The 126,080-nt window shown below is 58.5% G+C and overlaps 37 protein-coding genes across 37 annotated transcripts; 18 read left to right on the top strand and 19 right to left on the bottom strand.

Annotated features, from left to right (window-relative positions):
- The first annotated feature begins 1,308 nt into the window (after positions 1-1,308).
- Positions 1,309-6,805, top strand: GGTG_00620 (transcriptional activator protein DAL81). Its single transcript, XM_009218370.1, has 3 exons — positions 1,309-2,368; positions 2,492-3,443; positions 4,004-6,805. Exons 2-3 carry the CDS (start codon positions 3,100-3,102, stop codon positions 6,102-6,104), a joined length of 2,445 nt encoding a protein of 814 aa, XP_009216634.1. The 5' UTR covers positions 1,309-2,368; positions 2,492-3,099; the 3' UTR covers positions 6,105-6,805.
- On the bottom strand, positions 6,215-8,046 carry GGTG_00619 (hypothetical protein). The gene has a single exon (XM_009218369.1). It carries the CDS (start codon positions 7,932-7,934, stop codon positions 6,822-6,824), a length of 1,113 nt encoding a protein of 370 aa, XP_009216633.1. The 5' UTR covers positions 7,935-8,046; the 3' UTR covers positions 6,215-6,821.
- A 404-nt stretch (positions 8,047-8,450) lies between these two features.
- On the top strand, positions 8,451-13,815 carry GGTG_00618 (DNA replication ATP-dependent helicase dna2; the record flags this gene model as incomplete). Its single annotated transcript, XM_009218368.1, has 4 exons — positions 8,451-8,501; positions 8,567-10,201; positions 10,267-10,362; positions 10,447-13,815. 4 exons carry the CDS (start codon positions 8,451-8,453, stop codon positions 13,813-13,815), a joined length of 5,151 nt encoding a protein of 1,716 aa, XP_009216632.1.
- Positions 13,816-14,259: 444 nt separating this feature from the next.
- Positions 14,260-15,609, top strand: GGTG_00617 (hypothetical protein). Its single transcript, XM_009218367.1, has 2 exons — positions 14,260-14,874; positions 14,972-15,609. Exons 1-2 carry the CDS (start codon positions 14,567-14,569, stop codon positions 15,057-15,059), a joined length of 396 nt encoding a protein of 131 aa, XP_009216631.1. The 5' UTR covers positions 14,260-14,566; the 3' UTR covers positions 15,060-15,609.
- GGTG_00616 (branched-chain-amino-acid aminotransferase) lies at positions 15,360-17,205 on the bottom strand. The gene is made up of 2 exons (XM_009218366.1): positions 16,760-17,205; positions 15,360-16,693 (listed from the first exon to the last, which is right to left on the bottom strand). The coding sequence occupies exons 1-2, from the start codon at positions 16,965-16,967 to the stop codon at positions 15,684-15,686; spliced, it is 1,218 nt and encodes a 405-aa protein (XP_009216630.1). The 5' UTR covers positions 16,968-17,205; the 3' UTR covers positions 15,360-15,683.
- A 192-nt stretch (positions 17,206-17,397) lies between these two features.
- GGTG_00615 (SCY1 protein kinase) lies at positions 17,398-21,462 on the top strand. Its single transcript, XM_009218365.1, has 2 exons — positions 17,398-19,139; positions 19,211-21,462. Exons 1-2 carry the CDS (start codon positions 17,708-17,710, stop codon positions 20,785-20,787), a joined length of 3,009 nt encoding a protein of 1,002 aa, XP_009216629.1. The 5' UTR covers positions 17,398-17,707; the 3' UTR covers positions 20,788-21,462.
- Positions 21,463-21,529: 67 nt separating this feature from the next.
- GGTG_00614 (NAD-dependent histone deacetylase SIR2) lies at positions 21,530-23,339 on the bottom strand (the record flags this gene model as incomplete). Its single annotated transcript, XM_009218364.1, has 2 exons — positions 21,530-22,875; positions 22,943-23,339. The coding sequence occupies 2 exons, from the start codon at positions 23,337-23,339 to the stop codon at positions 21,530-21,532; spliced, it is 1,743 nt and encodes a 580-aa protein (XP_009216628.1).
- Positions 23,340-25,270: 1,931 nt separating this feature from the next.
- On the bottom strand, positions 25,271-25,702 carry GGTG_00613 (hypothetical protein; the record flags this gene model as incomplete). The annotated part of the gene is made up of 1 exon (XM_009218363.1): positions 25,271-25,702. One exon carries the CDS (start codon positions 25,700-25,702, stop codon positions 25,271-25,273), a length of 432 nt encoding a protein of 143 aa, XP_009216627.1.
- Positions 25,703-26,213: 511 nt separating this feature from the next.
- GGTG_00612 (hypothetical protein) lies at positions 26,214-30,715 on the bottom strand (the record flags this gene model as incomplete). Its single annotated transcript, XM_009218362.1, has 3 exons — positions 26,214-27,120; positions 27,192-30,572; positions 30,666-30,715. 3 exons carry the CDS (start codon positions 30,713-30,715, stop codon positions 26,214-26,216), a joined length of 4,338 nt encoding a protein of 1,445 aa, XP_009216626.1.
- Positions 30,716-35,580: 4,865 nt separating this feature from the next.
- GGTG_00611 (TTL domain-containing protein) lies at positions 35,581-38,662 on the bottom strand (the record flags this gene model as incomplete). Its single annotated transcript, XM_009218361.1, has 3 exons — positions 35,581-37,198; positions 37,500-37,565; positions 37,674-38,662. The coding sequence occupies 3 exons, from the start codon at positions 38,660-38,662 to the stop codon at positions 35,581-35,583; spliced, it is 2,673 nt and encodes an 890-aa protein (XP_009216625.1).
- A 730-nt stretch (positions 38,663-39,392) lies between these two features.
- GGTG_00610 (hypothetical protein) lies at positions 39,393-41,890 on the bottom strand. Its single transcript, XM_009218360.1, has 2 exons — positions 40,625-41,890; positions 39,393-40,552 (listed from the first exon to the last, which is right to left on the bottom strand). The coding sequence occupies exons 1-2, from the start codon at positions 41,473-41,475 to the stop codon at positions 40,006-40,008; spliced, it is 1,398 nt and encodes a 465-aa protein (XP_009216624.1). The 5' UTR covers positions 41,476-41,890; the 3' UTR covers positions 39,393-40,005.
- A 257-nt stretch (positions 41,891-42,147) lies between these two features.
- Positions 42,148-43,313, top strand: GGTG_00609 (hypothetical protein). The gene is made up of 2 exons (XM_009218359.1): positions 42,148-42,460; positions 42,611-43,313. The coding sequence occupies exons 1-2, from the start codon at positions 42,212-42,214 to the stop codon at positions 43,064-43,066; spliced, it is 705 nt and encodes a 234-aa protein (XP_009216623.1). The 5' UTR covers positions 42,148-42,211; the 3' UTR covers positions 43,067-43,313.
- Positions 43,067-44,941, bottom strand: GGTG_00608 (hypothetical protein). The gene has a single exon (XM_009218358.1). It carries the CDS (start codon positions 44,673-44,675, stop codon positions 43,332-43,334), a length of 1,344 nt encoding a protein of 447 aa, XP_009216622.1. The 5' UTR covers positions 44,676-44,941; the 3' UTR covers positions 43,067-43,331.
- A 2,371-nt stretch (positions 44,942-47,312) lies between these two features.
- GGTG_00607 (DNA replication licensing factor mcm10) lies at positions 47,313-50,815 on the top strand. Its single transcript, XM_009218357.1, has one exon. It carries the CDS (start codon positions 47,728-47,730, stop codon positions 50,308-50,310), a length of 2,583 nt encoding a protein of 860 aa, XP_009216621.1. The 5' UTR covers positions 47,313-47,727; the 3' UTR covers positions 50,311-50,815.
- Positions 50,816-51,723: 908 nt separating this feature from the next.
- GGTG_00606 (hypothetical protein) lies at positions 51,724-54,500 on the bottom strand (the record flags this gene model as incomplete). Its single annotated transcript, XM_009218356.1, has 3 exons — positions 51,724-52,706; positions 52,860-53,477; positions 53,585-54,500. The coding sequence occupies 3 exons, from the start codon at positions 54,498-54,500 to the stop codon at positions 51,724-51,726; spliced, it is 2,517 nt and encodes an 838-aa protein (XP_009216620.1).
- A 3,951-nt stretch (positions 54,501-58,451) lies between these two features.
- On the bottom strand, positions 58,452-60,431 carry GGTG_00605 (golgi apparatus membrane protein TVP18). The gene is made up of 4 exons (XM_009218355.1): positions 59,923-60,431; positions 59,811-59,826; positions 59,443-59,538; positions 58,452-59,346 (listed from the first exon to the last, which is right to left on the bottom strand). Exons 1-4 carry the CDS (start codon positions 59,957-59,959, stop codon positions 59,046-59,048), a joined length of 450 nt encoding a protein of 149 aa, XP_009216619.1. The 5' UTR covers positions 59,960-60,431; the 3' UTR covers positions 58,452-59,045.
- Positions 60,362-63,007, bottom strand: GGTG_00604 (nuclear transport factor 2). Its single transcript, XM_009218354.1, has 6 exons — positions 62,610-63,007; positions 62,442-62,459; positions 62,237-62,313; positions 62,076-62,147; positions 61,876-61,974; positions 60,362-61,788 (listed from the first exon to the last, which is right to left on the bottom strand). The coding sequence occupies exons 1-6, from the start codon at positions 62,614-62,616 to the stop codon at positions 61,681-61,683; spliced, it is 381 nt and encodes a 126-aa protein (XP_009216618.1). The 5' UTR covers positions 62,617-63,007; the 3' UTR covers positions 60,362-61,680.
- An 853-nt stretch (positions 63,008-63,860) lies between these two features.
- GGTG_00603 (hypothetical protein) lies at positions 63,861-66,673 on the bottom strand. Its single transcript, XM_009218353.1, has 3 exons — positions 65,613-66,673; positions 65,138-65,508; positions 63,861-65,058 (listed from the first exon to the last, which is right to left on the bottom strand). The coding sequence occupies exons 1-3, from the start codon at positions 66,562-66,564 to the stop codon at positions 64,702-64,704; spliced, it is 1,680 nt and encodes a 559-aa protein (XP_009216617.1). The 5' UTR covers positions 66,565-66,673; the 3' UTR covers positions 63,861-64,701.
- A 531-nt stretch (positions 66,674-67,204) lies between these two features.
- GGTG_00602 (hypothetical protein) lies at positions 67,205-67,909 on the top strand (the record flags this gene model as incomplete). Its single annotated transcript, XM_009218352.1, has 2 exons — positions 67,205-67,289; positions 67,602-67,909. The coding sequence occupies 2 exons, from the start codon at positions 67,205-67,207 to the stop codon at positions 67,721-67,723; spliced, it is 207 nt and encodes a 68-aa protein (XP_009216616.1). The 3' UTR covers positions 67,724-67,909.
- Positions 67,910-68,088: 179 nt separating this feature from the next.
- Positions 68,089-69,967, bottom strand: GGTG_00601 (hypothetical protein). The gene is made up of 3 exons (XM_009218351.1): positions 69,849-69,967; positions 69,523-69,710; positions 68,089-69,399 (listed from the first exon to the last, which is right to left on the bottom strand). The coding sequence occupies exons 1-3, from the start codon at positions 69,849-69,851 to the stop codon at positions 68,307-68,309; spliced, it is 1,284 nt and encodes a 427-aa protein (XP_009216615.1). The 5' UTR covers positions 69,852-69,967; the 3' UTR covers positions 68,089-68,306.
- Positions 69,968-70,099: 132 nt separating this feature from the next.
- On the bottom strand, positions 70,100-75,285 carry GGTG_00600 (SH3 domain-containing protein). Its single transcript, XM_009218350.1, has 5 exons — positions 74,891-75,285; positions 74,689-74,793; positions 74,315-74,601; positions 70,929-74,241; positions 70,100-70,859 (listed from the first exon to the last, which is right to left on the bottom strand). Exons 1-5 carry the CDS (start codon positions 74,931-74,933, stop codon positions 70,690-70,692), a joined length of 3,918 nt encoding a protein of 1,305 aa, XP_009216614.1. The 5' UTR covers positions 74,934-75,285; the 3' UTR covers positions 70,100-70,689.
- A 779-nt stretch (positions 75,286-76,064) lies between these two features.
- GGTG_00599 (hypothetical protein) lies at positions 76,065-84,055 on the top strand. Its single transcript, XM_009218349.1, has 4 exons — positions 76,065-76,803; positions 76,924-77,248; positions 77,344-83,291; positions 83,375-84,055. Exons 1-4 carry the CDS (start codon positions 76,549-76,551, stop codon positions 83,429-83,431), a joined length of 6,585 nt encoding a protein of 2,194 aa, XP_009216613.1. The 5' UTR covers positions 76,065-76,548; the 3' UTR covers positions 83,432-84,055.
- Positions 84,056-86,392: 2,337 nt separating this feature from the next.
- Positions 86,393-89,340, top strand: GGTG_00598 (hypothetical protein). Its single transcript, XM_009218348.1, has 2 exons — positions 86,393-87,080; positions 87,185-89,340. The coding sequence occupies exons 1-2, from the start codon at positions 86,506-86,508 to the stop codon at positions 88,002-88,004; spliced, it is 1,395 nt and encodes a 464-aa protein (XP_009216612.1). The 5' UTR covers positions 86,393-86,505; the 3' UTR covers positions 88,005-89,340.
- Positions 89,341-89,355: 15 nt separating this feature from the next.
- Positions 89,356-91,546, top strand: GGTG_00597 (methyltransferase OMS1; the record flags this gene model as incomplete). The annotated part of the gene is made up of 1 exon (XM_009218347.1): positions 89,356-91,546. Exon 1 carries the CDS (start codon positions 89,891-89,893, stop codon positions 91,544-91,546), a length of 1,656 nt encoding a protein of 551 aa, XP_009216611.1. The 5' UTR covers positions 89,356-89,890.
- A 43-nt stretch (positions 91,547-91,589) lies between these two features.
- On the bottom strand, positions 91,590-93,281 carry GGTG_00596 (hypothetical protein). Its single transcript, XM_009218346.1, has one exon. It carries the CDS (start codon positions 93,194-93,196, stop codon positions 91,904-91,906), a length of 1,293 nt encoding a protein of 430 aa, XP_009216610.1. The 5' UTR covers positions 93,197-93,281; the 3' UTR covers positions 91,590-91,903.
- A 489-nt stretch (positions 93,282-93,770) lies between these two features.
- Positions 93,771-95,714, top strand: GGTG_00595 (hypothetical protein; the record flags this gene model as incomplete). Its single annotated transcript, XM_009218345.1, has 5 exons — positions 93,771-93,942; positions 94,005-94,752; positions 94,825-95,259; positions 95,336-95,604; positions 95,680-95,714. The coding sequence occupies 5 exons, from the start codon at positions 93,771-93,773 to the stop codon at positions 95,712-95,714; spliced, it is 1,659 nt and encodes a 552-aa protein (XP_009216609.1).
- Positions 95,715-96,111: 397 nt separating this feature from the next.
- On the top strand, positions 96,112-97,465 carry GGTG_00594 (hypothetical protein; the record flags this gene model as incomplete). Its single annotated transcript, XM_009218344.1, has 3 exons — positions 96,112-96,522; positions 96,585-96,853; positions 97,063-97,465. 3 exons carry the CDS (start codon positions 96,112-96,114, stop codon positions 97,463-97,465), a joined length of 1,083 nt encoding a protein of 360 aa, XP_009216608.1.
- A 408-nt stretch (positions 97,466-97,873) lies between these two features.
- Positions 97,874-98,200, top strand: GGTG_00593 (hypothetical protein; the record flags this gene model as incomplete). The annotated part of the gene is made up of 1 exon (XM_009218343.1): positions 97,874-98,200. The coding sequence occupies one exon, from the start codon at positions 97,874-97,876 to the stop codon at positions 98,198-98,200; it is 327 nt and encodes a 108-aa protein (XP_009216607.1).
- Positions 98,201-98,675: 475 nt separating this feature from the next.
- On the top strand, positions 98,676-99,355 carry GGTG_00592 (hypothetical protein; the record flags this gene model as incomplete). Its single annotated transcript, XM_009218342.1, has 1 exon — positions 98,676-99,355. Exon 1 carries the CDS (start codon positions 98,885-98,887, stop codon positions 99,353-99,355), a length of 471 nt encoding a protein of 156 aa, XP_009216606.1. The 5' UTR covers positions 98,676-98,884.
- A 110-nt stretch (positions 99,356-99,465) lies between these two features.
- GGTG_00591 (NACHT and WD domain-containing protein) lies at positions 99,466-105,352 on the bottom strand. Its single transcript, XM_009218341.1, has 4 exons — positions 105,154-105,352; positions 104,165-105,073; positions 103,924-104,086; positions 99,466-103,830 (listed from the first exon to the last, which is right to left on the bottom strand). The coding sequence occupies exons 1-4, from the start codon at positions 105,154-105,156 to the stop codon at positions 99,677-99,679; spliced, it is 5,229 nt and encodes a 1,742-aa protein (XP_009216605.1). The 5' UTR covers positions 105,157-105,352; the 3' UTR covers positions 99,466-99,676.
- Positions 105,353-105,628: 276 nt separating this feature from the next.
- On the top strand, positions 105,629-107,585 carry GGTG_00590 (hypothetical protein). The gene is made up of 6 exons (XM_009218340.1): positions 105,629-105,966; positions 106,034-106,155; positions 106,242-106,415; positions 106,501-106,993; positions 107,074-107,164; positions 107,227-107,585. Exons 1-6 carry the CDS (start codon positions 105,684-105,686, stop codon positions 107,390-107,392), a joined length of 1,329 nt encoding a protein of 442 aa, XP_009216604.1. The 5' UTR covers positions 105,629-105,683; the 3' UTR covers positions 107,393-107,585.
- Positions 107,586-108,672: 1,087 nt separating this feature from the next.
- Positions 108,673-109,729, bottom strand: GGTG_00589 (hypothetical protein; the record flags this gene model as incomplete). Its single annotated transcript, XM_009218339.1, has 3 exons — positions 108,673-109,121; positions 109,272-109,389; positions 109,487-109,729. The coding sequence occupies 3 exons, from the start codon at positions 109,727-109,729 to the stop codon at positions 108,673-108,675; spliced, it is 810 nt and encodes a 269-aa protein (XP_009216603.1).
- A 1,611-nt stretch (positions 109,730-111,340) lies between these two features.
- Positions 111,341-113,068, top strand: GGTG_00588 (hypothetical protein; the record flags this gene model as incomplete). Its single annotated transcript, XM_009218338.1, has 1 exon — positions 111,341-113,068. One exon carries the CDS (start codon positions 111,341-111,343, stop codon positions 113,066-113,068), a length of 1,728 nt encoding a protein of 575 aa, XP_009216602.1.
- Positions 113,069-113,435: 367 nt separating this feature from the next.
- Positions 113,436-117,423, bottom strand: GGTG_00587 (transmembrane protein 16K). The gene is made up of 3 exons (XM_009218337.1): positions 116,749-117,423; positions 115,785-116,665; positions 113,436-115,711 (listed from the first exon to the last, which is right to left on the bottom strand). The coding sequence occupies exons 1-3, from the start codon at positions 116,885-116,887 to the stop codon at positions 114,527-114,529; spliced, it is 2,205 nt and encodes a 734-aa protein (XP_009216601.1). The 5' UTR covers positions 116,888-117,423; the 3' UTR covers positions 113,436-114,526.
- A 560-nt stretch (positions 117,424-117,983) lies between these two features.
- On the bottom strand, positions 117,984-118,684 carry GGTG_00586 (hypothetical protein). The gene has a single exon (XM_009218336.1). It carries the CDS (start codon positions 118,222-118,224, stop codon positions 117,991-117,993), a length of 234 nt encoding a protein of 77 aa, XP_009216600.1. The 5' UTR covers positions 118,225-118,684; the 3' UTR covers positions 117,984-117,990.
- A 1,533-nt stretch (positions 118,685-120,217) lies between these two features.
- Positions 120,218-121,084, top strand: GGTG_00585 (glucose-repressible protein). The gene is made up of 3 exons (XM_009218335.1): positions 120,218-120,415; positions 120,544-120,616; positions 120,679-121,084. Exons 1-3 carry the CDS (start codon positions 120,367-120,369, stop codon positions 120,770-120,772), a joined length of 216 nt encoding a protein of 71 aa, XP_009216599.1. The 5' UTR covers positions 120,218-120,366; the 3' UTR covers positions 120,773-121,084.
- Positions 121,010-123,058, top strand: GGTG_00584 (hypothetical protein). Its single transcript, XM_009218334.1, has 3 exons — positions 121,010-121,825; positions 121,911-122,143; positions 122,230-123,058. Exons 1-3 carry the CDS (start codon positions 121,418-121,420, stop codon positions 122,333-122,335), a joined length of 747 nt encoding a protein of 248 aa, XP_009216598.1. The 5' UTR covers positions 121,010-121,417; the 3' UTR covers positions 122,336-123,058.
- Positions 123,059-126,080: the final 3,022 nt, after the last annotated feature.

The following is a 126,080-nucleotide window of genomic DNA, read 5'->3' as shown; positions in this document are numbered from 1 at the left end:
ATGCAGGCAACACACACCCGCAACGCTAATTGGCTCGATATTTCCACGCAGTCTGACTGGCTCCAGCAGCCTGGCACCCTAGCCAACCCGGTTGCCTGCATGACCCGACCCCTTCACCAGCACAGTGTTATCGGCGGCGCGACGCCTTGCCCGCATATGTATGCGTGCTGATCTGCGTGGAGGGCAGGGCCGCCAGCCAGCGCGCACCGGACGACGGGACTCGCTTCGGTCGCTTCCCCAGGCTCGGGTGATCTCGCGCCCGCCGTCGCCGGGCGTTGTTGTGTGACCCCACCGGGGAATATGAGAGGGTGAGATGGAGGAACTCGCAGGAAGTACTCGCAGGTACTCGAATGTCAGGCATTTCTGTCTGTCTGAGACGTCGTCTATGGCGTTTTTTTTTTTCTTGCTGGTGGTCGCCCTCGCATCCAATATCGAGGATGGAGCCCCGCGCTAGAGAGTCGGCGAGACACAGCTCCCACGGGCTTCGGGCGTGCGCCATTACGTTAAAGGTATTGACTGAGGCGGGAAGCCGACTAGGGGTCCTTTTCTATTTGGTAATGGCCCTCCATTCGGCGCATACATGGACCGGCTTGTCTGCGCGCTGGCTGCGAGTCCGGAGCCACTGCCCCACGACGGATTTGGGTCCTCTCCACAGTGCTTGATGTCTGGTGTGCGCCTCGTCCAAGTAAATCGAGAAAAAAATCGGTCCCGTCCTGCGTGCGACGATACCTAAGCTTTGCAGCACGCACATGCATTCCCTGCCCACCCAATCCGCGCCCGCCTTGTGCAAGCCTTTTCTCTCTCCTTCCTGTCCTTTTCCTGCTGCACCACAGCGGCATCCCAGCCCAGCCCAAGCCCGTCATGCCCAAAGCGGCGCCATGGAGCAAGGGCTGTTTCCCATTATGTATTTCTGTTGTCCAATGCACATGCAAATCCGCTGATAAGAAGGCCCCAGCCGCCCCAGCCCAAGCCGCCTTATCATGAGTTGCAGTCGCGTGCGATGCGCCTCTGCCCTGCCGTTCGCTGCGCCCAGGGTCTGGGCCTGTTTTGCCCTTGGCCTTAGCAAGAAAGGCTCCATCCGCCAGCCAAAGCCTCCTTGGCCCGTGGCTTTAACCGCATCTTGGCCGCGTCGGTGGCCATGCTTTTTGCAGAGCACCCGAGCAATTACCTAGGCAGGTTTGGCCAAGGCAGGCAAGTACCTACAGTATCTAGGCAAGTACCTCGAGGTACTGTGTAGGGATGTCGATGTTCTCTCCCTGCTGCCATTCTACTCTCCCATCCTTTTCCCTGTCCCTTCTTGTCTTGGGCTTCCCGGACTTCAAATCTGACGTCCCTGTTTTCTTCGTCTCTTTATTTTTACTTTTCTCCCCGGACAAGCGTTTCCCCCTTCACTCAGCTTCCTTACAGTCTGAAGGTGCATAGCAGAGAAACAAGGCACTCCCTACCTCAGGGTTGTCGAGATCGGTACTTCCACTACGCCAGGTACCGACCACGCGGCACTGAAGCTACCCAAGGTACCAAGGTGTGCTGGCTGGTGACTTCCCATCACGCATAAGCCCCCCCCAGGCTGTCCTTATCTCTCTCCCGCCTCCACCCAAACATCCAACACATCTCAACCAACCCCGGACCAACCCAGGCCCAAAAAAATAAACGCAGAAAAAGGGGAGACAGAAGCAGGAAAAACCACACACCCACAGGCAACGAAGTAGCATCAGACGCCCCGTCCCAGCTCTGGCGTCCCTGTTCCTCGCATAAACCACACACACACAGCCTACGTAACCATACGCCCTTTCTCTCTACAGTTAGATGGCGGTCGAGGCATAAGCCTTGCGGTCTGCTCGACACCGGTTCCCTCTCCTCTAGTGCCTCTGTACAGCACCTGCTTCGCTTTTGAATAAAGACCTTCGCACCCAAGTCGCTACACGAGTGCATTCTGGCGGGGAGAGCGAAAACAATCCAGGGCAGCAGAACGAGACCGAGACTGAAACCCTCGCAACAACTCGTGGCCCTCAAATGACGTTGACAAGTCGAGAGTATCTCATCCTTGCCTCCATCATCACATAGATACGGAATCTTCCGACTGGCGAGGCCAGCAGTCTATTTTCCAGATAGCCTACTGTCGCTCTGGGCCTTGATTCCGCCGCCACCGTCAGCTTGCCTTCACCTCGGCCGTCTCAGCCGGGTTCTCAGCCTTCTGTGCCGCCAGCCACCTTGCCCGCACTTCCCAGGCAAGGTCGACGCGGAGCCCGCCGGCCGCTACGGGGTCAAGATAAACAACCGGGCGCACCCTCGACCCTGGCTTGACCAACCCTGGGGAGTGAATCGGAAATACAAAGCTCACTGCTATCTGCGTTGGCCGTTTTACCACGTAGGTTTGTCCCAGGGATGATAACGTCGTATAGACACCCCCTATGGCTGTCGTTCACACACCCCTTCCTCCTGGACCGGTCCGCCGCCTCCAGTGCCCTTGTCTGACCTTATCTCGACGCAGGGCTTATCATCTGGGGTCAGACTCGACCATTTGACATCAAAATACATACGAAATACCTTCCCTCAGGCCGCAAACCTGGCCCTTCACTAAGCGCCGAGCACGTACTCGGCCGTCAACCTTCCGTGAACATCACTCCTAGCAAATCTGTGGAGCGCCCCTTATCGGCCAACCATCTCCGTATTCATCTGCTCGGTTGATACCCCTCTCAGGCCTGCCCGACCTGGCCTGTTCGTCACCGCAGCGCGTGGGGCCTTCTAGTATCGGCAAACCTCTTGGGACATTTCCTCCTGCCACCGCGGCCTTCTTTGGATTGCTCCTGCCTGCGCCTCGTCTGGGCTGACACCATCCAAACGTAACGGTTTTACCGGTACCGTAGCGGTCACGCGCCCGCTTGTACCTCTCCAGCCTGCATTCGGAGCAGCAGTACCTTCGTCCCCCTGTTTCGCCTTACGAATCTCTTACTCTAGCCTCGGTGACCCCCATCCCACTTATCACCAGGACACCATACATCCTCTGCCTGTTCTCAGCAGAGCGTACCACGCCCAGCACGGGCGCCGGCGACGGCACTTCCCACACCCGCCCTGCTGCGACGCACCTTGACTGACATCATGTCCACGCCTATCGCCGTCGCAAGGACGGCTCCCATCCCTATTGCCCCCAAGCCCTCACGGCAGCCCCCCAGCCGCCAAGGGAGCACCATCCTCGACGCCTATCCGCACAGCATGAGCGGCCTGACATCCCCCGGCTCCGATTCACCGCTCAGCGTGCAGCCGGCCATGCCCTGTGACGCATGCTTGCGCCGCCGCATCAAGTGCATCATGAGCGAAGACGATGACGACAGCAGCTGCATATCATGTCAAGCAACCCGCCTCGACTGCTCACTCGCCGAAAGTCCCCAGCCGCGGAAGCGCAAACTAAACGGTGATCTCGAAGTCAGCCATAGTAAAAGAAGGTGAGAGAGCAAAGGCCCGGACCTACCGGCCCCTATCATTTCCCCTCGTCTTGTAGCCCGTCGTGTGAGCGTGTCCGTGTCTTGGTGGTAGTGGAAGCAGCCATCCTGGTGCTCCCCATCCTTCGACTTAGGCCGCCCTAGTGCAGATTTAGTCTCTCTTATGCCTAGTCTTTCTGCCGCCGGCTTGTGCAGACCCTGGACGCTATGTACTGTCCAGCATGGCCATCTTCGTCTTGTCCGCGGGCACAGGTGTGGTGCTTCTGCGTATTGTGGCGTCGGCTGTTCCGGTGTTCCACTGCACTGTCTGGCCCAACGAGAAGCCATTCATCGCTTGACACCTTGCTTTTTCTGGCCTGGACTTTTACCCCCACCCTCCTCTCTCTTTTCCGGTTCTCTTACTTTGTACAGCTGAACACCCAGCTGCCGGGGCCGCGGCAGACGAGGAGGGGAGGTTGGGGGATAAGAACGCCTTCTGTCGGGGCTCTACCAAGAGCTCTGCCTCCCGCCTGTTTGGCGTCTCTGGAGTGTTCTGGAAGCTGATTGGTCATCCCCACACGCAGCTCGCCAGGACAGTCCGATAACCGAAGACGGCAACAACACCAGGCCAGCCTTTCCAGCACCGCTGCCAGCAGCTCGCTGATAGAGGAGATGGCCAATTTCGGCGGCCCAACCTTGCTGAAGCGAAGCCTAGGGCTCCAGAAGGATCGCTACAGCCAGTACATTGGGCCGACGACCGACTTCGAGCCGTCACTTATCAACCTCTCCCCCTTCGATCCGCACGACGAGAGCCTGCTGGCCAGGGGCACGTTGCGCAAAGTCAGCGAACACGACACCTTCCTACTTCTTCCCGACTACAACACACCCGGTCACGAACACCAGACCGAGGATGTCGACGAGATCGAGAGGCTCGTGGCGCCGCACGGCCGACGACTAGTCGACCTGTACTTCCGCGTCGTGCACCCGGGCTTCCCCATAATTCAGAAGACGGTTTTTTATGAGAAGTATGAGCGGGACCGCCATGAGTTCTCCCCTCCGTTGCTGGCCGCCATGTACATTCTGGCTATCAACTGGTGGGATCACGACGAGGAGCTGGCTCCGCTGCCCCGTCCCAACGTGCGCGAACTGGAGCGGCTAGTGCGTGTGACACTCGTCGACGCCATGTACCGGCCCAAGCTGTCGACGGTGCAGGCAGGGCTGCTTTTGTCCCAACGGCCCGAGGGCGACCAGTGGGCACCGACGGCACAGCTTGTGGCCATCGCGCAGGAGCTCGGCCTACACCTCGACGCGTCAGGTTGGAAGATACCCGCCTGGGAGAAGGGCTTGCGCAAGAGGCTCGCCTGGGCATTGTACATGCAGGACAAGTGGGGTGCCCTTGTCCACGGCCGGCCGTCACACATCTTTGCGTCCAACTGGGCCGTGCCGCAGCTGACACCCAACGACTTTCCCGAGGGCGAGTGGGACGACGAAGACGACACCGACGACCAGGCTGAGATGGAGCGCGGCCGCATCGTCTTCGCTCAGATGGTGCAGTTGTCGCAGATCCTGGCCGAGACGCTCGAGACCTTCTACACGCTCCAGGCGATGCAGAACGTGACCAACGCCGGCGTCCAGGGCACGCACCTCGTGCTCTCGCTGGCCAAGCCGATCCAGATCAAGCTCAAGGAGTGGCATAGCTCGCTGCCGGCCGCGGTCCGCATGGACTCAAGTAGCGGTAGTGCGTCCTCGGCGTCGCTGACGTCCTTGTCCGCCGGGCTCAGCGGCGGCAGCGCAGGGCGGCTCACGAGCATAGGCTACCTGCACCTTGCCTACTTCGCGACCGAGATAACGCTCCACCGGCGCATAATAAGATCTCTGGCGGCCACCGAGGAGATGGCGGCGCAGGCGGCGGGAGGAGGGGCCGGTGGCACTGGGCCGGTGGCGGCGTCGCCGGGAGCCGGGGACCCGTACGTGCAGCACATCTGCCGCAACGCGGCCAAGGCGCGGCTCATCTCGGCCATGGACTTTGTCAACCGGCTGACGCCCAGCCACCTGCGGGCCTTCTGGTACTTTGCCTCCAAGACTAACTTTGCCCTCATCGGCACGTTCGGGTCGCTCCTGTGGGCCACGTCGCCCGGGCGCGAGGAGGGCGACTGGTACAGGCGGCGGCTGGGCGAGTACCGCTGGACGCTGTCGGTAAGCTCCAAGCCCGGAGAGGGCAAGGGGCTGACCGAGTTCGCCATGGGTATGCTCGACATCAGCACGGGCCTGCTCAAGAAGCTGCCCGAGAAGCCGTCCCTCAGCAGGAGTGCGTCGGCCGCCGACATTGACGGGGTCCGCCACCAGAGCCTGCTGGCCCTAGGGACCGGTGTCAGCGGGAGGGGCCCGCCGGGAGGCGTCCCCGTCCCAGGCTCCTCGGTCGGGGGCTCGAGGATGATGATGGATACGAGCATGGGTATGGGGATGGGAATGGGTATGGGCTTGGGCGTCGGGGGCTCAACGTTTGGAGCCTTTAACGGGATGCGGGGCGTCGATATGAGTGGCATGCAGAGCCCCGGCAGCCAGAGCGGAGACGGCGACGGCGACGGCGACATGGATGCAGATGGCGACGGCGACGAGAGCAGCGACGACGAGGGCATGTACGGCATGTTCCCGACCTCTGGAATGGCTTCGATGGCGAACTGATATACCTGCGTTTCGACGGTGGGCGCGCTGATTTGGAGTATACTTACCATTTAAAGCCCGCGGCCCCGAGATTGGCCATCAGAACTGGCTTGGACGGGGATCCACGGTACGGGGTTTCTGCTCATGAAAAAGGGAAGGAATTATGAATAGGAGAGAGGAGGATTTTACGAGGTCTGATGTTTTCTATCATGTATTCTTGGAAGCGGGCACGCAATATCGATTGCGATGGGTGGCGTTATGGGATTGCATCATCGCCCGGATGATGTAAGTATTTGGTGGTTTTGTTTTTATGCTCAACGCTTGGCCTGGAACCCTTGTCCTACCTGAACTGTGAACCCCCTTGACAGTCGTACAAGATGATACAAAATTTCGGGCAATTTTCCTGCACGAGGTTACCTGGTTCGGACACATCCTATGTCGTTAGAATTAGTGCCCAGATACCTGAATTTTGTCGCGTAGGCCATTCTGGAACATAATAGGGAGTCGGGAAGGCGTTAAATCCGTTGTATCTTAAACCAAGGACAAGGAAATCATGTATGTTTGGGTCCGGATCGGTGGTGGGTGATATTGCCACCTGAAGTTATCATCGACATTTGGGAAGTGTTTTGCGTTCCATCAAGAATCATGAAGGCTTTTGGACTCCTGGAGGAAAGTAATAATGATATAATGGGCAGGTGGGTAGGTCGGTAGGCAGTCTACTACGATTGCGCGCATGTCTCAGCTCCGGCCACCGGACGGACTCCGCCTCTCGCGCTCCAGCATCTCGTCAAACTCCTTCTGTGCCCTTTCCTGATCCGTGTCTGCCTCGGATCCTCCTGGGCTCGAGTACGACCAGGACTCCTCGCTCCCGCTCGCTGCACTGGCCCTCTTCGCATCCCACGACCGCGACGGCTGCTGGTCGCCCCGGCCGGACGCCCGGTTGGCCGACTCTCGCCTGAGCCTGTCCCAAGCCGACCCGCCCGCGTCCGAGCCGGTCGAGGAGGGCGCACCGGGCGACGGCGGCCCGCGATACGAGGGCGCGACCGGCGACCCTTCGTCGAACGGGTCCTCAAAGCCGCCGCTGTCCTGCGGGGGCCGGGGCGGTTCGGAGCGTGCCGGACTTGGTGTGCTGGGAGCCGTCGGCCACGCCGGTGTGGTGTGCGAGCCGTCGTCGTCTGGCCTCCAGGAGCTGCCGTCGTCGCCACCGTAGCCCGAATTCTGCTGTTGCTGCTGCTGCTGCTGGGGGAACGGGACGGGAGGCCGCGGGAGGCCGCCAGGCAGGGGCTTGTTGGCCGACATGCGCGCCATGCAGTCGGCCCTCCACTGCTCCAGCCTGGGGTCCGTGGTGCCGCGGTTCGCCACCGCGGCCGTGGCGGCGCCGCTGGCGAGGCCGCCGGCCATGAGACTGGCCGCGACCCAGTAGGCGAGGAAGCGGAGGCCGTGCCAGGCGGCGCGGGCGGGTGCGCCAACGAGCGGCTGCGGCGCCAGCGGGAAGCGGAAGGTGTTCGCGTCGAAGCCAGCGGCGAGGGGCCGCCAGAGCGGGAAGGAGAAGCGGGCCATGCCGCGGCGCCAGAAGTAGTAGGCCGGCAGGGCGGTGCAGACAGTGCCGGCGACGTTCTTGGCGCTCAGCATGTCGAACGAGAGCTCCATGAAGGCCTCAACCTCGGCGGCCGTCAGCTCCCGCCCGGCGTTGAGGGCCGCCATGCGCGGCGCGTTCTGGTACGCGCGCATGTTGGAGGCGCGGCCGAACGGGCTCAGCGACCACGGTACCGAGGCCTCGTCCCAGTTCACGAGGGCGACGGTCGCGCGGACGTAGTCCGGGTCGCCCGGCGGGAGCTTTGGGGGTTTCATCGCGCGGGTGGCAGCTGGGGGCTGGCTGCTTGGGTTGGCTGTTATGGAGACAGCATGACCTGTGAGGTCTGGAGCTGGTTCTGGAGGCACCTAGAGCTGGAATGCGAGTGTGATGCAAGCACTCAACTGGCAAGCTTCTGCGGGAGCGGGAGCTTGGGCCGTCTTGGCACTTACCGTATGACACAATAATACACTGTACGTACACACTGTCCACAGCTTCTGGAACATAAACCTTGCCGACGCGTTCGCGTTACTGTGGCGCTGTGGATGCAACGTCCGCCAAAGCAAACGCGTCAGGGTGCTAAAGTGCATCTCGCAAGGCGGGGGGCCGAGATCGACAACCACCCTGTCCATCCGGTCGTTTCCTGTGGATAACGGCTCGGTTTGCACAGGTGGATGCATCGTTCAATGGACCAGACCCGGCGCGCTGGTTTGGTTTGACGCTCAACACCATTTGCTTCCTCACTCTCTAGCTTTCTTTTTTTGCCTTTTTTGATATACCACTGAAAAGGCACGATGCCTTTGCAAAAAACACTATCCGACCAGGGCGCCCTAAGGACACACACGGTAGGCCGTTCGACGGTGGCCGTCCTTGTCACGCATCTTCGTTCCTCTGCTAATTCCCGACGCAGCGTAAACAACAATGGCGTCGCTCAGAAAGCCACCCGGCCGCTGCTCGGCAGTCCTCGAGGCCACTGCCTCTCGTGTCGGCGGCAACCAAAACCAAGTTGACCAAGTTTCGATTCGAGGAGCCGAATGTCGCCACCACGACCGAGTCTAGCCTTCCAGCAATGAGGCGCGGGGCCCTCACCACCACCGAGGACGGATCCGACAAGGAGAATCATGAGGCAGACTCGGCAGGGTCCAGTGGAAAGCCTCGTCCGCATGCCCTGACATCGCTACCGCCCGGGGTGGCAACCACGCCGGTAGCGAAGCTGGCATGGCAGGACCTCGTCCGCATGGGCGAGGTTAACACAATAGAGGAGCAGGAAGAGACATCGCCAAGCGACAAACTACTGTGGGATAAGCCTTACGACCCGGAAGACTCTTTCATCTCCCCTCTGCTGCCCCGAAAAGGCGCAAAGAGGGCAAGGAGCTCCTCGCCCGTTTCCTCGCCAGCAAGCCCGAACTTCGACACTCCCCTTGTCAACGTCAAGGGCTTGACAAGCGCGCTGAGGTCGCCTCGCGCAGATCCGGCCATGGACCTGTGGGATAGGTTCTCCACGGGCAGGACCTCCAAAAACACCCCCCTTGGGGCCGCCGACCCGGCCCTTGCTCACCTCTTTGTTGCATCATCGCCTCGCCCAGCAAAGGGCGCCGCCGCAGCCTTATCCGATAGCAGCCTTCGCAGAGCCGCTAGCTGCGGTAACAACTGGCCGAAACGCCGCAGGATCGGCAACTCGACTGTGGATTCTCCGACGAGCCGCCTCAGGCATGCGGCATACCCGGACTCCAAGTCGTCGCTAGTGTCGGACCTGCTTGAGACCGTGACCGGGGAGCTCGAGAAGTCCAACGCCAGCCAGCACCGCGAGATGATGCAGCGATCACCCTCGCCCGAGAAGCGCCGCGCGTCTCCGACGAGACAACGGCCGGCCGAGGGCGCCGATGTGCCCGCTTTCAAATTGCCCACGAAGCCGCCATCGAGCTCGAGTGATACCGCTCTTGAGGAGGACGAGACCGAAAAGCCAGTCGACAAATCTTCAGACTATGGAGACGACGACTTTGACGATGACACCCTTATGGAGCTGGATTCCACTGTGGGCGGCGCAAAAGCAACCGTGCCGCCCCCTGAACCCGCACCCCGCGCTCAACCCGCGCCCCCAGCGATCCAGAGACCGAAGCAAAGCTTGAGTGCCTCTGCAGATTTCGATGACGACGACTTTGACGACTTGGACGACGACCTTTTCAGCGCGGCAGAGACACTGATGACCCAGATAGAGTCGAAGCCACCACCGCAATGTCCGCCACAAAACCTATCCGCATGTGGGGGGCCACGACCAATCCAGACCACGAAAGCCCAGACGATATCGCACGCCCGGGGCAAGAACAACCACCCAAGTAGCGGGCATGGCGGCGGTGGTGGTGCGGCTGACAAGGAAGGGGAGGACGCGTACGGAGATGATTTTGATGGCGACTTCGATTTTGATGCTGTAGAGCTGGCCGCCACGCAGTCGGCGAGGCAGCCAGCGGCAGCGAAAACCACCGCATCAACGGCAGCCAGACCAGCGAGGGCGACAGGGGCCGCCTCGTCTTTGCCGTTTACAAATGTGCGTATCCGTACGTAGCTGTCGCTGTAGAAGAACCTTTGCTAAAGACATTTGTTTTCTTCCAGCCCAGCCAAAAGCCCCGAGCGATCCAACGATACCTGGTGACACGCGTTCTCGATGCCTCGTACGTTGATGACAATCATCGTGAGAAGCCGGAAAGGGTATGTTGTACGAAACTAGTCTGGGACGCGATGCCAGAAACGCACCTTCCCCGAACCTCTAGTCAGCAGCTAACTGGAACACAGATACTTGTTGTTCGAGCGGAGAGAACGAACTTTGACCAAGTCGTCCACCTCCGGGAAGACTGGCTGGAGACTCCAGCAACAGTCGACTCATACGTCCATGTGATTGGAGAGTTTGAGGAGTCGGGCATGTGTGTGGTCGACAACTCCCACAACATGCTTATCCTCCACCCCGACCAACTGATCTCGGCTACGGTGGTTGCAGACTCTTTCGGCTGTATCCGCCGGGCCGTCTTGCAGGATAGAGTCAAGGCTACGGGCGAGGCATCCGCGCCCATGGTTTACGGCACAATGCTTCACGAGATCTTCCAGGAGGCGCTGATGGCCAACAAATGGGATTCCCAGTTCCTTGCTGCTGTTGTCGACACAAACATGGAGCGCCACCTCGAAGACTTGTATGTCATCAAAGTCAGCCTCGCCGACGCGCGCGAGCATCTGCTATCAAAGATGAAGGAGATGAGACAATGGGCCGAATCCTTCGTCTCGGCCTTTCCCAGGTCGGACGCAGTTGTCCAGGGCCGCCACGGCGACAAGGCCAACATGTGCGTCAGCAAGCTCCTAGACGTCGAGGAGCACGTGTGGTCTCCCATGTACGGGCTCAAAGGCAACATCGACGCCACGGTACAGGTGACAATGCGAGATGGCAACGACCGCCGCACATTGACGGTGCCGTTCGAGGTGAAGACTGGAAAAAACGTCGTCGCCAACCACCAGGCGCAGACGGCGCTCTACAACCTGCTGCTCTCGGACCGCTACGACATTGAGATTGTGTTCGGCGTGCTGTACTACATGGAGACGTCGCAGACCATGCGCATCCCCGCGGTCCGCCACGAGCTGCGGCACATGATCATGCAGCGCAACCAGCTAGCCTGCTACGCCCGCGAGCGGAGCGTGCAGCTGCCGCCCATGAAGAAGGCCAAGAACATGTGCGGCAGGTGCTACGCCCAGACATCCTGCTTCATCTACCACAAACTTGCCGACGATGGCGACGGCGAGACGAGCGGTATGGAGGCCAAGTTCGACGAGGTGGTCAAGCACCTCTCGACAACGCACAAGGAATTCTTCCTCAAATGGGAGGACCTGCTCACCAAGGAGGAGAGGGAGAGCCAGAAGCTCCGCCGAGAGCTGTGGACCATGCTCAGTAGCGAGCGCGAGAAGCTCGGTCGCTGCTTCGGCAACGTGGTCATCGAGCCAGGGTCGGCAGTCGAGGACAAGGACACCCCCAAGATCAACCGGTTCCAGTACACCTTTGTCAAGGACAACGCGGGCCCCGCCTTCTCGTTCCTGGAGTCGCAGCTTGCAGTGGGCGAGCCCATTGTTGTGTCGGACGAGCAGGGCCACTTTGCGCTGGCCCTGGGATTTGTAACGGCAGTCAGGAAGCGGAGGATCACGGTTGCCGTCGACAGGCGGCTCCACAACTCGAGGATCCGTCAGCCGGGCTTCGACGAGGTCAACAACCAGGTCTTTGCTAGCATCATGGAGGTTGGACCTGCCGGCACCGCAGACTCCCAGCAGTCACAGAGCACGACGCCGTCGATACGGTACCGGCTGGACAAGGATGAGTTCAGCAGCGGCATGGCGACGGTGCGGAACAACCTTGTGCATGTCATGTCGAACGGCCTGTTCGGCTCTCGGGAGATTCGACGGCTCGTCGTGGATCTGGAGGCGCCGACGTTCAAGTCGGCGCCAACTCAGTACGAGATCACGGGCAAAGAAAGTCTCAACAGCGACCAACAAAAGGCCATCGAGAAGGTCATGGGTGCGAAGGACTATGCACTGGTTCTTGGGATGCCGGGCACGGGCAAAACAACGACCATCGCGCACATTATCCGCGCCCTCCACCGCCAAGGCAAGAGCGTCCTGCTTGCCTCGTACACGCACAGCGCGGTCGACAACATCTTGCTCAAGCTCAAGAAGGACAATATGCAGATCCTGCGGCTTGGGGCTCCTGCAAAGGTCCATCCAGAGGTGCAGGAGTTTGCCACGCTCGCGGCACAGCCAAAGAAGTCGTTTGAGGAGATCCGCAGCGCTTGGCACGACTCTCCCGTGGTTGCGACAACGTGCCTCGGTGTCAACCACGCCGTGTTCAACGAGCGCACATTCGACTACTGCATCGTCGACGAGGCATCGCAAATCACTCTGCCCGTGTGCCTGGGCCCTATCCGGATGGCGCGCACGTTTGTGCTTGTCGGAGACCACAACCAGCTGCCGCCTCTTGTGCAGAACGAGGAAGCTCGTCGTGGAGGCCTGGACGTCAGCCTCTTCAAGCTGCTGTCCGACACGCACCCGGACTCGGTGGTCAACCTCGAGCATCAGTACCGCATGTGCGAGGACATCATGACGCTAAGCAACACCTTGATCTACAATGGACGCCTGAAGTGCGGGACCAAGGAGCTGCGCTTCCACAAGCTCCATGTGCCCGACCCCGCAGCGCTGACCCGCCACCACTATGACGCGTCGTCCTTCCTCGCCCTATCAAAGTCGCAGCCAGCAGCCGCGGTGCCCAAGTCTTTCTGCACAGGCGGCGCGGGGTGCTGGCTGGGGCACTTGCTAGATCCGGAGACGCGGGTGGCGTTTGTCAACACGGACGCGCTGCCCGACAACCGTGAGGAGGCCAAAGGCAACCGGATCGTGAACCCAGTGGAGGCGCAGCTGGTGGTGCAGTTGGTCGAGGCGCTCATGACGGTCGGGGTGCCGGCGTCAGAGATCGGCGTCATGACGCACTACCGGTCGCAGCTGGCGCTGCTCAGGCACAAGCTACACCGAGGGAGCAGCCGGCCGGGCCAGGCTGCGGCGGTGGAGATGCACACGGCAGACCGGTTCCAGGGCCGCGACAAGGAGGTGGTGGTGCTCAGCCTGGTGCGCAACAACGAGGATTGCAAAATCGGCGAGCTGCTGCGCGACTGGCGGCGCATCAACGTGGCCTTCACGCGCGCCAAGACCAAGCTCCTCGTCATCGGCAGCCTCGAGACGCTCCAGGGCTGCGGCGCCGACCAGATGCTGAGTCGCTTCGTCCAGCTCATGAATGACCGCCACTGGATCTGCAACCTGCCCGCCGACGCGCTGTCGGCACACGTGTTCGACGACGGCGCCGGGGTTGCGGCGACGGGGACCACGGCCTTTGGCTCACCGCCGGCGGCCAGGACGGCGGCCAGGCGGACGCCCAAGAAGCGCATATCCCCCGGGGGCGGTAGTGGGTGGCAACAGGTCTCGCCGACGACTGCCGCCGCTCCGAACCGCAAGGAAAACGCGCCGCTGGTGCCACAGGGGCGCGGGCCGAGAAAGGCCAATATTGGGGAGAGGGCGCTCATGCAGGGCAAGCCCCTGCTCCGGGACATACTCAACGACATGATGCCGGCTGGCGGCTATTAGATTTGGATCAAGGCATTTCTTTCTCTCTCTCCGCTTCAGATATAGACAGTACAACACAGGACATGACTGTTACGGCATGAATAGGATGGGATTTTGCGACTCTGGCTTTTACAGGATATAGGTATGGCATGCATTTGGGGTGTTGGGCTTGTCGGCATATCAGATACGAACAGGATTAGAGCATCGATCAGGAAATAGGTGCGGGTACCTAGGGGTATTTTGTGGTTCGTCAATAGGTAATAGAATGGGGAGTTGCCAAGTCATCCTCGCTTCTAAATGACGTTGGAGCTTGAAACCGTTGGAGCTTGAAACGGCGAATTGGGAGTGAACCCAGTCCACAGCCAGCCACTCATGAGCCCCCTCACATGACCCCGCACGTGACTCGGCACTGTTCGGCTTGCTCCATCACGGCCGCCTTTCCCAGCTCTGGATTTCGCTCACCACGGCACAAGTGAGCCACATCGTACCCTCGCTCCACGCCCCGATCCAGCGCCGACGACAGACCAATCTCCACTCCACCAATTGCTTTCGGCGCGGGAAGCCAGATCAATACGACGACGACGAAGAGGAGGACGGCGAATAGGGCAGGCCGATTTTGAAGCGAAAAGGAAAACCCAACCCACGATCCCCGACAGGCAATTCCTCCACCCCCCGAGCGACACCTAAAAATCAAAACGCGGGAAGACAAACAGACCAACGGTTCAAAAGAGGGGGGAAACAAACGAAGAAGAAGAGAAAACAAGAGACCACAATGCCCAACATCAGACCTAGCATCGCGCTCCGGGCCGCCACCCGCGCCCTACAGCAGCAGCAGCAGCAGAGCCGGACCGGCGGCGCGATGGCTGCTGCCCCCCGGCGGGCGGCGGCCGCGCTCTTCTCGACGTCGGCGCGGCGCGGAGCCTCGCACGGGCCCGAGTACGACCCGCCCACGGGCTGGCTGTTCGGCGTCAAGCCGGGCGAGAAGTACCAGAAGGAGGGCTGGGAGAACATCATGTATATCGGCTTCTTCGGCAGCCTGGCCGTCTTCACCGTCGCCATGGCATACAAGCCCGACACCTCGTGCGTTTTTCTCTCTCTCTCTTTCTTTCGCTCTTCCTCGCGAATCCCCCCCTCTCCCACCACTGTTTTATTCGACCCCGACTGACTTCTCGCATAGCATACAAACCTGGGCCCTAGAGGAGGCTCGCCGGAGGTTAGAGGCCGAGGGCATCCTGGAGGACCCGTTCCCCGAGAAGAAGCCCTAGATGGCGGGTCGATAGGCTATGGCACGATCCCCACCGGCGAACGCTGGTGTGGGAGCCAAATGAAGCCGTGGCGTCGGAGGGCGAGCCGGAGAGAAAGGCCGACCGACGTGTTGGACGGCATGTAAAGCAATTTTTGCCCCGCCTCGTCTAGAATGAAGCCATCGAGTTCGAGTTCCAAGACTGGGTCGATCGATCGATATACTAGGGGATAGACCTGCGCTCTTTCCTTTTCCTTTTCCTTCCCTCCTTATTCTTACCCATCCATTCTTTCCTTAGGTGTTTTGGCTCCTCCTTTTCTCCCTCTATTGTCGACACGAATCATTCTTACTGCTAGATCCGTCTGTCTCCCACTCGCCGCTTGCATGAACGGAGCCTGGGATTCGATATATTTACGCAACCCAATCAGGCCGAAATAGGTCTATGCATAACTCCCCCTCTGGTCAACGCCATCGCGTATCCAACTGGCCCATTATACCCAGATTGAAAAAGGACATTTGGATGTGGGGTATCCCACCACACATGCTAGTATCAACAAAGACAGGCCAGCTTTCCACCCCTGAAAAATCAGTTGACAATATCCCGCCATAAGTCTCGAGCTATTCTTCCTCTTTTTTTTTCGTTTGTTTAGCAGACATAGCACCACTCGTGCTCCTCGTCACCGTACTGGATCGCCTCCATCCAACCCTTCATCTTGGTGGCGATCTCGCCCGACTCCTCGTGGTCAGCCAGGCCGCACTTAACGACCTGACCCTTCCACGAGACGGAGCGGACGGGGCTGACGATGGCGGCCGTGCCGGACCCAAAGGCCTCGAGCAGCCTGCCCTCGGTGGCGGCCTCGTGCAGGTCGCGCATGGTGTACTTGCGCTCCGAGACCTTCCAGCCCTGGGGCACGAGGCGCTCGCGGGCCAGGCTGAGGACCGAGTCGCGCGTGACGCCCTCGAGGATGGTGCCGTCGAGCGGGGCGGTGACGAGCTCGGGCTGGCCCGTCACCTTGTCGCGCAGGGCGACAAACATGTTCATGGTGCCGACCTCGGTCACGTACTCCTCCTCACCGAAGAGCCACAGGTTCTGCTGGAAGCCGCGGCTCATGGCCTCGCGCTGGGGCACAATGCAGGGAGCGTAGTTGGCGCCAAGCTTCTTGTCGCCCACGCCGCCGGGCCAGGCGCGGACGGCGTAGTCGGTGGCCTCAAGCGAGACGGCCTTGAAGCCGGTCGGGTAGTAGGGGCCGACAGGGCTGGCGATGACGAAGAGCAGGGCCGAACCCGGGGGACCGACGCCCAGCGTCTTTTGCGTGCCGATCATGGTGGGGCGCAGGTAGAGCGAGTAGCCGCGCTGCTCGGGGATGAAGCGGGAGTCGAGCACGGCGAGCCGGGCTATCAGCTCCGTCAGGGCCGGGGCGCCAAAGGTGGGCAGGGCGATGCGGGCGGCCGACTTGTTGAAGCGCTCCATGTTCTTGTCCGGGCGGAAGAGGCGCACTTTGCCAGCCTTGTCCTTGTAGGCCTTCATGCCCTCGAAGCACTCGAAGGCGTAGTGGAAGACGCAGGTGGCGGGGTCCAGCGACAGGTTCTGGTACGGCACGATCTGGGGGGCCGCCCAGCCCTGCGCCGTCTCCCATTCGACCGTGATCATGTGGTCTGGAACAGGTCAGAAAGGGCGGGATGGGTCCGGGTCTGGATAGCTGGGCGACATGGGCCACGGACCTGTGAATTTCTTGCCAAAGACCAGCGTCTCGGGCTTCTCCAGAGGGCCAGGGGCCGAGGTCCTGCTGATCTTGAGCTGCGAGACATCGATGTCCTTTGGCTGCGCAACCGAGGCGGCGGCAGGCGTGATGCTATAGGCTCTCCTTTGGAGCAGGCGGGCGGCGGGCGCTGCTCCCAAAGCAGACCGCAGGAGCGTGGGACGCATCATCGTTTTATGTTGGTGTGGGTGTCGTTGATGTCTGATAGTGGGAGTGGCGGTGCCAAAAAAAAACGCAATTGAGCAGCAAGCACGGCTGGGTAGCCCTTGAAAGAGCGACGACCCGGTCTGGACAGACACGGGGATTCTTGTAGCAAGCAGGAGACGGAGACGGGTTGTAGGATACTGTGAAGACCAAAAGTGAGTCTGGCGAGAAAATGCGGCCTCAACTTCAGGCGTCAACCAAAAGTGCGGCATCGGGGCTTGATCGGAGCCCACAGCAGTTAGTCATTGGCGGTTCCAGACCCCGATTGTCAATTGCAGGCCCCTGTCAGGCGGCCTGCCTCGAACTGCTGCACGGGTATCGGTGCTCGCTGCAGCTCGGCACGCTGGGGCTCCATAGTGGGCGAAGCTAGGCTTGACTGGGGCTGCATGCAGCAACGTTCGACTACTGGCATCGTGGGCGTGCAACGTAAGCAGGGCGCGGATTATCGTCCAAGATACCAAAAATAAAGTCTTTGGCCCATCCAGCGCTAGAAAAGTTTCATCTCCGCCCGTCCAGCCCACGCGGCTTTTCTGAGGTGCTGGACTGATCTCCTGCGACCTGGCACTCTGCACCTTTTGTTCCCAGCGAAACCCAAGACGGCAACGACCACGATTAGGACCACCTCGGTGGCCCTCGGGCTATCACAGGCCACGGCCACTCCTCCCAGCATCATGCTCAAGAGCGTCTCGCTCACCCGCCGCCCACCATGTTCTCCAACGCGCTGAAGTCCATCTCGTCAACCAACATCACCGCAAACTACTCCATCTCCCAGACCTCAACCTCGACGGCCGGCCCGTGGAAGATCTATGACGCCAAGAAGAAGTCGACGGGCAAGCCATACTCCGTCTTCGTCTTTGAGCGCAAGTCGCTCGACGCCCATGGCAGCTCCTTGGGCCGCTCCGGCGCCGCCGCCTTCAAGCGCGTCGCCGAGGAGGTGGTCGAGCGTCTGCGCAAGGAGGCCTCGGCCCTGGCCCGCCTGCGCCACCCCAGCGTCCTCGAGCTGGTCGAGCCCGTCGAAGACACGCGCGGCGGCGGCCTGCAGTTCGTCACCGAGGCCGTGACCGCCTCCCTGGCCAGCCTGCTGCAGGAGAGGGACGACCAGGAGCGCGCCGGCGGCCGCGCCAGCCGCTACGTCACCGAGGACGCCGACGGCACCCGCCGCCGCCGCGAGATCGAGCTCGACGAGCTCGAGATCCAGAAGGGCCTGCTCCAGACCAGCAAGGCCCTCGAGTTCCTGCACGAGAACGCCGGCCTGATCCACGGCAACCTCACCCCCGACGCCATCCTCGTCAACGCAAAGTCGGACTGGAAGATCAGCGGCCTGGCCTTCTGCGGCCCGGCCGACGGCTCGACCAAGCCCACGTCCTTCCAGCCCATCAGCCTGCACGAGGTCCTGAACCCGGACCCGCGTCTGCCGCGCTCCGTCCAGATCAACCTCGACTACACCTCCCCCGACTTCGTCATGGACAGCAACCTGACCAGCTCGGCCGACATGTTCTCGCTCGGCGTCCTCTGCGTCGCCCTCTACAACTCGCCCCACCGCTCGCCCATCGAGACCAACTCGAGCATATCCAGCTACAAGAGGACCTTCTCGTCCTCGGCCACGGCCCCGTCGGTCAACAACAACTTCCTCTCCTCACGGCCCCTGCCCAGGGAGCTGGCCCACCAGGTGCTGCCGCGCCTCATCACGCGCCGGCCCGCCCAGCGCATGACGGCCAAGGAGTTCCAGATGAGCGAGTTCTTCGACAATATCCTCGTCTCTACCATCCGCTTCCTCGACTCGTTCCCGGCCAAGACGCCCAACGAGAAGGCCCAGTTCATGCGCGGGCTCAACAAGGTCCTGCCCTCGTTCCCCAAGTCGGTCATGGAGAGGAAGATCCTGCCGGCCCTGCTGGAGGAGCTTAAGGACAGGGATCTCGTCTCGTTGATCCTGCAGAACGTGTGCAAGATCGTGGATCTCTTGCCCTCAGGCAGGCGCGCCTTTGGGGACAAGGTGCGGGCGCAGCTCAAGGAGCTGTTTGTAACAAACGTCAAGAATGCCCAGGAGAAGGACCCGGCCAGAGATGCTGGCTTGATGGTTGTGCTCGAGAATCTGGCATCCATCACCAACAACTGCGGAGGCAAAGAGTTCAAGGATGGTAAGTTCGCCACATTCTCTCCTATCACCCCTGAGGATACTACCGAAACTGAATGCTGACATGGACTCCAGACGTTCTGCCCATAATTGGAACGGCGCTCGAGTCTCCCACGCCGTCTGTCGTTGATGCCGCGCTACGCTCGTTGCCTGTGATTCTACCGGTGCTTGACTTCAGCACCATAAAGAACGAGCTCTTCCCAGTCATCGCCGCCATCTTTAGCCGGACAAACAGCCTTGCCATCAAGGTCAGGGGCCTGCAGGCCTTTGTGATTCTGTGCGGTGGGTCCAACGACCCCGCCGCCGACGACGGTCTTGACGGGCTGAACGACGGCAAGAAGAAGGCGTCGTCCAGCGCGCTGGACAAGTACACGATGCAGGAGAAGATTGTGCCGTTGATCAAAGTGATCAAGACCAAGGAGCCGGCCGTGATGATAGCGGCGCTCAATGTGCTCCGCGTGGTTGGCCAGGTTGCCGACGCCGACTTTGTCGCGATGGAGCTCCTGCCCATGCTATGGAGCATGAGCCTCGGTCCACTGCTCGACCTGAAGCAGTTCCAGACTTTCATGGAGCTCATCAGATTTCTCTCCAAGCGCGTCGAGGAAGAGCAGACTAAGAAGCTGCAGGAATTATCGGGCAGCACCAACGGTGCTATAGCCGGGCCCAGCGACGACTTCATGTCTTTTGGTGGCGTCACCGGGACGCAGTTTGACGCCACCACCAATGGGGGCGGCGAAGACGACTTCGAGTCCCTGGTCAAGGGCAAGCCGTCGTCGTCTACGACAAACCCAATGGACAGCTGGGGCGAAGGCTCTGGCCCGGCTTCCAACGTGACGTCCCCGGGCATGAAGCCCTCGGCCCCAACTCCCAGCGCCCCAACATTCTCATGGTCGACCACTTCAGCCTCGACGCCAGCAGCCCCCAGCAACGTCAGTGCCGTGAAGGCGCAACCCGGGTTCAGGACCGTAACGCCCGACCTCGGCGGCTTCCAGTCGCTCACCCCGTCCAGCTCGCAGTTCTCGCAGCCGCTGCAGCCCTCGGCGGGCAGCGCAGCAAAACCATCGTCGGCCTTTGCCCCGCCGCCCGCGCCCCTCCCGGCGTCCTCGAGCCCATGGGGGTCGTCGGGCACCGCCATCTCGCCACCGCCGGCGTCGTCCTCCCTGGGAGGCGCGAGCCTGAACTCTTCCATGTCCTCCATGTCACTGAACCAGCTGCGGCCGGGCGGTGTGGCGCAGCAGCAGCAGCAGCAGCGAGCCACGTCCTTCTCCCTGTCGCCTCCACCGGCGGCCAGCACCGGTGGCGGGGTAGCGTCAGGGCTGTCCGGCTTCAGCCTGGCACCACCCCCTGCGGCGCCGCAGGCCCAGGCCCAGCCAGCGCACAGGTACGGGATGGGGCTTTCATCTTCCGGCGCAAGCTCCGGGATGGGCGCCGGGACGGGCATGGGCATGGGAATGGGAATGAGCATGGCCGCCAACAATAGTATGAACACCATGGCCAACAGCATGGGCAGGCCCGGAGGAGGGATGGGCATGGGCATGAACATGAACATGAATATGGGGATGGGCATGATGAGCCAGCAGCAACAGCAGCCATCACAGCCGCAACAGCGGGCTTCAAAATCCGGGTTAGACAAGTTTGAGAGCTTGTTGTAAAAGGGAGAGCCGGCGTCTACATATAGGGGGGAAATCCCATAACAATCTTTGCCTGTAGTATAGAATTTTGGCTTTCCTTTTCTATTCCTGTTTAGTTTTGGTAGAGCGACACATGTCAATGCAGGCGGCAAACTAGGACGGAGGTCGAGTGTTTATAGCGCATAGAGGACGGTTCTTCAGCTGCTTTCCCCGCCACCACCTCGGCGTTTTTTTTTTAGGTAGCGCGTGGCCGGCTCCGTGTGAACCTTTTTTTTTTTTGTTTGGCCCATTGGCGATACGAACATTGTTTTCGAAGAGAACGGACCGAGAAACCCGTGGTTCTGGATCAAAATAATATTGCGACATAAAGAAGAAGAAAACACGACAGGATACAAACAGGTGTCTCGGGGACCCGGGGAAAAGGACAAAACAAGTGACAACCATGGGGACTGCTTAGTGATGGAAGATACCGGTGACTGATCTTCAAACAAGGCAAGCTTCTAAAAACTATACAGAGAATAAACCCTGGAGCGAAAAACAGCCGGGTGTAAGGAGAAGCAAAAGAAATAACAAAAACAAACTGCCGCGGTTACCTAGTTGACCTCTTGACAATGCAGCCAACCTCCAAAATGAAGCATATGCATATGTAGCACAGAAAAAAATAACAAAAATAAAGATAAACCCAGGTTGAAAACGCCGTTGCTTTGCACTGCATTTCTCCACACTGCCCATATCCTTTCTCCTACCTTCCCCGTCTCGCAAATCAAGCAGCCGCACGCGTCCGGCGCGTGGTCCCTGCCGGCGCGGCGGCCGCGGCGGGTGCAGGCGCAGGCGTTTTCTGGGCCGGCTTCTGCTTGTTGAGTGCACGGAAGCGGTGCCTGCTCCAGTAGCCCTCCTCGAGGCTGATGTCGACCTCCTCGCCGGGCGGCACCATCTCGTGGTTGAGGTCCCAGCCGGCGCGGCGGCACAGCTCGGCCACGACCACGTCGCAGTCGCCGAGCAGGTCGATGTCGAAGTGGGCGTGGCTGACGGCGTCGCGGCTGATGTAGATCTGCGGCACGTGCGCGGGCAGCACCGGCACCAGCTCCGACACGGGCTTCACCTTGAGCGACGTGCCGATGACGATGACCAGGTCGACAAGGTCGCGGTCGTGGCCGAAGAGCCGCTCGCCGAACCGCCGCGGCAGCTGCTCGCCGAAGAAGGTAATGTCGGGCTTCATGACGCCGCCGCCGCCGCCGCCGCCGCCGTTGGTGTCCGGGTCCGAGTCCGAAACGCTGTCGCGGTCGCGGACGCCGCGCCTGCCCGAGGTGCGCCGGCCGTAGCTACCGTCGTCGTCGTCGTCGGAGCGCCGCTTTCGCCGAACCTTTGAGGCCGGCCGGCCCTTGGGGGCGCACTTGAGGCAGCGCGGGATGCCGCCGGCCTCGACGGTGGGGAAGAGCGTCTTGCCCGGCACGCGGTGGCCGCAGCGCGTGCACGTGGCCGTCGACCACGAGCCGTGGCACTGAACCAGGCGCTCTGGGTCGATGCCGGCAACCTCCTCGATATTATCGATGTTTTGCGTGTAGTTGGTCAGCAGCTTGCCCTTCTGCTGCAGCAGCGCGATGAAGGCGTGCGTGGGCGAGCAGCGGTTATGGTTGGGCAGCACCTTGCGCGCGACCGAGTAGAAGATGGACGGGTCCTCGTGGAACAGGCTCAGCTCAAACACCTGCTGCGGGTCGTCCAGCCCGAGATCTCCCAGCATCGAGTACAGTCCGATGTCCTTGGACCGGAAGTCGGGGATGCCGAGCGACGTGGAGATGCCTGCGCCGGTCAGAACGACGATGTTCTTGGACCTCTTCAGCAGCGACACGGCGTCGTCGACCGTGTTGTATTGGAACAGCTTTGCGCGCTTCTGCAGCTCTCGCGTCACGGCCAGGCTCAGAAAAGGCAGGTAGTCCTCGTCCATGGCGCCCTCGAGAAACTCGGGCGGACGAACGCTAAATGCTGTTAACAGCTTCTTGGCTGTGTACACGCCCGACTCGACCGTCTGGCTGACAAACTCAGTCGGGCCGACCTCGCGCAGCAAGCGGCGGAGCCTCATGGCGTCCATGGGCGTGCACGAGCCGGGGACTAGTTGTTGTTGTGAATGTTAGCGGTTGCTACCAAGAGCAGAGCGGAGACACGTGGCAAGACCTACTATCTGTGAAGAACCTGTCCTCGACGCTGGATCCGATCACGTCCTCGCAGATGCTGTCAGCGTCGCCACGCTCTTCTAGCTCGGCAAGCAGGTGGTCGTCGTGAGTGGCGGCGCCGTGCTTAATGTCGTCCTCCAGGTACATGTTATCACCCGCGTCGCTCGAGTCGTCCATGACGTCCTCGGCCTTGACCGGATACCTGGGCGGCGCGGTTGGCCTTTGTACCCTTGCGACGACGCCACCTTTTATGCCATTCCCGTTGGCCACCTCCTTCTTGGCCTTGCCGTTATGTGCAAAGAGCGCGGCTGCCGCTGCGGCCGCGCTGCCAACTTTGGCTTTGGGTGCAGCCGCCGCCGTCTTCTTGGGCTTCCTCTTCTCGATGCGCATTGAACTCGCCATGGTTGCGAAAAGCCGCACCAAACGGCACGTGCGTGTGAGATAGAGTGAGAGAGAGAAAGAAGAGTATGTGCGCGAGCGCGTCAGGAAGCAAGTCGTAAAACCCTTGCGGCGCGATATTTCAGTCCCGGTTATGACGGCAACGATGCCTCACTAACAGGATGAACAAATCAAACACAATTGGCAGTCAAGGATTGTCGAGTGCGTGATTGTGGCGTTTTCGACAGACGCGAGAAACGCGAGTGCCTAAAGAGACAAGCAAAGCGGAGTGCTCGCCCACACAACTCGAAACAAGGACGAATGAACAGGTTTGCGAGGCGGAAAGAAATAAGAATGAAATGGGCAGTGAATGCGACAGGTAATAAGAAACAGACGGGCTTGGCCAAAACGCGCGATCGGCGTGTTTGTATTTTGATCTCGAGGAGCCCAATGCAGCTCTGAGGTAGACGTGTGTCCCGCCAGGTGAGAGCCAACAGGATGGGGCAAGACCAGGTTGTTGTTGTTTGGCTAGCCTATTTTTGTGTGTTCCTCTCTCGTCTTTCCACAAGAAGGATGGGTGGCCCCGCTGTTCGTTGCAAGACGAGCGGCGCAGAGAAAGAGGATGGCACTCGCGAGAGACGCTTTCAAGTCTGGCCCTGGGCGAGGCAATTTCAGTGAGTGTGGGCGACGCCGAGTGGCTCTAGAAGGTTCTCCGTTGTCAGGATGCGGGTGCGGTTTTTGCCGCGATGAGAAGCGAGCCAGAATGTTTGATTGCGCGAAGGGGATGAGCAGGAAAAATAAGTGTAACAGTCGACGCGTGGGAAATGAATACCTCGACGACGTGGTGTGTGTGAGAGTGAGGAAATAGGAAATCGGAATCCTTTGTAAAGGTGAGAATGCGGATCACAACGACGTGTATTTTATTTTCCTCGTGCAATTTGGATGAATCGAAAAGGGCAGTCGCGCAAAGCCGTGCGTTTTGAGAGGGGGAGGGCTTTTAGGTTGAAAAAGGTGTGTTAAAGCAGGAAAGGGAAGGAGGTCGGAAAGGGTCGTGTCGGGGGAAAAGGTTTGGCTCGGATGGGACAAGAAGGAGAAAAAAAAAAAGGAAAATCGAAGGGCGAGGGGAAAAATGGTCCCGTCCAAGTCCCGACTTACCTGAGACTAAAAGTGCTTCCTTGCTGGTTAGGCAGGAGAGGATCATAAGCTGCCCCCCTCCAAAAAGGAACAAGTCGAGTTGGTAATTCGTTTATTTTTTTCTGGTCCTTTTTTCTCTCTTTTTGTTTTCTTCTTGTTTATTTCTGGTATGTGGCCGGCCTTCGTTGGCTGGCGCTGGGATTGGAACAAGATGAGCGGCAATTGACTGAGCGGCGAACAAGAACTGTGGTCAGAAAGAGAGTGAGTGGGTAGGCCCCGACGGCGCAACTCGGACAAGACGGAGGGGCTTGATATATGTCGCCTACCCCTAGGCAGGTACTACCTACCGAGGGAGATGCTTTGAGGAAGGAACGAACCAATGTAGGTAGACCGATACACAGACAGGGGGCCACACTTGAGTGCGAACCTTTAGTTCGGGAGGAAATCAACGTTTGGGATCAATGCCAGGCGACTGATTCCATCCCTTCCGACAGGGGTCAGTCGCGCGGGCTATCTGTCTAACCATGCTGTCGAAACTCGGTGTGACACGCTCTAATCTGCCTGGCCTAGCTGCCGACACCATATCACAAGACTGCCCAAACTAGCTACGACACTTACTTGTCTGCTTACTTCTAGGTACACAGCCAAGGCAGTAGGTAAATAGATAAATGCCATTCCGCATCCTTCGCTGCCCGGGTCAATACCTACACAGGCGTACAGCATACTACACAGCCCAGCCCGCGCTGGCGGTGGCTTCCTCGCGTCTTCCACACAAATGTCAAGATGCGTCGGACCAGCACAATCACATGATGGCACGTGACTCAGATTGGTGAATGATGCATGACTGCGCTGCCCCTTGTGGAAGTCGAGCCCAAAGACCCCCCCGTGCCCTTTCCCAGCCTTCCATTGGTCTCCCGACACTTCCATCCCTTCTGCCAGCTCAACACGCCGCCGGAGCCCATCTCCCATCCCCACAACGGCTGGGCCCCCCTCTTCCCTGGTGAATGAATCCATCTCGGGACAGGTGGCAGACGGAGCAGCGCCATGCCAGCTTTGTCCTCAGCCCCCGATGAGCCAATAGGGAGGCCCACCACAGGGCTGCCATCAAACCAGCACACCGCGAATCCATGTCGCCCACTCTCATGCCTCGAGTTGCGGCCCGACAAAACGTCGACATTGTCGGGACTGTTCTCGTATGCATGCTCTCGGCCACGATCCCACCCAATATGACAGACAAGGATAGAGTTAAGCATGAATGGGGAATTATGGTAGAATAGAGATAAAAAGATGCCGTGCGTGTACCTAGGAAGCTTCAGGCCGACCAGTAATACAAATATGGTCTGGACATAAAGCCAAAGAAAGCAGCAGACGGAGACACAGGTAGCGAAAAGCGGTGTGTGTATGTGTGTTGTATGAATGTGTGCATGGCGGTGGTGGATTTTGCCACCGTTTTTCCAAACGCAAACGCGAACTCCGAGAACGATGTGCCTTCAGAACGAAGAAAGACAGACAAGACAGAAAAAGAGAGACAACACATGACCATGACGTTTTTTTTTTTCTTTTGGGGTTTTCGCTGGTAATATAGTTCAAGGTTTACAGGATATACAGGCGTCCACGAGAAGGTCATGGTCGAGGGTTTAGACAAATGAGGTGTCCGCGCGAGAGATATAGGCTGCCAACTGGCATCGAGACCGTGCCGCCGCGCCCAAGAACGCCGTTTAAATGCAACGATATGCCATGGCCACCGCCTCGTTATCGACCCCTCTAGGCTTCACTATTGTCTTTGCTCTGACGTGCCGCCGGCGGCTTGGGGACGCTGAGAGTGGGGACATCGTCGCGCGCCTCGCTGATCTCCTGGGGTTCGGCCGTCAGGTTGCTCTCAACAAGCATGCTTGAAGAGCCGGCGGCAGCGCTGTCCATCGGGTCGCTGTCGCTGCGCTTGACAAGGGGTGACGGCTGCCGAGGGAACATTCCAAAGTCGCGGTCGCGGTCGATGGGCGACCACGTGGCACCAATACCGCCAGCAACGATGCCAGCCATGACCGTCGCCGCTCCCAGGGCCGAGTTGGATCGTGACCTCATAGACCTCGACCGCTTCCGCGAGTCTGGCGTGGCGATGAATGAGCCGATGCTATCCTCCCGAGTCGGTGTGTGCGGCATCTGGATCGAGTCGGATCTCGAGTGCGAACGGGAGTGCGTGCGCGAATGAGACGGGCTCTTGTACTTTGGCAGGAACGTCTCCCTCGGGTGCGCCATGGCAAACTTCAAGTTGTTAAGTCGGCCGCCCTTGACTCGCTTGAGGAACGCGAGCTCGTCCCGGACCTCGACAAACGGAGTCGGGTAGGCCTGGAACCGCTCATCGTCGTCCGAGACGGTTACTCCGGGCACTTTGTTGTGCGCCCGGCGCTTGAGCGAATCGGGGACGAGCTTCACGAGAAGCGCGTCGGGGATAAGGCGAATGATCATGCCAAAGGGAATCGACAAGAAGCCCAGGAATATGGCATAACCCCACATGGCAGGCGTCTGGCCAGTCGGAGCGATGTTGAAGGCGACGCCACCAAACTGGGCAATGAGGGCTTGACCACCGCACATGACGATGCTGATGATGATAAAGAAGGGGTTCTTGCTGATGCCCTCGAAGATGTTGAAGCGGTTGTCCAGGCGACGATTGCTGGAAGAAAATATGGTCAGTCAGGGTCCCGAGCCGGGGCAGGGTTCAAATTCGTCTCGATTGGCACTTACTTCCATTGGTTGAAGATCTGCATCCACACAAAGGTGTTAAAGACCAAGGTCTCGATCTGAGCTTCCTGAACATCCTGGTCATATGCCGGGAGGACGCTGCGCCTGCCGAAGTAGAGGAGGTATGTGACTGAGAGCTGGTAGACGGCTTGGCCGAGAATCATCTTCCACATGGTGACAGAAATAATGGGCGAGCCGCGGGGTTCCGGTTTGCGATCGAGCACACTCGGGTGCGGAGGGTCCGTGGCCAAAGCGAGTGCCGCAAGCGTGTCCATGATGAGATTAACCCAGAGGAGCTGAGTTGCCGACAGGACGGCCTGTTGATGCGGGTTGGAGACGGCCGAAACGAACGTGAGTAGAACGGCGGTAACGTTGACGGTGAGCTGGAACTGCAGGAAGCGTTTGACGGCATCATTGACAGCACGACCCCATTTCAGCGCCACCACGATGGAGCTGAAGTTATCGTCCATGAGGATGATGGCGGAGGCCTCCTTGGCGACCTCAGTTCCCGAAACACCCATGGAAAAGCCAACGTCCGCCATTTTCAAGGCCGGAGCGTCATTGGTTCCATCTCCAGTCACGGCAACGATCTGTCCCAAGTCCTTGAGGCGTTTGACCAAAATCCGTTTGTCGTCAGGGCTCGATCGTGCCAGTACATGCAGGCGGGGGACGATTTCGTCCTGCTGCGCCTGGGTCATGTTACGGAACTCGGGTCCTTCCATAATGATGCTGTCGGGCTGCAGAATTCCGCAGTCGTGAGCAATGGCCTCGGCCGTCATGACGTTGTCGCCAGTGACCATGCGCACAACCACACCAGCGCGCTGGCAGTCCTTCACGGCCTCGCGGACGCCCTCGCGCAGGGGGTCTTTGATGCCCACGATGCTCAGCAGCGTCATGTGCCTGAAGATGTCTTCGAACACGACCTCATCGGAATCCCCATCGTGGCGCCTCGCGCGTGCCGGAGGCCAGCGATCGAAATCGCGGTACAAAAGGCCAATGGTCCTGAGAGACTTGCGGGCATAGCTCGCGATAAGCATCTTGAGCCCATTCATATTGTCTTCGGTGATAGCCGTCGCTGTGGCGTCCTTGGAAGGATCGCGCAGGATGTGGGTGCACTTTCCGAGGAGGATTTCAGAGGCACCCTTAACGTAAAGCCGTGCCTTTCCGTTGGGGAGCTGCACGACAATTCCCATGCACTTGCGGCCAGAATCGAAGGGGAACAGCTGGAGCGTCTTGGAGTTCTCGCGCTCCTGGTTGACTGGACCCATGCCGAGATGGTCGCGGGCGAAGAGAAGCAGCGCCGTCTCTGTCTTGGAGCCCACGAAGCTCTCCTCGCCGTCAACCTGACCCTCGAAAGCAGTCGAGTTGAGGGCAACTGATTGAACAAACAAGTCCTTGACAGGCGCGCTCAGCAGACCAGTAAACTCGGTGGGGCTGAGAGGCTTGCTCTCGGTTGAGGGCGAGCCCGGCTCGGGATCCAAGCCTGCGTCGGCGCTGAAGCGATGGGTAGTGCCCACCGTGCCTTCCACCACCTTCATCTTGTTCTGAGTGAGAGTACCGGTTTTGTCCGAGCAGATAGTGTTCGCGTTGCCCATAACCTCGCAAGCCTTGAGTTGGCGCACTAGGTTGTTTTGCTTCACCATCTTTGCCGTGGCATAACTGAGGGCCAGAGTTACAGCCAACGGCAAGCCTTCGGGCACGGCAACAACGATGATGGTGACCACAACAATGAAGATTCCGAGGAAGCTCTGGCCCTTCATGGCCGGAGTGACCGAAGGGGGCTCGTTGGGGAGGTTGACGAGGAAGCGGATGAAGAGGACGACGAACAGGAGCAGAGCCGAAGCGCCTCCGAGCTTGGCGATGTAGTCGGCGATGACGTTCAGCTTGGATTGCAGCGGCGTGATCTCGGGATCATCGTGCAGCGACATGAGGGTCTGGCCGTAGCTCGAGTTCACGCCAGTAGCCGTAACAAGGAACGTGCCGACACCCTCCATAACACGAGCACCAGACTGGATAAAAGGATCCATCTTTTTGAGGTCGCCGTTGTTTTCGATTGCCGAATAGACCTCTTCGGCGCCTCGCTTCCTGATAAGATCGGATTCTCCCGTGGCCTGAGACTCGTCGCACTTGATGTTGTGGCCCTCGATCAGGATTCCGTCGCAAGGGATCATATCGCCCGTTTCGAGATGCATCACGTCACCGACCAAAACGTCAAAGACGGACATCTCAAGTGCTTTGCCGGACCGCACCACTTTGACAAGCCGGTCCGTCTTTTTCTTGTTGAGCTTCGCGAACTGACGTTCCTTTTGCCAGTCGTTGAGCGAACCGACGAGGACGACGATGACGATGGCCACGATGATTGCCACGCCCTCAACCCACTCAACTGCGGGCCCAGTCTTGTGCTCCCTGGGGCCGAATGTCTCGTACAGCCCGACGCCAAGCGAGATGGCGGCGGCTCCAGACAGCAAGAGCAGGATCTTGTCGTTGAAGGTGATCCACATCAGTTGCAGCAACGTCTTGCCTTCCTTCTCTGGTAGCCTGTTGTCGTTGTACACCCGCTTCCTGTCGCAGAAGGGCTCGTGATTTCTGGCATGTCCGTCGGCGGCCCGCGACGGCGGTCGACGAGGGGCGTCAGCGCCTTCGGTCATCAACTTCGCGTTGGGCGTATTCGTTGCCTCCTCGAAAGAGACGGCACCGTCAACGTTGAGCTCGTCGAGACTCAGGCCGGCCTTGCGGTCGGTCCGCAGGCCTTTTTCCAAGCCGTTCAGACCACCAAGCTTGTAGAATGCTGACAGGCTTTTGGGGTTGAACATCTTGCTGAGCTGACCAGGGCTGAAGGCAAATGGGTTATTGGTAACCACAAACGACTCCTCCTTGCCCAGGTCCGGCTTGAGGGCGTTGGGGTCGTTCCTGATCTTATCATTAGACGGCATGTCGGTCGATTTCCGGGGCTTCTCGGTGCTGTACGAGCCCGAGACGGCGATGGTTTCGCCCTGCGTCGACGTCATGGACCTTGAGCCATCATCCGAGTCGACAGAGTTCTGCCGAGACCTGTGGTTGCGCGGGACGGCGAGGAAGCCCTGGGTGCGTTCGTTTGCCCTCGAGGGGCTCGACACATTATGTGGGCTGGTCGGACGGCTTTCCTTGCTCTCGAACGAGGGTGAGGTCTGGAAATCGGGCCGGCCACTGATAGAGCTGCGCGCCGAATGGCCCCCGGTCCAACTCCGGGCTAGCGGGTCCACCACGGTCGCCGGAGAGATATCACCCTTGTCCGTGGGAGACACTGGCGAGTTGGACTGGCCTTGCGCCTGGGCCTGTCTGTCGGAAGACATGTCCACGGGTGCGGAGCCACCGACAGCGGTGGTGTCTATAGTGATTGTCGGGCTGGGTCGCATTGTCAAGTGTACAGTTAGCATGCATGCGGTCCAATACTCCCCAGATGTTGCGCCCAGGACATAAGCAGGATTTTCAACTCACGCTCGCGCTCTCCTAGGAGCCGGGGATCCGTCATCGCTGCTGCCCGCCATGATGGTCAGGCGTCTTCAGGTCAGACGAGAATGTCTCTGTCCAATGAGGCCCGTGGTCGTGGTCGTGGGTCAGCGTCACCAACTCAGCCGTCGCAGGACACGTAGAGAGGATGACACGGGCGCGGTCCGGGGATTTTGTTCGTAGTCGGTCCTAAGGGAGGTCTCCGAGGCCTCTGCTGTGAGGCTGTGCAAGGGGGCAAACAAATTTCGATTTGCCCCAGAGCCCTCGGGTAGGAGCGGTGTTTCTCAACACAAGAGTGGTCTGACGCGCGGTGCGTGCCGCAGCCAGAGGCGCGTAACGTAAAAGTCCAGCTCTCCCAGGATCTGTCCTTTGCCGGTCGGGCAGGACAGAGGAGAGGCGTCGTGGGGATTTCGAGGATCAGGTGTGGGCGGAGCAAGCTGCCTCAGACTCGGGCCGGCCACCGGGCAAAGTCCAGACGGGAGGGCGTCGGGCAGGCGTCCACTCGTGCTCCGCTCAAAGAGACCGCAGTCTAGCGCCTGGTGAGCGTGCGGTTGTGAGCAGAGCTATTGTGAGCAGGAGATGTCAGAGCAACGGGAGACCACGATCATATTCTCCCAGAAGCCCTTCGGCGGTCGGCAAAGTAGTAACGATGGGAGGCTAAGATGGGACCATTGCAAGCACCGAGCCGTAGGATAGCGAGCGAGTGGAGAAGCGTCCAAGACCAGCAGGCCAGATACTGGCAGCGGTCTGAGCAGGGCCCCGAGATGATATAACCTAAGAACCCAGGCAGCTTTGTCTGTGCCTCGCTCAACACTCAAGGCGGAAGGGCAAACAACGCGGGCGACAACAGGCTGGGAGATTGACATTGAATGCGCAGGAAGTGACGAGACATGCAACCCTGACAAGAGCAGGTACCTCTGGTGGTCGGTCGCACCCGCCCCCTGGTAACTCTGCCCCACATGGCAACCAAAGCTACCTCCCCATTTGCCAACCTAATTGCCAAGTGAGGCAGTGCAAATGGCGCTGACCCAATCACGGCCACTAAAAATGTAACATGGGGGGGGGACCGGGCACGATTCCCACCGCAAGCGTCGATGCTGAGGGAGGAAATCCCCTGCGCGCACCCACACGATCCCTCGCGAGATTTGCAGACGGAAGCGAGTGCAGAAGCTGTGTCTTTTGCTCTTCTGTTGACGGTGCCATTGGCGCCCGGTCTCAAACAAGCATCGAATTCTGGGGTCGGGAAGGGGCAGCGCGAGGAGAGATAGGGAGAAGGGATGGAAGAAAGGAAAATGCTGTGGTGGCTCGCCGACGCCAGGCGCAGGCGATGGAAGTCCATTGTGATGGACCCCTGATGTCCGCTCCGTTGTTCAAGCCAGCCCTAAGATGGACGCTCCATCCAGGACAGGCATCTCACTGGGACCACGGCAGCGAGGAAAAATGCCCAACCCAGCCAAAACGCAAGATCAGGCGATGTTTGGTAAAGTCCCTGTAGGCAGTTTCCACCAAGACGAGGTGGGAGAGGCGGGGCCGAGACAGCAGGTCACGACGACCTGGCGGGCGACGATCACGGAGACGGTGCTATGTCTGGGGAGACACCATCAACATAATATTCGAGACTACTTTACCTGCCTAATGAGGTAGGTAGTTGTGCCGTGGTGGCTGTGCTGCGTTTCGTGGAAAGCACTTTGGTTCTTGTGCTCCCGCGAGTCGACGAGGTCGCAGGGAATGTACGGCTTTGTCGTGTATCGCACATAGCGACATTGGGGAGATACGTGAGAGATTGGTGTATTGGGGGCTTTTTGAGTCTGGAGTCCATGATATCAAAGTCTCGCCATCTAATCGTGGTCAGGGTCTAATCGAAGCTGCAGATGTCGCACGGCAGCGAGCGGGCCTTCCCATCACGGAGGGTGGCGATATGTCGCTTCAGGCGCACGACCATCTCACGCAAGCAGTGTTTAGGAATCGAAAAAAAAAAGAGGACTCAAAATGGGCTGGCCAATGGAAGACTCCCGTTACGAGGACCCGCTCTATAGTGGAGATTCCCATTGAATCTTTCGGGCCCTTGGGCTGGAGGGCTATTCCGCATCATCAAACCGACCCATCTCGACCGACTCGTTGCGAGCCAGCCAGGTGTGCTCCTTCCCGACTTGTTTTTTTTTTTTTTTTTCATATCCATGCCTGTGAAGAATCGGACGGATGGGCGGGCCAGTGCCGAGGCTGGCTGATAGAAGGACCTGGTGTTCGTCTGATGTGGCGTCACATGCCGTCCGCACCTTGAGTGCTGGAAGGCGACGAAGAAGGCGGCACCGAAGAAGAGAGAAGACGAAGGATGAGGGGATCACGGGCCAGAGCTGCAAAACAACGGGATTCAAGCTTTCCCTACACCTCCAAGCCACACCATGTCCGGGATCAAAAGAACGGTCTGCCTGTCGGGAGTCCAGTCCGTCAAGCGCTCTGGGCATGCACGCTGGCATCTCCAGCGGTCCTTGGTATTATTATTATTATTTTATTTATTTGTTCTCTCTTGTTGGTCTTGGCAATATAATGACGTCTGGCAGCCGGCTTTTCTGCCCACCATCTCGCCGAATCGACCAACTTCCAGCGCTCGAAACACAAAACAATAATCGGGGCGGTTACCTCAGCCAGCCTCTAGTTTTGGCCCCAAATGAGCAGAAACCTGTCAAAGACGGCTTCCGTCCCCCGCACCCATGATCGACGTTCGACTTGGCGCCGTCCGGGTCGCAGGGCGCGCGACTGGAGCATGACCTGGGACAGGTATCAAGTACCTACCGATTCGTGATCAATTTAAGCCAGCCCATCAGCCGAGGCCGCGGGGTTTCGACGGTCCGAGACAGCGTGCGCCCGATTCTGCGTTTTTCTGTTGTATTTTTGCCCTGTTCCGCCTCGCAAGAAGACCATACATGCATGAAATTGGCGACCGTAATGGCCGCCAAGACGGGCGAATTGAAAACGTCATGTTGTGACGTTTGCCTCGTTCTCAAAGTGCTGCTTGGTAAAAGGCAGACTTGAAGAATCCCCTAGTTTAACCGAGGATGCAACGAGAAAACAAGACGAACCGCACAGACCCATGCACCCCGTGCTTGCTTGCCGGCCGGATTTCTTGTATGCACATCCCGGCCTTCGGCTGCACCGCTGCCTGAACAACTCATCCCAAGAGCCATTTAAGCATGGGTCCTCTTGTTTCCCGAAGCCCCCGCTGGGCTATATCACCGCCGCGGTTTAGGTGTCCGATAATGGCAGGCCGATCGATACCAGGACACGGCCGGATAATCTCGGCCCCATTCCGCATCGAGATGGGGAGAGGCCTCCTGGAAAAGGAAGCGTCCCCTTTATTATCTCGAATGCGCATCAACAAGATGCCAAAAGGGGCGCATAGAGAAGGGTCGAAGGTGCAGCGGAGACTCAACATAAAACAATCTGATATGCCTAGAACGGGGGGCAAAGTCAACTTCATTGGGTCACAAAAGTCAATGGCGAAACTGTCTCTTTTTTTTCGCGCTTTCCTCTTTGCCGCCCAAGGGCACCTTGAGGTGGCCATTCGCTTAGAAAGACAAACTGGTATTTGATGCATCCGGCCCCAGCATTATTGTGGCTGAGCAGCAACTCTCTACAGGTTTGCGCGAATCACAACCCAAAAGGAGGTGGTCCGATTCGCCAAGCAAAACCAAGGAAACCTCGCGCTCGGTAAAATGTGCCTGTGGGGTTGTTACTGGTGTGCGTGCGTGCGTGCGTGCGTGTGAAGAGTGAAGATCCTCTCAAACGCCAGAGGTTCGCTCGCCGATCCATCATAGCCCCTCGGCCTCGGGGGTTTCCTGCGATCCAGAACCATCTACGGGAAGTGAAAACTCATCCCCCCCCCGCCCGGCATTGAGGCTGTGCAATCTAGCGCGCATTTTTTTTTGTTGGCGGGAAGCTATGGGCGCGCATCGTCTCGCCTGCCGAGAGGCCGTTGCAGTCTGTGTCATCGTGTTGTCTTGGCGAGTCTCCCGGAATGTCCAAACCCGGCAAAACTGCTCATGCTCATATGTCTGGCCGAGGGGGCACGGAGAGACTGAATCATCACCATCAATCAAATGTTTTTGTTTTTTGTTTGTTTGGGAGGCGGTCCTTGTCTGCTTTCTGTTTGGTAGAGAACCATGGCTTTTCTTTTCCACCTCCCGGATATAGATACACCCTCCGAAGACACCGCCTCAACTCTACAAAAGTCTCTCGGTGGCGGAAGCCGGCTGTTAGATAGCTTCGGTTCTGGTTGAGAGGCCTTGGAACCCCTGACCATGTCCGGGTGGCATGCAGACCATGCGGTGTGGGAAGCATGGCATAGAGGAGACGCCCTGGTTTTATTATCGGCTCAAGGAGGAAGCTCCTGCCGACCTCGCGCCCAAACATCTCCGTGACACACGTCAAATGCGAGCCATCATAGCCACTACAGGTGTCCGTTTTGTTGGCCTTTTCTTCTTTGCATCCGGCGGACATTCTCTCGTCCCCGCTGACCGAGACAGGCAGGCGGGCATGGACTTATGTTGAGGAGTGGTGCGCGGGATGCAAACAGCCCGTCTCACCTCATCAGATAGAGTCACGTCGGAGGTGCGGTGCTTCTCTCCGAGCTCTAACTCCATTCCGATAGGCAGTTTGTCTTTTTGTACTGCTGAGCGCTTCAGACCCAGGCCCATCATGCCGTCCCCGCCAAATGTCCGCCCGGCCCTCTTTGTCATATGCAAGAACCCACATGGACCGAGAAATCAGGATAGCAAGTAGAGTAGACAATAAGCTAGTAAGCTCAGCCATCAAGCATTATCTGCCTACCTACCACATACCTAGTCGAGACGCATGGCCGCCCAGCAAAACGTCGACCTATCCATGTGTAGGGCCGCAGCAGCAGCTAGGGGCCCCACCGCCGACCAAGATCGATGTCCTTCACAAGCACCATATCGCCACCCCCTGATGCATCCGTCGCCGGCAGGGACGAGGGTGGTTCCGCGGACGGGGAGGACGAAGACGGAGAGTAGAAGAAGGTGACGACGGCGAGGCGCACCACGCCCTCCCACAGGCCCGCGACCACGCCCCTGAGGTCGTCCCCGGTCTGCCTAAAGTCCGGGAACGAGTTGACCTCGAGAAGCCAGGCGCCGCCGCGGGCGTCGACCAGAAAGTCGACGCCAAACACCTCGAACGCGTTGGGCAGCGGCTGGAAGTGCATCATCATGCCGCGCGCCGCCGCCTCGAACGCCGCGCCCGTCACGTCGCAGATCTGCGCAAATATAGAGTCCTTTGTAACAGCCGCCTCTCCCTCCCCTTCTCGCACGCCGCCCAGGGCGTCGGGCAGGTCCCAAAACTCGCGCACCAAAGGTTCGGTAGCGGCGGCGCCAGCAGCTAAGCCACCCTTGGCGGCGTCTGGGTCGTCACGCTGCTGCTGCTGCTGCAGACATGTATTGGTGAGGTGGGCGTCCAGGTCCGCGGCGCCCGCGGACGGCGGCGAGTAGGTCTTGCCAGCGAAGAGGGCCAGCATGCGGCGGTAGACGTAGACCTTGAGGCTGCCGACGCAGACCACGTAGGTCCGGACGTGGAACTTGCGATCGTCGTGCTGCGGCAGCAGCAGGGGAGGGTGGATGTACGGCTGAGCCACAAAGTGCCGCAGGTGCGCCGTCGTGATGTAGTCGCCGTTACCGTCCCCGCCGCCGCTGGCAGTTGCAGCGGCTCCTGCTCCACTGGAGGCCTCCGCCTCCCCCTCCACGTCCTCGCCCTCGCCTTCATCGTCGCTGTCGGGCAGGTCTGCGTCCCACTCGTCAAAGATGCCTTGCAGCTCCTCCATGGTGCTGAAGAGCCTGATGCCCTGGCCGCGGTCGCTCATGCTGGGCTTGAGGATCCACCACTCCTTGTCGCCGTCCGTAGTGGCAGCCGCCTCGTTACGCTCCAGACTGGCGCGGAGGTCCCAAGCCTCGACCAGCGCATCGTCCAGGAACTCGGCGTAGTCGACCTCGAAGGCCGTGCCCGGCTTGAAGTGGTCTGCCAGCACCGAGTTTGGGTGCTTGGTGACCCACGCTTCGACAGTGGCCGAGAGGAAGTGCTTGCGGATCAGCGCTTTGCGGAACACGTAGCTGTTGAACAGCATGCTGTCGACATGGGCGGCACCAAACGTAAAGTCTATGGCCTCGTAGGGTGTGATCTGCAGAACCTTGGCACCTGGGCTGGGCAGGAGGCTCTCTATCTTGATCGCCTCGTCCTTTTCGTCGCTGCTACATGGCGGTGCATTGATCGGGACGTAACTGTCCTTGGGTAGGACAGTGTTAAGAGCCTCCATTATGAGGGGCTGAACGTATGGGTCTTCATAGGCGACCAGGGCGTAGAGCTTGCCCGCGCTGTCTTGCGAAACTTTGCCATCGCTTCCGGGCTTAGTATTATTAGTCGAAATAGCCAGGTCGCCAGACTCCAGTCCCTGTGAAGAAAGTCCTCCTCCTCGGAGTGAAAGAGTGACGATGCTTGAATCTTGGTCTAGAGGTGGCCTGCATGAGAAAAATGGTAAGAACCAGGACAAAGGAAATACAACACAGCACTGGTGGGCAGCAGGCGACAAGCCGAATAGGACCTAGGGTGAATGTCTGTGCGCCGGTTTCTAGTTGGCCTGTTCTATGCTAAGACTGTTGTAGTGCCAAGGCCCTCCGTTTTGAACCTTTTGGGGCCTTGCGCTAGTTGTCTCTGCCCATGGTGGGAAAGGGGGCTCATGGTCTTCACTCATGCCCGTCGAGGTGCTGCCCAAACTCCTGTTTCTGGGACAAAGATGATTAAGAACGACAAGGCACTCACAACTGCAGCTCCTTCTCATGCAGGTGCGTGGCCGCGTGCCAGAAATTCGCCTTCAGGGCCGTTACACTGTTGGGCCGGAATAGTGGTTAGAACATGGCGTTTGAAGGAGGAATACTCACTTATCCATCCCTTAACATCTCTGCGACTGCGAGGGTTGCGCAAGCATAAACTCACCTGGTATGGCCCTCTCTGACTGCCCAACCGTCGTTTCCAGGCGGGGCATCGTCCACGCTCTTGTAGACGTCGGTGAAGCGCGGGTGCCACTTGAAGTTCTTGTGCACCCTCCCGATATACTCGACGCCCTCCTCGTTGGCGGCGGGCTCGGCGGGCGCGCCGCCCTGGGCCTCGCCGCCGGCACCCTCGCGGATGCGCTCCTCCTCCTCGTCCTCGTCGGCGATGCCCTCGACGGCGGTGAAGCAGCCGCCACCGGCCCAGTAGTTCTGCAGCATGCCCGTCCAGAGCGTGCGCCCCTTCTCGACGCCCTCGACGAGAGGCACGTTGATGCTGTATAGGTCGACGCTGCCGTCGACGGGCCACTGGCGCACGAGCGCCTCGACGACGCGGACGGCGTGCCGCGACGCGCCCGCCACGATGACGGGGTCGTGGTTGCGCGTCGAGAAGGCGTAGCTGACGGCGACGGACTTTGCGCGGCACGCGGCCCCCTCGAGCGCCCCGCCCAGCGTGCCCGACGAGAGGGCGAAGAGCGCCGTCGTGTTGCGGCCGTAGTTGGGCCCGCTCAGCACCAGGTCGACGGGCCCGCGCTCGGCGAAGAGGTGGTGCAGCCCGATCTGCACGCAGCTGGCCGGCGTGCCGTCGACGAGCACCCACTCCTCCACCTCGGGCCCGGGCTCGGGCTCGGCCCCGTCGCCGCCGGCCGGCTTCCGCCTCCGGGCCGGGTGGCGGTGGGTGCTGCCGACGCTCTCGGGCACGCCCTCGCCAAAGATTAGGCCGGCCGGGTTGGCCGGCAGGGGCGGCGGGCGGTAGTAGGTCGGCCGCACCGTCTGGCCGATCAGGTGTGCCTTGCCGATCCAGGACCGCTGCGTGTGCGGCAGGCACACCGAGACCAGGTGGCCGGCCGCCTGGAGCGCCCGCACCAGCGTGTGCACATAGGGCGACGAGTGCGTGCTCGGCGGGCCGTCGTCGTTGACGACCAGGATGTGCATGGCTGCGGGTGTGGGTGGTGGGTGGCGCTTGATGCCGGTCCTGGCGTTTGCTGCTGTTGCTGCTTCCACTCTCGAGCTCTCCTGGTTGCTCTTGCCCTGGCGTAGCGAAAGCCTGGAAGAACAAGCTCTATGTGGGCTATGTGGAGCACAGCAGTCTAAATGTTCGCACACCTCCGCGCTCGGAGCTTCCAATGGAGGGGCTGCCTGTGATGGATTTCGCCGGGGACTGCTGACTCTGCGTCTGTCTTGCACCGTTTTAGAACTAGATAGCCTCTGCTAGAGTATTTACATGCGGAAAGGGCGGACAACAAGAGTCGCAGTCTACGTCAGTCCCGTCTCATCGTCATGTCGTGCTGCCGCCACCCTCTTTACAATCCCTAGCCCACAGCAGCTTTTCTCGCGGGGCAGCCTCTGAAAGATCGGGTCTAGCGTCATCCAAAATCGCCATCGTCAAGCGGTACCTGACCTACGATTTACGGCACAGTATCACTGCAGGCTCCACTCTGCCAGCGCTTGCGCTAGGCCTGGCTAGTCGTCCTTGCCGCATGACGTTGAGGATGGATATGAAGCTGCACAGCTCCGGCGGTCCCTGGCCAACCGCATAGCGCCCAATCTCGGGCTGACCTGACCGGCCCCGGCGAGAGGCGTGACACGTCGGTGCTATGCTGGCGTCTACTACGTACCAAGGTTGTAGGTAGGTAGACCCGCGCAGAAGTCACAAACAACCCGATCGATGGAACGCCCCATTGTTACGAGGTTAGTGGGATTTGGAGAGATTCACAGGCACCAAGTCCTGCGGGCCTCGTGCTATCTACCTGTTTACCTAACGGCATATCTAACGCCTCAAACCGCCCATGTCTAGGTATTCAATCTGACAGTGATGACATGTTCAGATACCATGCCCATGGGCTATGCCTCTTGTTCCCATATTCTGAAATGAATAGACGCCCCATACACTCAATGCTCGTGATGTTGATTTGGAAAAGAGAAGAGAGGAAAGGAAAACAAAAGAACAAGACACCAGAACAAAGCATCGAAGAATGACCAAGACTAGCCTCCTCTCGCAAGAAGCTCTCCAATCGTGTCTGGGTCGTCCTTATCTGCGGCAGGAGCTCCTCTCAGACAAACGGCCAGAGCATTCTCCTCCACGCTGTGCCCTACCTGAGCAGCCAGTCGAACCATAGGTAAATCGGCGGCTGTTGGCTCGCCGAGAGAAAAGAGGAAGAACCGAAGTTGGCCAAGGGGATATTAGAAAAAAGTAGGGTACATATCATCGCAATCCGTTCTCAACCAAACCAATAAGCCAGACGCCTTGACCCATGACCGTCGCTGTTGTGTTCGGCTTAGCACCGAGTACGCTTCGCGTTGACAGCAGGTGGCAGTGGATCACCAGCCCTCTTGTTAGACTTGGGAGGCGCGGTGGCGTCCGGGGCGCTCTTGACACGCTGCCAGCTGTCGAAGGGACTGCGACGGGTCTTGCGGACGCCGGGTAGGGGCTTTGCCGACGCCTGATCAGCCTGCTTCTGCGCGGACCGAGTGGTGCGGCTGGTGGTGCTCGGTGGTGAGAAGGGCGCGAACCTCGGCGCGCTGGGTGTAGCTGGGGCCTTGTCCTTGATGTTCTCAGTCGGGGTGATAGGCTGCTCATCCAGCAGATCCGTGCTCTGAGCATGGTCCTCGATGTCCGTGTCGGCCTCCTCTTCATCTTCAACATCCGAGTCCAAGGGCCTCTTGGCCTTGGGCGCGGGCGGGAAGAGGAGTCTTGGCTTGATGGACGAGCGCGTCATGTTGCGACGACCCTGGAGTCCCGAGGCTCCCTCGCCGGCATCGTCGGGGAGGTCTTCGTCCTCCTCGTCCCTGTCCACAAATTTGCGGAATATCTTCTTGCCGCGGCTGTGATGAAAAGTTAGCAGGTGATATCAGGCGGTGATTGATCGGACTCGTACAACCAGCGTCAAAACTTACAAGACATAGACCAGGCCGTCTTCATGGTTCATCGCATCGTCAACGGTCGAATGTCCCTCTCCTGGCACGACAACGGTCTTGCGCTTGCTCCTACGTCTAATAGGATCGGCGTCCACCGGAGGGCGGTCACCCGCCTGGAAAGGGTTGTCGATGCTGCGATCGACCTCTGGGACCCGGTCGTGGGAGTCGGTGAAGATCTGAATGGGCTCCTCAACATCGACAGCAGTGAAGCTGCTCATTGAAACGCCCGTGTACTTCTTTGGGCGCTTCTGCTTCGGGTTGGGAACGACATCGTCCTCGGAAGGGAACAGGTTACGGGAAATGGCAGCGATGTTTGCCTCATTCTGCTCCGCGTGCTTCCGGCTAGGTGTCTTGGAGGGAGTGGGCAGCATGCCTGCCTGCGCCGAGATGCGCGTGTTGCCGTGCACCGCGGGCGGTTGCTGTTTTCCGCCCGAAGGACCCAGGAATACTGCAGCATGGCGAGGGTCCTCAAAGGTCAGCGCATCCGACGACGGCGCCGGCGGCGCCATTGCCTGCTTGGACGGATGCGCCCGTTTCCTGGGCGACGGCGCTGGCGAGGCCATTGGGTTGGCAGTGGGCGCCTTGTCCTTTGGCTTTTCCTTTGATGGAGACGATCGGGTGATGGTGAATCGGGGAGGGCGCGTGATCGGACGAGATGCTTTAGCTGGCTGAGGCGAAGGGGTGCGGGCTGATGATGATCTCTGAGATGAAATGCGCGCCGACTTGCGAGGTGAATAGGGCTCCCAAGAATCTCCGTATCCAAATCGCGGGGTGTTGGGGGTGCGGACGGTGGGAGGCGGAGATGGGGTGGTGGCAGTAAAGGTCGCCATGGCTGGTGCGGCGGGCCGAAGTACCCAAATAGCCCGGGAAGTCCAAAAAAACCAACGTCTCAAACGACTGTCAGATTCCCCTCATCCAAAAATTATCCGAGGCAAGAACCGCCAGACAGTTTGCTCGCGGCGCAAAACCTTTCTCGTCGATCAGAGCTGGAAACCCAGAACACTCTCGGGTTGCCCAAAAATCGACCGTTTAATTCCCGCCACAAATCGAGTTTGGCACGTCGAAAAAAGGGGTCGTCCAAGTAATAACGGTATAGGAATGCGTAAAAACAAAAATGGTCGGTCGTTTCGCGATATCGAGGCAGGTAATGCGCAAAAGTGGTGATTGTTTTGGAGGGTTGTCGGGGGGAGGACCCGGCAGTTGGTTTAGATTCTGGGGCGTTGGGTTACCATGAAAGAAAGGAGGCTGGGGGCTTGAGCGGAAGAAAGAGGCTGGGCTGGGGGATGTCGACTGGCGGCCACGAGGTCGACCCATGCCGGATTTTCGCGCCCCATAATTAGTGGCCCCACAACAATCCGCCTATCCGCTGCCACCAAGCAACCAAAGCTGAGCGTGTCAATGCAGTACGACGCGTCGATTCGCGTCGCCTACGCGACAGAGGTTGCAGCCAGCGGCGGCTAGCCAACGGGCCCCACCCCACCTCCCACGTCATGCTAGCTCGACGCAAAAACACTCCCGCACAGATCACCCGCAAATCACCCCTCGCCGCCCCAGAATAGCGTCGCAATGCCCAACTCGTTCGACGAAAGCGACCTGATATCGTCGCCAGTCAAGGCCGAGGCGGACGACGAGAGCTTCTCCGCCGGCGGCAATGCTGCGCCTCGTACCCCTTCTAACAACCAGGGCGGCAGCCGCTTTGGTGCAGCAGAGGCGCGGGAGGCGGCGCTGCGCCGCGAGCTAGAAGGGGTCCGCAACATCAATGAGGTCATTGAGGGCGTAATCAGCACCCTGGAGAGGGCCAAGGGCAACATGGGTGTGCGTCCCACCACCACGGCACTCCCCCCAGACCGAACCCCGGAAACGCATAGGAAGGAGGCTGCTTTTTGCGCTCCTCGGCTGCTCCCGTCCGTCTCTTCCTGAGCCTGCAGGCTGACGACCCCCATCCCGCACTGCGCCCCCCTACAGACCGTCTCCCGCACCGTCGACAATGCGTCCGCGCTTCTCAACACGTGGACGCGCATACTGTCGCAGACCGAGCACAACCAACGCCTGATTCTAAATCCGGACTGGAAGGGCGCGACAGACGACATCGAGGCTATCGAGGCCGAGGCCTTGCAGCGCCAGCAGGCCGCCCAGCGCAGGGCCGCCGAGGAGGAGCGCCGCAGGGAGGAGGTTCGCCGGCGCGCCGAGGAGACCGAGCGACAGAGGGAGGCCGGCGCCGCGTCGGGCTCTTCGCGGGGTGGTACGCGTGGAGTAAGGGGCACGAGGGCCTCCAGAGGGGTGTCGGCGCGCGGCGGGGCCAGCTCGAGCACCGCTTCGTCCCGCGTCTACGGTTCGTCGAGGGCAGGATCCGGCATAGGTAGGGGATTCGGCGCTACAAAAGTAACGCACGGAGCCGCGAGGGGGAGGGGAGCGCAGTGATGAGCCAGTGTCAACCGTCTGTGTATTGCCCTGGGCTCGTCTGAGCTCAATTTGGGAAGGTAACCAACCACGGCATATACCCGTCTCGAGCCGAGGATGATCTCCTCTTACATGTACGAATTCCTCTAGAATCAGCAGATACCATTGTACAAACCTGAACCCAAACTCCAACCCCTTATCCTGGAAACACGGCCCTGTATCGGCACGAAGTCCAACCCATGTCTTATCATACAACGCAAGGTTTTAGATGCAAAAAGAACTTCCGTCACTTCTTTTTGAAGAAATCACTCATTTTCTTCATGCCACTGACGTTGACCTTCTTCAGATCTCTTACGCCCCTGCTCTCGTTCGCCTTCTTGCGCTTTTCCTCCTCGTCCTTCTTCCTCTTCTTTTCAGCGCGCTCCTCCTGTTCCTCGTCATGGCCCCTCTTACGCGAAAAGTCCGAAGCCGACCTAGCCAGCGTCGCCTCTTGGCGCAGTTTCGCTAGGTGTGCCAGGTACTCGTCCAGCGGCGCAAAGTCGACCGTCCCTTGCCCCTTGGCAGCAAGGAGCTCCCTTAGGACAACCACCAATGCGGGCGGGACGTAGCTGGAGCAAATGAAGTTGAACGCAACGCGCAGCTGCTGCAGCTGGATAACCTCTTTCGATGCGGTGATGGCGGCCGTCACCTCGTCGGCGGTTTCGGCAGCGTCTCCTCCCACCGAGGTAGCAGCGGTTGATGCGTCTGACGCGGCGGTTGTTGACGAGCCGGCCGTCGCGGCCGAAGACTGAGAGTCTGCCGAGTCACCTTCCGCGTCCGTCTGGTCTGTGGACTGCGGCGCCGGCTTGGGGGCAGCCGCACTCCTTTGCCCCAGCACGGGGGCCTCGAGAGCCTTGGTAACGAACTTCTCGTGCATGCTCTTGGGCAGCGAGACGCGCCTCGCCTTGGACAGCAGGACCTCGAGCAGCTTATCCTCGCTGAGGCGGAACATGGACTCGTCGCCGGCGTCGACCGTGTCGCAGACGCAGGCCATCCGGCCCTCGAGCAGCTCGCGCGTGCCCTCCCAGCGCAGGACCTCGCCGAGGTGCGAGTCGCCCTCGACGAGACGGTCGAGGTGCGAGTCGCTCGAGAGGAACATGCGCTTGCCGGACCCCCCGGACGACTTGTTGCCGCCCGCCGGCTGGGCGGCCAGCGCGGGGAGCAGGAGGAAGACGGGGTCGATCTTGGACGCGATGAAGAGCTCGGGGCTCTTGACGAGCTCGGCCCGGAAGCGCCGCTCGGACTGTTTGGTGTCGTCGTCGTCGCCGACATGGCGCGCGGCCGGACTGCCGCCATCGCCGTATTGGGCCACCAGCCAGCTGCGCGGCGTCGCTTTTGGCGCGGCGATCTTTGTGAACTCGTAGATGCCCGTGCTGGGGCATACCAGGTACCGGGTCGGCTTGGGGTAGCGCGGGTTCGGGAGCGAGACGATGCGGGCGTCGGGCGTTGCATCTTTGGGGAGGATGAGCAGCCTAGACGGGTTCTCGAACTCGGAGGATAGAATGTGCCTCGAGGCCGTCACGGATTCGGAGGGCTTGGCCTTTGACTTGGCCGTCGCCGTCGCGGCTTTGGTGGACCGTGTCCTGGCCATCTGCGCGCGGGGTGCTGATATTGGGCAATATAAAGTCTGAAAATATCCAAAAATGGATCGACACGGCTGTGGTGTTATTGGATGATGCCGGCTGTTGGATGATCAATATGGTGTGCTGTATCCAAAATACAGAAGCGAGGATGTGAATGAGGACCGAGCCATCAAAGCCAATGTTCCAAATTCCATCGTCAACAATCGGATGCATCCAGGGCCTGGGCTTGCCAGGGTTGCACGCCTCTTGCGATGACCCCTGATGCTTGTCCAAGTTGTTTGTGTGTGCAGGGATTAATCAATTAAACGCGACTCAAAATGCCAATCAATTGCGACGCGTCTTTGTCCATTCTAAACGCGTCGTTGTGCCCCACTTGGATTGCATGCGGCTAACTATCACTCGAACGACATCTGTTGATCGAGGTCGTCGTCGCTCCAACCCTTGCCAAAGACCTGTATGTGCGAAGAAATAAAAATAGAGAATACCGCTGGCATCGGGCACAGACTAGGTGCTCCGCTGTCCGAAATAACAAGGAAACGACGGATCAGTTATTTGCAAGTGAGCACACTCTTCAAAGCATCCCTGGGACAAGAATGAGCTTTACCGTGCATCCGTCGTCGAAGCCACTACAGAAATTATCGCCATCGTGGAGTTAAGGGAAGAAAGGGGGATGGAGGGAAAGCATGGCTAGAAAATTAATCCGCCGCGTGTGATATCTAGGAGAGGTAACTCTCTCCTTGTTGTGCCTTAGGCGCTTGTTAGTCAAGCTTGTTGGTGCCGACTAGGCTGCTCAAACAAATATGGACATCTCTGCTGGTGACAGGTAGTGTGAATGCTAGATATAACAGAAGCACAGTTTTCCTCAGTGCAGATGTTGAAGATAAGTCCTGTGGGAAACAGCCCAATTGCTAGCAAGAATACATTCATCCCGATTCGAAGGACTTACGTTCAACCAGCTCAGCTTAACCAAAGATGATTATAATGTGAGTCCGGTACTGCGCCTAGCAGTCAGGGTTTTCACAGGGGATGGACAATGCTCGTTGTGATTTAGGGCATGCTTTTCGGGTTGTGCGTGCGTGAAGGGGATGAAATTTCAGTGACCGGACATATGAAAGAAATGCCTGGAGGCAAGCATATATACATGATCACCAGGAGCAGAAAGTAACCGAGCGATTTGTTTTATTACAACGCCGCCGGCTTTTCTTCCATTCCATGCACTGGAAAATCCATTTAGCAGAGAATGTGAATACCAAAAGAAAAGAAGGCGAGCAGCAAATCATTTACCATGGCACAAGATACTGCTGTGGCGATTTGGGATAAGGTGGTTTAAGATGGGGCGGCTTCAAGATGGACGTGCTGATATCTAACCTCTACCTGCCCTCCCTCGCTTCTATCCTTGCTGTGACGCAAAGCTTATAACCCACTGCCAAGCTTCTGGCAGACATCGAACCTCGGGGGCCAAGTTGGTGTAGCGGTTATGAGGATGGGTCAAGTCGACACCGGGACCCTACCTGTACTCCGCTACGTTAGCCTCTTGCACCGAGGTTCGATCCCCGGTAGGGGTTATGTCAGATTTTCCGTCGCGAAGAAAATCTCCCAAGTGGGAGTTTCGTAGCTGTCCACCCCCGAGGCTGGGCAGTGAGCTTTTGCTTTTTTTTGCATCTATTTTTCTTTCCTTTTTCTCTTTTGCAACTAGCGATGTGCCGTTCGTTACCTGGTTTGGGGATGCATTAACGTTGGTGGATGCGATGCGATTTAAACCATCGTTTTTGGCCGCGAGTCTCGGCTGTGGCTATTAGCCTCTTGATCTTGGATTGCCAGCTGGAGCCGGCTCTCTGGGCTTTGCTAAAGTTATGTTGCTTTGGGGCATGTAGTAAATAATCCTACTACACATGTGATTTTTTTGTGTTAATTACTGGGGTCGCGACTATCGATATTTTTTTGCCCCTTTGAGATTTGATCCGCGCAGCAGTGCTTTCGAGTAAAATATGCTTGCCGTAAAAGCAGTTCCTTTTGGGACCAGCAAGTCCACTACCTAAACGACATGTTCAATCTCGCAAACGAAGATATCTCGACTCGGCTGGCCTTATGAGCTGGGGCTCGCTTAAACCTTCCCGTTAATAAGAAGAATGGAATCCCGGCCGTATAGTTAAGCATTAAATCCTGTACAATTTTGCATTCCTTATATATTTAATGTGCAGCGGGCATTTGCCATTGATAACGTTGATATCGCTTTGGTATCCCTGTGCTTAGTCCTCGCTCCTTCGACATCTTCGACATCTTCGACATTCCCTAGTCATTTTGCCGGCTCGTGTTAGTGGCTGCAAAATATAACGGCTTGTTCTTGTATCAATAAACCAACATGTATAGGAATGGCATTTCATCTAATCACAAGCAAGAGTTCGTCTGAGAAGGAGAAGTGTGTTGATAAATCGGAAGGTTAATCCGAGCCTTGATGTGTTCGAGCACCTGCCAATGCGGTTGACAACCATGAATGGCAGGTGCACGGCTGCTAACTCTTGTGTATGAAATGATGGGTGGGTTCCCACTAGCCCACGTGCCTCCCCCGGAAAATGGTCGAGATTGCCCCACATCTTGGGTCGCGTCGACGCGCGAGGCGTGCGTCTGACCGCCAACAGAGGATTCAATCAATCGAAATCCAACTGCCGACGGAGCCCAGAAGGAGGTTATCGATCAGCCTTATCGAGGTCCCCCTCCCATCAGCCGTCGCTAGACTGCTAGACTGCTACCTAAGTAGTGTCGGCCTAGGTACCGACCTATATCCATCCGTCGTTCCACCTCCAGCAGCAACACCAGCCCGGGCGGGGCCGCAATTCTCGTCGGGCGGCGTCTGTGTCACCGAGCAACGCCCGAAAATTTCTCACAACTGGGAAGTCATCGTCGTACCCGTCGCACCGCGCCACCTCCTGGCCGTCTGCGGTGTTGTGGGCCTGATGCCCATTCTCCCAGTCGCCGCTCTACCTATGGGACCTCCCCCCTCGCGCTGTCACAGTTGCGCCAAACTGTCAACCTCAGGCTAGCCCGCCTCGACCGATCCCGATGCCGTTGCCCGAAGCCGAGCCCCAATGGCCACCCCGCTCTCCGCATGAGGCCCTTATGGGGACGCCGGGTGGTCGCGAACGCCTTCGACGTCTCGCCGAGCGCACCTCGCCATCGCCGTCACCGTCCAAGATGAGGCCGTCCAGGACCGCGCCGAACCTGTCCTCGGGCGCTTTCTGCGACGACTATGACGACGACGATGCGGACGACGATGAGGAGATGCTGCAGCTCAAACTGCAGGAGATCCAGGCCAAGCTGAAGCTGAAGAAACTGCAGAAGGCCGGAGGTTCACGGACAGCACAGGGAGCGCAAGGGAGCTCGGGCTCGAGGGCAATGCCTCAGTTTTCCGCCGCGAGGGCAGAGAGGGCGGAGAAGCTGGCAGAGACAGGGAGGCAACAGGCCTCTGTTGAGGTCCCCGCGTCTCCCGTGAGGCGCGCGCCGCAGCAGGAACAACGATCGCCTCTGAAAGTCACGCTCGGAATCGACAAGGGGCTAAGGGCGCACGATGTGTCGTTGAAAAGGGCCGGGTCCAACGCGCGCCAGTCGCAAGGCCAGACCCAGCAGCAGCAACAACGATCTAGGGTGACTGGGACGTCTAGTTTTGATGACGGCCAGCCGCAGAGGCCCCTTAGCTTCAACGAGCGTCTTGCCATGGCTAGGACGGACGAGGTCAAGCGCCTAGAGAAACAGCAGAGGGTGCAGAATCTACGAAGTGCCGCCTTTACGGTGGGAAAGGACGAGATGGAATCGTACAAGACCACAGCTGCAGAACTTCCAGACCTACCAGACCTACCACAGACCTACAGTCGTGCCGAGATCGTCGGGGTTGAGAATAGGCCACTAAAGGGACCTAGTAGCGGCGGGGGCTACCTCAAGCGGAGCAATACCGCTCCTAGCATCAAAGCAGGCGGCAGATCGGGTGGTGTTGGTAGCGATGGGGACAAGGACGCCGACAATTCCGATGCAACAAAGTCCAACCCGAAAGATAAAGACGACGCTTCATTTGAGTCGTACTCGGGTTTCCATCTCAAAAAGAGGATTCTGCCGCACGAGGTTCTCACCAGGTCAATAACGGGCAAGAAGGTATACCTCATGAAGGATTTTCTTCGGCATGTCAAGGCGCCAGATTGGTCGCTGCCGGATGACGAGTGCGATATTGTGCTCTTCGCCGTGCTGGCTTCCAAGTCGGACCCCAAGTCGCACAAGCCCATGGTGGACAGCGACGGCAAGGAAAAAGCCAGTGACCGGGGCAAGTACATGGTCATGACCCTCGTTGACTTCACCTTTGAGCTGGAGTTGTTCCTGTTTAATACCGGGTTCGACCGCTTCTGGAAACTTACCCCGGGCACCGTGCTCGCGATTCTGAACCCGACCATCATGCCGCCCCCAAAGGGGCGCGAGGCGACAAACAAGTTCAGTATTGTCATCAACTCCGACTGCGACACCATCCTCGAGGTCGGCTCGGCACGCGACCTGGGCTATTGCCAGTCTGTGCGCCGCGACGGCACCAAGTGCCCGACCTGGGTCAACTCGAAGCGGACCGAGTACTGCGAGTTCCACTCCAACGAGGCCGTCAGCAAGGCACGCAGCGCCCGCGTCGAGCTGAGCGGGCCCGGCTTTGGCAAGCTCATGGCGCAGCTGATGAAGGCGTCTGACGACCCCTCCAAGCCGTGGAAGCACAACTCGCGCCAGGGCTCGTACCGGACCGAGAAGGACAAGCGCGCGTACAACGACTACAAGGCCAAGCAGGCCGAGCACGGTCACTACGACCAAGAATCGCAGTCGCGCGTCTTTGTCAGCCGCTCCGCCGGCTCAGCCGCGCTGCTGGACCGCGAGGGCGAGTTCCTGGACAAGCTCGGGCGTAACGAGGCCCTCAAGCGGCGCATCGCCCAGCGCGAGCGCGAGAAGGACATTGTCGCCAAGCTGGGAGCTGACGGGGTGGGCGCCGGTAGGGACTACATGCAGAAGCGCGCGAAGCCTCCTTCCAGCACGGCGACGGCGGCCTCGTCGTCAGCCGCATCCTCCTTCTCGTCCTACCTCCATGCCGACGGCTCCGCGGGCGGCGGCATGGGCGCGGCGGCCCTGGACCTGCTGGCGCGGGCAAAAAACACGCCCGCAATCGACCTCGGCCCCGCTAAGCGCAAGCGGCCCGACTCGGTCACGTCGAACTCGACGTCCGGCGGCACCGTCAACTCGCGCAGCGGCGTCTCCTCACTCGGCTGGGGCACCGCCCTCCGGGACAGGCTCGGCAAGATGAAGGAGGGCGCGTCCACCTCGTTCCCTCCTCCGAACCTGGCCGCTGGAACATCAGCTGCCGGTGCCACGACTTCCTCCGGGTCCCGGGGCGACCGCTCCCCCGTCCGCAAAAAGACCCGCTTCGTCACGGACAAGGGCATCCGTGAAGCCGGCCGGGAGAGCCTCGGGGCGGAACTCGCCGCTAGCACCGGGGCGACAACTGAGAAGGCACCTGCTGCCACTGCTGTTGCTGCTGCTGCTGCCGCCGCCGTAGCTACCAGGAACAAGCTGCTGCGGCGCGTCGTCGTTGAGGACGATGTCGATGACGACGAACTACTTATCGTGTAAAGCGTGTAAAGCGTCCATCTTGGTTTTTCCTTTCTCTTTTTTTCCACCTACTTTTCTTCAAGACATTCCCTGATTCTTAACTTTCCTTTGTCATAATTTTTTTCCACTATGGCCCTGGAACAACGCAAAATAAGCGCGCCCACCCACGCACCTTTTCTTACACCATAAACAAAACAGACGCGATACCCCCCACAAAACAGTATGAACCACGGCTGTACATATTGGACATCTATCTATGTAACATTGGCATGGCACGGGTTATGGCGCATGGATCTGCATTTCTCGTCCAAATACATCTATATCTGCTCTGTGCGCGATGGAAGCAAACTCCCGGAGCAGTATGATGGAGCTCTTTACTTGACAGCAGTAGCGTCCTCGCTTGACACGTGATTGTATCTTGGTGTGTATGTAGTATTACCTGTGACGCACTTACTATGGAGGCACCTACCTATGTAGCACTGCATATCTCCCCTTTATTCATCTCGATTCCAAGATGATGTGTTGGTCAAAGTATCTGCAGCTGCCATTCTGTGATCCACCACCCCATGTCAATAGTCTACGCCTGGCTTGCAGGGTTTCCTGTCGTTTTACATGTTAGTGCACCGACTCTCCTCTCAGGTCATATGCTCTCCGATCGAGACGGGCTCTGGCGTCTACGGTGCTGTGGCTACGTGGTGGTGGTGAGCTGGGCTGCCTCTCGCATATGTTAGATGTTCCCCCGATACCGTCCTCCTCTTTTTTACAAGCACGTCGTCTCGCAGCGCCCCACCGCCTTACCATTTTGAGGACCAGGGAAAGGCCCCGTTGCGTTCTACAGATCTCATGCGACCGGCTTGTGGGCCAGCCCCTGAAACCAGGCAGAGACGTGTTCGGCATTAAAACGAGATAAAAAGAGAGGAGGAACAGGTGCCCTATCTGTGGTGAAGGAGGGTAGGGGGTTGCGGGGAAGGAAAAGGAGGGTGGGCGGGAGAGACGAAGTGACGAAAAAAAATAAAAAAAAATAGCCGTTACCAGCCGTGTCTTTTCCGCCCTTTTCCCCCTCTAATCCTTCATTTCGCCTTTTTGTCCCCAACGTCGTCCAGCCACCTCTCCCTATGCGTTACTCTTCGCTTCGGTTCGATGCTTGTAGTGCTTTCACACAGGCTCTGGGCTGCATTAGGACTTGAGAGGCGACTGGCATGACAATGACCAAGACATAATTCGTAAAACAAGAAAATCAGACAGAAATGATCTATCAACGAAAAGCACGGGCATTGATCATGAGCGCAGGTAGCCAGAAAGTTACATCTCCAGACCTGAAGCCCCCCCATCTGTGCCTGTAGGAAAGGAGAAAGGGCCATCCGGAAAGTGAGTCAAGGGAGTGAGTGTTGGACCGAATCCCGATCAGTGATCAGGAGGTCTGCTCTCCTGCTCTTATTCGGCGGCGGCTGGTTCGACTGCCTTTTTCTCTTCTACGTCGACCGCAACGACGGACTCGCCCGCCATGTTGGTGGCGAGAGTCTCTGGCTTGGCCTCTTCGGTGCTCTCTGCCGTTTCAGTCCTTTCCGCCTCCTTGGCGGGAGGCGCGGCCGGCTCAGCGCTAGCCTTGTCGCCCTCGACGGCCTCGCTGGCCACGGGAGGCTTTTCTGTCGCTGGGGACTTCTCGATGCCTCCGACGCTCACATGATCCTGGTCCGGGTCGATAGAGAAAAGTGTCAACGGCGAGCTGAACGAGAGGCTCAGCACAGGCTTTTCTGATGGAGCGGCGGCAGCAGCGGCGGCAGCAGGAGCCGCGCTCTTGGCAGGCGCTCGCCTCTGAGGGCCCCTAGCGCGACCCTTGCGGGCATCCACAAGCGGCGCCTTCTCCTGCTCAACAGCCGGTTCATCCTGGGCTGCAGGCTCCTCGACCTTGGGGATATGCGGTCCGAGTTGCAGGCGCTTGTTCAGGTCTGCCATGAAGCCAGCTTGCAGGGCGGCGATCTTGGAGCCTCCAGGGCGGGAGGGGATGACGGGCTTTGACTGGGTGTCTGGTGAAGCTGCCGCCTCGCCGTCTTTGCTAGAACCAGACCCTTGCTTCGTGGGCCTAGCAGGGACCTGTGGCCTGGGCCGCTCCGGAACAGTCGGCTTTGCTGCCGCAGCGTCATCGCTGGGAGGCTGCTTCGACTTGGGCCTTTCGGGCACCACAGGCTTTTCGATTGCGGCAGACGAAGGCTCGGCTGACTTGCTTACAGACCCCTGCGGGAGCTCGGGAACCATGACCTCCACTGGCGAGGCGTCCTCTGCCTCGTCTTGTTCTTGCGAGACGACTGTTTCGAGCTGAAGGCTATCGGGCGTGTCTTCCCACACATCACGGCTGGGGAATCGTTTGACCGACGGGCGCTTCTCGTTGGCGACCTCCTTGGCAATATGAGACTGGCCTTGAACCTAAGAAGGCTTCTGATTCCTATGCAGAAACCCGTCCGGGCTCTGCTTCGATTCATCCTCGGCAAGCTGCTCCTGGCGACGAGCAAACGCGTGGGCTGGAGTTTCTGAGTCGTCACGAGCAGGGACGTCCCTGAGAGGGAACACACCATCGTTTTCCTGTGAAATGTCCGGCGTCGAGACCTCGGCGCCCTCATGCACACTGTCAGGGGCATCCTCCCAGATGTCGCGACTTGGGAATCGTTGCTTCTTAGCCTCCTTCTTCTTGTCCGGTTGGGGCTCCTTGGCGGGCGTCTTTTCGTCCTCGGGGAAGAGAGGCTCGTACTCCTGGACGTCCTCCAGGGGCGTGGAGCGGACATCTATGGACGAATCCCTGTAGATGCTGGCGGGACGGCTGCTGGGACGGCTTGAGGGCTCTATCTCGAAGGCACTGCCGGACCGTTCTGCCGGAGGGCTGACGGCGGGCTGGAGGTCGGAGGCGTTGTTGGCAACCTCGTCCCCGGCCAAGATAGGGGCTGTGTAACCATCCTCGCCTTCGAGGGGCTCTGGCGACTTGTCATCAAACATGACGGACCTCCTCTTAGGATCGCCGACGTGAATGACCTGGTCGTCGGTCAAGCCCGATTCCGGCACTGCTCCGTCTATAAAACTACGCCTCTTCAGCTCAGGGGAGTTGGGGGCAGTTGATGCCGGCCTGGGGGAGGTGATGCGCGAGGCAGTCTCCTCGATCGCCTCCCACCCACACTGCTCGGTTGGGGTTCCGAAGCCTGGGAAGCGTGTTAGTACCAAGGATAAAGGGGATCGGGTTCGCCATATCGAATTCGGTATACACCGCGGCAAGACACCGTGGGATGCGGCTGCAGGATATGCCTACCATTGCTAGTTCCGCGCTCGGCAGTGGCGCGCACGATTTTGTTGAGCTCCTCGCGGCTCATCGAGAAGTCATTGGGGCGGTCATGGTGGTGCTTGTTGCTCTCCTTATGGACAAGCTCGGGATGCTTCTCATAATAAGCCTTTTCGAGCTTGTCCTGGGATTTGACACCGTGGCCATGCAGGCCGTAGCTGCCAGGGGGCAGCTCCGAGGTGAAACCGCGAGCGCTAGTCTTGCGGTTGTGGTGCTTGGGCTTCAATCCCTCGGAGCCAGGAGCCGGGGACGGGGCCTGCACGTCACCGGCGTGCGGGTACATGGGCACCTGCTTGCCGATTTCTGGGATGCCATGCTCATCGTCCATGTGGCTCTCGGTGTTGGCCGACAGCTGGCTGGTAGTACTGGCCTTCTTCTTGAGACTCCGGTTGGAGGGCACAGGGTCCTCGCTGCTGGGCTTGCCAATGCCAAAGCTCGCCGCCTTGTCCGAGTCGGTGCGGGTAACGGCGGCAACGCGCTGCTTGGCGCTCAGGGCCGGGAGAGACGGCTTCGGCGCGTGAAGCTTCAGGTTCTGGTTGATATTGGCAGTCTGCTCAGGCGAGGAACTCTCCCCGTCGGCGAAGTTGTTGTCGCTGGCAAAGGCGGCATACTCCCTGCCCTCCTCGCCGAGCGAGGGTAGGTCCACGCTGGACGAGCGGTCAATGGGTTCTGAGCCATTGAAGCCAAAGATCTGGGGCGGGCTCTTGGCCGAGTTCAGGGGGTTCTCGTTGAGCGGCGAAGGCGCAAACCGACCCCGGCTTGGCGAGCTCGACTGCTCAAGGCGCCGGTTGACGGGGCGGGGCGGAATCTTTGGCATCTGGTCTCGGTCCTGACTCCTGGAAGGACGAGGGGGGACGCTTGGTGGTTGGGTGACAGCGGCAGACATGCTGGGCGACAGGTGGTGGTACGGATGCTTAAAAGATGTATACTGAGGGTGTAGGAGACGAATGCTCGGCGGCTAAGTCGAGCGGTCCAACTGGGGTGTTGGGTCAGCACAACCGAGTCTCACGATGCGACAGCAACACCACATACGACATGGCAGGCAGTGAGAAGGCACGGGGCGATAAGGAGCAGGGTGGTCGCGTGCCGGTTCGGAGGGGAGGTCGATGTAAGTGCGTGGCAGGGCAGGGCAGGGCAGGGCTTGGCTGGGTGGATGACTAGCAAGCTCAGGACGACGAGATAAGGGTCCGATGTTGCGAGATAGGGGAGATTAAGGCGCAGATAACCACCCGCCAAATCGCGCTGGACACGGGGCTTCCTATCCAGCAGGCCAAACGAGAAGCCAATCCGATTACACAAACGACGATACGGAGGTTGGCCGTCCGCCCGCCCGGGATGCGTCCGGGGTACAGGGGGTGGGTGCCTGGGGAATCGATATCTGACACGGAAAGGATGGGAAAGGAGCGGTCTGCGCTCGGGGCGGCAGAGGATGGGAGGAGAAGATCACGAAGGGGTGTGAGGCAACCGGAGAAGAGGGAAAAGGGGTGAGGCGTGGCACAGGCTGAACTTACGAGCAGTGAGCAAAAAACCAAATCTTGTTGGTTGACGTGTGTATGGATGGATGGCTTGGCTGGGGTCCAACAACAGTGGCTACCGAGGTTGCGCGACCGGCACTGAGGGTTTGTAGTAGCGGGAGACAGAAAACAGAGTTGACATGGAGGAAAACAGAAGAGGCGTTATGAGGATGATGATGACGAGGTGCGAGGCGCGAGTTCAGAGATGGAGAGACAGCGAGAACAAACGGAGGAACAGGGGCAACAGCGAGCAGCGAGGACGTCTTGGGCCCTTGGTTATAAACGTCATGCAGCAGAGGGCTTCGTGGGCGTGAATCGAGCTTCCGCCCTCAGCAATCGAGAGCAAAGTAGGCGGACGCCCTTCAGCGGTGGGTGTCTGGGTGGGGCACCGTGGTCCCGCATTGCGTACTGCAGCTAGCGCAAGCCCAGCCCAGACGGAGCTGAAGCGGCGCCGCGTGACCTGCCATCCTGGCGAGCACGCAAAAGCACGTCTCGTACCATGCATGGACACGGCACCTGGCCGAGGTACCTGGCGGGAGGTACCTGAGGAGCTGGGTTTCTGTGTTTATTCTTCCAGCTTCAGCTTCCCTGGAACCGCCCGTCTCTGAAATAATAACAGCGACACCTAAGGAAGATGGTTAGAAAATAAAATGAAAACGAAAATGAACACAAGTAGAAACCAGAGCAAAGGCGTCGTGGCAGCTGTGGGCCAAATCACAGCGGTCCAGCAGTTTTACCGCTGTAGTCACCTTGGTGAGGGTGAACATGATGCATACTTACCATGCGCTGTAAGTACAGGGTACCTTTACAGGTACCTCCCCAGGTACCGGCCCCTGGTTGCCGTCCATTGCCCGTTTCTGGCGGGCAGAGCACACCACCGCCCCCAGGTCCCAGGGAACTTCCTTTTCTTCGATTGCTGTGATGGCTCATTATCGGGGTTGAAACTACCCCGTCAGAAAATGAAGCTACCCAATGCACGACTGACGCAAGGACTCGGTGTCGAGGCAGGCATGGACTCTAGGACCCGATCGAGTCTTCTCTTTTTTTCTTTTTTTCTTCTTTTTTTGCTGCTCTGGTTTCTTCCTGTTCGGGACTGCTGCCGCTGTGGCTCAGGACTGAGTCATCGACCGCCATTAAAACATGAGCCCATGAACCCCAACAAAGAAGATGAAGAGAGAGAAAAAAAAAACTTTTTGGAGGATGGACCTGCCGCCGCGAAAGAGGAACCGCCCGCTGGCCCAAGTTGCGTGGCTTCAATCGAGGGGCCTGCAGGACCCAGCTTTTCCGGGCGAATGATGACATCGACCGCCCTGACAGTCTTCTGCCGGCCCCATCAAGTGAGGGGCCGCTCCAAGAAAAGCTGCCGTGGGGCGGCCGTGCGCCCAGCTGTGCAATGGAGCCAAGGAGCGTCGCTCGATTGTCAATCTGTGCCGTCGACGGTACCTGGGTACCTCTCGGCAGGTCTTGAACACAGCGTCTTTGTGGTTGTTACGGCCAAGTAACAGCGCCCTCGTTATTATCCCTTTAGTCAATCAAACCCAGATGACTTGCAGCTCGTCACCGTTGTGCCGCCGCCGCCGGACGGAGACTGATCCGACAAGTCGAGGCCGTCTGATCCGTCCATGGCTCGGTGGGGAAAAGAAGTAGGTACGTCCTACCAACCTAGCCTTCCTTGGTACTTACAGTACTTGGATGGCATGTTAATGCACACAAGATGTCGGTTGCAGACCGCTTCGTCTCTCTTTTCTCGTTGTCTCTCGTGCCCCGTCCCCACCAGCAAGTGAGGTTTCCGGCAAGCGACAACCCCCCATGACATGCATGCCAACCCACGCACCCTGCTGGACCAATCCAGAGCCCAGACCGGTCCCGTGGACTCGAGGTACCGTACCGACAAGGATCACGACCGACATGGAAGAAAAATTCATCGGTGTCGACACCACATCCCGCCGACCCTGTGATCACGAAGGGTTTTTGTTGTGTATTTGTTATCTCTTGTCATTATTCAAACATTGCTTTCACCCCACGGCCAGGTTATGAGGTACAGTGGTAGTAGGTTGCCTGGGGAATACCAAGGTAGCCTGTCTTCCATTCCTGTTGGATCCTTGTCAGGTGGAAATGTCTTGAAGGCTAGCACAGGGACAAAGGAGTATCCCATCCCGCCACTGAGCTGGCATATTACCGCTACAATTGCGCCGCGTATCTCTTGGCAACCCGAGCCGGGGGGACCAGGCGGCTCCATCTTTGCACTTGTCAACTGCGTTTGTGCCTACACCTAGCCCGGCCGCCTGTCGATCGTGTGTCTTTTGGTCTGTCGTGGCGAGCCAGAAGCCTATAATCAGGTACCTTTGGTGAAAGTGAGATCTATCCGCTTGTGAGCCCTCTTTAGCCGGGTTACTCGGGGTGAGGTATTTCCATGTCTTCAAGTCGCCAGCCTCAAACCCCCTATTTTTGGTCACTTGTTTCTCGTTCCATGCCGGACTCGAGGGGTGCTCCCCGTTCAGACTTTTTTTTCTTTTGCCAGGCACCCAGGCCAAGGGATCGTGACAGCGCCACGAACCCCTCGATGACGAATAAAATGGCTCAATGGCGGCACAACACAAAAGGGCAGATTTGCTGGGGAGGCCGGGCTTCAGCAAACTTTTGGGGAGCCGCTCGTAGCAACCTAGAAAAGTGATGTACAGTACCCCAAACCTCCAGGTACCAGCCAGATACAAGGAAACCGATCACTGTGCCGCGCATTGCGCGATTTTCCTCTTGTTGCTTCCATTATACGGAACCTAATGTGCTTCGCAACGTGATGCGACGCAAAACAGTACATCTTTTGAGTACCTCTGCGGCCATATTAGCCCAGTCTTTCCGCCCCCCCCCCCCTTTTTTTTTTTTTGTCCTTTCTCCTGTTGTCGTAAACAGCACCTCGTCTGCATTAGCCGGCAGTGCAGACTGTCGTATCCGCGTTCCAATCCCGCCTCTCCGATCTTCCTGTCCGGTCTTTCGTGGGACCCCGTGCACGATCCAGCAAGCGCCCGCCCTATCGGATGCGCCCGCCCCGAGCGCAGGCAGCACCAGGAGCGGAGGCTGGAGGCGGCCTCGTCAGGCCAGGTCCCGCCGAGAGCTTCTAGACGCCGGCAAGGAGTGGGGTTTTTGTCGGGTATCCCCTCCCAGGCACCAGACTTTTGCAGGAGCGTCGGCATCGGATGTTGTACAGGACGGTCGACAGCCTCATCCTCACCGTGTTGGCCACATACGAGCCTTTCTGTACCTAGTCTCCACGTAGCCCTGGGCCGAGGGAGCTTTCCGCTTCCCCAGTGCTGCCACCGCAGACTCGGGTTGCCGAACGAACGACATAGCAAAACACTCATTCCTATTCGTAGCGGTAAGATACATGCGATCCTGCAGGCGAAGCACGCGAGCGAGGACCTTCGTCATACACGTCCCGGAGACATAACTAACAAACATTCATCTTGATAATGGGGGTGCTCGTGTCAAGGCGACTACATGTCGCGAGAACAAGCTCACCGCAGAAAACACCCCCTGGAGGAACGAAGATGATGGCAAAAAAAAAAAAACCCATGACGCCAGAACCCCCTTCCGAAGATGTTGGCCACTTGGAAACCCGCCCTCCTACAGCAATATGCTTCGTCACACTGCTCCTCATCCGTCGTCATTCAATGCGCTGAAGCCAAGTAAGAATTGGCCCCGCCTTGACCTGGCCCTCAACACCGGTGAAGGGGTTCCCGCATTTCCATCGTCTGCCGAAGTTATCTCCTAGGGCGTAGTGGGCGTGTTGAGCCGCCCATTGGGAGTTGAGGCGTGGTGCGTGACTGCCGACTTTCCAGGCCTCGGGCCCAAAAGTACACGTAAAGCGGCCCGCCATACCATCCCCAGGCCGTTACCCAGCCGGTATCGTGGAAGTCCGATTATACGATCATCTGCGCGACGCCCTGTCCGCCTAGGGTCTTGCTGCCGACAAAGGCCTGGCCCTTGATGCCCGCGAGCAGGTAGCAGGCCGCGGTGAGAGTGAAGAAGACGGCGGCGACGATCAGCGAGGTCGCGGCGAAGATGATAGACAGCCACTGGACGAGCCCCATGACGAAGTAGGCGCCCGCGCGCATGTAGTTGGTCGAGACCTTGCGGATCACCTCGTCAAACTTGCCCGAGGTCGGGCAGATGCGCAGCAGCAGCGGCACCTCGATGAAGAGGACGATAAACGACGAGACACTAGAACCAGTAAGAAGGGTGGCCTCGGGTTAGTCGGGTGTCGTTCGGGCCGCCGCGAGGCGCGCCAGAAAGCAGGATGGAAGTGGGTGAACTCACAGGCAGATGACGCTGAAGATGATGATGACAAAGTTGAATATGAAGATGTTGGCGATCCCCAGCGCGAAGGAGAGGAGCATGGACAGGATACCAAGCCTGTGGAGAGAAGATCAAAGGTTAGTGCTGTGCTCCGTATCCGCAGCATGCGACATATTGTCCCCGTTCCTATGCCACAGCAGGGAGCGTGGTTCGCATCGGGCGCAATCGCCTCAAGCATCTATCCCCCGGATACCGCCGTCCCCCACTTAACAGGTAATCTGAGCTGCGATCCGGGGCAAGTCATTGGTAGACAATGTCCAGGTCTCGACGGCCATGAGGCGTCGTCGGCAATAGTGGGAAATATGTCGCGCGTCCTTTCGAAGGCTTACCATTGCCCATAGATACCTGAGAACACACAGTCATGACGTTAGCAAAACGATGTCGTGATCTACCAGGCCACGACCTCGGCCAAGAGAGGGGAAGGAAAAGCTGTGGACGCACTAAAGTTCCGGGTCGCGAACTCCTCCTTGAGCGTCATCTTGAATGCGGTGGCGCTGTAGACTGTCTTGATTGGCCCGGGATTGCTGCGTCGACTAACGTTCGTCGGCTCGTTGATGCTTGTCTTTGTGTGCTTTAATTCTTTATCCCTCGACAGACGTCCGGGGTTGTCGCTCGAGGTCGGGCTGTCGCAAAGTCACGTTGGATGGAGCTCGCTCGGCGGAGGAAGCTAAGCACGTCGGCTATGTGTGGCTGCGGGAGGGCGATCGACCTGCAGCAACAGCTGGATAGGGCACGAAAACGGGGGAGCTAATGGGTATCGCGTGATTCGGCGATGATAGGCGATGACGCTGTTTCGACGAAGCTGCACGCACACTGCTTTGCTGGTGGTTGGGAGATGTTTCCAAAAGCGAGGTGTCGTTAAGATTCAGGATGTCTGTTTTGGCTGTTTCCAAAAACTAAATGGAGCTGGGCCACAACTTTTCTTTGTGACAGTGCAGATGTTTGAGGGAGGGGGCATATGGCGGTTAGAAGGCCAAGTAACCCGAAGCATGCGCGGCCCTCCTTGCTCCTTGCTCCTTGCTTCGTCACTGCCGTTGCTTGGGAGGCTGGGCTGTGGCTCCACGGGACACTGCCCCAGAGGGGTGTGGCCCCAGGGAAGTGAGGTGGGCACGGCGGCCAAGTAAAAACATGCACTCGACAACGCTTCCCTTAGATGTTCTAATGTCTTGCCCCTAGTTTTGTTTTTTATTATCTTTTTGTGTCATCCTCCTCCTTCGTATTTGTCATTTTTGCCCTTTTCCTTCAAATACCCTCAATTTCCCTCAACTCTCTTTTTTATAAACTGTATGGGTTCCGTGGTTAGGTTGTATGGTGCTGGTTTTTATTTGGCGGTGCACCTACCATGACGTGGCGCACTGACCACCTGCTTCACAGCAGTGGAATTGAGGCCCGGGCACCAATCCCAGCCTCCGACGCGACTTTGATCGGTTCTGCACATTTCTTTTGCCTTTTCGGATGCAAACCTCAAACAGTATCCCAAAAAGAGTGCTCCGTGTCTGACGAACAGTCTGGACCTGCCAGACCTGGGGCCGACCTGCCTACCCGGTCGGCTATGCAGCTTGGAGGACTGTCTGTTTGCGACTACCCGTGACTGGTCGCTGCCTGCCTAGCCTGCCCGTGCCTGTGCTATCGGATGGCAAGTGTCTTACGTATGCGTTACGTTGCTGGTGCCGTGGAGTAAGCTCTTGGTATTTTGGGCTGCTTGGCTTCCATGTTGGCGCGCGCAGCAGCGCTGTGCGAGCCAGATCCGACGGCCGGGGCGTTGCAGGCACCAAAATAACATCGAGTCCGCCCCACCCTCCCAGCAAAGCCTAGTCAGACGGCTCAGCCTCCTGGGCGGGCGCCGAGGGTATTGAATGGATAGGTAACCTTGAAAAATCGTTCGTAGAAACGATAAGCCGGGAGAAGAGACGCGCCGAATGCGAACAAGACAAAAAAGCCGAAAGCAAAATGGTGGCATTTTGTCCACCCTAAACACCATGGCAACCCCCGAAGCAAACCTCGCCCTGTCCTCCCATCATGTGACGCGTGAATGCCACAAATTCCGTCCTTCTCCCATGATTCCGGACCGAGCGATAATCGTCCATGTGACCTGGTTTCGCAGCCATCCTCGTCTATTCGATGGACGGCCGATCCAAGACACATGGCGTATTCTCCTCGGGCTTGCCAGGTCCGCGACGCGGAACAGTGGTGCCACGTTTAACCGAGGACCAGCTTGAAGATATCGTTGACAGCGTACCACCGCTCACCGTCCTTGGCGAGCTGGAAGACTTGGCTGAAGTTCATCGGGCGCTGCTCCTCGTCAACCTATTGAGGGGCACCGCGAGAAAAAGAGTAGCGTTGGTTAGCTGGAAAACGGCCGGGTGTGTCTAGGGGAGGCGGTGGGTCTCGTACCAGCAGCTGTCCCGTGACAAGGATCACAATGTCGTTGTGGTGTGTGAGCTGGACATCGAGGGTCGAGACCTGGTGCTTGACTTGCTCAAAGGGAAGGCCCTATAAACAGGGGAGGTGACGATGGCTCGTTAGCCGCGCATGTTTCGTTTCGTTTGTGAAGCCCAGGGACAAACAGATCCGGGACATGGAAGTCAACTCACTCCAAGCTTCTCAGCGATGGCAGCCTTGCCGGTGTGCTCGGTCGATTCAAAGGTCAACTTGGAGACTTCCGTCTGTCCATTGCTCGCCTAGTCAGCCACCTTCATGTTGCGCACTTGGCGTCCGCTTGCATCGCGAGCGTCGAGGGGGGTTCGTCGCGTACGTAGACCAGGTTCGACCATGCGACGCGCGCCTCCTTCCCCTTGTCGAACTCGTTGTAGTAGAACTGGACGAACTCCTCTGATGAGCAGCGTTTTGTTTTTGTCAGTCCCCCCGCGTCGGGCAACATTGACTCCCTCGCGATCGTCGTCGTCGTCGGAGAAGTGCGGGGCCTCATGGGAATCGCCGGCCGGCGGGAGTAGACATACGCGCAACAGCATGGGGGGCTGTTTCGTTGCGAGGGGTAGCGGGTTAGCACTTCAGTGTTTTGGCTGTTTATGCGAGGCACGTCATTCGAGCGCAAAGGAACGCCTGCGCAAAATGGTCCTTCGATGATTCGATGATGGGCAGGGCCTCAGAGCTGGACGTTGACTTACTAGCCATTTTGGATACTGGGAAGCGGATGAATTCTGGTGCTGAGAGATCAGAAAGATAGAGTTGCAAGCAGTAAAGTCTTTGCGGGAGCAGGAGTTGGTGGTCTTGAGATATCTTGTCGTGTAGGCTGGGCTCTGTTGTTGTTAGGTTGCTGAACGACGAGGGGTTTTGCCAGTCGTAGGTGGGGTCTATGGGGTTACCTGCCCGACCACGGGAGCCCCTCCATGTCCGATGCCAGGTACCGCTAGGTAACTTTTCAAGATGGTCTCTATCGCCTTCTCCGACGTTCTGTTTATTCTCCCTCCTGCCCCCTCTCCCCCTTGGTCAATCTTCCTGTCAATCAACAATCTCCCTGCCTCCTGATTGCTGAAAATTTACCTTCCATGTTTGTGAGGATGGTACACCAATTCGCAAACGTAAAATGCCCGCCTGAGAGTGGGCACGAATCTCAAATGGAGCTCCCACTCCACACGTGACCAGTACCGCCCAGAAGATTTATAAGGGGGTCCTAGCGAAGAAAAAAATTAGGCCTCTCGAGTTTGTCTCGCTCCAGCTTCCCTCCTTTTTGCATCGTCACCTCGACTCCGGCCACCGCGCTGCCACATGGAGACAGCGGCGAGCGGTGGACCGGTCGGGCAATAAGGTAAGTTTAGCTCATCGCTGCCTGCTGCATTCATCCGCGACTGCATTTATTTTCTTTTTCGCGTTCACCTCCTCCCTGGAATGATGACAAACTCTTCTTAAGAACGGCCAACTGAATCCTCATGTTGATCCAATTAATTATCAAGCTCAACAGTCTGACCCCCATTGCACATGCCCGTTTTTTTTTCTTTTTTTTTTTCTGCTCATTTGATGTCGTCTTGCGTCTGTTTGGCAGGGCTTTCTGGCTAACATCATGGCTACAGGTTCTTCTTCCCCCTCTCCATCGCACATCCGACATGGCCGCCCAGCACGAATGGTAGGGAATCTCAATTGCCTGTCGTATGGCGGGTTTCCTCTGGAAACTTCACACAATGATGGCCTCCGTAGTCACGGGAGGGCATCGGCTTCGGTTACGGAAATAGAAGAATAGGAAAAAAAGGCATAGAATAAAAAAAATCATAAATATTACATATTGTCCAATGACGTCTCCTCCGAGTCGAGTGGGAATATGACATGTGTGCGTACAAAGCTTTCCGTATCGTCGTGTGACGCGAGTTGCATGCAGGAAGCCTTGCGGTGCATGGTAGGACTTGCATGCGAGCAGCTGCCTGCTGACCCAGTCGGGCTGTATGTGACATGTGCAGCCCGATACCCGAACGGGGGACCTGGACGTAGAGTTGTGGGAGGTCTTGGTAATCCATGACCATGTGTAGATGCGATAACCCCTGTGTTAACAACGCCTGTCGCTGTTTGTTCTCTGGCAGCTCGTCAACTATGGTTGGTTGGCTTGGAAAAGCCGCCACGATTATCTACACGTCTTGGTGGTTACAGAGGAGATGATACTCCATCGAACCTCGCCAATTCCCAAGGGTCCAAGAGTGAGATGGACGGTATACTATCGTCACCTCGCCCGCCCACGATGGACAAGAACCACCCATTTCCTCGGCCTCTATCCGGAGCATCCAACAAGACAACGAATTCCAATCGTCATACCCTCATTAAGTCTTTGGCCCTTTTTCTGGCTTGTGGAACGGTTGCTGAGACGCTCTTGAAGTCTCGCCGCTCCAAACCAGACAAGTACACCAGTCGGTTGGGCGCCTGTCGGTACCTCTGAAATGCGGTACGGTGTGACAGGTGTCGTAAAACAAGAAACCCCCCCGGTACCCAGACCTGGCAGGGCGTAGCCCAGAATCATATATATCACCATCCAAACCACTCAGCTTCTGCCAAGCCTAGGGGACAGAAAACTAGCGCTCCATATGGCGGCTAGAAGCCAAAGCGACTAACTGTCAGCGGCGGAGATTTGAAGAGGGGTTGTTCTTTTTTGTTCTTTTTTTTCTCTTTTATTTTTTCCCCATTTTTTGTAGCTCTGACATTGAGGTGTTTTTTTTGTTTGATCCCCCCTGTTGCTGTTCCTTTGCTCCGGGCCGAAGTCGGAGGATGAAACAGCTATCATAGCTCTTCCTCCTCCTCCTTGATGTGCGATGGTTGTTGCGGGGTCTGAGGGATTTGACCGGCCTGGACCTGGGCGAGGATGCTTCCTAGGCCCACAGCCTGAGTGAATTTCTCGTCGTCATGGACGCTGACGCGGTGTTTCTTGAGGGGGCTGCCGATGGTCGAATCCTCAGGCACACTATTGCCTCCAAAGAGAGGACCGCCGAATCCAGTGCCCGATGATTGAACTGGTGACATGGCTTCTCCGAGCGCCTTCGGGGTAGATTTATCGGCGGGCGGGCTCGCCCTAGGTGACTTTTGCGGTGACACTGACGCTGTAACGCTGTCTGGGTCTGCCGACCGTCCTCTCTTGAGCTAGATTTCGCAACTTTGTTAGCCGACGCCGCCCCCAATGGTCATGTTACAGGTGGGTAAGAGTCAAGAGGTGACTTACGTGGATGCGCTCAACCCCATCAGCCAGCTCGCCAGAGAATTTGGCCTCCTCGGGGCTGAGATTGCCACGGGACGGACCTGTCTCCTTGTCGTCGATATCCTCCATCTTTTTCACTAGGTCCTCGTCCTCGCTGTCCGTATCAGGCTCCATAGTCATTGCGCCAGGGCTCCCAGCAATAGACTTCTTCCGAGATTTCCTCCGGCGGTCCGTGTCCGCATTGTTATCACGGAATGTCGAAAAGCCCACCGTGCCGGTTGTCTTGAGAGGGCCGAGCTTCGGAAGCTCTATCTGGGCGGACCGCCGCTTGACGTTGCTTGAGGGCGTTGCCTGTGTTCTGGACGAGGGAATGACACCCATTTTTTCCAGTTGGCCTGGAGAGAAGAAGTGTCAGCTTTCTGGAAGGGGAACATGGGGGGAAAGCGGTTTTGCTACAGTCAGGAGGCTTGGCGAGGCTTGGGAAGACGAGTGAACGCACGTTTTCCACGGTAGAAGAATGTGAATGTGGCATAGGGCTTTTCGGGACCGTCAATGCCTGTGACCGTCTGGGTACTGATGGTCTTGGGATCGAGGGTTTTGGGCTTCGCAAAGCTGGTGGTGTGTTCGACATCCGCCCCGACGGCGCCAGACCCCCGGTTCTGGCCCGCACCCGACTCGTCGTCGTCGTCATCGTGGGCGTCAAATTGGGGCGAGTACTCCCCCTTCTTGATCTCGCCCGAGGCGAGGACGCGGAACATGGCCACCTTTATCTGGCCCGTGGACTCGGGGATCTCGTCGTCCGAGGAGGTGGAGTCATCGTTGTCGGATCCTGAGTCCATGGGTGAGGGGTTGCCGTTGGCGACCTTCTCCTGGCGGCGCTGCCTCTTCTCATACTTTAGCCTGCGCTTCTCCAGCTTGTCGGCGGCGTCGTGGCCCTTGAGGTCGAGGCCGTTCAGCCACCTCTCCAGGGCGACCTCCCGGAACAGGAACTCGCGCTCGGCGAGACCGCCGCCCTCCGCCTCGGGCACCTGGACCCATCGACTGTTGACCCACGTCTCCTCTCCGGGCCGGAGCAGGGTAGCGACCTCCTCCTTGGCCCGTCCGTCGAAGTAGATATAGGCCGCTATCGTCTCATTCTCGGACGCGGTCAAGGGCATGTAGGGGTGGACGGTGCCGTGCTGGCCGGGGGCGCCGACCAGGCGAGGTTTCGGGTTGGGGTTGTCTTCGGTTGCGGGCGGGGTCGAGTACGGGATCGCCAGGCCCTTTGTGAGCAGGGTGATGGAGATGGCGAACTTGGCGGGTTCTTGAGCGCCCGTGTCGGTGTTCAGGGTCGGCTCGGGCACAGGTATGTAGGAAGTGACCCTCGAGACCCGCGATTGCTTGACAACTCCATGCTCGGGAACAGGGCCGTTCGCGTGGATGCTGACCGCGATGCCCTTGAAGCAGGGCATGGTGGCGGGCGGCTGCGGAAAGGGCAAAGAAAAAGAGAGGATTCCAGGACGGGAAGCTAGCGTTGTGAGCCCAGGGCCGGGTGCAACTTTTTTTCTTCGTCCTTCCTGCTCTTTTTTTTTCTTCGCCTGCTCTCCGTTCAGCGCAAAGACGGTGTAGTTATGGAGGCTATGCGGGGGAGGATTGAGGAAGTCAGGCGGTGGAGTCGGCTCGACGGGGCGGTTCCGCTTGGGGGACTTGGTCGTGGTGACCCGCCTGGGCGGCCCTCTGGTTTATGTTCTGCGAGGCGATTTGGGCAGCTGAGGGTCGAGGCAAGGATGTCGCGACAGGGTGCTGTCAAGACAGCACGGCATGCAAGCAAGCTAGGGCAGCCCGACCACGGCGTGTAAATGGCTGGGTTCGTTGGGGGGAGGGCGCGTGGTGCTGGGATTTGTGCGGGTTTTGACCAGCTTGTCGGCTGGTGGACAGCTGGAGCAGGCGTGCGGAAGCGAGCTAGGTGTCGCTGCAGCAGGCCAGCATTGGATTTAGGTACCTCGTGCGTGCTGTGGTTTACGCTGCTTCGCGCGTAGGCTGGCACCCTCGACCGCGGGCGTCTCGGTGGGGCGGTGGGAAGCCGCTCCAATTCTGACCTCGAAATGCTCTATGGAGGGGTCTGCTGGTTCGATGGATCAGGAGGAAATAGCAGGTGAGGAAATGAGTTTGGCACAGCAAGCCGTGGCTGCCTATGGTTTGTTGCGAGGGGGGCTGGGGATAAGCAAAAAGAGAAGAGGTTGAGCGTGCAGAGGAGCGAGCAAGGCCATGCAATTTGGTTTGATGCTGATCGCCAGCCGCTTTCTGGACGAGGCTGAGATTGGAGAAAGCTACAGCCCATCGAGTTGGGTGGCTCATCGCTGCAGCCGCCGGCACCGGGAAGTAACCCCGTGCAATGCAATGCAAAAAAAAGAAAATCGTCTATAAGACTTTCAAAGTGCACACAAACCACCCTTGTGCTGCAAACATGAATACTTCCCCGGAAGCTGACGCACGAAGCGACCTCCAGGTACCTGCCATCCTCGTCCGCGCCTCCATGTCGAGGAGAAATCGGGCACTGTGCTTCGGCAGCCCAGCCGGTGGGTGCTATCCCAAGCCAACAATCCAATCTGTGTCGAGAACCCGCTCTAGCATCCAGCATCGCTCTGCCGTGGCAGCCCAAGGAGTGGGGGTTGGGTCTTGACCGCCACGAGGCCAACTGCCACATCACAGATGCTGGTCCGCCAGACAGGGGTCCATGGCCGCGATTGACTGACTAGCCGGTACCTGGCATTGCCCGCCGCCGAACGATCAGGAGCCACACACTTCTCGCTGCCGTGTCTGTCGCGAACCGGTGCTGGACAGAGACACCTGGTCCAGCGGCCCGGTCGGCGCCCTATGTGTTCATCTCCCCAGGATATCAAATGTCTCTGCCTGGGGAGAATGACTTGGTCCCAAGAAGCATCCGTCCGCGTGCCCAACCTCTGAGGCTCCGCTAGCCCAGAGCACCCCCAGTGGTATCAAACATCGGACTAGCAGAAGAGGGGGAATATCGGACGTCGCGATTAAACCGTCAATGAGTCTACGATATGGCCGATCCCCCAATAAAATGTGGCTTGGATGCCAGAAAGAAAAGAACAAAAAAAAAAAAAAAGCAATCCGAACGCCTGCCGTGCTCGCAACACTTGCCACAGCACCCCTGGGTTAGAGCGGCATTTGATTCCTCTGAGTAATATCAGCTTCCTGGGGTGCTTCTCTGGGACGACCGCCGCCGGAGACTGCTGCCGCTGCTTCCCACCTCGCGGCCCTCGTCGTATCCCGTACTTGCCGTGCTGTACTCCCTCCTCCAGCGCTCATCACGCTCGTCGTCCCCATTGCCCCACTCCTCGCCACCGCCGGGCGAGCCCCTCGCGTCCAGTGGCGACGACAAATGACCGCCAGACGGCGACTTGACAGACAGTCCCGCCAGCCTTCCCCTCATGCTGCCGCCCGACTGATAACTCGGCGGTGGGCCCTTGGCGGAAGCACCAATCGACGACAGCTGCGTGCGGGGTGTGGGTGGTAGCGCGATGCCCATGTCGTCGTCATTGTCCTCCTCCTTCTTGACCTCGCGGTCCGCGCCGCCGGGCCTCGCGGCCGGAGCGCCCTTGTCGTCCTGTCGCGGCTCGTCCTTGATCACGGCCACTTCCGTCTTCTCCCTGGGCGGGGGGCCCCCGCCGAGGCAGAGTGCCAGGATTCCCCACGCGACCACCATGGAAGTCATCGTGCACGCCCAGAAGGCAGTGGTGAAGACCACGAACGAGAGCAGCCAGTGGCGGTACATGAACCAGCGCAGGCCGCTCAGCTGCGCCGTGAAGGTCACACTGGCCGAGTACGTGCGCAGCGGCGGCTCCGCGCCCGTCTCCAGCTCCACCAGGAGCGACTTTGGCCGCTGGCTGCCCGCCGCAAACGACACCCTCTCGGCCAGCGGGACGGCCAACACGGCCGTGGCGGATCTCGGGAGGGGGAACATCATGTTCCAACCCAGTAGAAGGATCCTGGACGCGACGGAGACGACTGGGTCGGTGTATGGCATGAGCGCAGGCCGCGAGTCCGAGTACACGCAGTGGTTCGGGTCGCGGAGGCTCCTGGGGTCGATCTGGTGGGCTAGCGCGGCGCCGGGCGGGGGAACCGAGCTAGTTGACAGGTACATCGAGATCATGAAGTTTCCCCTCTCTAGGTTGGCCGGCGAGCGCGGCAGGGTTAGCGAAACGGTAACATCGTAGTCCTGGGATTCTTTGACGAGCCGGTTCGGGAGCGGTGCGATCGCGTAGGGGTTTTCGGAGCGGCTGGGGCAGTCAATGTCAGCTCGGGAAGAGTCCAAGATACCCCGTTTGCGGTTGCCCCTTGCTAGCGGGGGTCCCATGCTCGACCGGGGCAGCGTCCTGCATGCGGAGGAGGGGAATACTAACCCGTATTGGAGATGCAGCGGAATCGTCGACACCTGGTCGGGGAGGTAGTTCTGGTAGAAGAGGAGGTATGCAAAAGCTGATAGACCAAGGAGAACAAGCGATGTGGTGACGAGCACAACCGTCTTCAGCACCGTCCGTTGGGCCGTCTTCGAAGTGACAGCACGGAAGCCGCCCTTGATGTAGGAGCCCTGCGCGCGTGTGGAGGATTCGTTAGCATGTGATGATGGAAGATCAGAGGCAAGGACAGGGGCTCCGATTTTGACCACAGATGGGGAAAGCGAAAGTCGAAACGAGAAAAGAAAACGCGAAAGCAACAGGCGACTGACCATGGTGGAGGAGTGCAGTTTATCCGCAAGCAGCTCTCGTGCTGGCGACGCGCCGCTCTGCTCAACCCATTTGTTTTGTTGGAATGGACTGAGGGAGCAAGCCTGGGCTGGTGTTTGCGATTTCGGGGTCCAGCGGTCTAGGGGTTGCCCTCCATTCAAGAATGTGTCAAGTGGGGGTATGCACAGAGAGCTTGGGTTTGGTGACGACATAGGTTGGCCAACAAAATTGGGGAAATTGACGTCTTCGCTGTGAACACTCACGGAAAGATGAACCAATGCTATAGAAATGGGAACGGGGAACGAGGAACGAGAAGGCACCAGTGTCTTATAGATACCCCGAGAAACAACGACTTTTTTGTTGTGACAATCTATGGTCGTGTAAATACATACAGTGCAATGCAATGAAGGCAAGGCAAATACAAAGAACGCTAGAAATTCACTGCGGGCCATGCCGTGTGCCGTGAACAACCAGAAACAAGCAACCAGGCAGAAAGGCACAAACAGAAAGGACAAGATGTTGGCGTGATAAATAGGGGAGAAGGAGAGAATCATTAACATGCCATCCATGTGCAAAAAGAAATGGAGGTGAAGAAAAGAAACGCAAAGATTCGTACAATGAATGGGTCGTAGAAGTAAAGAAGAGAAAAGAAGAAAATGTCCTGACAACGGACGTTGTCGGCAAATGCAAATGCCGCGAGAATGCGACCAAAATCTTCGACTCGAACCAGCCTTGACATGATGACCCCAAAACCGCCTGCCATCTTCCGTCGACGGCAGGTACCGTAGATCCCACCCATTACATACAAACCGCACCACCCAAACCCCCCGATCCTGCCTTGGTCTAGCAAGGCTGGAGGTAGTTGCTGGGGACGAGGCCGACTTGGCCGTTTCCGCCGTGGATCTCGGCCTCCCACCAGCCGTCGTCCTGGTGGCGCAGGACGGCGAGCACGTCGCCCTTTGCGAAGCCGAGCTCCTCAGGGATGGCGGCCTGGTACAGATATAGGGCGCGAGCTGCAAAGAAAGTTAATATCAACCGTTCGACGCGTGGGGGTAGAATGAGCAGGAAGGAAGGCGACTTACCAAAATGCATAATAGGACGGCCGTCTCTGGTGTACTGGCGGCTCGTGTCGGCAACACTCTTGCTGCGCGTCCTCGCCGGCTGCACGGGGCCGGCCCCTTCATAGAGGCTCATGCCCCTGGAGCCGGTGGCGGTTCCGGGGCGGCCACCACGACCACGCTGAGACCCGCCGTATTGCGAGCCCCCGTACTGGGAGCCGCCGCCGTACACGTCGTCTGGCACCGGCGCCAGCTGCACCGACATGTCGGCCTGAACGTGGCTGCTGCTCGGCCTGGACGATGAGTACTCGTTGCGGAACGGGGCCGGGGACGCCGACCTCGTCATGTCGTTGGGCGAGTTGTGGCGGTAGTAGCCTGGCTCCGAGCCGCGGGCCTGCGTCCTGGAAGACGTCGACCCAACGGTGGGTGCATGGGAGGGCCGCCTCTGCTGCTGCGGCTGGTGATGGGTCGGGTGCTGCGACTGGCTCCTTCGCTCGCTACCGCTGGCGTACGGGTTCGGCGAAACCGAGCGGTGGCTCCGCTGTTGTGGGTTCGGCGAGGCAGAGCGATGCGAGCGCTGCGGCTGGGGGTTCGGGGATGCGGAGCGGTGGGAACGCTGCTGCGGGTCTGCCCTGCTGTTCGGGCGAGGCGAGGCACTACGAGGCGGCGCGGGGGAAGCGGCGCGCGGAACCTCGGCGGCCCCCCTTGTTCCGGGGCGGGACGCTGAGGCATACCCGCCGCCGCTAGACACCGGGGATGCGGCCGCGGGAGGCTGGCTGAACAAGTTCCGGGTCTGGCTGACGAACTTCTGGGATGTCTCCTTCATGGCCCTGGAGGTGCACGCGGGCGAGGGCACTCCGAGCCTCTGGACCGGCTGGTCGTACGACGGCGGTGGCGTGCCCCTCATAGCGGCCGCCACTGGGTCGTTGCCCCGAAGAGATGGGGCATTGCGGGATGCAGACTGGGCGCCGGGAGCAGGCGTGGCGATACCGTGGTACGTGTCAGCCGAGACGCGCACCGACGACTGCTTGCCAACCTGCGTGACTCCCTTAAGTTCCGCAAGGGCCAAGGCAATCGGGTCGTCTTCTGGTGTCTCGCTCGCTGCTGGCTCCTTCTTCCTTCCCAGAGCCGCCACAGGAAACACGTTCTGGCCGACGTTGAGGGCAAGGCTCGCGTTGGCGTCAATCGGGTCTGGGCTTGGCGCTCTAGGCTCGGCTGGCTGCTGGGGCTGGCTGCTGCTTGCCCCGTATGCTATCGGCGCGCGGGTCGAGGTTTGCGAGGGATGCCAAGTGTTGCGCAGCGACGCAGACGGCGGCTGCTCCATGTCCTTGTTGCTCTTGCGTCGGAAAGGGCTGTTCTGGAAGAAGCCACTCCTCTTCTTAAGAGTGTTGTTCCTCTCCCTCTCCCTCTCTCTCTCTTGCTCACGCTCACGCTCACGCTCCAGCTGCTTCTGTTTCTCCAGCTCGCGTTCTCTCTCGAGCTTCTTCTCCCTCTCCCTCTGTTGCTCCACCTCTTTTTGTCTCTGGAGCTCCCGCTCCCTCTCTTTCTGCTGCTCTCGTTCCAGCTCGAGCTGGCGTTCCTTTTCGAGCTGGCGTTCCCTCACAAGTTGGCGTTCCCTTTCGAGCTTCTCGAGCTGTCGCTCCCTTTCTCTCTGTTGCTCCTGTTCTTGTCGCTCCCGGTCCTGTCGCTCTCGTTCTTGTCGCTCCAGCTCCTGTCGCTCCCTCTCTTGCTGCTCCTGCTCTTGTTTCTCTCGTTCTTGGCGCTCCTTCTCTTGGCGCTCTCTCTCCTGTCTGTCTCTCTCCATCTGTCTCTCCCTTTCTTGCCGCTCACGCTCCATCTTTCTCTCCGCCTCCAGGCGTTCTCGCTCGACCTGTCGCTCGCGCTCAAGATGTCGCTCCCTCTCCATCTGCCGTTCCCGCTCTAGCTGTCTCTCCCGCTCTCGCTCCCTCTCCGCGAGTAGCGGCGCGGGGGCCTGCTTGACAGGCGACGGCATCCCGTTGGGGCCCTCCAAATCCGAAAGGGAGGTGGGGTTGGAATACTCGCTGTTGTCATCCCGGCTAGAGGGTCGCGCGGAGCTGAGCTGTGAGCTGACGGCCGAGGGGATCTGCGAATCGATTTGAGACCCAAGGTGGCACCCGAGGTCAGAGCTGTTCGGCTTGGTCCGGCACAGCATGGTCATGCCATCCATTGGATAAGGGTCATGTGGCACTTGTGTGAAGTCGTTTGCATCAAACGGCGCTGCAGCCTGTCTAGGCTGCTGCTGCTGTCTGAGATGCTGCTGCTGCTGCTGCTGCCTGAGCTGGAGCTGCTGAAGTTGCTGCTGCTGCTGTTGGTGCTGCCGCTGAAGCTGCTGGTGATGTTGCTGAAGCTCATGCTGCTGTTGCTGAGGCACAGCCTGCCTGGACTCTTGACCACGCAGCTGCAGCCTATGCGGCTGTGGTGCAAAGTCGTTCGGGTCGTAAGGTGCCCTAGGTTGCTGTGGTGGTACCTGTTTGGGCTCCTGAGAACGAAGCTGAAGTCTCGGGTGTTGCGGCGCAAAGTCGTTCGGGTCGTATGGCGGCTTGGCCTGCTGCGGCGGTGGTTGTTGTATCTCCAGCGCCCGGGGAACCTGCTGCTGTATCTCCAGAGCCCGCGGTGCCTGTTGCTGTACCTCCAGCGCCTGTCGTTGCTTCTCGATGAGAGCGGCCTTCTGAGGGGTAAGAGCCTGCTCGCGGCCCGGTGACATTCCTGAGCCCCCATGTAGAAGCTCCCTCGCTAGTGCGTTGTTGGGGTCGTGGTGTGACTCAAAAACTGACGGCTGTGGCGAGGAGGTACGGAAAGCAGGATTGATGCTGCGAGGAAACTGGGCCACCACGTAGTTATCATCGTCAGACGCCTCCGACTGCGAGTCCACATCCCCGCGGCAAAAGTTGATGTACTTTGGTGGACCAGGGATCTCCTGGCCCGTGCCGTGCTCCGTGATGAAGGTGGCAATGTCCTTCTCGACATCGAGCTTCTCAAGCGAGAGGCGGATCTTCTCGCATGAGGCATCGTCGCTGACGCAGACAGTGGACGCAATGTTCGCGAAAGTCCACAGGCTGCCCCTGGTGAAGTCGAGTCTCTCCTCCTCCAAGTCCTGGAACTTGTCGGCCGCCGCCTTCCACTCGCGGTTCCAGCGAGCCGTAGTATCCTCGAGCGCCTTGACCGCGTTCTCGTACTCGGTGTTGGACGTTGCCAGGCTGATCTGCGTCTTTTCCAGCTTTGCCTTGTTCTTCCGCTCCTCCTGGCCCATGACCATATGGCCCTGTGCAAGATACCCCTTGATCTTCAGGCACTCTTGCTCGTACTTATCCCGTGTCTGTGTGGGTTGAGTATTAGCAGGCTCCGCTCCTGTGTAGTCCGCAGCCTCGAAATTCCCCTCGTCATCATACCTTGTTGACGGTTTGCGTCTGCTGAATCTTGACCTTCAAGATCTTCTCAATGCTGTTTTGGATGATCTTTCGGCGCTCCTTCATCGCGCCAGCGAATGCCGCCAGCGGCTCCTCCAGCTCGCTCTTCATCTGCGCAGCTATGTATTGGTGCTGCTTGCCGATAGATTCCAACTCGCCCCGTACCGTGTCCAGCGACGTCTTCAGGCTGCCTGTTTCCTGTGACCCCAGCGATTTCTTACAAAGCGAGAGGATTTTCCTGGAGTATTCATCTTCGATAGATGCTCGGGCTGTTGTCCAAATGAGTATCTTGTGGTCAGTGCTGTTGCCCGCCGAACTGCGTGTCGTACTCGAATGCGAATCAGCTCAAGACATACCACCGTAGAACGATCGCAGCTCGTCGCAAGTCTGCTTTGCGTTGATCATCCGGTCAAAGAGTGGCCCTACTCCTGCATCATCCTTGCCCCAAAAGTTGTTGGCGACTTTGCCCCGTTAGGAGGCGTCAGCTAGGTCCATGACGATATCTTGACCGCCAGATGGCATTGTCCGGCCGCCTGCACTCCACCATGCAACACGTACAGGAGAGGGCTACGGTTGGCCCATCATCAGCCGCTGCTGGCATGGTGTCCAGCAGCGCGAAGGCGCGAGGGAAATCGGACACCGTCCTGTGTTTCTTGTGTGATGCGGCTCCTGGAAAGAGGCGGTGTCGAGGCTCTGTGTCGGTATCGTAAACTTTGTCCAAGATGCGTAGAATCTGGACCACTCTGTGCTGTGGAATTTAAGAGAGACCCTTCACTGGTATGACTGAGGAGGTCCCGCGCAATTGATTCAAAGTGGTGTCTGTCGGCTGGTTCAAGGTGGGAGTGTCGTGCCGGCTTCTTCGCTGTACTATTATTGACTTTCGTGGGTCCAGCCCCTGTTGACCTGGCAACCTGCTGAACAGCTGGGCGCAACTTGAAATCTTGGCAGCTCCAAGTGCGAGTGGGGAACATGGGGGCTCAACTGGCCCGGCGCCAAACAGCTTGCTCATCTTCCGCCCCAGCTGGCGACCCGACTGGACAGCCCTGGCACAGCGCACCACTCGACCTAGTGAGAGGGGCGGCAAGACAAAGGCACTGACCGTGTCCCCGGCACCTCTGATTGCTCGTCTTGACACATTACCTTTTGCAGTTGTCTGATGTACCGTGCGGAATGCCGCTGTGACTCGGCCAAAGCGGCAGACCGTTGACTGGTGGAAGCTTGACGAAATACACGACGTGATGTGAGGCAACCACCAACCAACGGCGTCTGAACTCTGCTAGTCGTCGTGTTGTCACCCGTCAACAGCGAGCGACAAGCCGTTGTATCAACATGCCCAGTCTGTTCCAGATGATTCAGCGATGCTCGCGATTGTGCGTGATGCAATGGTAGATGTTAGGCCTAGTTGCCAGCTGCCGAACGGACGTGGCCTTCTCCTCATTCATGTCCCCCATGTTCTTTCCGTGTCAGACCTGAACAAAAAGAGTTGGAGTAGGCACTTCAGTGAAGCACACTGTAAAGAGCAGCTTGGTGGTGCCTGTCTTGTCTTGTCATAACCCAACTCGGACTTGTTGGCTTCAGCCTTTCCTTCCTTGGGAGGTAGCCCGCTTGTCAGTGCACGACGCCGTTCTTGCTGCCACCTCACCCACGGCCACGACCCACGTGCCCACACACAAGCAACTGGCTGCCAGTGCCTGCTGGGCCGCGCCACATACTGAGCCACACCGACATTAGCTTTGCAGTTTGAACTTCACACGTCGGAATCTTCACCTAGCAAAGCTGCCTCGCCCACCCCAAAAGCCATCGCAGTCAGAAAACCAACCAGCCCGAGCTTGCGCCAGCGAAGCTACTCCTCGCAGAACTTCTACCCTTCCATTTCGGCCCGCACCATCCTTTCACGTGGATACCAGTACTGGCACGGTTTTGGACCATTAGCACGCGCCCTGCACCCTTGTGCGTCAGACTCGCCCGCCCGATGCCCCCCAGGCCCGCGTTCTTCCCCCGACGCTCCAGCGCATAGTCAACCACCCGCCCAAAGCACCTCGGACCCCGGCAACCCGGCGCCCATCACCATCACCCTCCTGCCGCCCCCCGTCCATGCCCCGACGCCCCGGCTGACGCACCTCCACGGCCGCCTTGCTCGCCTGGACGAAAGGGGCTCTATCGAGTAGGGGATAGACGCTTCAGCTTCAGGCCTCCTACCGCCCATCTTCACCCTCATGGTGCCTCCGCCACCCCGACCAGGAACCTTTTCGCCCAACCAACCCCAGGCGCTGCAGACGGGCATCAGTCATTCGCCCCATCCCTCGCAGACTGGCGGTCTCAGTGCTGGTGCAAGCCCAAGTACCAGCAGCCCCACTGGGACCAGCGTCAGCAAGATCAGTGTCGCCCAGGTCTACCTCTTGCTGAGCACTATCAAGGAGGACAAGGAAGATCCCACAAAGTGGGATCAGCACACAGAGCAGCTGAGAAAGGTATGTCCTTTCCCCGCCTTGTCGCTAGCTTCCTCGCGCCGGGTCGCGTCCCTCCTCCAAACCCCCCTGACCTCCCCGCGATTGCATCTATGCTGACGCGCGCCCTCGCATGCACTGTAGCTCATCGATGACAACGGTATGGAAGTGTTCACAAAGTACTTTGCGCGCCTGGTAGCAGGCAATGCTCCCCAGATCTTCCCGGGCGTGTCCCGCCTAGGGGGCAATGCGGGCAACATGCACATACTGGTTGGGGAGATGCGAAAGATCGGCCGCGACCAGGAATACGCCCGCAAGATTGCCGAGTCTATCGAGCAAGGCACCGAGGACATTTTCCGAGACTTTGATCTGTCGACCTTTATGGAGCACTTCAAGCTGGACCCTCTCGAGAAGACCATCCTCGCGCTCGCTTTCAAGGTCGGGTCGCGTTCTGATCTGAGGACAAAAGGTATGTCGTGCTGATGTCCGCCCGGCCAGCCTTGCTTCCGCTCTCGCGATCTCCGTAACCTGCGTTGCCATCTTTCTAATATCACCCCGCCACAGCCGATGCGATCCTCTCGGCCAACTTCTCCTCCTTTGTCAATATCTTGTCAAGGCCAGCCGGAGAAAATGCCCAGCTCACACCGTCCTTCGTCTCCCTTATCCTGGATCGCTTCATCCAGGAACACCCTCCCAACTTCGCCTCTCACGCCAAGTCGGAGCTGGTGTTCAAAGCGACCACGCGTTATTCCCAGAGCGATCAAGCCCCACCTTCTGAAGTCCTAGCAACCCTCGATCTTTTCCGTGTCCTCGGTGACAAGCCTGGGAACGCGCTGGCGCTGTACATGAAGAAGGTGGGGTCTGAGTTCACCCGCGATCATGACACCTGCCTGAAGTACCTGCAGTCTCGGCCAGGCAGTATTCCGCTAGGTGAAGAGCAGGTGTCGTTCGCCTTGACCTATGCCACCGTCAGCCAGTCCCAACGGCACGACCCTGTGGTCCTGGTGAGCGCCCTCAGGCATGTGGTCAACGCTTCCTTCCGGTGGCAGCTTGTCGTGTCGTGCTTTGATCAGCGAGATGCTCGCATATCCTCGCGCCAGTTCTTGCGTCTATATAGCGCCCTGCTGCCTGTTGCCAAGGAGGACAGCTTGTTTGACATACAGCACCTTTGGGGCGGGAACTGGGACAACCCCGAAACACAGCTCTCCTACATATGCGCCTTTGCATCTCTGAGCCCGGAGCAACTGGACGCAAGCAACATTCCGCGTCTCGAACCTACCTTCACACCCGAGACGTACGCCCAATCCCCATCGCCCGTACGGGAGCGGGCCGCGGTTGCCGTCAAGCATCCCCTGGTCTCGGTGGCAGCCCTCTCGGCTGTTTTTCATGTTGCCCTAAACTCGATTCACGCTTCGCAGACCCCCGAGGCCAAGCGCCTATTCCAAGAGGTTGTCGTGCCGAATCTAGACATCTTCGTTGTGTCTGCCTTCGGCGTTCCAAAACCTTGGCCAGCCATGGCCGTCGAGACCCTGAACTCGCTCTTCGAAAACTTCCTCTACGAGAATTCCACCACCTCTGACTTCGTTCTGGAAAGCCTATGGAGGAAGGACAGCGACTGGGTGAAGCAGAGACTTGCCGATGCCCATGCCGTCAAGCCGATGGATCTGCCAATAATATTTCGGCATGCTGTCAAGCACAACTGGCTCAACGACCTGGTCTCCCTCACGACTGGGTTCGGCCTCGACCTGGCTGCTCTTGCTCACGCTGAAGGGTACTTGGACCTAGCTGAGTACGCGAGGAATAATAGAGACAGGAGCGGCGAGATCTCGCGGTCACTGTTGCAGTTCCTCCTGATCAAGGCCGAAATGGAGCTTAAGGTGCAGCGGCCGCCCGAGCAATCTCTACCAGCGAAGCAGAACACGCCCCTGCAGGTCAAGACTGTATCTGCACTCTTGGGAATCCTTCAGGATTTTCTCCCTAAGCAGCCGTTTCCTGAACTGATAACCGTCCAGCGCACATGCATCACCGTGTACCCGCGCCTGATAAACTACGGCGAGGGGTACGACGACATTGTTGACGCCAATGGGAAAACTGGCAACGCTTTGCCTCCTGCCGCCAACGCCAAGATGGAGGAGCATTACAAGAAGATGTACAGTGACGAGGTCCAAGTCCGAAACATTGTCGAGGTGCTTGAGCGGTACAAGCACTCTCGCGATTCTTTGGAGCAGGACATCTTTGCTTGCATGATTCACGGCCTCTTCGACGAGTATACTCACTTCAGTGACTACCCTCTGGAGGCGCTGGCGACCACAGCCGTCCTTTTCGGCGGCATCATCTCTCACAAGCTCATCTCTGAGCTTCCTCTTCAGATCGGGCTTGGCATGATCCTGGAGGCGGTTAGGGACCACAATCCGAACCAGGCCATGTACAAATTCGGGCTCCAGGCTCTGATGCAGCTGTTCACCAGATTGCGCGAGTGGCCTGGGTTTTGCGAGCAGTTGCTGCAGGTCCCCGGCCTCCAGGGGACGGAGGCGTGGAAGAAGGCCGAGGATGTCGTGCGGAGCCACGAGGAGGAACTGTCGAGGAAGCACAACGGGACTGGTGGCTTAGGGGGCGACGGTCTAACCAACGGCAACACTGACGACGGCGGGGGAGTAGAGCCACATGCTCCACCGTTTTCATCTATCAATGCCGACAGCCGCCCGTCCAGCCTCGGCCTTGAAGATCCCGACGACGACACTCAGGGCAAAATACAGTTCGTGCTCAACAACATCACCGAGAACACCCTCCAGACCATGTTCAATGAACTCTCCGACATGCTCGAGCACAAGCACCAACAGTGGTTCGCCAGTCATCTCGTTGAGGAGCGGGCCAAGATGCAGCCGAACTACCATCACGTCTACCTTGAACTGGTCAAGCAGTTTGGGGACAAGTCGCTGTGGTCCGAGGTCTTACGGGAGACGTACACCAGTGTGGCCCGCATGCTCAACGCCGAGGCCACTATGGGGAACTCGACAGAGCGTACGCACCTCAAGAACCTCGGCGGCTGGCTAGGCCTGCTGACCCTTGCGAGGGACAAGCCGATCAAGCACAAGAACATCGCCTTCAAGCAGCTTCTCATGGAGGCCCATGATACTAAGAGGCTCATCGTGGTCATACCTTTCGTCTGCAAGGTCCTGATTCAGGGAGCTTCGTCCAACGTTTTCCGTCCGCCAAATCCTTGGCTCATGGACATCATCTACCTGCTCATCGAACTATACCACAATGCCGAGCTGAAGCTCAACTTGAAGTTCGAGATCGAAGTGCTCTGCAAGGGACTAAGCCTTGATCACAAGAGCATAGAGCCTTCCGGCGAGATCCTAAACCGCATCGCGGTGGAAGAGCCTGCGGAAATGACACCGCCCGATGTCCTAGAATCTTTCGAGAATCTGTCCCTGAACGGCATGGGTCCGGCAGTTGGCGGTGGCTTGTCTCCGCACGCCATCACACCGTCGATTCCTGACATCAGTTCGCTCCTACAGATTCCACCGACCAACGAGATGGTAGTGAGCACTTCTCGACTCACCGAGATTGTCCGGACAGCCATCAACAAGGCCCTCCACGATATAATCCAGCCGGTCGTTGATAGGTCCGTCACGATCGCTGCCATCTCGACCCAGCAGATGGTTCATAAGGACTTTTGCACGGAACCCGATGAGAACCGTGTCCGTACGTCTGCCATCAACATGGTCAAGGCGACTGCTGGAAGCTTGGCCCTGGTTACGTCTCGGGAGCCGCTCCGGGTCAACATTGGCAACCACATGCGCAGCCTCTCCAACGACCTCCCCCAGGTGCTGCCCGAGGGAACGATCCACATGTGCGTCAACCTCAACCTGGACGCAGCATCCAGCGTGATTGAGAAGGCGGCCGAGGAGCGAGCTGTGCCCGAGATTGAGGAGATGCTCGAGATGGAGCTTGAAGCAAGGCGACGACACCGCGCGACGAGGCCTAACGAGCCTTATGTCGACCCGGGCATGAGTCGATGGGCGTGGACGATCCCCAACCCTTATAAGCTTTCTCCCAACGTCAATGGTCTCAACCCAGAGCAGATGGCCATCTATGAGGATTTTGCGAGGCAGCCTCGGACCTCTGCAACCCCAGCCGCGCCGTCACACGCTGCCTCCGCGTCCGACGCATCAAGGTCGCTAGCCAACGAGGTTCTTCAGGATCAGTACAACTCGGTGCCGGCCTTGCCTATTCCATCCGAGACCCCTGCAAACTCCAACCTGGGTACGCAACAGGTGCCGCCATATTCGTCGCAAGGCCCCTCGGCCGCCATGGTGAACGGGCGGCAGCACGGTCCCAACATCGATGGAAGGGCTGTGGCCGACCGTGTGCAGAAGCTACTCGTGGAGATCCAGAGGGTCGCAACTGATGCTCCTGAGGAGCACTTCGCCGACATCCCCCGCCCCCATCAAATTCTGGACTTTGTCGATGCCGTCGTCCAGCTTCTCATCAAGGCTCAGCAGACATCAGAGGACGTGACCATCTACGCATCGGACCTCATTGCGCAGATGCTCTTCAACAACCCCACGGACGACAGTCTTGCTATTGAGACGTTTGTACACGTTCTCAACACGCTCCGCAAGATCGCTGGACCAGCCTTGAACCAGCGCGTCAACAATATCTTCCAGCAGCAGCCTGGTGTGAACCTCTTGAGTCTGCCGCTCATCTCAAGTTTGATGGGGACCGACCTTTTGAACTGGAGGAACGTCGACAGCGCCATCGCCGCGGCGCTAAAGCAGCGCAAGGAGGGCTCCATCACCTTTTTAGAGAAGGTTATGGACCTCACCGTCCTCAACGATACCCCAGTCACATTATACGCCGATTTCGTCCGCAGTCTCGACGAGGCCTGGGCATGGATCATGGAGGAGCCCGGAGTACCGGGTGGCGACAGGCTAAAGGCTAAGGTTCTCGCGCCGCCTGCAGACCCTCCTTCGGGACTGAGCCACAACGAGATGGCCGCCCTCCGTAAAGACCAGATGGAGTATGTGTTCGAAGAGTGGGTCCGACTGTACACCCACCCCAGCGCGAGCACCAAGTTTGCCGCCATCTTCGTCCAGCAGATGTTTGCGCGTCATGTTATCAACAACACCGAGGACGTGACCCTGTTCGTGCGTGTGGCCATAGAGAAGTCGGCTGAGATGTGCGAGTCCAACCTGCTTGCTGGTGGGAGCTTCTCCGACGGCTATCTGGGCGTCGACGCCTTTGGAACCCTGGTCGGTGTTCTTCTCAAGGGACAGAGCGAGGACGAGACGAACGCCCAGTTTCCGCGGGCGGAGTTCTTGGACTCGGTCATGGCGATCGGCGTGCTGCTGATGAACCAGCACTACCTCATGCGTGGGGACCAATTCAACCAGCGGCTTTTCTTCCGCCTCTTTTCGGTTCTGCTCCACGAGGTGAACAACCTGGAGTGTGACACCATTACTGATGGCGAGCGTTGCGACATGACGCTCGTTTTTGCTTCCAAGTTCAACGACCTCGGGCCCGCCGTATTCCCCGGCTTCGTATACGCATGGGTCTCCCTCCTGGAGCACAAGGCTTTCCTCCCATTGGTCATGAAGACGCCCGAGAACGCGGGTTGGCCCGGATTCAACAAGCTGATGAAGCAGCTTTTGAAATTTATTGGCGAGCAGTTGAAGGCGCTCGAGGTGTCCAACCTGGCCAAGGATCTCTACCGTGGGACGCTCAAGTTGCTGCTAGTTCTGCAGCACGACTTCCCGGACTACCTCGCTGCCAACTACATCGAGCTCTGTGAGAGCATTCCGCCGCACTGCACGCAGCTCATAAACATGATCCTGGTTGCTGCCCCGAGTTCCCACCCGAAACTTCCCGACCCCCTTCACCCCGGCGTGCAGGTCGACCGGGTTGAAGATTCTCGGGAGACTCCAGCTAACATGGGAGATCCCAGCGGCTTCCTTCACCAGATAGGGCTGCTCGGAGTTTTGGAGCAGGCCCTGCGAGCCGGTCCATCCGAGGATGCCATAGCGCACATGACGCACGCGATCGGGCGGCCCGACCAGAAGGCGACGGTGTACGGCAACGTGCCTCTGACGGTGAACCCGCGCGTGGTTGAAGCCATTGTTGCCCTGATTGGCATCTCCGCCGTGTCGAGAGTCGAAAAGGGCGGCCAGGTGTTTGTGCCCGGCGCAGCCGACATCTCGATCCTGTCCATCCTTGTGCACGAGCTCTCCCCCGAAGGACGCTATTTCCTCCTGAGCAGCATCGTTCACCGGCTCCGGTTCGCCAACGCGCAAACCTCGTTTTTCAGCCAGGCACTACTGGACATTTTCGGTACCGACATGTCGGATGCCGAGGAGACGGAGATTAGGCAGCAAATATGCCGCATCCTGCTTGAGCGGCTAGTGGGCTACTACCCTCAGCCCTGGGGCCTGCTAGTCACGATTGTCGAGCTAGTCAAGAACGACAAGTACATGTTCTTCGAGCTCCCGTTCATCAAGGCAGCTCCTGACGTAAGATATACCCAGCCTTTCATTTTCATGCGACTGTCCACGGTGATGCGATGGTTGAATCTAACAGGTGTTCGCTTCGGCAGGTGGCTGAGAGATTCCTCACGATTCTTACGAGGAGAGGAGGCGATTATGGCATTTAATGCCAACCACGAACGGTCTTGCGTGACAACATATAGTTGCTGCCGTATCTTCAACAAGCTAGCACTACCCTGCTGCCCAGTAACAAACAACTCCTCACCATAAGCCGCATCTGCGGTCAATTTTTTTCTTCCCCTTTTCGTTTGTCAAGTTTCCATTTCCAGGCACGGCAGGCCATGTGGGGGTAGTGGCTTGCTGAACGGGAGATGAGCTCGCTGTTTTCGCGAAGGACTTGACTTCGTCTACTTTTCCTAGGGTAACTATCTACAAAACCAACATATATCGAGAAGCAGGTCACGTGTATGCATCTGGAGTTTCGGTCCAACTCCAGTCCGAGGGCGAATCATGGCGGCTGGGGAAGTTGATAGGGTGCATTGCATGGTAATGTAACTTATGTATTATAATATACGAATGGCATGAACAGGGTGGGAGAAAAGCAGCATTCATTTCTCGACAGCATTACATTTGGTTTCTTTTCATCTTTTGGCTCCTTCCCGCTCTTGGGTGTTTTGGAGGGTAGACTCGCGGTGAGATGGCCTTTTCTTTACCTTGTTATATAAACGCTGCATAGTCTAGCCGTGAGGGGGAGAAAAATAGGTAGCTATCTAAAGGTTCCGAGACAGGCCAGTATTGTGCGGTGAGCGCGAATCCAAAGGTAAAAGCGATTCGTGAAGAGATTCTGACGAGGGGTCGTCCATGATGCAGGTTGGGGGTCTCGTCGATAACCAAGACAAGATCCCACACTGTCTGGTTGGCTGCCAAATGGGGCTACATGCTTCTGTAGATTGCCTCGACTCGGGCGAACAGCTGAGTTTTGGGTTGCATATCTGGAGGCACAAGGGCCGCCAAGGTCAAGCAAGGATGGTGGCCCGGGCGGAAGCTCGGGCATGCAACGTCAACCTGGGTGTTTGCCCGGTTTCTGCACAGGTTTGCATGCCGCCTCTTCCATTGCCCTTCCACTCCTTCCTGTTCCTTACCTCCAGAGAAACTTTGCGCGCTTGTTTCGCTGCAACAGCCCCCAGGGGAGCCCGTCCGAGGCCGACACGGCTGCGGATGGTTGCCCCGGGATCGGCGGTCGGTCACTACATCATCGAATTCCTCTAGCCCTGGCTGGCTGTGTGGGGCAGAAACTTCTGCCCTCTTCTTCACGCCTCTCGATCCGATCTGCGCCAAGAACAGGTGCAACGACGGCGCCGAAACTTGGGACCACCGCCCGTCTTCCCTGCATTCATTCCCCTTCTCCGGGCTGTGTGACACCAGACGACCGACCTGAACTGCTGAGATCTAAAAAAGCGTCCGAGAAACCCCCCCACGTGAGCAGACCACTATACTGAACTGGTGGTGTGGTTGCGCCAAAAAGGGGTCCAAACCCACCTAGAACAGGCTGCAAGCATTTGCTGGCAGCAAGCTCGAGGCCTCGGGCGGGCGGAAGGAGACGGAGAGGGCGAGAGCACAGAAAGAGAGACAGAGAGGCTGAGACAGTGCGGCTCGTCGGAGCTTTGGGCCCTGGCGTGGATTCGATTTCTCCTGCGGGAAAAGTGACCCTTGACAATTGGGCCCCTCCATCCAAGCCCATAATTTTTCCATTACGCGATCAATGCTGGCCAACCGGCCGTCGCAGAAGCTTGTGCACTTACACCAGCGCCAGCCCCCGGGTAATGGAAACGCAGCATCCGTTTGCGTAGCCGCATGCACCAGGTCCCTTTTTTGTGTGATACAGAAAGTAACACAAATAAGATGGGGGAGAAAAGAAGAAGAAGCAAACCAGAAAAAAAAAAAGGTCTCGGCCTCGACGTCGACCAATACCCGACATCATGACTTCCCGCCAACCAGCCGCTGATTCAGAACACAGTTGCCCCTCAACAAGCAAGCACGCACTGCAAGCGGACATGGCCACAGGAGCTCGAGTCGTGGAGCTGCTGTTTCCCTGCCCCGCCTCCCCCCTCTGAGGCGCTCTCGCGCGTCCCGACCACCGACACCCATCCCTTGCTTTCATCATCGCTCCAACAACCCCACCCTTTGCTTCTTTTTTTTTCTCGCTTTCCTTTTTTAGGCAAGGTGGACCGGTATGGCATGCCTGGTCTGGACTTGGCGCCCCGTCGTCGAACACGCATCAGGAGGAGCTGCCAGTGCGTGCCTGCCGTCGTCCTCCTCCCTCCTGCTGGCTGGCTGGCTGGCTGGCTGCCTGCCCAGTGTGTGTACGAGCCAGGAAGGGTGAGAGAACACCAAGGACCTGGTGCTGATTGGGGATTGACATCAGACTGACTGGTCATGGTCAGGTTGGATTTTCTGGTGGCGGGACAGTCCCTCCATCCAATGCACACGCATCATGGCCCATTCACACATTCCAATTCCACCTCCGATTAGGCACATGCATCCGACGAGAGAGCTCGGATGATAGGAAGGGTCGGTTGTTTGTTCGCAGCGTATGCGTCGAGGGCGGTGGCCAGCAGCGTCCTGCAGCCGTGCATTTCATGCATGCATCGGTTGTTCGTCCTCTTTTTTTTCACATACCGCCTTTTAGACGCGGAGCCTGAGCCTCCCAACACGGCATGTCCCCATCCTCGACGTGCCATCCATCTCGAGTCTGTGCATGAAGCGTGCATGGAGGAACGTCTACACCGATTTTATCCCTGCCTTGGTGGTGCTCTTGGTGCTGGGGCCTAGCGCGGCAGGGGCCCAGAATGTGCCCCTCAAGTACCGCGGCTTGCTAGGCTGGGCTGCACAAGCCGTTGTCCCATGTACCTCCAGGAATCGAGGTGGGTGGTGGCTTGCCAAGGCAAAAAGTCTCAGGGCGGGTCCCGTCATGGCCAAACCTGAGATCCTTGTCGGTCGCCCAATAGCAACGCGGGTCCCGGAACACAGCTGACAAGCCCCCACCCAATGCTCCCCTCGGGGTGTGGCCTGCACGCCGCCCCTTCCCCCCTTCCCAGAGTTCGAAACACAAACAGCAGCCGCCTCCCTATTTTTTTTTTTTTTTTTCCTTCTGGCTGCATATTCCGGGGTCTGGAGGAATTGTTTGGGAAACCCATCTTTACATTGAATTTCGACGGCATCTCGAATCGTATAGACCTGTATGAGTTGTGTCTCCTGTCTGCTTCGGTGCACTTTCTGTCTGTTGCTCTCGTCTGCCGTTCCGCTACCTTTTTTTTTTTCTACTCCTCTTTTCCCGCCCGCCATCATCATGTCTGCAGGATACAACACGAGGAAAGTGTCGCTCAGCCTGCCGAGTCTCGGTATCGCTCTGCCCGGCAACCACCACGCCGCACGCCGCAACTCCCCCACCAGCACAACCACCGCTCCAGCAAGACCAACCACGGCCACTTCACCAAAATCGCAATCCTCCAACAAGAAGAGGAAGGCGTCCCACGATGGCGATTCGCAGAGCCCGCGCCCCGCGTCCCAGCCCAGGAAGCTTGCGCCGCCGCGGCCGCAAGCTTCCAAGCTTGAGCGCACGCCACCGCCCTCGCCCACCTCCTCGGTCGAGATGATGGACAGGGACGTGGTCGAGCCGAAGCCTATAGATCTGGAATCCATCAACGATGACATTGTCGAGGCCGTCGTCCGCGTCCTGATCAGCCAAGGGAACCGCCCTCACCTGGTCAAGGAGCTTGCCACCATCCTGATGCTGCAGCTCAGGATCGTCCAACAGTAAGAGCCCCTCGCCTCGCCCAGTGTGATTCCGCCATGAGATTGGGCTGCTACCTGCCCCTCATGGCCAATGTGCATGCGCTAAACAGCTGCAAACTACCCAGGTCCGCAAATCCGTGCGCCATCATCTCGTCGAGGCTAGCAACCTTCTTGAAGCGCCCGTGTTGGACTACTTCCTCGCCCTGTCCTCTGGCTAAGGAGCTTGAGACGGTGCATCCCAGGAGAACCTACTTCTACCTCACCACATGCCCGCACCCGCCGTTCTCCGATTCGACCGTCAGCACGCCGATAATCAAGCGCTCCTCTATCATCACCCCCTCTCTGTCAAGCGGCACCTCAGCATCCGAGGATGCTGATGACCTGGAGCGCCGGAGGGTCCTGAGCCCCTCGCCCGAGGTCGACCTGTCAGCACCCGAGTTCGATGACCTTGACGACGATCTGCCCATGCCCACGACGCCGATCGGCTCCTTCTCGAGCAGGTTTCCGCCAGCAGCGTCCCAGCAGCACCGCCAGCACCATCATCGCCACCACCCGCACTCCAGGCACCACCGCAGCGGGTCACCGCCGCTGGAGAAGGACGAGAAGGAGTTCACGCAGACGGCCAACGTGCTGCAGCAGAAGAGGAAAGCCACTGGGCATCTCCTGGCCTCTGCACCAGCAGATTCGATCGTCGACATCCCCTACAACAGCCGCGACGAGAACCTGTTTGGTGGCCTGCAGCCAAGGACCCTGTCCCCCACGGCGGGACATCACATCATCAACTTTTCCATAACGAGTCCGTCGATGAGGCCCTCTTTCGGCGGCAGCCTGAAGAGGGATGTCGAGGCCGATGGTTGGGCCCGACTCGACAGTATGCTGGAGTGGGACCGCAATCCCGAGAACGTGGAACTAGACGAGCTCGATGGACTCCTGGTCGACTTTTAAACAAGCTCGGCCATTCCTCGTTACACATGACCATCATCACCACACCCAGTTGCAACATTTACTCCACGTCCCGAAGCATTGGTCTGCGGCTTCTCTTCCCTCCGTGCCGGACCGGATTGCACAGGCTCCTTGTCGGTTGTATGGCGCTGTATCTTTCTTGTTCTCTACCATTGCTTCTAATTATTGATCGAATAAGCCGTCGCTTGTTTTGCCTTTTACATGAGTCCCTGGGCTTGAGGAAGTGGATTTGGGTGGTACGAATTTACACGCGTGTGGTCCTCGGGGTTTTTTTTTTTTTTTTTGGCTTGTCTCTGTTTAATGACCTGCCCATTCAATGTCTCCCCTCTCTCGTCACTTGGCTTATGGCGTTCAGACGACGTCGACGTTGGTCATGCCAGGTCTCGTTCTTTCTGATACCACATCCTGGCTGCCTTCCTTACTTGGCGCCTTTGTTTGCCGTGCTGTTTTAGCGCTCGGCAACTCCCTTGACTCGTGGCACGCGTTGGGGACGCATGACCGTCCTTGTGGTCAATCGCCTTTTTTTCTTTCGGGGACTTCTCTTTTCGGTTCGGCTGGGTCCTTTCGGGTGGGGGATATGGAAAAACGGGAAGGAAAAAAAGCAAAGGCCCCACGTTGTTGCTAGGGGGCCGACTCTCCTCGTGGCTTCTGTCGGCTCTTGTTCCATTCTTTGGATTATTGGGGATTTAAAAGGAAATTTTGCGGAGCAGGCGGACAGAATAAAACAAAAGCGGCGATGGGTCCGCGGGTCTTTGTGCAATTCCCTCGAGATGAGGGCAGCTCGGCGACGGCGGGACCTGGGCGGGACGAGCGGAACGAGCGGAACAAAACCAACGGAAAAGGCGGGCAAAAATGGCTGGTTGATACCTCTCACCTTACTCTCACGTACACTGTACTACTATGGTGGTATTTTTTGTCGCTGGGTCGGCTAGAAAACGGCTTGCTTGTTTAGACGGGTGGTGGCCTTTGTAGATTGGAAGCGGTCTTGAGCTCTGGTAGTACATGATGACGTTGATGGGAAGGTCTTGATGGCGTGATGATGCATCGTGCCCTGTCGCGGTGTCGGTGCCAGGCTTGGGCCTCAGCTCAGATCGATCGCTGGGAAATAAAAGCACGGAGCACAACTGGTCGGAGGGATAATCGAGATCGACCGTAACTGTCTCTCGGTTAGGTCAAGGAAACGAGATGCACCCATTTTGGTACCGAGGTATACGAGACACTGGACTAGGGGGTTGGGTACTGCTGCATGTTCAATAAAGACGGTAAAATTACTGCCTCACTTCTAAGGGTATATTGGACGGTATATATTTCTCTCGAGAATGGGGTATAGAACCCCGCGCGTATGCTGCTCGAGGAAAAAGTTGGAGCTGCAGCATCTTGACAGGCAGGCTTGCGTTCAAGACCAGCAGCTAGCACGAGCGTTTGATGTCGTGATGGTAGCGCCAGCCGTGCCAACCCGGCACCCTTCCTGCGTCAAAGCACGCGAGAGAAAACGCGGTGAAGCTCACCCCTGGAACTGGCCCCACACCTCTCCCCCACACTGGTTTTTTTTTTCGCGACCCCTGAAAAAAGCAGGAGCTTTCTTTCGAGCAGGGGCCGCCGCCTCTCAGCCTCGAGCCGAGCCTCAGCCGAGCCCTTCGAGCTTCTCAAGATAGTAAACGCCCCAGGGTTTGCAAGCACCCACCCGAATGCGACGGCGAGCCCAGAAAAGCCCAGCATAGCCCTTTTAGTTGTGTGGCACTTGCGCCACGATTGTACCGAAGGGGCCGCTTCTCGCTCGGGTTTTTTTTTTGGGGGATTGCGAGGTTGGCTTGCAATGAGGTGACAACGTGAATTTTTTTTTCTTCCACCCACAACAGCAAGGGATCATGGTCTGCGCCCGGATCCCTGTTGTCCGGGCCCCGGCGAGACTCCTCGGTCGCCCGGTCGCCCGGGGCCGGACTTGGGCGCGGGGCTTACACGTGACCACCCCGGCGTGCAAGAAGAAACCGGCCACGCCGGCTGCTCCGGGAAAGCACAAGGTCGCGCCACCGGCCAAGCAGCCGAAGTTGCAGCCGAAGTCGCAGCCGAAGCCGCCGCCGCCGCCGCCGCCACCGCCAAAGCCGCAGCCGCCGCAGTCGAAGTCGAAGTCACAGTCGGAGTCACAGTCGAAGTCGCATCAACGAAAACAGCAGCAGCCACCGCCGCCGCCACAGGGGCAGGCGCCGAGCGGCAAAGAGGACCAAAAAGTCCCTCTTTCAGAGCTCGTGGAGAAGCGGGGCAAGGCGTTCATCGTCATGGTGATCGGTGGCACCATCTTCATGGGCTACACCTCGTACGTCTTCACTGTCTTTTTCCGGGCGTCGGAGCCGCCTGCATCGGACGCCGAGGCCCTGGCGACGGCGCGCAACTACGAAGAGGAGCTGGCGGCGCGCGAGCCCGCCGTGCCGACGGGCCTCCCCCCGACCATCTCGCGCGCCACGGCGGCCGAGTTCGACGCCGGGCTGGACTGGCCCGAGCTCGTCATGGGCCACCGGCGGCTGCGGCGGCGCCTGGCTGCCGAGTGCCGCGGCGACGTGCTCGAGGTCGCCGTCGGCACTGGTCGCAACTTTGTCTACTACGACTGGGACGACATCGCCGACGTCGACCCGCAGCTGCGCACCGTCCGGCGGCTCGAGAAGCGCGGCGGCGGCGGCGGCGGCGGCGGCGGCAAAGGTGGTGCTGGCGACGGCGGGGAGGTGGAGATGGCCAGCTACACCGGCGTCGACGTCTCGGCCGACGTGCTCCACCTCGCGCGCCGCCGCATCCGCGACCTCGTCCCCGGCATGGAGCACCGGGTGCCCAAGGCAAGGCCCAAGGTCGACGAGGCCGCGGGCGAAGAGCAGTTCAGGACCGCGGGGGTCGAGGAGGTCCTCAACATACAGGACGGGAAGCTGCGGCTGGTGCGCGCCGACGTGCAGGACGGTCTCCCGCTGCCTGCGGCGCGTCCACGGCGGCTGGAGCCTGGCCAGCAGCAGCAGCAGCAGCAGCAGCAGCAGCAGCAGCAGCAGCAGCAATCCACTGCCTTGGAAGCGTCGTCTGCAAAGCCGGGCCTCTTCTCCTTCTCGCGGAGCTCAGGGTCAGGGCAGCCATCGACGCCACCCTCGTCCACCGCAGCGACGGCCCCTCCCGAGGAGCCGGCGCACTACGACGTTATCGTGCAGACCTTCGGGCTGTGCAGCGTGGCGTCGCCGGGCCGGCTGCTGGCCAACATGGCGGCGGTCCTCAAGCCTGGCACGGGCCGGATCCTGCTGCTGGAGCACGGGCGCGGCGACTGGGACTTTGTCAACAACGCGCTCGACCGGCTGGCGCCAGGCCACTTTGCCCGCTTCGGCTGCTGGTGGAACCGCGACATCGAGCGCATCGTGCGCGACGCCGCCGCCGCCGTCCCGGGGCTCGAGGTCGTCAGCGTCAAGAGGCCCGGGGTCCTGCAGGCCGGGACGACGCTGCTGATCGAGCTCAGGGTGGCTGCTGCGGGTGGCCCTGAGGAGGCTCGCAGTAAGTAGGGGCGCCCGAGTGACACTTGTGACACTTGTGACACCACTGGGATGCTACTATCTGATATGTTTCATTGAGGTGGCAATTCGATATTCGGGTTCCGCTTGTGCATGGCAAAAACGGCATCTTCTCCGGCGTGTCCCGACGGAATAAACTATCATCATCTATCTACACCCTAACCGCATTTTGACGTGGGACGTTGCCTCGTCTCAGGATGTGGCCGGCTGGAACACAGAAATTCGGGTACCTGCGCCTTGCTGCTGTGTGTGCATGCACCGGTCCGAAGTTGCAGCAAGAGAAGTCCGTTTGTCACTACACGTATCACTCGTGCCCTTTGAAATCCCGTACATTTTGCGTCAGACACCTCAGCTGAGACTGCCACCCCAAGGGCCCAGGACGGCAATGCGCTCAAGGTAGCCCGGGTTCAGCAGCGGGTTGTGCAGGTCGGCGATGGTGCTCATGCAGGCCGCGGCCGGGTCGCCCGACGCGGCCACCATGCGCATCCAGTACTCGTTCCCGGGGAACGCGTTGCCGTCCCAGGCGTAGCTCAGCACGAGCAGGCGCCTGGGCGACGACCCCGGCGGTAGCTTGGCGGCCGGGTTCCGCGTCGAGAAGACGACGTCGACGCGGGGCTCGTACTTCTTCCCGGTCGCCACGACGGAGTCGCGCACCGCGGCCGAGACGGTCCCGCCCACGTAGCCGAACTCGACCACGCCGACGCGGGCGCGGGCCGGCGGCGCCAGGCCCTTGAGCGCCCTCTCGAACGCCGCCACGTACAGGTCCGGCTGGCGGTCGTCGATCTTCCACACCCCTAGCCCCAGCCCCACGACGTACACGTGGGCCTGGACGCCCGCCCCGGCCTGCGCGGCGCGGTCGGCGGCCTCGGCGAGCAGCAGCTCGGCCGTGACGCGCACGCGCGCCCCGTACGCCCGCTCCGACAGGACGGCCGTCTTCGCGCCGTCCTGGTGCAGCGTGCCGGGCGCCAGCTCGCAGCCCAGGAAGCGGCGGTAGGCGGCCGCCAACGGGCCCGGCAGGTTCCCGCTGTTGACGGCGAGGTGCCAGTCCATGCGGCCCCTGCGCTCGAAGCGCGGGCCCGCGAGCCCGACGATGACCCCGCGCGGCTCGAACGTGCCCGGCTCCCCGGGCACGCCGCGGTTGTGGCGCCCACCGTCGTTGATGAAGTGGCTCGGCCCGCTGACTCCCAGCAGGCTGCCGAGCAGCGCCTCGTCGTAGCTCAGGTAGTCGCGCAGGCGCAGGGCAGCGGCGGCGGCGGGGTCGGCGACGGTGCCCTCCTCCGGGGTGCCGACCAGGTCCCAGGCGCGCGCGGCGCAGTCGACCGTCTCCCCCGTGCGCAGGACCGTGTGGTCGGTCGGGTTGAGGAAGGCGAGCGGGCGGCGGGCCAGCAGGCGCGCGACCTGGTCGCGCCAGGCCCAGCCGGCGTGGTAGAGGGCGCGCTCGGCGGGGCAGCCGCGCTCGCGCTTGAAGGCCAAAAAGTCCTCGACCAGCTGCGGGTACCGCGCGTGCACGACGACGCGCGTCGCCCGCGCGTCGCCCGCGACGGTGCCCGGGTCGAAGTTGGCCGCGGCGTTGGCGTGCGTCGGCCGGAGGCGGTTGAAGAAGTCGATGGTGGCCTGGGCCACCGCGGGTTGGGGGGCCATGGTTTGCTGCGGCTGCGAGGTGATGGACGGTTGAACCTACCCAAGTGAGATGGACAGCTGCACCTACCCCTCCCTCCGCCAGCGCATCAGCTCCAGGGACGAATGTGGCGCAGCTATTGTTTCCCTAGTTGATTCGCTGCTTGGCCCCCCATGCAGGCTGTGGATAACGTGACTGCATTCTCAGCCTTCCTCACCATATATTGATAGCAAATCCGTGTGTTCGCTTGCCTCCTGCCTATTCTCTGCTTCATCCCATCCGACGACTAAGCAGCAACCACAACAAGTCGATGCCATGAACAGAGGCTCAAAGCCGCAGCCAGCTCGGACGGATAATCGGTTCCGGCCTCCCTTACTTGATGATTGGTTAGCATTCTGGAACAAGCAACAGGCGGCGGTGGCAGCCGACGACCCCTTCGCTCGCATCACCGACTGGCAACGTGAATTGGCTGCATCCGACGAGACTATCGACCCTACAGCAGCAGAGGGTGTAGGGCCCTCCAGCATCACACACCTTGTTCGCCAGACTTGCGAATTCTTCCGAGATCTGGTTAGAATCATCCAACGTCATGGCTCCATGCCCAGCGAGATCTGCAACAGCCTCCGGCGCAGCTACGAGACCCTCATGCTTTGGGATGATGCCTACAAGGTCTCGGATGGGGGGCTGGATTCCGTCTTGGCCCTGAGTTCAACTGTCCGAAGCCTCACTTCCAAATCCCTCAGAAGGATTGCGGAGCAGCTTATAAAGGGTAGGTGACTTTCCTCGCCTGAAGGCCTGATCAGGCCTAAACTGACTTCATTTTGTCGATAGGCCCTGCTTCACTTCCTCAGGCAGACTCGCTCACGCCACATGTGGAGGCACTACAAGAGGCCAGTGAGCAGAGCGCGCGCAGCGAGGCGAATGACTACGCATTCGAATCCAGCGACGACGATTCTAGTGTTTCCACCGACATCCCTGACTGGAAAGATCCCTCGGAAGTGTCCAAAAACCTCGCCGCACACGCTGAATGCCTCATGGGCATGGATTTGCTCTACAAGAACCCTCCTCCGGACCCAAAACCGGATAACACCACAATGAGGTCCATCGGCGTCAAATCGGCTGGTGATGATCAGGCGAGCAGTCCTGTCGACACCGAGTGGAAAGACTGGAGCGCCGACCAGATTTATCGCGACCGCATATCTCAGCGATTTCCGTGCGCGCAAGAGAGCCTCGTTGCACGTCTAGGGCATGCAAGCATGACACGCTATCTTCGGTGCAAAAACAAAAGGGACGGAGACGACGCTCATCCTGCTACAGACGCAGAGGTAGAAGCAGCTGCAGTCAATGCCACTGCGGCTCCATCCAAGAAGTGGAAGGATTCGGGTGTCGGGACCTCGCTCGGGCTGCAGCCCTCAGACCACATCTTCGCCAGATATGCCAAAACAGTCATGTCCTACGGACAGGGTAACGAGAAAACGAGACGGATTCCCTCGCTCTCGGATGAGGCTCGAAAAGGAGAGCCTTTTGAGTGCTTTATCTGTGGGAAGCAGATCGTGGCTTTCAATGATGTCGCGTGGAAGTGAGAAAATAACCTGCGACTGCGGATCGCGGTGATGACATGGAGAATTGCTAACTTGTAGCTTGCTTTTAGGCAACATCTCCTCTCAGACCTCCAACCCTATATCTGCCTTGAAGTCTCTTGTCAGCAATCAGATGTTTTCGAGACTCGCGATTCCTGGATTTCCCATCTCGGCTCCAAGCATTATCAGGACTGGGCTGGTGCGCCTTGTCCTTTGTGTGGCGAGCAAATGAAAGATGGGCTGGTTGCGATCACCGACCATCTTCGGTACCATCTCGAAGAACTAGCACTGGCCTGCGGCCCGTCCATAGTCGGCTCCGACCCTGACCCGTCTGTAGTCGGCTCCAACTCTGCCCAAGCGTTAGAAGAGGAGCAAGAACCGAAGCGACAGTCTGGACGGCCACCCCTGCTGTCATGTCCCTACAGGAAACGAAATCCCCAACGATTTAATATCAGAGATCATGAGTCCTGCGCCACGCAGGGGCACCTAAACATGTCCCGTCTGAAGTAGGTTCTCTGTTTCAATATTGGAAATAGCCTAATAGGCATTACGATCGGAGCGCCGTATTGACAGTCAAATCAGACGCCACATCAAGTCTTATCACCGACTCTCCTTCCCCAAGAATAGGTGTCTCCGTTGCCAAGTGCAGTTCGAGACTGCTACTAGACTTAAAGAGCACCAAACGCAAATCGGGATATGTACAGTAGCGACATCGCAACAAGACCGCGAGGACGGAATCGACCGAGAAGTCGAAGATTGTATCAATGGGCGCAGGGAAAGCTTTAAGATAAAAACCTGGGAAGAACTGTGGCGCGTGCTGTTCCCTACAGATGCTCAAGTGCCGGGCTCAGGTAAGTTGATTGCGTTTTCCAACCAGTAGGACAAGGTAACAGCTGAACACCGCTAACACCGAATAACCGTCGAAGAATTCGTTCCCGTAGTTGAAAGCTTTGAGGTTTAGCTCAGCAAGAGGCAAAGGCTACTGTAGCAATCGCATACAAACTATTTGCTTTTCGGTAGAGTGCATGCTGTTTGATCCATATGGGTGACCATTGCTGTGTTAATTCTAGAGAGTAGGGCATGCTGCGAGCTGTAGATTGGTCAGGCTGTAGGATTTTCTGTAGGATTTTCTGTGAGGACCTTCCGCGTTTTCCTGAGGGGCCAAAGCATTCGGCCAGCGAATTGTGAGGAAACACAAGCGCAGGTCTGCAGCAGGGATTGAGGGGGCTTTGCCAACACCGCCACCACCGAACGGCGCTTTGCATCCGGCCATTTAATCTGTGTTCGTTCACACCTTCAATCCCCCGATCCGATAGCATCTCTTGACCATACACCTGCCCGCGGCGGATTTCTTGCCGATGGCGGAGCTGGCTATAGGAGTCCTGGGCCTGGTCCCTTTGATCGGGGGTGCCCACGCGGGCGTTCGGGCGGCAAAGAGGAAGTTCAGGTCATTCCAGAAGTACTCGAGCGAGGTTAGGCGGATCAGCAACTCTCTCGACATGGAAAAAGCGTCTTTCAGAAACCAGACACGACTGGTGCTTCAACTGGCATTGGACGACCGAGATGGCGCCGAGAAGGATATTGAGGCCATTCTGGGCTGCCGCGACGAGAAGCTGGCTGCCAAGCTAGGACTCGAGGAAAGGCTGCAAGCGTGTCTTGCCGACAGCTACGAGCCGTGCCGGGCTGTTTTTGAGCAAATTTCAGCCGACGTCAATCATCTTGAGCAGCAGCTGGATGGCTACGAGAGCCCCTATCTTGATATGGAGCCGGTAAGATGGCCAGCTTGTCAATCAACTTTTCTTCTTCTTGTTCTTTCTGACAGCTACTACAGGAAAGAAAGGATCGGATCAGGGCCGGTCTAAAGTACGCCTTCAGCGAAGCGAAATGCAAGGAGCTGCTCACCAGCCTCCGCGCCTCCAACCTCGACCTGGAGCGACTCCGCAAGGAAAGACTCGAGCTCAGTCAGTCCTGTGCTCCCAACTCTCGCCCGGGGGCGGCCCGGAGCGGCGAGCAGCAGTCACCACGGCCACGACAAGAGTTCGACTCTTTTCTCAAGATCCGCAGCGCAAGCCGGAGCATGCACCATGCGCTTGCCACAGCGTACGCGGCCACCAAGACGCCAGCACCGCACTGCGCTAGGCTTTTCATCGATGCTTCAAATGAAAGAGATAGTGTCACCAACACGGTTATGCTGCTGTGCCGGTGCGACAGGCAAGTGACTGGATATCCTGCCCTCTCAGCTGGCAGCATCGTGAGAGCATCCCTAGATTGAGCCCTGGTGCTGTGTGCTGACCTGACTCTTGTAACAGCCTGTTGGCCGAGAGCAGACTCTGTCTCCAGGTGCTGTCTCGAAAGGAGTGGGTCGACAGCGGCTTTTTCACGCCCGAGAGCACCGAGGGGAGAGAGCCAACCAGGCGTAAGGTCCGCTTCGCCGACGAACTTGCGCCTCCACCTCCTCTCACCCCATGCAGTGCAAACACAACGCCAGATCCAGGCTTGGATCAGCAGGAAAACGGCCAGCTGGTGGATCTCGGGAAGTCCGCCTCCTTGTGTGCGGATCTGTACCGCGGTTACCAAGCCCAGGAGAAGGGGAAGGGTCGGGAGAGTCGAGCTGGAGGGTCTGGTTGTATTGGGTTCATCGACTCGCTGGACGACTTCCGACACACCTTTCGCGCTGAAGCAAACACGAAGCACGCCCAGCTTCAAGACTAGTCCAGGAACTTCATGACACTCGACTCGGTCTTTGATTACGACCTCCAAACCAGATTCACGCCCGTGGACCAGCTCCGGCTGGCTCACAGTGTCTCCTTGGCATTCCTCAAGTTCCTCCATACCCCTTGGATGCCTGAAATCTGGAGCACAAGGAGCCTCTTCGTCCTCCAGGATCGCGCCAAGATCAAGCGATGTTTGGAGACACTGCACCTCCGCGTCGATATAAGCCCGGGCACACGCGACTGCCAGCCCTCAAGGCAAGGCCAGCCCATGAAAATGGAAGGGATCGAGGGGGGCGGGGGCGTCAATGAGGTAAAAGCCGAGCCATCGTCGATAGGCCACGTGGGCGATAGCGATGATGACGCCGACGACGGGGGCGGCAGCTCCTGTGACGTCCTATCGACTGCCATGCTTGAGCACGGGGTCAAGAGCCTGCCGCTCTTCAGCCTTGCCGTGGTCCTTCTGCAGATCGACCGCTGGACCCGGGTCCAGGAGAGCGACCTCGCCGAGGTCCGGCGGCTGGCCTACGGGTCCGCGAGCCGCCTCGGCCCTAGGTACGATAAGCTGGTGTTCAAGTGCCTCGACTGCGAGTTTGAGGCTAGGAGCAGCACCAGCCGTCGGCTGCACTCCATCGCCAAACCCCGGCTGCAGGACTCGGTGTATCGCGAGGTGGTGTGCGAGCTGTCCGACCTCGTCAGGGCTACTGGCGCCATGAGTCTTGACGGCGAGCTCTAGATGGAGCCGGGTCACGGGTGGATGAATGAATTTTGAGCGGGAGGGATGACTTCTACCTATATTTCCTTATACCGGAAGGTAACGCGGCTGAAAATGTAGCTCCATTGCGATCAATGCCCAGTGTCAACAATGGCCTTGCCAGGAAATGATCCGGACAGCGGGCAGCCCGGCTCGTGGATGAGCTTTAAGAGGGTCCTTGCCGTGTCGTGCTCTATCGCCGTGACAGACGGTCCCAATTTTGAATGCAGTGTGAACCTGTCATCTGAACCACGGCGGGGACGGGGGGAGGTCTAGAGACATCTGTGCGCCTGCCTCTTGGGTTCTTCCTTCGTTGTGGCAGTGTGGAGAGACTTGGTGATCGCAGCTTGGAGCAGCCGTCAAACTCGGGGAGGTGACGAACCCACGTGCGAGCATGACCCAACTCTGCTGTTCGCGGAGCCGGAATTACCCAAGGCCACCACGTAAAGGGGGTGTCCTGAGACCCAAGCCCCTGGCGGATAAAAATACCGAGGCTCCCCTCAGTTCCCATCCTCTTTCTTAGCAGGCTCAAGGCAGGAGTCACACGAAACTCTCATATGTTAGAGACGCACTCGGGCCATCGTACATATCAGCCAACCTGCGGTCGCGATCGCTGGATGACATGGCCAAACACAGCAGTCACGCCACAGGAAAAACTCCAGCGAGATGCGTAGCGCCACAACCGCCAGCATCCTACTGTCAGGCCTGGCGCGTGCCTTGGTCATCCCCACCGACCTCGACGACGGCGCCTGGGCCTTTACTCCCGGCGCCGGCGCCGCGCCCACCCGCCCGCTGGCCCGACGCCAGCAGGGCCCGCCGCCGCTGCCGAGCCCGGTGCTGCAGTGCGGCGCCGGCTACGTGAACGGGAGCGAGCTCGCGGCGGCGCGGGAGGGCTTCAGCTCCGTGTGCGACCAGGGGCGGTCGTTCCCGGCGGGCGTGGGGATCGTGGTGGCGCGGGGCAGCACGCTAGCCTACATGTGCAACGGGGCGGCCGAGAACAGGTGCTGGCGCTTCGAGTTCGACCAGGCCAACGGCATCATGGACGGCGGGTGCGGCAGCGGCAGGGCCGGCATGGTGCGCATCCCGGCGTACAGCAAGGCGTACGGCAGGGCGAGCCGCGGGGACGACATTTGCTGAGATGGGAGGGGGGAGGGGACTGGGGGATGTTCATGTAGATAGTGTAGCCAAGGTTGTTGCCTGGTGGGCAGCGTTCACGTTAGATGTTTCAGGTCACCTTGGGTCTTTTTCCCAACTTTAAATTTCGACCTAAACTCTGCCATCAACTGTCGGGCTGTGCGGGTCTCGGCAGTATTCCCACAAGATCACTTGTTGCTGTTGTCTGTAGGACTCACGGAGGGCTCGGCGTCAGTGCCAATGATTCCTTCAGTGGGCTACGCAGTTCCGGTCATACAGCATCTTTCTCTATGTATATGAGCTATACTTTCTCCAGCTTCAAACTCAAAAGCGCAGGCCGTTCTTTACAATGGCCACCTCTCCCTGCTTCGGGCAGAAGAAGGTCGCGTCTCCGCCGGCTCCAACACACGCCATGTGCGCCGTCGTGGTGTTGAGCCAGTCCCGGGGCAGGAAGAAATGCCGCCGCAGCCCGACGAGGTCCAGGTCCGACCTCGGATTCGTCTTGCCTGAAGTGCCACCACCACCCCTCGTGGCTGACATGGTTCCTATCGAGCCGGTGTCGTACGAGAAGACCCAACCGTCGAGCCCTAGAAAGATCAAACTGGACCCTCTCGATCCAAGGAGTAGCCTGACTCTGGAGCATATCTCTGCTGGTATCTCCGGCTGATTTATGCGCTGACCATCCCTGGAAGACCGGTTTAAAGTGGGTGAGGTAACCGCTGCCGCGCCAACGTCCCTTGGGGACTGTTGGATGTTTACAAGATGCAGCTCGACCCCCGCGTGAGAAGTCATCGCCCAGGGGTCATCGGCCGTTGACAAGGCTAGGATTATATGGTGTCCGTCGCTTACCGTGGCCGACCAGATGACGTTTTTGCAGCGGCAGAACCTATGTGGGCTCGGCGAGCGGTGTCTTGCGGGCTCCCCCTGGCCTCCGTCTGGTGAAAGAAGCGGGCTGGATTCCTCGACGCCTGCCCCTGTCTGTACAGCTGCGGCGTCTACATCTAGATCCCTCCCCGACAGCCAGTCTACAGCGTGGCCTTCCAGACCACGGAAGCAGAGGAGGCGATCCGGCTGCATCGGGTGCTGACGCCAGTGCCACTGCTCCCTTCCCTCGCGGGGCGGAGAGGCGAACACCTCTTTCTTGCTCTTTAGGTCCCAGAGCCGCTCCCTCCGGCCGGTGCTGATCCAGATCAGCTTCTCGTCCGGGTGGAAGATGAGCTGCCTGGCGGGCTCGCCGAGACGGCAGTCTAGAGCTGGAAACACCGCCCATCTGCCCTTAAAGCCAGCCTCGGCAGCACGATATGGTCCGCTTATTCTGCCGCCGGCTTCGTTGGCTGCGGGCTTGTCCTCCTCCTTGGTCTGGAGCTTCTTCACGATGAGATGTCCGGATTCGTCACAGGAGGCCAGGTACTTTCCAGAAGTCGACCACACGAGCAAGCACACCTCGGAGGAAGGAGGGTGCGAGTGCACCTTACGCAGCCGCTTCCCGCCGTCGAGGGAGTCGTGGATGATGACGGACCCGTCCTCACGCGCACAGGCAAAGAACTTGTCCGCGGGCCCCATGGCGATAGCAGTAATGGTCGAGTTCGGACTAAGCTGGGCCGATATCACGGGCTCCGTCAGCATGGAGCTGCCCGCAGTGCTCGTGGCGTCCTCGTTGTCGTGGTCGTCGGACCGCACGAGCGCGTCCGGCTCCCAGGCGCTGCAGATCGACCCGCGCACATCGTAGAAGCGCTGGCTGTCGGGGCTGAAGGCCGCCGCGGCGCTCGGATCGCCGCTGTTGACCAGCCGGTATAGGAGGTTTAGGTGCGGGGTCGCCCAGATGCTGATGGTGCCGGTGTGTTCGATCGTGAGGAGGAGAGACCCGTCCTCCGAGATTGCCAGGTCGCGGGCCCGGACGTTGGGATGCTCGAGGATGTCGTCGTCTGAGAGCCTCCATTCCCAGAGGCTGGTGTCGTTGCAGAGAATCATCAATTGGCTACCGTCTGGGTGCCACACTAGCTGCTCGGGGTACATCAGGGGGTCCGAGGAACCGCGGCTGCGGCATCTCAGCGGCTGCTTGCCCCGGCTCCGCAGGTCCTCCACGATGGGAGTCCGCCCGCGCCACGCCATGGCCACCCTAGTAAGGTCGGGGCTGAGTGCCTGCCTCCAAGGCGATCCCTGGTACCCCAGGTCCAGGCCAAGGCCTTCGAGCTGCACGGCTTCGACCTTGGCTAACTCCAGGTCTATCGACTGTATTGTGCAGTCGTCGAGTGCTGCTTTGATCTCGGTCTCGCCGGGGCCAAACGCCAGGCTTCGTACAATGGCATCATGGGTTTTGGGGATCCTGTGCAGTCTCCGCCCTGTGGAAACCTCCCAGATAGAATAGGAGCTGAAGCCTGAAGCGGCCAGCTTGTTGCCGGCTCGCCCGACGGCCATCACGGGGACGTACTCCCCATGATTGAAGCTGCGCAACTTCTCGCAGGTGTGGGCGCTCCAGGCGGTGATGCAGCCGGCGCTGCTGACTAGGGTGAAGAAGTAGCTCTCGGTCGCGAGCACGCCGTTGACGAACTCGTCGTTGCCGACCACGACGCTGGCGAGGCAGTCGTCCCAGGTCTCGGACGACAGGCCACTCACCGACAAGTGATCAGACCTGGCGAACGGCGGCATGGAGCCGCTAAACGTCTTGCCGATCATGGACTGTGCAGGGCACATCGGAGGGATGTTCCGGTAGACCGAGGAGGGGCTGCAGACAAGGTTGGCGGCGAACTTGCCGGCGATCCGGATAAAGTCCGTCGCCCAAAGCTGGACCCAGTCGAGCGAGTCCTGGGTGACCGGACTCACCGGGCTCGTCGCCGCCGAAATGTTGTACATGGTCTGCTTGGGGTCGAGGAGGAAGTGGCGATTCGACTTCTTGGCGAATTTCTTGAGGGACTTTGCCGACCGAACCAGAGTTGCCATTCTTTGCGAAAGGGCGATCCCTTCAATCCAGGAGAGGCAGTAGTTAAGCAGAAAACTCTCCAGGGCTTCGATCAGAGCAGAGCTGTCGACGCCCGAGCGCGACAGGTGATATGCCCACTGTGAAGCCGCGTATTCCAAAAGGGCGTGTTCCCTCATTATCTCTGCGAGTCGCTCCGAGCCCGTCGAGGTCTCCGCCTGTCCCCATGTGGGCGGTATGGCGCCAAATCGCCTCTTCCACTGGTCGTCGCTGAGGTAGCCCAAGCAGGCCAGGGCAACATATTCGTGAGCCTTCTTTGCGTCGATGTAGGGCGGCTTGCCGTCGTCGCCACCATGGAGCAGAAACTCCCGCGCGGTCGTGTGGATGAGGGACACCTTGGGACGGCCGGGCTCGGAGCGGTCGACCGTGATGAAGTGCCCGCATATCTGCGTGAGGGAGACGGCCAGGTTCACGAACTCGCCAAACTCGGGCTGCAAAGCCGCGGCGATCTCGTCCACGTACAAGGCTCTGACACTGCACGCAACCCATTGCAGCACCCTTTTTGCGAGGTTTCGGTTACGAGGCGGCTGCTCCTCCATCACAGCCATCATCCGGCTGTACATTGCCGCCATCCCCTTCGGGACCTCTGTGAGTGCCGCGAGTATGTCGTTCTTGATGTGGCAGCTATCCTGTATGATTTCCAAGGCTAGCCGTGCCCAGAGGAAAGAGCCAGTGGCCCTCGAAAGAATCTCGTCCCTCACGAACTTCTGTGTAACGGGATCATCTGGGACGCTGTCCTGAACCGCTTTGGTGACGTAGTTGGCCATGTCTTCCGTCGTATCCGAGGGCCGCATGAAATACGTCAGCGTCCTGGTCTGGTCCCAGGATGGGAGCCCCTTCAGAGGCCTGCTTGTGGTGAAAATGCGTATCGGGCTCCGGGACTGAATGGCAGTGAGTCGCGGTAGCAGGAGACTGGGAGCGTCAGACTCGTCTATGCTGTCCAGAACCCAGACAATGGGGTTTTCCAAGCGGATCTGGAATAGAATTCCTTCAAAGAAGCGCTCCCAAACTGTCTGAAAATCCATACTAGAGTCCCGTAGGTCGAATGAAATTCCCGTATTGTCATGAAGCCGAAGCACTTCGTCTCTGAACAACTTGTTGGTGAGAGCCAGCTGCGCAGCTAGGGAGTGGAAGCAAAACTGCCTCGTTCGTTTCAGGTGGTTTGTGCGATCGAAAAAGTGGTGCTGAACATTCAGGCCCATCGATTTGAGGCGATTCACCGTCATCCGGGAGAGGACTGTCTTGCCCGTCCCCGGGAGGCCCACGAGGAGAAACTGCTGACATCCGGTCTCGTCCCCGGGACCTGGCAGCCAGCTTTGAAACTCTCGTCTCTCGAAAAGCCAGCTCCCGGATGTGCCAGGTCCGGTGGTGCTCGTTCCAGCCCCGGTGTCGTCGACAATACCCCTGAGGCCGAAAACATCGGCTATCCGCTGTTCAGCATCAAGAGTCGAAGAGATCTCAGGGGCAAATGGCACTGTGATGTTGATAGGGGCAGGAACAGCTGATGGGCTGTGGTTAGCGTTTTGGCCCAATGGACAAAGACGGCTCTACAGAGTCTTAAGGCAGATAATTTAGCATACAGACGGTAACTTACTGCGTGGCGCACAATCGAGCGCGCATCTCTTCAAGACACCCCTGACCGTTCGAAAGTTCGGATCCGATCTATCCTTATATTTGCAAACGTTGTGGTGGTCGGCGTTCATGCCAACCGACATTTCCGAGGGGTACCCCAGAACAGCTGAAGACTTATCCACAATCTGTAGGGGGATTCAGCATATTCGTTCCTAGCAGTAGCGGGAGGCTCCCGGCTTTATGTCCGTGCGATGAAGGCTTACCATTGCTTTTGTGAAACCGATGGTTGTCTTCAAGTTCTCGTAGAAAGAGTACAGCAACAAGCCATCACTGTGTTGTCGGAAGGCCTCGTTGATGTCCTGGATGGTGTCGGATTGCATGTCCAGTCCTGCAATATAGGCTTTTGAGGACGTAGCGAGGGGGGTAGTCGACAAGATGGTATTCAGGATTTTGGCATATTGAGAGCCCCGATGAGGAGTGGCTAGAAACAGGATTGCCTTGATTCTGGATACAAGCCCAGCGTACTGGTCGTCATGCTTGCCCATCGTGTAGGCCTTCTTCACAACGAGGCCTCCCATGGAATGGACGACGAAGATGATGGGCCTTTGCAGGTTCAAGTCCGCTGCGCGATCTTGGCCATCGTCGAGCGCCGTGATGAGCTGCAGAAGCAGATCCTTGGCGAAGTCCAGTATGGTCAGGTTTGTCGCTGCTCCTCGGAAGCCTGCATTGTAACCAAAGGTCCAGACTCCGAAGTTGGCGAGCACGTCGCCCTCTTCAGCAAGCCAGTCGGGCCAGAACAGAGTCGGGTCGCGATTCCACGACCAGGTACGCCATGCAGAACCACCCAGCCCGTGCACAAACACAATGTCGCCGACAGAGCTATCAACCTTGTGCACGAGCTGGAGGCCAAGGGGGTCTGGGGCGGCGGCGCCACTGCCGCTCCCCTCGGGGCGGGAGCTGAACGAGGACGACGATGTGTAGCTGGTACGCAGCTGTGGCCTTGGACGAGTCCGAATCGCGACATCGGAGTCCCCAGCGCTTGACCCCAATGAGTTCATACTTCCTTGACTAATAGAGGCCTTCGAAGGGAGAGTTCTTGGATGGTTCTGCGGGCTGTCATCGTCGGCGCTGTCATTGACAGATGGATCGGACCGGAAGCGGCCGAGACGAAACTACGAGTAACATTAGAGCCGGTTGGTCCTGGAACAACGTCGTCGTCAAATGGAGATGAGGCAGAATGATTCCAATTTACCATGATTTGTGTAGAGCACCTCGGCTAGATGCAAACACAGCCAGGGGGATTTGTTAGAGCCCTTATTTCAGACCCACTGGCCGCGCTTCGCCCGTGCGATGAGACTGGGATGGTCGATGGAGGCATCCGGAGAAGGCCATTTCTGCGAGCGGCAGGGTCCGGACTCGACTGGACTCGACGACGCGCGACCCCGCACTTGAGTTCCGGGAGAGGTGGTAGCAGGGAAAGCCGCTAATAGGAGGCAACGAGGAAAGGCTGCGATTGGCCGCCTGCGATGTTTCCCGCGCAGGCTGCGCCGCCAAGGGGCGCTTACGGTTGCCGAGTCCCTGCTGCGCCCGTCGCCCGAGAGACCGTGCCAACATCGGAGGTATCATTGCGAGTGGTTGGCACCTGCATGAGGAATTTTCCTTTCTGTGTCCGTAGTGATAAAGGCCGCCCCTCCCGGCCGCGGGGCCTGAGAGAGGTGTGTCCGGGGGCACGCTGTAGTCAACAGCAGCGTGTATTTCGCGTTAACTCGTGAAGACGAAAGCATGGCGTACACGCCTCAAAGCTCGAACGGCAATGCCAACATTATAGCGCCCCCGGGACCGGTCCAGGACGAGGCTGTAGCCCAGGGCCTGGGGTCAGGCGTCGACGCAAGCCACCCCAGAAGCGCCCAGACAGAGGCGTGGCAGCGACAGAGCGACCACGCCGTCGCCGCGAACAGGGGTATCGACATCGGTCCAGCCCAGAAAAGCGAGGTTGCTCCCTCGGATCCGATCGAGCTTCCGAAGCCGCTTGGGTCGTTTGAACTGGACGCAAATGTCATTGCTGGTCAGTTTTGTTCTTTGGTGGGGCTGGATCGGGCCGGGCCGTTCATTGACTGTTAGCGTCTTTGCAGCCTTCCCTGATGCTGGAGCAAAGCCAATCCACGCCGCCAAATTTGGCAAATCGCTGTGGGGCACAACAGCCAAGATTCTCGTCGAGCTGCCAGATGGCAAATGTCGCAACTACTTCATCAAGGTAGGTATTAATGATGAGAAATCTCGGCTGGATGGCTCGAGGGGGGGTATGATCCCGGCTCTTACAACTCTCACTTTGTCGCACAGGTGGTGTCGAATGGGGAAACGGGCCGGCTCATGTGCACTGGCGAGTTTGAGAGTCTCAAGGCGATCCACGCCACCATCCCTGGTTTCTGCCCCGAGCCCTATGCGCACGGCGCGTATGCCAACGACCCCGGCACTCATTTCATGCTCGTCGAGTTCCGGGACATCGGCGCACAGGTGGGCTAGATCCAAGCACTAGGTACCTACCTACGGTAGTGCCTAACCCTGCATCCCAACCCCAATGCTGATACTCAAAACACAGCCAGCAGAACCGCGGAAGTTAGCGGCAGGGCTCGCCGAGCTGCACAAGCAGTCGCGGTCCCCGACGGGCAAGTTCGGCTTCCACATGCGGACCTGTCACACGCAGATCGACCAGGCCGTGGACTTCTGGGACGACTCGTGGTGCGCTGTTTACTCGAGCCACCTCACCCACGTCATCGACCTCGCCAAGCCCGTCCTTCGGTGGCCCGAGTTCAACGTCGTGGCTGATCTGACCCTCTCGCGAGTGGTCCCCCGGCTCCTCCTCCCGCTGCAGGCCGAGGGCCGCACCCTGAAGCCCTCGCTCGTGCACGGGGACTGCTGGGACGGCAATACGGCCATAGACGCCAGGACGGGGGAGGCCTTTATCTTCGACGTTTGTTCGTTTTACGCGCACAACGAATACGATACGGGCAACTGGCGCGCGCCCCGGCATCGCCTTAGCAACCCTGCTTATATCCGTTATTACAAAAAATCGATTCCGCCTTCGGAACCAGGTACGTATCTGGGCCGAAGCAACTGCGATGGGAACATGCTCAAGATTCTGCAGCTAACTCGGAATCACATCTAACTGCAGTGGAGGACTGGGATGCAAGAAACATCTTGTACTCGCTGCCATTTAATGTTGGCAACACGCTATACGTCCCAGGGTCCACACAAAGGCAGATGTAGGTTGAGGGTCGGGATTTTTCCGAGTTCTGCAGGTGTTAGCTAACCGCCCAATTCACAGAATCTACGAAGACATGACAACCCTCTGCAAGTTGTTTTGCCCCGATGAGCTCGAGAGAGGACTAAATGAGCTGGGAAAGGGCACTGCAAGCAATAGCGGTGGACTTTCGGGCCTAGCCGACAGCGAGGATGACGAAGCAGAAGAGGAGGAGGAAGAGGAGGACTGATCAGCCAAAAGGTCACTTGCGTTGCATTGCGCTTTCCGTGGCAGGCTTAAAGGGCAATCTTGGGCTGAAATTATCGTCGGATCCCTCAAACCGCCATATTTTCGCAGGTCCCCTCGCCACATCTAGATCTAGCTTCAACCTCAAACTAACCTCGTCATGCACTATGAATTTTACAGCAAGTTGTTTATTATCGCTTTGGCAAAACTTGTAGAAATCGAGGTGTACATATTCGTACCCTCCCAGCGAGCCTCTCACCGGCGCCATGCGCCCATACAGGATCTAGATCATATTCTAGTTGCTAACACGATTTGTGCCTTAAAGGAGTGCGAATTTGGACAGCCCTCACCACAGCCGTTAGATAACCCCGGTTCAACCTGGCAAATTTCTAGTCCGCTCAAACACAAATGGAATCAAATCGGAAACATTAGGGGATCGAGGAGGTTTTGGTTTCATATGCGCACGAAGAAAGGGAAGAATGGCAACGAAAAGATGGTAAAGCCAAAAGGAAAAATAACAGTCAACATCGGGGCGCTTGTATTTTCAAGCTCGGAACTACTGCCCGACATCACGGAGATCTGAAATGCGCATTTAATGAGGAAAGCACATGCCAGTATGGCGTTGAACGCCACGAGGGTCCTTTTTCTTCCGACTAATCGTTCCATCCGCTGGTCGATAGCGAGACCGAGTAGGATGCCCCCAATCAGTTGCATGGGGACACTGAGTGTGAATTGGATAATATACCCGGGCCGTATTATGAGGGATAAAAGGGGTGTTAAATCGCCGAAGCTTTGGACCAGCAACATGGCGAAGTTGAGGATGTATTCCAAAGTCAAAATGGTAACACAAGTGACCAGCCAGGATGTTGTCGTGTGGCAGTCAATATTGAGGATAGCTTTCAAGTTCAGCTGGGCTGGAATTGTCGTTGCGGCTGCTAGCTGGATCTGATCTTGCCGAGTACCCCCAGGCCCGGTTGGGCTAACACCTTGAGTTGATGATCCCCCACTGGCCACACCAGTTTCCGGGCTCTCGGGCTTGATGCAGTCCATATTGGAGAGGAAAGAGTTACATAGCTGGAAGGCCGAAGAAGTGAACAGTATCACGAGCAAGGTCCGACCGAATGTCCACTGTGCCTCCTGCTTTGCGGCCCTTTCGATGCGAGGGTTGCTCTCCAAGGAAAACAGCTTGGCTGTTCCCCAAACCAGCGAGAATATTAGGATGATAATCTTCAAAGATGGCAGACAGTCAGCGGCTGAAGTTGCAGTTGATGCACGTATGAATTATCACCATACCTCGAACAAGAGCGACGCGAACAGGTTGGCGATCACGCGGGATGCCAAGAACAACGCCGTCACTGACCGCAAGCAGAAATGCTTCCAAAGATAAAAACTCGCACCTTGAGAGTTTGAAGGCTGAGTCCATGTCAGGACTCGCGAAGCGGCGCGGCGCGCAACATCGCCGATTAGGCGCCGAAGGGAGGTATTGAAGAAGTGGGAAAGAGGCCTGAAGAGCTTCACTGTCCTGCTCATGAAGCTAAAGAGCAACAGTCCTGCTGAAAAGACGGTACCCAGGAACGTAGAGGAAGTGTATAGGCTGTAGCCTTGACTGAAATGGGACAGCGCATACCGCAAGCCCAAGAAGCAGATGGCCGGGGAATATGGGTTGACCCCGCTGTTGCGCCCCGGCACATCGTTCTCCCCACGCCAGGTGAAGAAAAAAGTCGGGGCCATGGCTGTATAGAGCAGTACCAGGAGGACGAAAGACAGCAAGAAGCGGATGAGTCGCGTGCGCTAATGGGATATGGAGTGACTGCCCAGGACAGAAAAGACCTCCAGGTTCGTGAGTGTGGAAAACCAAGCCAGTTGGACCAGTTTGCTCCAACGGTATGCCGAGATGGGGGGTGGTGCGTCGGCGTCGGAGCCGCATTGTAGTGACAGGGAGCCGCTGGTGAGGATGGCGATGCCAGTGAAGGTTTGTAGGTCGCTCACATCGATGATGCACTGTGTAAAACACCGATGGTTTCCGGTCGGGGGGATAAGGGGGCGGCTCGGGAGAATGTGCCCCGACAGAAAAAGAAAAGGGGCAGGGGGCGCTTACACTGACGAAGGCACCCTCAACATCTCGACGCGGACCTTTGTTGCGCCGGACCCAGGCAAGTAACACGCGATCGATTGGGTTTGGGCGCCACCAGTCTAAACTATCCTGTGAGGCCACTTTCGTGCGGCTCTGGATGGGTGACGGGAGGGTCGAGGTAGCATCGTCGCCTGAGCTGGTCTTGAATGGGTTCGCCGTCAGGTCGAAAGACACCAAGTAGTTGCCAACCAGGAGAAGCAGAGCCATAGTGGTGGCCCCGACAAAAGTGACGAGGACCTAGAGCAGCCAGTCAATGACTCCGCACGGGAAATGTGGTGAGGACGAATGGGTCGTTCTTAGCCCTGTTCCAGAGATGTCGCTATACGGCTGCAATTCTTGTCCAGCCGAATTGGCGCCAGCAAGCGCACCACAACATTGCTGGGGAGCCATGAGATTTCTGGCCCTGTTTTTCTCAGCCTAGGAATGAAATGATGGATGCGCGTGCGCCTGTGCAGCTGGTGGTGCAGCAATGTTCTCTTCGGATATTACATTTTATACTGCCAGAGGCGACTTTTCCTTTTCTTTATCCGCCTATCTAACAGTAGCAATCGGTTAGGTACACTGGATACCCTCCTTCATAAATCCAGCTCAAGCAACAACTCCTTCGACGTGTCGACCAAGCCTCTGCTGCACCACAGTCCCTCAGGGCTGCTCTAAGCACAGCTGCCTCGCTATGCGACTCTCTCCTCTCTGCAGATCTCTTGTGGCTGTGGTGCATGTGTGCCATGTAGGCGTGTCTATTCGCCCCTGCGACCGAGAGCGCGCGCTCATAAACTTGGCCACGCGAGCCAAGGCTTATCGATTCGTCAATCAACTACAGGCCAGATAGGACAGCCCTATGCTACCACACTAGAATTCAGCCACTCCTGACCAAAACATGATGGGTTTGCCGAGTAGGGGGCGTTGGGGGCGAGGCGTTTGCCAGGACTGGACCAGCTCACTCGTTGCGCTCACGACCGCCACAACGACGCGGCCTTCTTCCTCTTGACAGGCATCAACCGCACATGATCGCGCTACTAGTCTCTCCTAGCACCTGTCGGCAGGCGTAGGAAGGGGGCTATTGACAAGGATAGTCTGGCGTGAACCAGTCCATGTCTGGCCAGAGCGGAAAATTCAGAGAAAGGGTGCGCGATACCTGCAAGAGCTGTAGCGGCACGAGGAGGATACCAATCCGGAGTGCGGCGACTCAATGTTCAGCTCCGACACAAGCGCGAAAAGCTCCCTTGGGGCATTTGCATCCCACGTGTGTCTTCGCCAGAAGGGGACTAGCGGCGGCCTGGAACTGTCCATGCGAACACGCCTCATCCAAATAGGCATTGATCGATGCGCTTTCCATGGGCCATGCCGTCTTGGAAATAGGGTCTTCTGCTCAAGTTCAGCTTTGGGTGCTATGACGTTTGTCAGCCAGCCCATGGCAGCCACCTCGGTGGAATCGCCCAGTGGAATAGCAGGATCTGGGGTTTTGCTTGGCCATGGGCTTGTCGATCGCTCTGCACCACGCCTCGGGGCTGATTCTGGACGGGCTAGACTTGGCTGGTCCTGCGAGAGTTGGACCGGACTCTCAAGCCCCTCAGTGACGTGGAGATCTCTGTATGGAGGTCTCGCTTCATGTGCCAACCTGACATGGAACACAACAAGTCTATCCCGCATTAGACAATTGTGGCGGGACCTGGGTGCTCTACTTAAACATCTCCAGATGTCGGTACCACTTGGCCGATTCCTCTCTACGGAGCCAACCCCAGGGCATCCCTCGATTTCTGTTTCGCACACGCACACACACGCCACAGCCACTTTTCGGGGGTTTATACAGCGGCCGCCATGTCATCCTCCACCCAAGTTGCCGGGAAAGACGGATCCTGGGCCGCGCTGGTCGAAAGGGCGTTCGACGTCGACTTTCCAACGGATGTAGGGGACCTCCACTTGTCCAGAGACAAGGAGGGAGGCCCTATCGACGGCAAAGTCAAGCTCAAGGGTATAAAAGTCAGTGCCGGCCAAGGCAGCAAGAGCAGCATCACGTTTGGGGGTGGCTCTCAGGAGTTCAAGGTGAAGGGCTCCCTGTCCTTTGGCAAAACGACGGTCAACCTCCTGGGCGGCCACCTCGACCTGGGCGGCCACCTCGACCTGGGCGAGGGCAACACAGACGACTTCCAGTTCAGCTTCACGGTCAAGTGGCACGCATCCGTCTTCCCGCAATGGACCGGGATGGCAGACAACACCTACACGGAGGTGAAGGAGGTCGACATCTCGGTCGCCGACCTTAAGAAGAGCAGCTCCAAGCAGGTCGCCAAGCTGAGCAGGAAGGACCCCCTGTTCGACGCGGCCGGCGTCATCATCCCGACGAGCGTCTTCAAGGGGTGGGCCAAGAAGCTCGACTTCAGCCTCGACATCTCGATCGCGCTCAATGGCGACAAGCCGGCCAAGGTCACGGCCACGCGCAAGCTCCACCTCGAGGTGCGGCCCATATTCCAGCCCTTTGAGCTGGGGTGGCCCGACATGCCAAAGTTCCCGCCGTGGTTCGACATGATGAAGCGGAGGGTGGAGCAGGACCTGGCGCAGCAGGCGGCCGAGCTGCACGTGGTGCTGCAGGCAATCGAACACGCGGTGCAGGAGGTGGCGACGTGGCAGAACGTCGAGCGGCTCATACAGATAGCCAACGTAGCCATGGCCGCCGTGACCGCCGCGGCTCTGATCGAGGCGGGGGCCGTCGCCGCCGCCGCCGTGTTTGGCGGGCTGAACCCGGTCACCGACGCGGCCGCGGCCGAGGCGACCTGCGCGCTCACGGCCGCGACCGGCGAGGCCGGGGCCGCCAAGATCGCCGTCAAGACGGCCGAGGAGGGGCTCGCGTGGGGGACGGAGAAGCTCTCGTGGGACATCATCGCGCGCAAGATCGCCGAGAGCATGGCCGATAAGGCGGCCGAGGTCGTGGCCAACACGACGCTGGCAAAGGACGCGGTCGTCAAGGGCGCGCAGGCCCTCTTCGACCGGCTGGCGGCCCAGACGGGCCTCAAGATGACGGGCGGCGACCTCGGCGCGCTGGCCAAAGGCCTGGGGGACATGCGCGCCGCCGCGAGCGGGCAGATGGGCCAGCTCACCAAGGAGCTCGGGCAGGCGACGGCCGAGATGCACGAGGGCGCGGCGCTGGCGACCAGGCTGCTCGAGTACCAGGTGCTGCTCGAGAGCTGGATGGCCACGGACCACAGCCGCGCGCCCTTCCTGACCTGGCCCGACACGAACCTGCGCATCAGCAACCCCTCCGAGGACGCCGAGGTGCTCGACGTGGGCGACATCGACGGGCCCAAGCAGTTCGCCGACGCCGCCACCAAGATGCGCGAGTACGCGACGAGCAAGGGGTACGCGGGCTTCGTCATGATCCCGCTGCAGCGCAAGGCCTACTTCCGCGCCGGCGACGCCGCCGGGCTGCTGGGCACCCTCGACAGCGCCGGGTACGCCAAGGGCATGGTGAGCTACGTGAAGGCGCAGCACCTTCCCCTGGAGGTTGTCGTCAGCCGCTGGGGAGCCATCCATGCGGCCAGCGGGGCCTCCTAGGGTTGACGTGCTGTCGCTGCAGGTATCTTACAGAGGACCCCCTTTGTACGGCCCGTGTAGAGCTCTGGTGAGGCGCCTTGTATGGCCCCATATGCGACCCCTTTCTCCGCGGGAGGGCAAGGGTGGTACCTATTCACGCCCGCCACAAAGAAAAATGGTAGCCCATTCCACCTAAAAATAAAAATATAAAGATATAAAAAAGGATGCTGGTAAGGCCCTAGGGATTAGATTGGTCAATGTGGAGGGCTAGCTTCATTTAGGAATAGAAAGACGCAGGAGGTAAAAGCAGATCCGGGGGTGGAATGCTTTCGTCGGTGTTCTGGACCATGGAATGTTTAGATGTGTTGGTAGGAGTCTGGTACTCCTGTTAGACGGCTCGGAAATCTCCAAAGGTGATGAACAACGATCTTCTGTGATCTGGGGAAAAGTCCTATATTGTGCATTCTTGTGTTGAGCATAAGGAGGAAGAACCTCTGGCTCCGAAAGGGCGCCAGAGGTAGGGTTTATATACAAGGGTTGGGGGCCGTGCCCTCGGGCTTGGCCCTGGGGCCAAGCCACAAGCACAAGCCACGGGCCACGCCACGGGCCCAAGCCAAAGGTCCAAGCCTTGCAATTAAGTCCATCTTTTGGCCCAAAACAAGTAAATCTTTCCCTATTGCATGCGCCGGAATATCGATCCGACAAGATGACACTTTCGTTTCGGATTTTATGTTACTTTTTGGTGTATCCGTTGTTAGTTGTTGGGTGCCTTTTCCTACGTGCCACGCAATCCAAACATTTACCGCTCGCCAAGGGGGCCGGCGAGCTCACTTGTGCCAGCACGCCTGGGCATATCTATTCGCTGTTCCAGTCAGTCCTTCTTTCTGTCCAGCCACGCGATCCAGCGCATGCACCAGAATGCGTCAATCGTGGCGTCTATTCCAATTTTTCCCCAATAAACATGGACGCATCCACTGTCGCGGACTTGCTCCATAAACATGGCAGGCAGAAGCCTACGGCTACGGCATATTGCCATCAAGGAAATGCCTCGTGCACAGAGTCATCGAAAGAGCATCCTCAACGAGAAGATATATTGGTCGCCGCGACAGTCGCCAGCCACTCTCTGCTCTTTTAGCCCAGCTGCGTGATGTGAGGGTTCGGAGACGCACCTTGCTGAGGTTGGTCTCAAAGGCGGTAAAGTTGTGGAAGGAAAAGCAAAGAAAATAATGTTGATTTAAATTCAGCGTAACCGAAATGTGGTCATAGAACTTCCGCCTGCAGACAAACAAGAATCGAAGCATAGTTTGTGCGACGGCGGTTGCGCAATACTTGGCAGAGTCATTAAAATGGAAACGGGAGAAAGACATACCTAAATCCGAAGACGCCCAAATTTCGAAATCCCGCCCGTTCCTCACGCGGTCAGCTGGTACCACGACGAGAGCTAACCTCCCTCCTACCCGCCCATGGCCCACGAGCCGGCTAGTCCTCCTTCCTCCCCCGGGCCGGCGAGCCGCAGTCGTGCTCGTCGTTCTTGAGCGCCTGGACTAGCTCGCGGCCGACGGTGAAGCTGACGCCGTCCTCGACCTGCTTGGTCCAGAAGACGTCGGCGCCCGTGACCAGGACCGACTTGCGGCGTTCGCGCTCCTTGATGTCGAGCCCGGCCGCCGCGTTGTTGCTGGCCTCGAGCTCGTCCAGGACGCGCTTGCGCATGATGTACCGCTCCTGGCGCAGCTTGCGCGTCTGCTCCGATCCGATGCTGTCCAGCACCGACCGCACCGTCGTGCGCACCAGCAGGTACACGTGCTCGCTGATGAACACCGTCATCGGCAGCGCCCACCACTCGCCGCCGCCGGGGAGGATCCCGAGGCCGATCGTGGGCCCGCCAAACATGTGCACGATGGCCGCCGTCGAGATGCTCCCCAGCCACGTGAGGAACTCGAGGCTGGCGATCCAGGGGCCGATGGAGTCGGCCCGCACGGGCGCTGGCCGCTGGCTACCGTGGCAGATCTTGATGAAGTCGGACCGGAGCTCGAACCAGTTGTTGACGAGGAAGCCGATCGGCACGAGCGGCCAGACAGGCGAAAAAAGGGCCAGGTGGCCAAACTGCAGCACCATCTCGAGGTAGTCGTCCTGAACATTGTACTCCTCGAGTGTAGACTCGTTGCGTGCGCTCCGCAGAAACTCCTCCTCAGCTGGGTCATCGGCCATGAGTATCTTGAAGTCGACCGTCTTGGCCCTGTTGAGCCGTGCCGACCGCCACTCCCGGTACCAACTACGCAGCTTGTGCATGATATACGGCAGTACGAGCTCCTCGCCCGCGCTGGATATCTGGCCCGTCACCGTGAGCGCAATCACCTCGTTTCGGAGCTTGTCTGGGTCCGAGTGGAAGGACGAGGTCATATGCTTGGACGACACGAAACGGTGGATCCACGTCTTGAGGTAGGGCACGATAGCATCCCCAAACGGCACGTACACAAACGCCGTGAGGAAAATGGGCGTGTAGCTGACGATAAAGTTGAGCACAAAGAGCTTCTGCGTCTTGTACATCTCGTACGTGTCACTCGTCCTATGGTTCTCCCAGTCCGTGAGGATGGTAGTGGCCTCCTCAAGGAACGAGGACGCGTACGGGAGGGCAACGGCAAGAAGTACAGTCGGGAAGTATTCCTGGAGCAGTCGTGGTTAGTCGAATCACTTTGCACCCGTTGCTAGGCTTGTGTCCCACAACCATCACACTCACGAGATAATACTTGTACGGGCCTTCGTATGCCTCTGATATCAAGATCTCGAGCGCGAAGACGACGGCGATGATGCCACCCAGGCAGGCCAGCGCCCCGACGAAGAAGGGTATTTGTGGTGTCTGCCATATCACCTGTTTCCACCGCGAGTAATGGTACTGCACCATGCCGTGCTCATCCTTGGTGACTCTGTCAGGCTTGAAGCCAAGGCGATTGACCTTGAGGGTAGCGACACCCTTGACGTTCCAGCGGATGCCGAGGTCGACCTCCTGCAGCTTCCAGTACTCCAGAAAGACGATACACCAGAGTTCGATGACCAGGGCGTATCCCAGCGAATACTTGGGCAAGAACATCCATGCGAAAAAGCCGGCGATGGCGGGGAAGAAGAGGAAGGCGATGTAGGTCTGCAGGAAGGCAAAATACATGGCGACCTTGGGCCCGAACAGGTTCCGGATCTTGTCCAGGTCCTCGTTCCGCAGGAGCACGTGCTTGCTCAGGTGCACCAGCAGCTCCTGGTTGACCTTCTCGTTGTGCAGCGGGAAGATGGACTTGACGTTTTCCCACTTACCCGTCCCGGGGGTTATGCCGGCGCCGCCCAGCTTCTTGTCCCAGTGTACGAGGTGGTACATTGACAGCAAGTCCTCGGCCTCGAAGGCTCCGTCGACAATCTTGTGCTTGCCCCCAACCTGGGGCTGTTCAGACGAGACTCCATAGAGCCAGTCCTTCACCCTGCTCTTGTAGACGGCATGTCCAAGGAGCTCTCTCGGGGCTTTGACGAAGACTAGGATGCTCTGGCCGTGGCCGGCTCGGAGTTCGGTATGCAGGCCGATGCCTTCGAGGTCGTCGAGCAGCTCCTTGAGCTCTTTGAGAGCTTGGTCCTCATCTGTTTGGAGAAGGTTGAAACGTCCGGGTCAGTACATCAAGGCATCATCGCGAACCGAAATAGCAGGACTGAGGAAGGCGGACCTATTTTGCTAAAATCGAACTCGATGGCATATTTGTCGTGGAACGTCACAGTTTGTGGCGGGGGCCTGCGAGGCTTCCAGTCTGGAGGCGGTGGAAACACATCGTCCTCGACCTGGAGCTTGGGGACCTGGTACACCATCAGGGTTATCTCGTCTAGCGGCCACGGGCCGGCCGGCTGGTGTATATACTGCTAGACAATGGATAAGGGAGGTCGATATAGGTGGGTGGAATGGGAGGGCTGAACGAGCCCCGGTCAACAGGCAGGCACTTGAGCATCGAAAATATGGCGGCGAAGCAAGCAATCAGAAAGCCACGTTTGGGGAGTGGGCTTCTCTCGTCGGGCGGTAATCAATCCAAATGACACGCTGTTTATTCCTTCAAAGGCTCCAGCCTGAGGAGCTGCAATGTGAGATGGACGATGATGCCGATGCCGTGCGAAGGCTGACATGAAAAGGAGAAGGAAAAGTCGAAGAGGAGTGTGCGAAGAATTCTGCTGCAAACGCATGCTGCTGAGCCTTGCCACCCCTGTAGGGGAGACGTCAACCTGACCCTTGGCCGGTCCTTGAGAAGGCCCACCAGCGTGTCTTGGAACAGTTTTTGTGCGTTGGCGTCGCAATCGCTCAGCTCCTGGCGCGGCTGACGGACCAACGCCGAGTGGAGCGTGTCGTGTCGGGCTCAATTCACTGCGAGGGGCCATCCCGGCTAGCCCAGGGCGGGAATGGGCCTGAAATTATGAGCACCGGAGACACGCGTCAGCCCTACAAAAAGGGGGTCGTCGACCATCGATCCCGCGCAGCATCCAATGTCACCACGTGCAGCACCTGCCGCTCTCAATACCCTCTGCCTTCGCTTGGCTGCTTTCCGCTCTTGGGAGGAGACGCGAGCCGCTCCAGACATGCACGGAAGCCCAACGGGAGCCGCCGAAGCCAATCAGGAACGGCGCGTGTTTGTGCGCAGTTGATCCCGTGACCAGCACGTGATTGGATGTTCCCTAGGGTTCATTATCTTGTCGTCCAGCATTTGGAAGGGCCCAGGGTCACATGCACTGAAATGGTTGGAGAACTCGAACTACTCTTGTCTTCACTGTGAGAAAGGAACTTATCGTCACCTCGTCCCTCCCCCGGTCGGCCAGTCGTATTGGCGTTTTAGACGAGAGGTTTGTGTGAGAAACACGGGGATAGCAACCGTTTGGCCAAAAAAAAAAACAAATGACAGCAAGGAATTGGCAATCCCCCGCTGTTTTCATTCCCTTGAGATGTTGCGGACGCAGAAGTAACAATATGAATATGATTGATTGCTAAGCCATGAATACCACCACCGACATCCAGATCCCTCAAGTTCACTTAGGGCTGTACTTTGCGGGCTCGTCCCGTAGGATATAGTAAATGAGGCCTTACGTTGGGTACCGAAATAGTAGTATTTACATCCAACCGGCAGATAACATATCGTCAAAAAGGTGGATGTACTCCGTGACATGTGTTGACGGCACCAGACACCTTACTGGCTTAGTCTCTACAATGCACTGAGCCAGCCCACCATTGCGACCTTGCAAGAATATCATACGCAGCAGCTGTTTGGGAATGAGCCATGCTTCTGTATGCCTTCGTTCTCTGTGTGTGTCCAAGATGGTAGGTAGGCCGACATTTGTAGACCGTCATACCACGTAATCTAAGCAAGGTACCAGCCGATCGAGACGCCGGAGTCCCGTCGTCTCCTCGGGATCTCTGTCGCGCAGACACAGGTACCTCTCACGCCTACCCCTAGCATTGGTCCAGACTCCAAGCTTCGCTGCTGCCTGGGTGATCTCCCGTCAGCCACGCTTTGACATCATGCTTAGCGCCGCATTCGTGTATTCATCTGGAACGGTCTAAAGCTTGGAGCTTTGTTTCCCCAGCTGCCGCTCCGCCAAATCGAGCCTCGATTCCATGAAAAGGGTCTGAGCTCCCACAGACTGGACTCTTGGACGCCCAGACAGCAGGCGAAGGGCCATCGATGCGGGTCGAAAGCGCCAAACAAAGAACCAAAAAGGTGACGCAACTATGATGTCAAGTGCGAAACATCCATCCGTGACGAAGCCAACCGGGTGCCCGCTTCGGAGCTTTCCATGCAACACGCTGGAAGGCGAAAGCGGCCGGACAAGAGACCCCGGTAGGAAGGTTTATCATTTGCCGTGCCGAGGCAGGCAGTAGAGCACTGGCGGCAAGGGGCGGAAAGTACACACGGACACAGAGATGATCGATACGTAAGCAATCGCCGATTCCTGCGAGATTTCTCCACTGCAAGCAAGATGCGCCTGACTTCCAGCCCCTTGCTTAGGCCGGGCCTGGCTGCGCCGGTTCCTCGAAAGCGAGCCGTGATTTGCTGTGCCCCCATGCATAGGTCCAGATGACTGGAATCAGCCGTCGTTGTCTGACAGCTGGCAGTTGTTTGCCCGCAGTGTTGGACCTTCCTCGCGCGTCAGAAAAAGTCGTGTCGTCATTATTTTCGTTGGCGTGGGTGCTGGAGAAAATTAACCAATAAGCGTACATGTGAGGAAACACAGGCGCTCATGTTCCAAGTGTGGCGTCACAACCCCTGTGCCAAGCTGGCAAGCCCCACGCATTAGCTCCGGCAGGGCGGGACGCCGCTGCCAAATTGGCCGGCCAGTGCGGAGCTCAATTGACAGCTGAATTCCTGTACGGGAACGCACCTGCCACAGGACGGGATCTGGAAGGTTGAGCTGTTTGCCTGTAGGAAGTCACGACGCGGAGTGTCCCCCGAACACAGTCATTGTGTTAGCGCGCTCGGTCTGAGCTAGCAAGCTTTGAGTTCAGCTACCGGAAGCTCTCCTCCGCCAGAGCAAGTCAATGGACTAAAGCTCCGAGGCCACCTCATAGAGAAGGCGCGATAGTTTTAGGCGACAGGTACATGGTGGCCGCCTGGCTTGGATGAATACCGTGACGGTGACAGGGATCCGCGAGACGCGCCTCATCAGACCTTCTCCTGAGCCACAGCCAACTGGTGGGTTGTTTGGACGGCTGTCAGCGGGGTGTGGCAAAGAGGGTGAGCCCCCAGACGTGATGTCATTGCGGCTGCAACCAAAATGCAACGCAACCAAAGAACCAAAGAGCTGCGCAGCCCGGTATGACGTTTTTTACATTGGGAACACTGGAATTTGCCGATTGGCCATGGCAGCCCGCAGAGGTGCACCGCGGAGAGCCGCAGAGAGGGAAATATCCCGCGCAGAAGTCTATGACGTAGCCAGCGCCTAATCCGCTCTGTTGACATGTGCCCTGCTCTTACCAGGTGGCTTTGATCGATCGCATCACAAGCAACAGCGCTTCACCACTGCAAGGAGCTCCTTCCACCATTGATTGGATCCCTCGTCCGAAAACGCACCTTCCTTAGCCAGGCGGGAGCAAACACGCCCACGCAAACTTCTGCCTGGAGCTCCGGACTTGACGCTCCGGGATCTTTGCCCAGGATCTCTATTTAAACCCTCTCTCCCTCCTCTTCTTCCTCGCCCAGCTTTTCTCCTTCACCATCACACAATCAACTCAGGATCTTCACTGCCAACTCCAATCAACAATCAACAAGCCCACCTCTGCAATCTTTGCATCAACCACCACCAACTTCACAATGGAGACCGTCAAGAACGCCGCCAACTACGTCTCGGACAAGGTCCAGGGTACGCTCCCCTCCTCCGACTCTACTTCCTCATCGATATCGCACATGGCCGCCGTTGACGGCATCGCACGCTTGTCTGACGGTGGCTGCTGGCATTTCTCAACTTACTAACTCGATCTGCCTCACTAGGTACCACCGCCGGTGCTTCCAAGGAGGCCAACAAGGAGGTCGCCAAGGACGGCAACGCCTCGGTCGGCACTCGGTAAGACATCACCTCGGACACATCTACAGCCTCACCCGCTAACACATCATTTTCTCCCGCAGCTTCGAGGCTGGCAAGGATGCCATCTCCGACAAGGTCGATGAGCACAAGCACGACACCTCCGCCGAGGTCAACAAGCAGAAGGCCACCCACTAAGTCTGCCTTTGCAGCACCCCACCAACCATGACACTTCGGCGATGCACAGGGACGCACTGCCCTCGCAGCTTTGGGAAGGCGTTTCGGGTTCTTCTTTACGACGAGTGAGGGAACGGGATACAGGACAACATAGCATGGTTAGGATTTGGGATCGTCGCGTTCTTGCAATACCCTAGGAGCTGTTCAGCTAGACCTATAATCAAGACCGACATACAAGAGTACAACAATTGCCATTATGTGAATGTTTGCCTTCTGGGTGTGAATAATATGGCATAGCAAGCAAGAAACCGGCGACTGCCTCTGCTCAGTTGCATGTTATAGCGGGCCTATTCACTCAGGTCGGTAGGTTAGTTCCCATGTCAATTTGCCGTGCTGCCGATGGGTATCCTCAATGGATATTTGACCCCGGCGCTAGACGACGTTGATGAGAGTTGATTTGACGGCAAGTTTAATTGACAGTGTGGGGCGGGAATTGTCCCTCCCGCACGGACCTTGACATGGGGAAATGTTTGGAGAACACCTCAACAGCGCAACACGATTCTACGGGAAGCTCGCAACACCTCGTCAATCGCCGCTCGCTTTGTTCGATAGTCTTGCAAACACCACTCGCGGAAATCACCAAAGTCGTGCTCATAGCAACACAATATGAACTCTGACGCGATATACTCGGCCCTGCCGCCGGACCTGTTCGATCAGACGACGCTGGTGTCGTTGGCATCGACACTTCTCATCCTCGCGGTAGCCTACGCGACGTCTCTCAAGGCGCTGGCCTCCTCGACGCCAGGCCCGCTCCGGTTCCTCTTCATCTGGCATGCTTTCGATGCGCTGATCCACTTCTTCCTCGAGGGGAGCTTCCTTTACCACTGCTTCTTCTCGTCGCTACCCGTGTCGCAGCTCACCGTCGGCGAGGTCTCAAAGTACTACCCGAGCCCGGAGAACTTCCTCGGCAGCACAGGCCGCATCTGGGGTGTCCAGGCTGGCGGCGACAATCCCTTCGCGCAGCTATGGATGGTGTACGCCAAGGCCGACAAGCGCTGGGCTGGCGCCGACCTAGTACGTGGGCGATGAATCCTCGGGCCTCTTCCGTTTGGCGTTGAAAGGCTTTTTACTAACCGCGTTATCTGGTCTCTTTTTGCAGGGTGTCATCAGCCTTGAGCTCCTCACCGTCTTCGTCGTCGGGCCGGCCGCCCTCTTCGTCTGCTACGACATCGCCCGCAAGAATCCTCGCGCCAACATCACCATGATCGTGATTGCGACGGCCGAGCTGTACGGCGGATTTATGACCTTTTGCCCGGAGTGGCTCGTCGGCAGCATCAACCTCGACACGAGCAACTTTATGTACCTCTGGGTTTACCTGGTTTTCTTCAACACGTTCGTCGCCGTTCACCCGCTTGAGCTGTCTGTGTGCCTCAGTCGGCCGGTTTTACCGAAACTAACCGCTATCTTGAACATGACAGGCTTTGGGTCTGGATCCCGCTGTACGCCATCTTCGTCGCGGTCAAGGATATTTCCAACGCATTTGCCGTGAGGACCACCGCGCAAGGAAGCAAAAAGGATGAATAAAAAAAGCAGCAGGGCAGGGAGGACAGTGAGTTGCGGTCGGAGAAGACGGAAATGGGCGGGATGGTATTGCAGTGCCGGCAGTTTAGGCGTGGCAACTTCCCGCTGGGGTTGTCGCTGGACTGACTGGCGATTCATACATTCGCATCCGGGTTTGCAAAGCCGATGTTATGGAAAGGGCGGAAATACTGCACATTGCCATAGGACGGCGCAAGTCCTACGGTGGCAGGCGGGAACCCAAATGGGATGGTGACTGAGGCGTTGCGGTGCGATGAACTTTTGTTACTATTTTGAACCCTGATTGCGACTTTTGCCTTTCATTGGGAGCCCAGGGCATCGGCACTGCGGGGGGCGGTAAAAATACCTATTGGCTCGCGGGAGAGTCCGGGCCCTTGCATGTCCCGTTGGTGATCGTCGCATATGTGGGGGGGCATGTAAACGGTCATGCAAGTCTTTCAACTCGGCCTCTTCCCGATAGCCCCAGGCCCATGCATTGGTGGCCCGCGTCAATGCCCCGTCAATGCCCACGTGTATGCGGCCGGGAAGCGTGGCTCTAGAACCTCTACAGGAGAGACATGTTCGTGACAGGAATCTCACATCGAGGTGGCTGTGTTGGGCGGAGTCACCGCTAGCGCCAGACGCGCTGGATAGGGGGTTCTCGATAGATGAGGATAGGGGGAGGCTGGCTGCCTCTGTCAGGACCGCCCGTGGAATTGGAAAGGAAAGGCGTCTGAGGGAGAGCATGAGCGAGTCAGGAATGTCTGGTCCGGCGGACGGCCCACAGCCACGCGGCGAACTGGGTAGGGTTGTTTTTGGCCGGCCCCTCCCCAGCGCATCGCGATGCGAGAATACGATTGGATGAGCAGTGCTCCCACCCCAAATGTTTCCCCAGCTGCGCCTCTCCTCTCGTTTCCGCCAAAGCCCGGCCCTGTGGCAGATTTATCACGGGGGGCATCCACTTTCGGGTCTGTCCTGGCCTAGGCTGTTCCATTGCCCGCCCAGCGGGCTCCCGCGCTTTTCTGTCTCTCTCGGGGAAGGCGTGGGCGGGCGGGCGGGCGGACTAGCGTTCGAGGGCACGCAAGCACTTCCTCAGTTGCGGGCGGCAAGCGTGAAACGGCTGGTGCGAAAGCGAGAGGGAAGGCCACGAGTCGGGTCGTTGGCCTAACCTAACCCCGTCTGCGTCCCTGCAATCCTCGCGCAGTTGATTACCGCTTCTTTATCTCTATCTCGAGGGGAGGAGGTTTGCTTGGCTTTGCGTCGTGTACATACATGTGCACGAAAGGGAGCCAGATCGTCGATTACAAGGTTCAATGCGAAAAGGCCGTGCTGCCCGCAGGGAAAGGGGTCAACAAAGCAAGATAGAGAGGGCCACTCTATCTGCCAGCCGCCCGGGATCAACATGCCATCCGAAGTTCTTGCGCTATAGCGGCGCCAGCTATCGCAAGAGGCGCCCAGCGACTCGAGCGACCCAGGAAGCTGCGCGGCGGTTCAAGGGTCAACCCCCCCGCCACCCGTCATGGTGAGGCAGAGAAGCAAGAGAAGGATGTCCATCCCAAAGGATTCTACGCCTGCGGGTTAAGACGACAAAAAAATGCCGCCGCCGGGGACTGCCTTCCCAAAATAAGACTCGAGACTCGGATGCAGCAAAACCTGGCCTGCGACGGTAGAGCTGACTGGCCATCAGTCCTGTACAGTGCCCGTGCCCGGCCGTCGCCTGTGCTGTTTTGTGTGCATCCAGACTAGTGCCTGGGAAATCGAGGGAGACATTGCCTGCGGCCGCTATATGGATGGCAATCTTATGGCGCTGTATGATATTGCGTGCCTGTCAAATAGGTCACGTATAGATTGTCTAGATCCTGTGTTGGAGTGGATGCATACATGTGTGGAGTGTGGCGGTAGGGCGTATCACGATGCCAAGACCACTTTGAGTCTGGGAGAAAAGTGGCTGTCCTAGTCTACTCTATTCGAGAGAAGCGTTGGTCCCGTCGTTGGTTTCGAAGCCCAAGGTATGCAGCCTTGATTAAAGCCTGGTACGGGCGCCTTGGTGGAAAGGCCCAGCCACACTTTGATGATTCAGCTTCTTTGTCAATCTATTCGACACCGGCAAAGGGGCCCTCGGAGATTTGGATCAAGGAGAATTCCCAAGGCTTTTGTGAAAGCTGGCCACACCTTTTTCCTCTTCTTCTGCCTGGACACCGGTCTGTCGTCAGGCCTCATCCGAATCGAGCAAATGTCATCTGTTAGCCCCATCCCGTCTCGAGGCCGGCGCCATGGATTGGCCCCCCTTCCTCTCCCCGCGCGACCTCGCGCGCGCGCACAAGACATGCGGAATATTGAGGGGAGAGCAAAAGGGCCAACCGGCGAGCGTAGGCGAGCCGGGGAGGGAATCCTGTCCCATGGATGGCGGTGCTGCAGCCGGCTGGGGGTAGATCCGTGGGATAGATTGGCGAAGCGAGGCAGCATAGGAGGGTAGAGCTGATTGCCGTTCGCTTGCTCTGATACAGGAAACGCTTCGGGTGTAGACCGCGCTCTGGGGAGTTTCTTGCTTGGTAGCACGAACAACACGAGAATGTAAGGGACTCTTCTTTGCAGGCCGCCAGCGTGCTTCTACAAACATGGGAGATTCTGTCGATGGGGGTTTGCTCGTATTGGCCAGAAGGGGACCTGAAAAAGGTGGATGCTGGAGAACAGGACACGGACACGGCTCCCGGCTCGAGTGCGGTCGACGCCAGTCGCAAACCGTTTCGCCAGCTTGCGTCGCCGAAACATTTTCTAGTGGGCGCGGGTCATATCAGTTGCTCGTGCCAAGATGGATTTAAGTTCTGGGTGGATAAGTCATCCTGGACGGTCTGGCAGGGGTGTCCCCAAGGCAGCGGGTGTGAGAGGGGAAGAAGAGTAAAAAAAAGCCCACCTCGCATGATGCGTTGATGTGCAGTCCATCAAACGCAAGAGATGCCGCGCTAGAAAACCAGTAATATAATTAATACCCGTCAACTACCGAGTTTAATGTGCGTGCCAGAGCCAAAATGGGCAGCAGGATGCACAAGACGAGCGGCTTGATGTCTGCAATGCAGTGCAGGGCGGTGCTGAGTGATGGCCGGCCTGTCCGCAAATAGACACGAGCACGGGCAGCCGAAAGCACCAGCTCCATTGGAGCCACGCGGATGAAAACGAGTTTGCAGCATCTGCCCATTTAAAAAATCGATATTTAGCCATGCAGTCTCCAGCGTGCTTTGACGAGCGCAGCCCCCCAAAACATTCGACAAATGGAAGATCCGCGGCGGGGAAAGAGCCTGGCCTGTGCCGCAGCCTTCTCTTTTCCTTTGGGCACGTAAGGCTGGGCGACTGGCTGATTGACTGGTGGCTCGCCTTTTGGGCTTCCAAAGGGAGGGAGCACAATATTTTGGTGTGGGCAAAGGCCCCCCTCCCCACCCACCCCGCTCCTGCGGCGGCGTTCCCGGGGTGCGCCTTTCCTGATCAGGCTTAGGCCAGGGCATTTGGGGCTCTTCGAGGGTCCACACGTTCGCCGCACTAACGCAGCGGCTGCAGACAGCCAAACGCAACCTCGACTACAGTCCCGGTCACTGCCAGCGAGGGAGGGGCCCGAGCCAGGCTGCGAAACCAGGGCGTGTGTCAAAGTTGCCTCAAGACCCATCGCCACATCAATGCCTCAAACCTCGTCGACGCCGGCTGAGCACTTTCCAGTCCCCACTCCCCACCTGCCGAGCCCACCATTCTGCCCGTTTTT

This window comes from Gaeumannomyces tritici (assembly GCF_000145635.1).
Source record: "Gaeumannomyces tritici R3-111a-1 unplaced genomic scaffold supercont2.1, whole genome shotgun sequence".
Lineage (NCBI taxonomy): Eukaryota > Fungi > Ascomycota > Sordariomycetes > Magnaporthales > Magnaporthaceae > Gaeumannomyces > Gaeumannomyces tritici.
The sequence above is the reverse complement of the archived record's forward strand: the minus strand, read 5'-3'. Positions and strand labels throughout refer to the sequence as shown.

Coding starts and splice junctions, on each gene's coding strand:
- GGTG_00620 (XM_009218370.1), top strand. CDS start 3,100: ATGTCCACGCCTATCGCCGTCGCAAGGACGGCTCCCATCCCTATTGCC. Junction 3,444..4,003: donor GTCAGCCATAGTAAAAGAAG/GTGAGAGAGCAA, acceptor CCCCACACGCAG/CTCGCCAGGACAGTCCGATA.
- GGTG_00619 (XM_009218369.1), bottom strand. CDS start 7,934: ATGAAACCCCCAAAGCTCCCGCCGGGCGACCCGGACTACGTCCGCGCG.
- GGTG_00617 (XM_009218367.1), top strand. CDS start 14,567: ATGCCCAACATCAGACCTAGCATCGCGCTCCGGGCCGCCACCCGCGCC. Junction 14,875..14,971: donor GCATACAAGCCCGACACCTC/GTGCGTTTTTCT, acceptor CTTCTCGCATAG/CATACAAACCTGGGCCCTAG.
- GGTG_00616 (XM_009218366.1), bottom strand. CDS start 16,967: ATGATGCGTCCCACGCTCCTGCGGTCTGCTTTGGGAGCAGCGCCCGCC. Junction 16,694..16,759: donor CTTTGGCAAGAAATTCACAG/GTCCGTGGCCCA, acceptor GACCTGTTCCAG/ACCACATGATCACGGTCGAA.
- GGTG_00615 (XM_009218365.1), top strand. CDS start 17,708: ATGTTCTCCAACGCGCTGAAGTCCATCTCGTCAACCAACATCACCGCA. Junction 19,140..19,210: donor AGGCAAAGAGTTCAAGGATG/GTAAGTTCGCCA, acceptor CATGGACTCCAG/ACGTTCTGCCCATAATTGGA.
- GGTG_00610 (XM_009218360.1), bottom strand. CDS start 41,475: ATGGCGACCTTTACTGCCACCACCCCATCTCCGCCTCCCACCGTCCGC. Junction 40,553..40,624: donor GACGGCCTGGTCTATGTCTT/GTAAGTTTTGAC, acceptor TTTTCATCACAG/CCGCGGCAAGAAGATATTCC.
- GGTG_00609 (XM_009218359.1), top strand. CDS start 42,212: ATGCCCAACTCGTTCGACGAAAGCGACCTGATATCGTCGCCAGTCAAG. Junction 42,461..42,610: donor GGGCCAAGGGCAACATGGGT/GTGCGTCCCACC, acceptor GCCCCCCTACAG/ACCGTCTCCCGCACCGTCGA.
- GGTG_00608 (XM_009218358.1), bottom strand. CDS start 44,675: ATGGCCAGGACACGGTCCACCAAAGCCGCGACGGCGACGGCCAAGTCA.
- GGTG_00607 (XM_009218357.1), top strand. CDS start 47,728: ATGCCGTTGCCCGAAGCCGAGCCCCAATGGCCACCCCGCTCTCCGCAT.
- GGTG_00605 (XM_009218355.1), bottom strand. CDS start 59,959: ATGACGCTCAAGGAGGAGTTCGCGACCCGGAACTTTA. Junction 59,347..59,442: donor ATCTTCAGCGTCATCTGCCT/GTGAGTTCACCC, acceptor TACTGGTTCTAG/TGTCTCGTCGTTTATCGTCC.
- GGTG_00604 (XM_009218354.1), bottom strand. Junction 61,975..62,075: donor CCATCGCTGAGAAGCTTGGA/GTGAGTTGACTT, acceptor CCCTGTTTATAG/GGCCTTCCCTTTGAGCAAGT. Junction 61,789..61,875: donor TTGTCACGGGACAGCTGCTG/GTACGAGACCCA, acceptor GCCCCTCAATAG/GTTGACGAGGAGCAGCGCCC.
- GGTG_00603 (XM_009218353.1), bottom strand. CDS start 66,564: ATGCCCTGCTTCAAGGGCATCGCGGTCAGCATCCACGCGAACGGCCCT. Junction 65,509..65,612: donor ATTCTTCTACCGTGGAAAAC/GTGCGTTCACTC, acceptor TCTTCTCTCCAG/GCCAACTGGAAAAAATGGGT. Junction 65,059..65,137: donor ATGGGGTTGAGCGCATCCAC/GTAAGTCACCTC, acceptor TGCGAAATCTAG/CTCAAGAGAGGACGGTCGGC.
- GGTG_00601 (XM_009218351.1), bottom strand. Junction 69,400..69,522: donor CCGCTGCATCTCCAATACGG/GTTAGTATTCCC, acceptor TGACTGCCCCAG/CCGCTCCGAAAACCCCTACG.
- GGTG_00600 (XM_009218350.1), bottom strand. CDS start 74,933: ATGCCAGCAGCGGCTGATGATGGGCCAACCGTAGCCCTCTCCT. Junction 74,794..74,890: donor GCCAACCGTAGCCCTCTCCT/GTACGTGTTGCA, acceptor AACGGGGCAAAG/TCGCCAACAACTTTTGGGGC. Junction 74,242..74,314: donor AGACGCAAACCGTCAACAAG/GTATGATGACGA, acceptor CAACCCACACAG/ACACGGGATAAGTACGAGCA.
- GGTG_00599 (XM_009218349.1), top strand. CDS start 76,549: ATGGTGCCTCCGCCACCCCGACCAGGAACCTTTTCGCCCAACCAACCC. Junction 77,249..77,343: donor TTCTGATCTGAGGACAAAAG/GTATGTCGTGCT, acceptor ACCCCGCCACAG/CCGATGCGATCCTCTCGGCC. Junction 83,292..83,374: donor TCATCAAGGCAGCTCCTGAC/GTAAGATATACC, acceptor TCGCTTCGGCAG/GTGGCTGAGAGATTCCTCAC.
- GGTG_00598 (XM_009218348.1), top strand. CDS start 86,506: ATGAGTTGTGTCTCCTGTCTGCTTCGGTGCACTTTCTGTCTGTTGCTC. Junction 87,081..87,184: donor CAGCTCAGGATCGTCCAACA/GTAAGAGCCCCT, acceptor CAAACTACCCAG/GTCCGCAAATCCGTGCGCCA.
- GGTG_00596 (XM_009218346.1), bottom strand. CDS start 93,196: ATGGCCCCCCAACCCGCGGTGGCCCAGGCCACCATCGACTTCTTCAAC.
- GGTG_00591 (XM_009218341.1), bottom strand. Junction 104,087..104,164: donor TCGGTTTCACAAAAGCAATG/GTAAGCCTTCAT, acceptor ATCCCCCTACAG/ATTGTGGATAAGTCTTCAGC. Junction 103,831..103,923: donor GCTCGATTGTGCGCCACGCA/GTAAGTTACCGT, acceptor ACAGCCCATCAG/CTGTTCCTGCCCCTATCAAC.
- GGTG_00590 (XM_009218340.1), top strand. CDS start 105,684: ATGGCGTACACGCCTCAAAGCTCGAACGGCAATGCCAACATTATAGCG. Junction 106,156..106,241: donor GTCGCAACTACTTCATCAAG/GTAGGTATTAAT, acceptor TTTGTCGCACAG/GTGGTGTCGAATGGGGAAAC. Junction 106,994..107,073: donor GATTCCGCCTTCGGAACCAG/GTACGTATCTGG, acceptor ATCTAACTGCAG/TGGAGGACTGGGATGCAAGA.
- GGTG_00587 (XM_009218337.1), bottom strand. CDS start 116,887: ATGGTGTACCAGGTCCCCAAGCTCCAGGTCGAGGACGATGTGTTTCCA. Junction 116,666..116,748: donor GTTCGATTTTAGCAAAATAG/GTCCGCCTTCCT, acceptor TTCTCCAAACAG/ATGAGGACCAAGCTCTCAAA. Junction 115,712..115,784: donor GCCCGTACAAGTATTATCTC/GTGAGTGTGATG, acceptor CGACTGCTCCAG/GAATACTTCCCGACTGTACT.
- GGTG_00586 (XM_009218336.1), bottom strand. CDS start 118,224: ATGTCACGGAGTACATCCACCTTTTTGACGATATGTTATCTGCCGGTT.
- GGTG_00585 (XM_009218335.1), top strand. CDS start 120,367: ATGGAGACCGTCAAGAACGCCGCCAACTACGTCTCGGACAAGGTCCAG. Junction 120,416..120,543: donor CGTCTCGGACAAGGTCCAGG/GTACGCTCCCCT, acceptor CTGCCTCACTAG/GTACCACCGCCGGTGCTTCC. Junction 120,617..120,678: donor AACGCCTCGGTCGGCACTCG/GTAAGACATCAC, acceptor TTTCTCCCGCAG/CTTCGAGGCTGGCAAGGATG.
- GGTG_00584 (XM_009218334.1), top strand. CDS start 121,418: ATGAACTCTGACGCGATATACTCGGCCCTGCCGCCGGACCTGTTCGAT. Junction 121,826..121,910: donor GCTGGGCTGGCGCCGACCTA/GTACGTGGGCGA, acceptor CTCTTTTTGCAG/GGTGTCATCAGCCTTGAGCT. Junction 122,144..122,229: donor TACCTGGTTTTCTTCAACAC/GTTCGTCGCCGT, acceptor TGAACATGACAG/GCTTTGGGTCTGGATCCCGC.